At 44.2% G+C, this 121,896-nt stretch overlaps 1 protein-coding gene across 1 annotated transcript; it reads right to left on the bottom strand.

Moving 5' to 3' along the window:
- Nucleotides 1-54,478: 54,478 nt before the first annotated feature.
- Nucleotides 54,479-118,323, bottom strand: LOC130117607 (dysbindin-A-like). The gene is made up of 10 exons (XM_056285724.1): nucleotides 118,117-118,323; nucleotides 103,188-103,241; nucleotides 103,020-103,070; nucleotides 102,843-102,903; nucleotides 95,742-95,874; nucleotides 86,207-86,339; nucleotides 71,295-71,317; nucleotides 61,412-61,558; nucleotides 60,965-61,093; nucleotides 54,479-55,158 (listed from the first exon to the last, which is right to left on the bottom strand). The coding sequence occupies exons 1-10, from the start codon at nucleotides 118,170-118,172 to the stop codon at nucleotides 54,917-54,919; spliced, it is 1,029 nt and encodes a 342-aa protein (XP_056141699.1). The 5' UTR covers nucleotides 118,173-118,323; the 3' UTR covers nucleotides 54,479-54,916.
- Nucleotides 118,324-121,896: the final 3,573 nt, after the last annotated feature.

Genomic DNA, 121,896 nt, shown 5'->3' on the forward strand with positions numbered 1-121,896 from the left:
ATGTGAAGCGGCGAGGCCCATGGGCTGTTGGAACGCCTCACTATACCCAGACGCTCCATGATGGCGAACTCCTCCTTAGCTATAGCCAATTTTACCGCGTCGAGGCACCGCGTGCGCGCAAAAACTGGCGGTCCCAGAGTGGGAATGAAATGTTCTACCCCGTGTTTAGTAACCGCGGTGGAAAAGGCAGGTGTAGTCACCGATGGAAAATCCGCCAGCAAACGCTGAAAAACATCCCCTAATCCTAAAAAGTTAGCGTGTGTTACCGGCCCGGCTCCCCCTGTCACGCACGGAACAGTGGCGAAAGACACAGCATCAATTAAACGGCGGTTTGCAACATCAACCAGCAGACCATTAGCACACAGAAAATCCGCGCCGATAATAGGAACAGTAATGGCGGCCACTACAAAGTCCCACTCAAAATGGCTCCCGTGGAAGCAAACCGTCACCAACCTTGTGCCAAACGTCGCAATGGACGAACCGTTAGCTGCACTTAACTGTGGGCCGCCGCCTTCGGCCGACCTGTCTGTCTTAGCAGGAGGGAGTAGGCTCTTTTGCTAGCCTGAGTCCACCAGAAACCGTCTTCCTGACATCGTGTCCTTAATGAAGAGCAGCTCACTACGTCCGCCAGCGCCCACAGCTGCTACTGAGCACTGAGCGCTGGCCCTGGAGTTTCCCGCCGCCTCAAACGTGCACGGAGGGACGCAGCGCCTCGCTTTGCCGCCGAACCGCTGGTGGAAGAAACAGAGGCCTCTCCCGCGCTGTCTCCGGGCAGTCACTTCAGCCACCACTGCCTCCGACGTCGGCTGCAGAGGCTCCGATGCCACACTCTGCATAGAGAACCGTCTGGTAGCCAGCAGCACCCGATCGGCCTCCTCAGCCAGACCTCGGCAGTCACCAGCGGCCAGACACGGGGAGTTAGCCAAAGCCGCACGCACAGGAGACGGGAGCTGGCGCAGGAAAATGTGCGGGAAAAGGAACCCACCTTCGTCTGAGCCTAGCAGCGACAGCATATTGTCCATGAGATCCACAGCCGTCCCGTCGCCCAAACAGGATAGGGAAAGGATTTTATCTGCCCTCTCTGCGGTAGATAGGCTGTACCTCCGGAGCAGAAGATGTTTGAGGGCGACGTATTTATCGTGTTGCGGAGGGACGCGCAACAGCTGCATGGCATGGCGTGTGGACTGCTGGTCCAGCGCAGCGACGACCAAATAGTATCTGGAGTCGTCCACGGAGATTCCACGCAGGTGGAACAGCGCCTCGACATGCTGGAACCACGAGGCCGGGTCGCTCTGCCAGAACTCTGGGAGTTTCACAGCCGCGGCGAAACGGCCGGCTGTGAGAGTTGGGGCGGCGTGGCCGAAGTGGATTCACACTCATCTTCTGCTCTAAACATGTTCAATTCGGGGTCACCAATGTGGCAGGAATGAGGAAAAACACAGGAGACCAAGGCGAGTTTGATGTTTATTCCTCAACTCCAAAAACCAACTGCAGCAGGTACAACCCTGCACCGGCGAGCCCGGGAACGTAAACCACGCCCCCAGCCCACAGTCCTGCTGGGTGAGAGGCATAGCCCCTAGTGTCCGCCACAATATATATATGATTCTTTGTATGATTCTTTGTCGAACCACCTTAGCAGCTGATGAGTGCGAGACGCACGAAACAGGCCTGTACTGCTACGCATTAAAACTTTTTTTCCTGCATTTGTATTGATATTCTGCTCCTCATTAGTTGAGCACTTATAACACCATTGACGGTTTCGAAAAAAACGCTATATATAAATATATGCAGAACTCGCAATTATCGCTTAGGCTATGAGTATTGATATATACGTATATAGTGTGTGTATATACATGTATATACATAGTGTGTGTGTGTGTATGTATATGTAGCCGGGTGGTAAATCTGTTAAATATGTTAAATGATTTTCCACTTAAATTTAGTATAGTTTAACTGTTAATATATGTAATTGTTACACTGTCAAGCCATGTAAAATGTCATTTGATGTAGTTAAATTGTGAAGCAGATTGTGAGTGTATTTTTATAGTTTTGGTTGTCATTGCATGTTTTGACCAGTAAGTGGCAGTGTTGCGGACTTTTATTGTAACTCCGTGCAAGTTATCCAAGTGCATCTTGGGTATTCTTTCTTTTTTTTTCTTGTGTGGAGCACCTGAAGATTGCGGTGTGACGGTGCTCTGACTCCGCAGTAAGTAAGGGTAAATATCTTGTGAAATATACCTGTAACATTATTCCAAACAATATTGTATGTCGGTAATTTGACAAGATGGTTGGATTTAGACGCTACTGGAGTTGATGTTCAGTGATTTTGGGCGCGAGCCGTCGACCACTGTTCGCCATTGCAGGCATGACAAGGTAATGTTGGCGTGAATAAAGCCACACCATGCCATTGTATTTGGGATGTAAAGGTTTTATATGCATTTTAATTCTGTTTAAAGGTAACTGACAGAGTGAGAAGTTGCGCAATCTTCAGGAAGTTCCACATGTCTTTGTTAAACCCTGTTTAACATACATAGTCCACTGCCGTATTTTGCACCGTATGTTGTATGTTGTATTTATTTTCCTTTTAAAATCTTTTCTGTTAAACTTGCCACATCTGTGAACATTTATGAGCTGTTTGCTCGAAAGACACAGGAATTTATGCACTCAGTAAAACGATCTGCATTCGAAGGTTCAAACAATAAAATTAAAGCTACAAGAACCCCGGAAGTAATTGTGTCCTGTGTGGTATCTAATTCCACGGGCTACATAATTTTGGTACCAGGAGTGGGGTGTAGCTAAAACATTTTTTTTAAATTGGCAACAGAGTGGCTTATTTTTACTTAAAAAAAAATACGGCAGTGGTGAAGATTGCTGGTGACGTCCGTTGGTGTTGAGTCTGAAGCCATCCTGCTGTGGAGGTGGTGACCAGCGAGAGACGACGTGAGGGGCTCTACGAGGTTCTGGTGCTTCCTGTGTCACACGACTCAGCCGTACCAGCGCAGAAGACTCCAGCGCTAACTTCAGCTTCAGACCAAGATTCAGCAAGGCTCCAAGTTAAAGACTGTCCTTGTAGTATCCTTGAACCAGGTTTTGAACTAAATATCCTCATTTATACTGGACTGAGTAAAGATTAATATATCATTATGTCTAGTGATTCTGGTGATGAAGGGAGTTCACGTAATGATAATGGCCACACCTCAGGTGGCATAACGGGTATAGGTGAAGGTGCTACAAAAGAAATGCAGACCACCATGCAAGAGCTCGCCAGACTGCGAGATGAGCTCACCAGGTTAAATGGTGAAGCAAGGGCTCAGAGAGCAAGTGATAACAGTGCACCCACACGTTCATACATCTACGTTCCAAGAGAACGCCAGATCCAAGCATTTAGTGGGGAGTGTGGTACAGACAGGATATCTGTCGAAGAGTTTATTGAAGAGGTTGAAAGGGTTTTAAGATACAGAGAGCAAACAACAGAAGAACAATGTGACTATATACTATCTCTATTGCGTGGCCCTGCATTGGAAGAGGTGCGACTATGCATTAGGGGTCAGTCAGTGGGGCCCAGTGATTTATACTCTTACCTGAGCAATGCATTTGGGGAAAAGCGCAGTTCCACACAGCTTTTGCAGACCTTTTACAACCGTAACCAAATTGATGGAGAAGACCTCCGTGACTACTCCCATGCACTATCCCAGATTTTGAGCTCTGTAGTGAAACAGTCCACAGATGCAATACCTAATGAGAAAACTGTGCTCAGAGACCGGTTTTTTGAGGGTTTAAGAGAAGCAGCACTCAGGCGTGAACTCAGGAAAATGGTTAGGGACAAACCAGAGAGCAGTCTTCTAGATGTGAGGAACGAGGCCCTCCTGTGGGAGATGGAGGACAGCAGGTCTCATCGTCCCAGGGTCATAAAGAGCAACCAAGTTACATCAGAGGTTCCGGAAACCCAGTGCTCTATTATTAAAACAAACAATGACCAAGGTACTGCATTAAATGATGTTCGGAGAGCAGTAGCCCATCAGGAAAAACAGCTAGCAGAGTTAGGCAAAACACTTGCTGATCTAGCCTTTGCTGTAGGTGAACTGAGTAAGCGCAGCACTCAACAGACATTCCTAGAGCCCAAGCCACGACCTAGACCCCAGCCAAAGTTCACACCAGATGGTCAGCCTATCTGTTTCAAGTGTAGAGGCATAGGTGACATTGCAAGAAAATGCTCACAGGCCAGAGGGGGTCAAGGGGACGCAACACCTAGTTCTTATGTAGTGCAGGAAAACTCGCACCCTCAGTTGTCATGAGCCACACAACTCGAGGGGAGGAAGCTGGCTCACCAAAAGAGACTCCAGACAGAAGCAGGATCTTAGAGCGTGCAGTCGGAGAATGTAAAACTGTTGAGGTGAAACTACGAGGTGTTACAGTGTCCTGCTTACTTGACACTGGTAGCCAGGTCAGTACAATTTCTGAGAGTTTTTTCAGAGAACACCTGTCAGTGAAAGGCGAAGACATTCACCCGGCATTTGAGTGGTTAAAGATCACTGCAGCTAATGGATTAGACATACCCTATATGGGCTATGTGGAGCTTGATGTAGAAGCCATGGGTCTGACTATCCCAGAGCGAGGTTTTCTGATAGTTAAAGATTCTGAACACTCTTCCTCTGTTCCAGGTCTAATGGGGATGAACATTGTCAAAAGATGCAGAGAGCTAGTACACACTGAGTTTGACACCACACTGCAGGAGACGTTTGACTCAAACTGGAGAGAGGCTTTTACTCATCTTCATGCAGTACATGCAACAGACAGACTCTCTTTCGCTAGGGTAGCTGGTAAGGATGTAGTCCATATACCTGCTTCATCCGCTGCTACAGTTATGGCTAGGGGACTCAGGACCGTGAGTGAGGATGGTTCTTTTTTGTTGCTGGAGTCTCTGGGTGTCCCCGTTCCTGGAGGTTTGGTTGTTGTGCCTACTTTGGTTTCATCGGGCAATCACAGTTTTCCAGTCCGAGTCATGAACATGTCTGATGAAGATATCTGGCTAGGGCCACGGACTAGGCTAGGGGTTTTGACTCAGGTAGACTGTGTGAAAAGTGATGAGCTTTGTGAGGTACAGTTCCAGAGAATCTCAGCAGACACTGAACAAGTGAGTATCAGTGAACACCCCGAAACACCGACAGATGTGCAGGAAATTCTCGGCAAGCTCAATTTTTGTGGTAGCCCAGAACAGCAAGCACAGCTGACTTTGTTACTGGAGAAGTACTCTTTTGTGTTTGCAACAGAAGATGAAGATCTAGGCCACACTGACAAAGTACAACATGAGATTCATCTGACAGATGACATACCTGTAACACAGCCATACAGACGAATCCCACCCACACAGTACAGTGAAGTCAGGGAACATATTGGCAAGCTGCTTAAAAAAGGTGTCATTCAAGAAAGCTCTAGTGCTTATGCTTCGCCCATAGTACTAGTGAGAAAGGCAGATGGTTGTCTGAGGCTATGTGTCGATTACAGGAAACTCAACTCAAAGACAAGACGTGATGCATTCCCGCTCCCGAGAATTGATGAGAGTTTTGATGCGCTGAGAGGGGCAAAGTTCTTTTCGACCATAGATCTGGCGAGCGGATACCACCAGGTAGCTATGCATGAGAGAGATCGGACTAAGACTGCATTTACTACACCGTTTGGTCTGTATGAGTACGTGAGAATGCCTTTTGGTGTTTGTAACGGTCCAGCTACATTTCAGAGACTTATGCAAGTTACTATGAATGATCTCATTTTTCAGATACTCCTGGTCTACCTAGATGACATCTTGGTTTTTTCAGAGACATTTGAGCAGCATTTGGAGAGACTTGAGACTGTGTTTAAGAGACTGGCAGAGACGGGCCTTAAGGTGAAGTTGCAGAAGTGTGCTTTTCTACAACAGTCAGTAACGTTTTTGGGTCATCAGGTGTCAGCAGAAGGTATAGGAACTGACCCCTCCAAGGTCTCTGCTGTTAAGAACTGGAAGGTCCCAACCACTGCCAAAGAGCTGCAGTCGTTCTTGGGTTTCTGTAGTTACTACAGGAGATTCATTCGAGGCTTCTCACAGATTGCCGGGCCACTGCGTGACCTAGTCAACAAATGTTCAGGTGTGAAAAAAAACAGGGAAAGTAGGTCACCAGTTTTGTAATATGTGGACACCAGAGTGTGACTCTTCCTTTGAGCAGTTAAAGGAAAAACTTACCTCTGCTCCCATTTTGGGTTTTGCCGATTTCACACAACCATTTGTAGTTGAGACAGATGCTAGTCAGCATGGATTAGGCGCTGTATTGTGTCAGCAGCAAGGTGACACCAGACGTGTCCTAGCATATGCTAGCCGCAGACTACGCCAGGCTGAGAAGAATGACCGAAATTATAGTAGCATGAAATTGGAGTTGCTTGCCTTAAAATGGGCAGTTGCTGAAAAATTCAGGGGTTACTTGCTTGGTTCAAAGTTTGTTGTCCTGACTGATAACAATCCCCTCTGCCACCTCAAGACAGCCAAGTTAGGTGCTATAGAGCAGAGGTGGGTAGCGCAACTGTCTGTTTTTGATTTTGAGGTTAAGTACCGTCCTGGTTGCAGTAATGCCGCCGCAGATGCTCTCTCTAGGCTGGAGTTTGCAGGGGAGCCTGAAACAGACCCTGACTCGGATTTTGACGACTGTATCACTGTGTGTAACCTGATTGAGCGAGGAACAGTTCTGGATCCTGGTCTTGTCTCTAGAGGTCTGGAGTGTTACAAAGTGAGACAGATCCGTGCTGGGGAGTCGAGGTCTGGTGAGACAGGTACTAAACAGGGCAACACCCCCACACTGCCAGGTTATACCAAAGAGGAGCTGATAGGTTTTCAGGCCGGTGACCCCACCATAAAAGAGTTTAGGGCATTTTGGGATCGGGGGAGGAGGCCATGTCCCAGAGAGAGAGCAGCCCTGTCTAGTCAAGTGAAAAGATTGTTGAAACAATGGAGATGCATACAACAACGAGAAGGGTTGTTGTACAGGGTTATCACAGACCCACGTCATGGAGAAGTGTGGCAGTTACTCGTGCCTAGTTGTTTGAGGGACCAAGTTCTAGAAAATGTACATAACAACATGGGACATCAGGGCATAGAGCGCACTGTAAACTTGCTAAGAGGGAGGTGTTTTTGGGTAGGGCTATGCGAGGATGTTGAAAGCTGGGTTAAAAACTGCGAGCGGTGCATTTTGACCAAGATGCCTTAGCCAAAAATCCATGCTCCAGTTCAGGCATTCCTGGCCTCCCGACCTCTAGAAGTGGTGGCTGTTGATTTTACAGTGTTGGAGGCAGCTTCAGATGGCCGTGAAAATGTCCTTGTTGTGACCGATGTGTTTACAAAGTTCACACAAGCGTATGCTACCAAAGACCAGAAGGCTGACACTACAGCTAAAGTTTTGCTCAGGGAGTGGTTCATGAAATATGGGGTCCCAGAGAGACTGCACTCAGACCAAGGTCGAAATTTCGAGAGTGAAATTATAGCAGAGCTGTGCAAACTCTATGGGGTTAAAAAGACACGGACAACTCCCTACAGGCCACAGGGAAACGGTCAGTGTGAAAGATACAATCGCACACTCCATGACTTGTTAAGGACACTCCCACCAGAGAAAAAAAAGCGTTGGCCAGAGCATCTGTCTGAAGTAGTATATGCCTATAATGTCACTCCTCATTCCACCACAGGGTACTCGCCTTATTATTTGCTTTTCGGGGTACAGCCACATCTCCCAGTAGATGCTTTATTAGGGCGTGAGTGTGTGTCAGACAGAAAACAGGATTGGTTGTCTGTTCATCAGGAGAGACTCCGACAGGCACACGAGAGAGCCAGAGAGTACTCAGAGCAGAAGGCAGCTGAGAGGATCTCACTGCAAAATGAGAAGGTGTATTGTCCTCCTGTGGACATTGGTCAGTTGGTTTTCCTACGTCACAGACCCCCAGGTAGACATAAGATTCAGGACACATGGACCTCAACAGTCTACAAGGTAGTTGACATCCAGGGTACCACACACACTGTTGAACCTTTTGAGGGAGGTCCCATTAAAAGAGTTCATAGGTCAGAGTTGCGACCTTGTGCAAAACCAGTTCCCAAACCAAGAACTAGAACTAGGTTACAGACCACTACACAGCCTGTAGCTGAGGATGAGGCTGATTTTGTTATTGTTGAGGAAGTCATCCCTCGCCGGCTTGTGCAAGTACCTAACCTGCCTCTTGCAGCAGAAAGTGTTAGTTTACATGTGACAGCACCCACAGATGAGAGTGACGGTGAAGGACCTGAGGAAGGTTATTCAGATATGAGAAATTGTGGCACAGAAACAGAATGTGTTAATGATGTGCATCCAGACGTTAGCGGCAGTGACTTGCCCATTATTGAAAACAGGGACAGGCCCGCACTAACAGATGATGCTGGTGGAGCAGGACGTAGAACCTATGCACCTAAACCTGCCATTAGGAAAAGCAAGCGGGAAATGGCTGGATCTCATTCAAACCCATTTCATCTGCCAAAGTCAGCCTGTAATGCAGTCTCAGTCAGCACAGACATGGTCTCTAAGGTTTTGACAAGCCTGGGTGCTGCTCTCTTTGAAAAGGCCTTGCAGGGAGTATTTGAGTCAGTTCATGTTTCGTAGTCACCGAGGACGTTGACTATATTTTCAGGGGAGTATGTAGCCGGGTGGTAAATCTGTTAAATATGTTAAATGATTTTTCACTTAAATTTAGTATAGTTTAACTGTTAATATATGTAATTGTTACACTGTCAAGCCATGTAAAATGTCATTTGATGTAGTTAAATTGTGAAGCAGATTGTGAGTGTATTTTTATAGTTTTGGTTGTCATTGCATGTTTTGACCAGTAAGTGGCAGTGTTGCGGACTTTTATTGTAACTCCGTGCAAGTTATCCAAGTGCATCTTGGGTATTCTTTCTTTTTTTTCTTGTGTGGAGCACCTGAAGATTGCGGTGTGACGGTGCTCTGACTCCGCAGTAAGTAAGGGTAAATATCTTGTGAAATATACCTGTAACATTATTCCAAACAATATTGTATGTCGGTAATTTGACAAGATGGTTGGATTTAGACGCTACTGGAGTTGATGTTCGGTGATTTTGGGCGCGAGCCGTCGACCACTGTTCGCCATTGCAGGCATGACAAGGTAATGTTGGCGTGAATAAAGCCACACCATGCCATTGTATTTGGGATGTAAAGGTTTTATATGCATTTTAATTCTGTTTAAAGGTAACTGACAGAGTGAGAAGTTGCGCGATCTTCAGGAAGTTCCACATGTCTTTGTTAAACCCTGTTTAACATACATAGTCCACTGCCGTATTTTGCACCGTATGTTGTATGTTGTATTTATTTTCCTTTTAAAATCTTTTCTGTTAAACTTGCCACATCTGTGAACATTTATGAGCTGTTTGCTCGAAAGACACAGGAATTTATGCACTCAGTAAAACGATCTGCATTCGAAGGTTCAAACAATAAAATTAAAGCTACAAAACCCCGGAAGTAATTGTGTCCTGTGTGGTATCTAATTCCACGGGCTACATATATTAATACTGATACAGGAAAAAAAAGTTTAATACATTGCAGTACAGGCCTGTTTCGTGCGTCGCACACTCATCAGCTGCTAATGTGGTTCAACAAAGAATCATACAGTTATTTATATATATATATATATATATATATATATATATATATATATATATATATATATATATATATATATATATATATATATGGGCATTCAAATCACTCGACGACCAGAGTCAAGGCTGACTTACAGATGGAGTCACTTGCCAGACAGTACAAATGAACATGTTATCTAGTTATCTATACATATTCCAGTGTCTATCTATCTTCTTGCCCAGATCTTTTTTTTTTACCACTATTGACAGTATAATGTCTTCATTCATCTGGGCCAGTAAACATCCAAGAGCTGGTAGAACACTACTGCAGAGGAACAGGTCCCTGAGCAGACTTGAATTGCCCAGCCTCATAGGCTACTACTGGGCCACTAACACCCACAAGATCATGCTCTGGTTCACTTCACCTCAAAGCAGCTGCTGTAAGATTGAGGCAAAGTCATGCTCCCCTTCTTTACTCCAAGCTCCTGCATTCAGCACCCTACCCCTTTCCCCCTCACAATTCACCTCTAACTCCATTGTATTAGGCACTTTAAAGACCTGGGTACAGGTCAGGTGTCATTTTGGTTGCGACTCTGGTGTGTAACAATCCCTTGCTTATGCCAGCCAAGATTCATCTTCGGTATTCCACACTAGAAAAGAGGGGCCTCTGCTGCCTGGGAGACCTGTATTTAGTAGATGGTCTATTTGCCAGTTTCGATCAACTGCGTATGTCTTGGAGCCTTATGATTTTTTCAGATACCTGCAGCTAAGAAACTTCTGTAAAGCTTACTACCCCCTCTTACCTCAATTCCCCCCTCCCAGAAGCATAAACTTTTTACTCAAATCAGGAACCTTGTCCAAAGGTCATGTCTCCTATTCCTATGACCTTTTATCCCCAGCAGATGAGTCAGTTGTTAATGAAATTAGAGTTTGATGGGAAAAAGAACTGCAGACCACTTTGTCAGATGATTTCTGGAAAAAGCTCGGGAAGCTGCCAACTCCATTATAGCAAGGCTCAATTCTCCAAACTTTACGCAAGCAAAGTGGAGGAAAATTGTGAAAGTCCTTGGAATTTTTTTTTTGAATCGTCATCACCTTTTTCTCCCCAATTGTACTTGGCCAATGACCCCACTCTTCTGAGCCGTCCCGGTCGCTGCTCCACCCCTTCTGCCGACTGACCGACCAGAGGAGCTGCTTGTGCAGGGACCAGGACACATACCCGCATCTGGCTTCCCACCCGCAGACATGGCCAATTGTGTCTGTAGGGATGCTCGACCAAGCCGGAGGTAACACAGGGATTCGAACCGGCGATCCCTGTGTTGGTAGGCAATGGAATAGACCGCTACGCTACCCGGACGCCCCCTCCCCTCAAATGATTTGGTTATGTCCTAAACCGGTTTCTGGTATTCATTTTTTAACATGATTTCAGACATTTTGAAGTTGAGAATCTGTCCGTCCCCTCACATAGCAATCTCTGGTAGACCCCCTCCCCGCCATGAAATCACTACGATGGCTATCCAATCTAATGTTATTGCCTTTGCCTCTTTAATAGGCCATAGAAACATCCTTCTTCTTTGGGAATCATCTCAGCCAGCTTCTATGAAAGCCTTGCTACAGCATATTTTGTTTCTACTTAAACTGAAAAAATAAAGTTTACACTGAGGGGCTCCTCTGATAGGTTTTATTCTCACTGGAAGCCATTGATTGAATTTGTTCACAGCCTTCCTCCTGGCGAGATGGTGCCATAGAAATCAGGCTTAAGCCCGCCTGAGGTGAACCAAGTACCTTCTGGCCTGCCCACTTCATACACAACCAACTGTTACCCAACCTCATTCATCATCAGCCGCTTCTCCGGGGTCGGGTCGCGGTGGCAGCAAGCTAAGTAAGCCACTCCAGGCGTCCCTTTCCCCAGCAAAGCCCATTACCCAACCTCACAAAGCACAAAAAGATGGCTCCGATGCCAGTGGATGGAATGAAGTAGTTACTCATGTGTTTACTTACTCACTTTTTATTGTTTTATGTTTTTACTTATCTAACTGCTTAATTTTATTTTCTATTTATTTATTTATTTATTTATTTATTTTTCTTGTTTTTGCGATCATTTGGTGTGGTCGGGCGTCCCTACAGACACAATGGGCCGTGTCTGTGGGTGGCAAGTCGGATGTGGGTACTGCACTCGCGCCTCCTTTGGTCGGTCGGGGCACCTGTTCGGGGGGGGGACTGGGGGGAATAGCGTTATCCTCCCATGTGCTACGTCCCCCTGGCTGTCCCCCAGCCCTCCCCGTATTGGCAGAGGGGGTGGAGCAGCAACCGGGATGGCTCGGAAGAGTGGGGTAATTGACTGGATAAAATAGGGGAGAAAAGGGGGGGGTCCAAAAAAAAAAGTAACTGCAGGAATTTCTGGCAAGTACTGGTTGCTCCCTACATATGGCAACAATCTTCCGTATTTATTATTTGTCTGGGCCATTGGGTAGTGTGGCAAGACGGAAGCCTTTTCACTCCCACTTCTACCGCTATTTACAGATTAGGCCTTTTGTTCAGAAGGGTTTCCATCCTTTCCTTGAGATACCTCTGACAACATCAATCGATACATGTTTTTTTTTATCACTTTAGTTTTTATTGAAGTTTTTAGGTCAATACAAACATGGCATCCGTATTCAGAAGTAAACATTGAATTATCTACATTTACTTGCACACAAGCCCAACAGGGCAACTCAAAACAAACAAACAAAAAAACACACAAAAAAATGAACTACATGAGCTTCCTGTGGGTCTAACTTTCCAGTCTTAAGTGTTGTCATGAATTATGTTGTCGCGGGTTTGCTCCTTAAACCATGTCCATTTCTTCCACTGGTCTTCCATCCGAGGTACTGTAAGTCTCAATCGATGAGTCAGGTTTTCCATTGTATGAATGTCTTCAACTATTTCCATCCATTGTCCTTGTGTGGGGGCGTCCACCTGGCACCATTTTCTTGTGATTGCCTTCTTAGCCGCAATCGGCAGTATCTTAACCAAACATCTATCACTTGACCCTATATCGTCGTTTTTAAAATTACAGAAATAGAGGGTCATATAGCTCTTAGGGAAGTCATATCCAAGTACCTTTTGTATTACATCATGAACCATCTCCCAAAACATCGCTAGCTTATTACATTTCCAAAATATATGCGCGTGGTCTACATCCTCTGTTCCACATTTCCTCCAGCATGACAGTTTGGTGCTGGAGTATCTATTTTTGATTTTTGGTGTAGTAAAAAAACGTATCAGATTTTTCCAGGAGAATTCCCTCCATATCCGCGAACTAGTGGAGGATTGATGAACTTTCCACATATTCTGCCAGTCCTCCTCTGTAATTTCTGTGCCAAATTCTAATTCCCATTTTTCTTTTATATATGTAGTTGAGTGTTTATTAGTTGTGAGAGCTTGATATAGTACAGATATAGTCCTAGATTTTCTCCCTTTATATGCGTTGATTATAATTTGAATCACACTGTTCACCTCCATGGAGGGTCCTCTCCTGATACGTTTGTTGTAATAATCCCTTAATTGTAAATATCTAAAGAAGTCGTGATTCTCCAAATCAGACTTGTCTTTCATACCCTGAAAACTCTCCATCTCCCCTTTTTCCTCTAGAGTGCACCATGCTGTGATTCCCCAGTTAACCCACAGTTTAAAAACTGTGTCATGCCTCGCTGGAGTAAAGTCTCTATCATAGGCTACCCATCTCAATAACTGTACCTCATCTTGTAATTTGTTGATTTTAATCAATTTAAACCATAACTCCAGTGTAAATAATGTGACTGAATCCATGTGGGTTTTTGTTTTCTTGTATACTTCTTTATCCCCTAAAATATTCTGGATAGGGTACCCACCATATTCCCTTTCCATGACTTTCCACTTGGCCATGTAATCTTGCCTACACCAGTCAACAGCATATCTCAGCTGGGCAGCTTTGAAATATTCTTTTAGATTTGGTAAACCCATACCTCCCTTTTCCTTTGAGAGTTGGAGAGTTTCATACCTTACTCTGGGCTTCTTCCCTCCCCAAATAAATCTAGATATTGTCCTATCCCACCTATCAAATTGAGCTTGAGTCACCTCTACAGGCAACGATTGGAATAGATAAAGAAGCCTTGGTAGAATATTCATTCTAACTGTCTCAATTCTTGAGCTGAAGTCAAGTGGCAGAGTGGACCATCTATCAATATCCTTTTGCATCACATCGTTGATCTTGCCGTAATTTGCTTTATGTAATTTAGACAATTCCTTGGTAATGTAAATTCCCAAATATTTGATTTTGTTTAGATTCCAATTAAAGTCAAATTTTCCCTTGAATTCTGTGGTTGGAGTATAATTGAGAACTAGCACCTGTGTTTTTGAGATGTTCATTTTATATCCAGATAAATGACCATATAGTTCTAGTAGCTTCATTAGTTGAGGGAGTGATGTATGTGGTTGCTCAAGATAGGCTATGACATCATCCGCAAATAGCCCCACCTTGTGGACAGTGCCATTCACTGTCACTCCATTAATTCCTTCATTTTGGCGAATGGCCTCCGCTAAAGGCTCAATGAATAACGCGAACAGTGTCGGAGACAAACAGCATCCTTGTCTTGTCGACCTCTGCAAAATGAACTTGTTCGTTAAACTCCCGTTTATTTTAATCCGAGCATTAGGTTGTTGATATAATGTTTTAATACACTGGATTGACTTATTGCTGAACCCTAGTCGTTCCAATACTGCATACAAAAAATTCCAAGACACCCGATCGAATGCTTTTTCTGCATCTAAACTTACTAATAGTGTAGCTTGTTTTCTCTTACTCGCTTGATCAACAATATGCAATGTCCTTCTGATATTATCATGCGTTTGTCTTTCTCTCATGAATCCTGTTTGATCTTCATCTATCAAATCACCTATGAATGAGTTTAACCTTTTGGAGATAATTGTCGTATATATTTTATAATCTACATTTAATAATGAAATAGGTCTGTAGTTCCCACAATATTCTTTATCCTTTTCCGGTTTTGGAATGACTGTGATTATTGCCTCTGACCATGATGGTGGTATCTTATTATTGTGAAGTGTCCAATTGAAGGATCTCAGAAGTATCGGTGCCAGCTCTTCCCTAAACACTTTGTACCATTCTGCAGGGTATCCATCGCCGCCCGGGCTTCTATTGTTTTTCAAAGAATTTATTGCATCTATCACCTCTTCCATCTTGATGTCAGCTGTTAATTTGTCATTTTGGAGCCGTCCAATTGAGGGTAAATCTAATTAATTCAAAAAGGTATTAATTTCCGCTTCGGATGCAGGTGTGGGTTGTGAATATAACTCTTTATAATATCCCAAAAATATGTCCTCTATGCTTTCTGGTATATTCGTTAACTCATTTGAATGGGGGTCTCTGATCTTATGTATATGGCCAACTGCTTGCTGTTTGCAAATACGTTTTGCCAACAGTTTAGTTGCACGCGGGCCTGTTTCATAATATCTTTGTTTGAGAAACAAGCTTTTTTTCTCAACTTCATCTAACAGTTCTTTATTAATGTCTGACTTAGCATTTCTCTTAACCTGTCCGTATTCTTTCTGGATATAATTGATCTTGCCTTTTTGATCAATGCTGAATGCGCTATTAACTTTCCCCTGATGACCGCCTTCATGGCATCCCAAAATATTGTTGGGTCTACTTCCCCATTGCTGTTTTCTTCTAGATATGTCCGAATATCCGCCTTTAACATAATCTTACTCTGCTCACTATTCAGTAGACCCACATTAAACCTCCAAACCGTATTTCGCTTTCTACAATTCAAATTAATTTCTAAATATACTGGATTGTGATCTGAGATATCCACCCCTCCAATTCCACACTCCTTTACTCTGTAAATATCGTCTTTGCTCATAAGGAAATAGTCTATCCTTGAATGAACTTTATGTACAGCTGAGTAATGTGTATAGTCTTTTTCCTGAGGGTGTAATTGTCTCCACACATCATCCATCCCCATCTCTTCCAGTGATATATTTACAAATCGAGTGACCTGTGTTTTAGTCCTTTTGATACTGGTCGTATCCATTTTGTGATTCAAAACGACATTCAAATCTCCCCCACAAATTAAGACCCCCTCTGACTCGTTTGCTATCTCATCAAACAAAGATGTAAAAAATCTTTTATCACTTTCAGGAGGGGCGTATATATTTACCAATGTCACTGGTTTGTTCTCTAACCTCCCCTTCACTATAGTATATCTCCCCTCCTTGTCTCCAATCTCCCTATCATAATCGAATTGAGTTTTGTTTGATATTAAAATTGCAACACCTCTCCTGCGCCCTTCCTTGTAGGAGCTATAATATGAATGTCTGTACCCATATTTCTTAAGTTTCCCATGCTCTATCTGTGTTAAATGGGTCTCTTGGAGGAATATGATTTGTACATCCTCCTTTTTTAGCTTAATCATAACCTTTTCCCTCTTCTTTAACATATTTAGACCATTAACATTCAGCGACATTATTTTAGTAGTGTGAACCATCTAGACATCTTGATACTCTTTTTCCATATATTCCCACAGAGCTCCAGACAAAAAAACTACAAATATAAAACACATTAATCAACAACAAAAATAACTTCCAACTAAAGGGGCCTAACCACCCCGAGTCCCCGTTGGTAGGTGAAGGGGAAATCCTTTTCAGAAAGGGCCCCACTCTAGACTTGACATTTTGCCCATCACATGGGATAAGCCTACAGCCTTGTCTAGGCATGTCCAACGTTTGGCAACCATATAGCCTACCTCTCTCCGTGGCATGTGATGAAAAAGCCTTTTGTAATGGAGCTCAACTCAGTCAGAACGATACCAATCCTACTTTCTCCGATAGGCCTGGAGCTTCTCTTTCGCTCGTTGTGCAGCTTCACGTCTTCCTTTCGCGCCTTGGACTCGTTGCCACCCTGCTCGCGTCCCAGTCGCCTCCACCTGCTCTGTGGCCGTGGTTGCCGTGTCATCGTCTGGTATCTCGATGTCGCAGCCTCTCATCTTCATGTCCATCACAGCTTCCCTGGCATTGTCGTATGTCTTCGTTCCGTTGTTCCAGTGGATCCTTATTTTGGCGAGGGGTGTCTGGAAACGAATTCCTTTACCCTTTAGCACTTTCTTAATGCCCAAATATGATTTTCTTTTCCGGACCACTTCAGCTGCGTAATCGTGATCAAAGTAAATACGTTTGTCCCCTATCTCTATCTTGTTCTTTTTCCATGCTTTCTTGAGAATCATTTCTTTTATATCAAACTGTTGAAAGTTCACCACTATTGACCTGGGGGGAGCTGTCGGAGGGGGTTTCTGAGCGAGGGCTCTGTGAGCTCTTTGTATCTGGAGATTGGTCCCTTCTTCTAAGTCAAGTTGAGTATTCAAGAGTTGTTCCACGTACTGGGTAATGGAGCCTCCCTCCGTTTCCTCTGGCACACCAAAGATTCGAATATTGTTCCTCCTTGACCTCCCTTCCAGGTCCATTATTTTTTCTTGCATCTGGCGCGTTTGGATCGACATGTCCATCAGTAGTTCTGTCGAGTCCGCCTGCCATTCCTCTAGCTCGGCTATGCGCTTCTGGGCTTCACTCATGTGCGCTTTCTGCGCCTGTATTTCGCCGTTGCTCTCTGCAAACTTCTGTGTCATCTCTTCTCGGAAGCAAGCAATCTCTTCCTTCACTTCCCTTTTCACCTCATCTTTGAGTCTGGCAAAGTCACCTCGTAGCTCTTGTTTGAATTCTTGTATCTCTTTAGCGATAGCTGCTAATCCGGCACGCAATGTCTCAGCTGTGTCCGCCGCCATTGTAGCTTCTTCTACCTCGTGTTTGCTATTACCTTGCTCCGACTGTTTCTTCGCTCCCTGTGTATCTGGTGCGTTACCCTTTTGGATTGTACGGCTACCTTTATTCGAATTACCTCCTCTTCTCATTTCTCCTTTTTTTGCGTCGAGTTTAGTGTTTTAGAGGATTTATTTTAGCCAACTTGCGAGAGGCAGAAAGTTGTGCTGCTATTCAAGTCGCCATCTTACCGGAAGTCCAATCGATACATGTTTAGCCACAGAGGCTAGTATTAAAGGCATCATCACAAGGATCTATAATAAACTAGCCACTATAAATCCTCAGTCTATGGCTAGCCTTAGAAATCTCAGGGAGCAGGATCTTGGTACTCCTCTCCCTGATGATCTGTGGGATGCAATTTTGGATCAGGTACAGTCTTCCTCTCCATACAGTAAATTTGGACTTCAGTTTAAGATTGTTCATCGTGTCCACCTTACCAAAACTAAACTGGCCCAAAATTTACCCAAACATTGACCCCACTTGTGACAGATGTAAACATGCACCAGCTACCTTGTTGAATATGTTCTGGACATGCCCTGATCTAGATACATTTTGGTCAGCAGTAGCTAAATCTACTACTACTACTACTTTCAGCTGCTCCAGTTAGGGGTCGCCACAGCAGATCATCCGTTTCTGTTTCTTCCCGTCTTCTGCATCTTCATCTGTCCCACCAGCCACCTGCATGTCTTCCCTCACCACATCCATAAACCTGTTAGGGTTTGTAGAAGACCCCAAGCGCACGACACCAGACAGAGATGGGGTTAGCCGAAAACTGGCGTACTTTATTCCTTACGCATACCAATAGTCAAACATAGGAAGGCAACGAGCGACAAGGAAAAACGGAAAGTCCAAGGGGAAAAAACTCGCGGGTAATCCAAACGGGAACACGGCAGGATACTTCCACGGGGAAACTTTGCAAGGGAAAAACATGAATCAAGGGCTGGGGTGAGTTCGGAGAGAAAAGGACCGTGAGGGAGAAGTAGCTGCTACTGCAAGGAGGTTACAACACGAACTGACAACGGGCACGTGGGAGGCCACCAAACTTAAGCCCAGCCCTGATGACTAAGCCCGGCCCTGACGAGCCGAGTGGCTGCCGGCGCGGGGTGGGCGGGCCACGGTGCGGGGTGGGCGAGCCGTAACAGTACCCCCTCTCCACGGGAGCCACCAGGCGACTTGCCCAGCTTGTCGGGATGGGAATGATGGAACTCAGTGAGCAGCCCAGGGTCCAGGATGAGCTGGCGGGAGACCCAGCTACGTTCCTCCGGACCGTAGCCCTCCCAGTCCACCAAATACTGGAACCCCCGTCCTCGGCGCCGGACGTCCAGCAGCTGGTGGACCTTCCACTGGGGGTGCCCAGCCACGATCTCGGGGAGGCGGAGCCGGGGTCGGAGGCATCAGAGGACTGTGGGAGACAGGCTTAACCCGAGACACATGAAACACGGGATGGGTGTTCAAGGAAGCCGGAAGCTTCAGACTCACCGCCGCGGGGCTGAGAACCTTCCTGATCTCAAAGGGCCCGACAAACCGGGGGTTCAGCTTCTTCGCGGTGGACTGAAGCGGGAGATCCTTCGAGGACAGCCACACCCTTTGGCCTGGTTGGTACGTAGGCGCTGGGGACCGGCGTCGGTTGGCTCCCCGACTGGCACGCTCAGCTGCCCGGAGCAGAGCAGCTCTGGTCACCTCCCAGACGCGACGACACCGGTTCAGATGGGCCTGCACGGAGGGAACCGCCACTTCCGGCTCCTGCGCAGCAAAGAGAGGCGGCTGGTAGCCCAGGGACACCTCAAAAGGTGAGAGGCCGGTGGCAGAGCTGACCAGGGAGTTGATGGCATGCTCGACCCAGGGGAGGAACCGGCTCCAGGAGCTGGGCTTCTTGGCAGCCACGCACCAGAGGGCAGACTCCACGCTCTGGTTCATTCTCTCTGTCTGTCCATTAGTCTGTGGGTGATAGCCAGAGGAGAGACTAACAGAGGCACCCAACCCCTTACAAAAGGCCCACCATACCTGGGAGACGAACTGGGGCCCTCGGTCCGAGATGACGTCCAGGGAAAGGCCGTGGAGACGGAACACATGGCTCGTCAGGAGGTCCGCCGTCTCAGAAGCCGATGGGAGTCTGGGGAGGGCCACCAGGTGCACTCCCTTACTGAAGCGGTCCACCACTGTCAGGATCACAGTGTTACCCTGGGAGGGAGGCAGTCCGAAGACAAAATCCAATGCCACATGGGACCAGGGCCGGCTTGGAGTTGGGAGGGGCTGCAGCAGACCCGCGGGTGCCTGGTGAGAGGCCTTGCTGCGAGGACAGACGGAGCAGGCCCTTACGAAGTCCCTGACGTCGTTCCTCATGGTGGGCCACCAGAAACGCCGAGCCAGAAAGGTGAAGGTGCGGTGGACACCCGGGTGGTAAGCAAACTGACTGGCATGGCCCCACTGGAGAACCCGGGGCTGGACTGTGTCCGGGACGAATAGGCGGCGTGGAGGGACGTGGCTCGGGGTGAGATGGGAGCGCAACGCCTGCCTGACCACGGTCTTGATGCCCCAGGTAACGCCAACCACCCTGGCCTCAGGAAGGATGGGACAGGGAGTCTGCCTTCGTGTTGCGGGACCCGGGGCAATAAGTCAGCATGAAGTCAAACCGACTGAGGAAGCTGGCCCACCGTGCCTGCCGACCATTGAGGCGCTTGGTTGCCCGGATGAACGTCAAGTTCTTATGATCCGTCCAGATGGTGAACGGCTGTTCCGCCCCCTCCAGCCAATGGCACCACTCCTCCAGAGCAGCCACCACTGCCAGCAGCTCCCGGTTCCCAACATCGTAGTTCTCCTCGGCGGGGAGGAACCGGCGAGAGAAGAAGGCGCATGGGTGGACCTTCTGTTCAGACGCTGACCGCTGGGAGAGGACAGCCCCCAACCCGGTGTCCGAAGCGTCCACCTCTACGATGAACTGCCTCTTGGGGTCAGGTTGGAGCAGGACCGGGGTGCTGGTGAACCTCTCCTTGAGGGACTGGAACGCAGAGCGGGCAGCCGGGGACCAGATGAACGGCTGGGAAGGGGAGGTCAGCCTGGTGAGAGGTTCTGCCATGCGGCTGTAGTTCCGGATGAACCTCCGATAGAAGTTCACAAACCCAGAGGAAGCTCTGTAATTCCTTTCGTGATGTGGGATCGGGCCAGTCCAGCACAGCCTGGATCTTGCGGGGGCCCGGGTCTGCCCCCTCTCAACGATGAAGCCCAGGTAGTCAACGGAAGGGGAATGGAACCGGCACTTCTCTGCCTTGACGAAGAGCCGGTTCCGGAGGAGACGTTCGAGTACCCGGCGGACATGCTGGACATGTTCCTCGAAGGTCCTGGAGAAGATGAGGATGTCATCGAGGTAGACCACCACAAACTCGTCGAGCATGTCGCGGAGAATGTCATTCATGAGAGCCTGGAATACCGCCGGGGCGTTGGTGAGGCCGAACAGCATGACCAGGTACTCATAATGACCCCGGGGCGTCTTAAAGGCTGTCTTCCACTCGTCCCCCTTCTGGATCCGGACCAGATGATAGGCACACCGGAGGTCCAGCTTAGTGAAGACTGTAGCCTGGGTGAGGGGCTCAAGGGTGGAACTCATGAGAGGAAGGGGGTACTTCTTTTTGACGGTTATCTCACTGAGTTGGCGATAGGCAATGCAAGGTCGGAGGCCCCGTCCTTCTTCACGAAAAAGAATCCAGCTGCCACCTGGGAGGTCGAGGGCCGAATGAGCCCCGCTGCCAAGGACTTGGAGATGTACTCATCCATCGCAGCTTTCTCGGGGATGGTCAGACTGTACAGACGACTGCTGGGAAGGGGTGCCCCAGAGTGGAGGTCGATAGCACAGTCATAAGGCCGATGAGGAGGAAGAGATTGGGCCCGGGTCTTGCTGAAAACCTCACCTAACTCATGGTACTCAGGGGGAACAGAGGAGAGGTCGGGAGGCGGGGTACTAGGGGCACGTCGGGGGGATGGGGCGGGAGCCGCCTGGAGACATTGGGCATGACAGGAGGAGCTCCACTCCATGATGGTACCGGAGGCCCAGGCGATGTGTGGCTCATGCTGCACGAACCAGGGGCGCCCTAGGATCACAGGGACTAACGGGGACTGGATGATGTAGAACCGAAGTCTCTCCACATGTTTACCTGCTATGGTGAGAGAGACAGGGTGGGTGCGTTGGGTGACGCTGGCCAGGCAGCGCTCGTCCAGCGCGAAGGCCTCCATGTGCTTCTCCAGCGTCTCTAGCGGGATGTTAGCCTGGGCAGCAAACTCTGAGTCCAGGAAACACTCATCAGCCCCCGAGTCGAGGAGTGCACCCACCGTGAGCCGCTGGTCAGCCCAGGCCAGGGTAACGCTAACTAGATGGTTCTGTGGGGCAGGACGGCGGGAACAGGAAAGTCGGCTCAGTAGGATCTCCCGGGGCCCCAGTGAGCCTAGTCTTTTGGCCAAGTGGGGCAGCCGCTGATCAGATGTCCCTTCTGGCCACAGTAGAGGCATTGACCTGCCTTGAACCGGGCCTCCCGTTCGGCCGGACTAAGGCGCATGCGCCCCAGCTGCATAGGTTCCTCCCCTGTTGTGGTCTGGGGCGCGGGGGGAGAAACGGCCACAGGGAAAGTGGGGCGAACAGGAGTAGGGATCCTGTTAGGAGTGCTGGACGACTGGGGAATGGACGGGGATCCACGCAGGGCTCGCTCGCGCCTCCTGTCCCGGAGGCGTCCTTCGATGCGGATGGCGAGCTTGATCAGGTCCTCGAGGGAGGTGGGCTCCTCCCTGGTGGCTAGCTGGTCCTTGACAGCTTCGCTGAGACCTCTCCAGAAGGTGACCTGAAGTGACCGGGCGTTCCAGCCGCTCTCAGCTGCGGCCAGCCTGAACTCCACCGAGTAGTCTGTGACACTGCTACTGCCCTGCTGGATACTGCTCAGCCGAGCACCAGGGTCCTGGCCACCGACTGGATGGTGGAAAACCTTCCGTAGTTCCGCCTCAAAGGCCTCGTAGATGAGGCAGAAACTGGCCTTCATGGACCAGGAAGCAGTGGCCCACTGAGCTGCTCGGCCTGTGAGCAGGTTGGTCACGTAAGTGACCTGGGCAGCATCAGACGTGAACATGCTGGGTTGGTGCAGGAAGACCAGCTCACACTGCATGATGAACGTGGCACAGGTCTCAAAGTCGCCATCAAACGGTCGTGGGCTGGAGAGGCAGGGCTCCCGGGGAACTGGGTTGAGCCCCACAGGGTTAACTGGGGCCGCGGGCCCAGGGGGCGGGTTACCCACGACTCCAGGGGCAGGCTGGCCCGGCGGCTGGATGGTGAGAGCCGCCGTGATGGTTTGCAACTGCCGCAGGATCTCTGCTTGTTGGCTCGCCAATGCCGCCTGCTGCCTCGTTAGGTTACCCACACAGGCCTGGAGGGGCAGGACCCGAGTCTGAAGATCTCTCACCACGGCGGAGGCCGCCTCTAGCTGCTGGGTGTGGGAGTTAGTCAGTTGGATCTGTCCAATGAGAGCCGCTCGAAGCGGGCTGGCCGGTACGCTCTCTGTGTCGGCTGGGGTCGTCATGGTTAGTTCGTACTGTTAGGGTTTGTGGAAGACCCCAAGCGCACGACACCAGACAGAGATGGGGTTAGCCGAAAACTGGCGTACTTTATTCCTTACGCGTACCAGTAGTCAAACATAGGAAGGCAATGAGCGACAAGGAAAAACGGAAAGTCCAAGGGGAAAAAACTCACGGGTAATCCAAATGGGAACACGGCAGGATACTTCCACGGGGAAACTTTGCAAGGGAAAAACATGAACCAAGGGCTGGGGTGAGTTCGGAGAGAAAAGGACTGTGAGGGAGAAGTAGCTGCTATTGTGAGGAGGTTACAACACGAACTGACAACGGGCGCGTGGGAGGCCACCAAACTTAAGCCCAGCCCTGATGACTAAGCCCGGCCCTGATGAGCCGATTGGCTGCCGGCGCGGGGTGGGCGAGCCGTAACAAAACCTCCTCTTTGGCCTTCCTCTTTTCCTCTTCCCTGGCAGCTTCATATTCAGCACACTTCTCCCAATATACCCAGCATCTCTCCTCCACACGTCCAAGCCATCTCAATCTTGCCTCTCTTGCTTTGTCTCCAAACCGTCTAACATGAGCAGTCCCTCTAATATAATCATTCCTAATCCTGTCCTCCTTCATCACTCCCAGTGAAAATCTTAGCATCTTCAACTGTGCCACCTCCAGCTCCGCCTCCTATCTTTTCGTCAATGCCACTGTCTCCAAACCATATAACATAGCTGGTCTCACAACTATCTTGTAAACCTTCCCTTTACATTACATTACAGTCATTTAGCCGACGCATTTATCCAAAGCAACTTACAATAAATGCATTTAACGTAGGAAATCAAGAGAGCTACTGGTCATCAGAGGTCATAAGTGCATCTAAACAAGTATCTAAGAGCAAAACCAGTGCTAAAGTAAAAGTGCAAGAAAGAGTTTTGTTTTGTTTTTTCTGATGAGTGAATACAATAAGTGCTAGGAAAAAGTAACAGGATAGTAGTTCTTAAAGAGGTGAGTTTTCAAACTGCGCCGAAAGATGGGCAGCGACTCTGCTGTACTGACATCAGTGGGGAGTTCATTCCAGCACTGTGGGGCCAGGACAGAAAAGAGCCGTGACCGGGTCGATCGGCAGCAAGGGCCTCTGAGCGATGGGGCAACCAAGCGTCCCGAGTCAGCAGAGCGAAGTGGTCGGGCGGGTTGTAGGACTTCACCATGACCTGGAGTTAGGAAGGAGCTGTTCCTTTCACTGTCCTGTAGGCTAGCACCAGAGTCTTACACTGGATGCGAGCAGCTACTGGGAGCCAATGTAGGGACATGAGAAGGGGAGTTGTGCGGGAGAACTTAGGGCAGTTGAACACCAGACAAGCTGCAGCTTTCTGAACATGCTCCAGAGGTCTGATGGCCGACGCTGGGGCGCCAGCAAGGAGGGAGTTGCCGTAGTCCAGCCGGGAGTGACCAGAGCCTGGATGAGCACCTGTGCCGTCTCGTCGGTGAGGAATGGGCAATCCTCCTGATGTTATAGAGGAGAAATCTGCAGGAGCAAGCAACCGATGCAATGTTTTCAGCAAACGACAGTTGGTTGTCCAGGATCACACCCAGATTCCTCACAGTCCGAGTTGGCGTCACCACGATGTTGTCAATAGTGATGGCCAGGTCTCGGTGCGGGCAACCTTTCCCCGGGAGGAACATCAGCTCTGTGTTGTCCAGATTGATCTACAGGTGGTGTGTCGCCATCCACTCCGAGATGTCAGTCAAGCACGCAGCAATGTGTGTCTCTACTTGTGTGTCAGAGGTAGGAAAGGACAAGATCAGCTGGGTGTCATCGGCATAACAATGGTAAGAAAAGTCATGCAAGTGAATAACAGAACCCAGGGATGTCGTGTACAGGGAGAAAAGGAGAGGACCCAGAACCGAACCCTGTGGAACGCCTGTAGTCAGTCTGAGAGGCTCCGACACAGATCCCCTCCATGTCACCTGGTAGGAGCGACCCGTCAGGTAGGTTGCAAACATTGAGAGTGCAGAGCCTGTGACACCCCGCCCCTCGAGGGTAGAGAGGAGGATCTGGTGGTTCACTGTGTCGAACGCAGCTGACAGGTCCAGGAGGATCAGGACAGAGGACAGAGAGTTTGCTCTCGCAGAGTGCAGTGATTCTGTCACTGCAAGGAGGGCCGTCTCTGTCGAGTGACCGACCTTGAACCCAGACTGGTTGGGGTCCAGGAGGTTGTTCTGGTGGAGGTACAAAGAAAGTTGGTTAAAGACAGCACGTTCGAAAGTTTGGGATAGAAAGGGTAGAAGGGAAACTGGTCTGTAGTTTTTGACGTCAGAGGGGTTAAGTGATGGTTTCTTGAGAAGGGGGGTGACTCCAGCAGTCTTGAAGGCAGATGGAAAGCATCCTACCTGGAGGGAGGTGTTGATGAGGTGGGTTAGATAGGGAAGGACTTCAGGTGCTATAGACTGAAGAAGAGGGGAGGGGACCGGGTCAAGGGAGCATTTGGTGGGGCGACTGGATGTGATGAGGTTTAGAACCTCGTCGGGGGAGAGGGGAGCGAGGTGGGATAGGGTGGGATGTGGAGAGGTGAGGGAGGGTGCAGAGGGTGGGATAGTGCAAGCAGCACTATCCGGGTGGTGAGAAAAGGAGGATCTGATGTCGTTTACCTTCTTGTCAAAGAAGTTAGCGAAGTCGTGGTCCGCGGTGGTGTAGCGGTCTAAGCATCGGCTCTGTGTCGATGCAGTTGCCCACTGGGGACTGGGGTTCGCGCCCCGGTCTCGTCAGATCCGACTATGGCCGGACTCGACGAAGCAGCGATCATTGGCAACGCTGTCTTCGGGAGGGGGGCGGAGTCGGCTTGTGTTCGTCACGTGAATGCGTCTCTGTGTGTGTCGGAAAAACAGTGGTTCGGCTTGGAGTCGCCTTGTCACGAAAGTGGCGAGGCGGTCTCCTTCGAGACTGCCGGCCGGAGAGATGCAGTTGGCGAACGCATACAGTGCGAGGGTGGGTGTTTGAATTAAAATAGGGATCGATTGGCCACTAAATTGGGAGAAGAAAGGGACAAATCAGAAATAAATTTATAAAAAAAAAAAAAGAAGTTAGCGAAGTCATCAGGGAGAAGTGAGGATGCAGGAGGAGGAGGTGTGGGATGAAGAAGTGTAGAGAAGGTTTCAAAGAGTTTCTTAGGATTAGAGGTAGAGGATATGATTTTAGAGTGATAGAAGGCAGCCCTTGCAGCAGAAAGGGAGGAGGAGAAAGTGGAAAGAAGAGATTGGAAGTTGAGAAGGTCCTCTGGGAGTTTGCCTTTTCTCCATTTGCGCTCTGCCACTCTCAGGCTCCGTCTGCCAGTACGTACTGAGTCGGTCAGCCAAGAGGAAGGTGGAGTTGGGCGTGCAGGCCTGGAGTTGAGGGGACAGAGATTGTCCAGAGAAGAGGAGAAGGTAGAGAGAAGAAGATCAGTAGCAGTGTCAGGGGGTAGGAGAGAGAAAGATTCAGGTGTAGGGAGGATAGATGTAACAAAGGAAGAAAGATCAGTGGTGGAGAGAGAGCGGAGCTGTCTACGGGTGGAAATAATGTGGGTAGGGGAAGGGGCTGAGGGGGTTGAAGATAGGGAGAGAGAGTAGGACATGAAATAGTGGTCAGAGAGATGGAGGGGAGTAACAGAGAGATTGGAAATAGGACAGTGTGTAGTAAAGATAAGGTCCAGCTGGTTGCCGGCCTTGTGGGTAGGAGGAGAGGGTGAGAGGTGAAGGTCAAAGGAGGAGAGGAAAGAGAGAAGAGGATCTAGCTCGTTAGTGTGGATGTTGAAGTCACCGAGAAGGATAAGTGCAGAGTCATCAACAGGGAAGTGCAAGACAAGCGTGTCAAGCTCCTCCAGAAACTCACCAAGGGGGCCTGCTGGGCGGTACACAACCACGATGGTGAGTTTGACTTGAGAAGAGACAGTAACAGCATGAATTCAAAAGAGGGCGGAGAAAATTGTGGAATGGAAATAAGAGAGTATTTCCATTTCAGAGATTAGATCAGCTCTGGGAGTGTGAGAAAAACAGTACACATCAGACAGAGCTGCGGGTGTGGTAGTGTTTTCTGGCATGATCCAGGTCTCAGTTAGAGCAAGAAAGTTGAGGGAGAGCAAGGGTGCATAGCCTGAGATACACTCAGCTTTCGGCACCACAGACTGGCAATTCCAGAGCCCTCCCGTCACCACTTGCTCAACATGAGTGGAGAGAGTGGGATAGATGAGATTGGTAGGGTAGCAGTGCCTAGGAGTGACCCAACGTCTATGCCAGCCTAGGGAAGAGGAAAGGACAGGAATGCGAAGGAAACACATAGTCTATACTCGGTACACAAAATACAGATGACTGACCCGATCTAAAAAGAGCAGTCCCTGCTTGACGAAGTCTTGGCTTGAAAAAGTCACGTTTGCCTTTGTTCACTCTAGCCTTTGTTCAACCTAGGCTTGTTTGCCTGATGCTTGCAAGCTGACGCTTCCAAGTGGCAGCAGTGATTTAAAGAACACTGATTGCTAATTGTCTGCCATGAGTGCAGGCCACACCCTGGCCACTTAACACCCAATTGGCCAAAGAGGTACACTGAAAATAGGGTTATTGCCCAGAAACTGGACACTTATGTAAAACTCTATCAAACCTCACACAATACTATTAAAACTACAAACAGCAAGTTACCAAGGAATATATTTATAAGCTAAAAGGATAACTAAGTCAAAACAGCTAGGCAACAAGACATATTTAAGGGCACACTAGGTAACTCTTTAACTCTTACTGGCACCCTTCTGTCTCAAATAACTCCTGACACTCTTCTCCACCCACTCCACCCTGTCTGCAATCTTCTTCTCCACCTCACTTCTACACTCCCCGTTACTTTGTACAGTTGACCCCAAGTATTTAAACTCATATGCCTTCATCACCTCTACTCCTTGCATCCTCACCATTCTGCTGTCCTCTCTCGTTCATGCATATGTATTCTGACTTGCTCCTACTGACTTCCATTCCTGTTCTCTCCAGTGCATACCTCCACCTCTCCAGGCTCTCCTAGACCTGCAACCTACTCTCGCTACAGATCACAATGTCATCCACAAACATCGTCCACAGAGATTCCTGCCTGATCTCGTCTGTCAACCTGTCCATCACCATTGTAAACAAGAAAGGGCTCAGAGCTGATCCTTGATGTAATACCACCTCCACCTTGAACTCACCTGTCATTCCAACTACACACCTCACCATTGTCACACTTCCCTCATACATATCCTGCACCAGTCCTACATACTTCTCTGCAACTCCCGACTTCCTCATACAATACCACACCTCCTCTCTCGGCACCCTGTCGTATGCTTTCTCTAAATCTACAAAGACACAATGTAACCCCTTCTGGCCTTCTCTATACTTCTCAATCAACATTCTCAAAGCAAACATCGCATCTGTGGTGCTCTTTCGTGGCATGAAATGATACTTCTGCTCGCTAATCGTCACCTCTCTTCTTAACCTAGCTTCTATTACTCTTTCCCACATCTTCATGCTGTGGCTGATCAACTTTATACCTCTGTAGTTGCTACAGTTTTGCACATCGCCCTTGTGCTTGAAAATCGGTACAAGTATGCTTCTTCTCCACTCCTCAGGCATTCTCTCACTTTCCAAGATTGTGTTAAACAATCTAGTTAAAAACCCCACTGCCATCTCTCCTGAACATCTCCATGCCTCCACAGGTATGTCATCAGGACCAACTGCCTTTCCACTCTCCATCCTCTTCATAGCTTCCCTCACTTTCTCCTTGCTAATCCACTGCACTGTGAATGAGAACATTCACAGACACTGCACTTCCTGATTCACTATCCCTGCATCATCCAACCTTCTCTCTCTCTCATTTTCTTCATTCATCAACCCCTCAAAGTACCGCTTCCACCTTCTCAGCACACTCTCCTCGCTTGTCAGCACATTTCCATCTCTAGCCTTGATTGCCCTAACTTGTTGCACATCCTTCCCAGCTCGGTCCCTCTGTCTAGCCAATCGGTACAAGTACTTTTCTCCTTCCTTAGTTTCTAACCTGTCGTACAACTCACCATATGCTTCTTCCTTTGCCTTTGCCACCTCACTTTTTGCTTTACACTGCATCTCCTTGTACTCCTGTCTACTTTCTTCACCTCTCTGACTATCCCACTTCTTCTTTGCCAACCTCTTCCTCTGTGTAATTTGCTGTACTTACTCATTCCACCACCAAGTCCCCTTGTCTTCCTTCCTCTGTCCCGATGACATACCAAGTACCTTCCTAGCTGTCTCCCTCACTATTTCTGCAGTGCCTGCCTAGTCATATGGCAACTCTTCACTACCACCCAGCGCCTGTCTTAACTCCTCCCTGAACTCCACACAATGGTCTTCCTTCTTCAACTTCCACTATTTGGTCAGCAATATTTAAATCCTTAAGCAAAATTTTCAGTACAACTATTGATCTGCATCCTTTAATTGATATACTTGATGTGAGACCGGAAGACTGTGACTGACCATCTAACTTGTATAAATTGGTGGCCTTTACTACATTACTAGCTTGGCGCCTAATACTCTTAAATTGGAAGAGCTCAAGATCCCCGTCCCATGTCAGATGGATCAAGGACATTATGTTTCATCTTAAGATGGAAAAGATAAAATGTACCTTAAGAGGTAACAGGGACAAGTTCAAGAAAGTCTGGGTGCCATTCCTGACTTACTTTGACACTTTAACCAGTATAACAGACTGGGATGCCTCTTGACTCAAGTCAGGAATAGCCCAACTAGTATAGGCTGTAAACTGAGAGATTTTTGTGTATAGGTGAACCATGCTGATTATTTATTTTTCTTGAACTTTTGTTTGTTTGTTTGTTTGTTTTGTCTTCGATTTAGTTGTACGTAATTTCATTATTTCTTTTATCTGTATTTGTCCTTGAGAATCTGGGAATGTCGGGCGGGAGGTTGGGGAGATGATGGGTTTATTGTGTTAAATTATTCAATATGTGACTTGTATATACTAAAATTGTAAATGCCAATAAACATATTTTCAAAAAGAAAAAGGAGAAAAACTTTCAAGCCTGGCTACATTTTGCAAAAAAAAAAAAGTGTTATGGTTTGACGAGACCAAGGTTGAACTTTTAGGCCATAATTCCTAAAGGTATGTTTGGCACAAACAGAACACTATACCACGGTGAAGCACGGTGGTGGCAGCATCATGCTTTGGGGCTGCTTTCCTTCAGCTGGAACTGGTGGAGGGAATCACGAGTAGCTCCAAATACCAGTTGATATTGGTGCAAAACCTTCAAGCCTCTGCTGGAAAGTTGAAGATAAGGAGGAATTTCACCTTTCAGCATGGCCACAACCCAAATCATAGAACCAAATAAACAAAGGAATGGCTTCACTAAAAGAAGATCAGCATTTTGTAATGGCCCAGCCAGAGCCCAGACTTGAATCCAACTGAAAGTCTATGGGGTGACCTGAAGAGGGCTGTGCATAGGTGATGGATGCCCTTGCAATTTGATTGACCCAGAATGTTTTTGCAAGGAAGAGTGGGAAAATATTGCCAAGTCAATATGTGTCAAACTGATGGACTCTACCCAAAAAGACTGAGTGCTGTAATAAAATTAAAATATGCTTCAATAAACTATTAAGTGTAGGGATGTGAACACTTATGCAACCAGGTTATTGTAAGTTTTTTTTTCCTAAAAGATTTCAGTTTGATTTTCACATGAATTTTATAGGATGCAATTTCACATTAAAGGTGGCAAAAGTTTTGAAATGTGCTTGGTTTCATTTTTGCACATCACAAAAACCTAACATTTTAACATGGGTTTGTAGACTTTATATCCACCCTATGTTTCTGTGCAGGTATGGAAAATGTTGAAAAGAATGGAATTTTAGTCTCATCTCTTCCATGTCTGGAAAGGTATGGAAAAAGATCACAAACGGGGGCCCAAGCAGCATGAGAAATTGTGGAGCTTTGATGCTTACTGAAGAATTTATGAATTCTGAAATGTGTGACTGTAAGCTTCAGTGGAGAAACAAAGCCTAGGAACCCCTCAGACTTTCAAATCACAGTTTCTTTTTTCATCCAATACAATGTTATTGATTTTAATACAATTACATTAACAGTAATCCCCATCACCCTTTCCCCACTACCTCCTTCCCTGCTTCCCCCTCCACCATAAAGAACATCACCCCCCACCCAGTCTGCATTGAAAAACATATTGATAATAATAATAATAATAATAATGATAAGAAACCAAACTAAGTACAAGTAGGTTACAGGGTGTACGCAGTATCAAATAGCCATTGGTAAAGTGCACTAGAATTAATATAACAAATACAAAGGTGTGAAAAATAAAGAGACAAGTCGAAGTACAAACACAGGCTACTTCTTGAGTTGAATACATGTAGAACACATCAATATTTAGCACACATACATATGACCTGGCTCTTTAAATGACTTAATAGATGTGCAAAAAAGCCATTATGGGCACAACAAACTACTGGCAAGTAAGTAAACAAAATGACAAAGACTAAACAGGGACAAAATAAATAATAAAATAAATATAAAACGTATATTCCCACACTAGTCTGTATCTAATGAATAACTTCATGTTTTGAGGTTTGCCTTGAGTAAAGGATATTCATAAGGGTGTGTATGTTAAAGAACAGTGACCTCTAATAAATCCCATCTGTTCCTTCGAGACAAGGTCCAGGAGAATCGCTTCCTGACAACCTGCCAACACCTTTACTAACACCTTGACATCCACGTTATGAAAGGACAAGGGTCTATAGGATCCACGGGAAGTGGGGTAGCAGAAAGATTGATGCTTGAGTGAAAGTAGGTGGTTATGTACCACGTTCCATTGGCTCATTAAGAAGTTGGGCTACTTTATTGAAAAATTTCTTTAAAAACTCAAGTCCGATAGCCATCTGGGTCTGGGGCTTTATTACTCTGCATTGACTTAATTGTTCTTATTATTTAAACTAGCTCCAGTGGTGATTCCAAATCACCTGCGGTTGTAGGGTCAATACTAGGTTTTGCCTAATTGTAAAAGAAACCAGTCTATTGTAGGGGTGTCAGTGGGAAAATCTGACTTTTAAAGAGTAGAGTAGAATAATGTAAATGTTGCATTGACATCATCGGGTTCAGACAGAGGGTTACCAGAGGAGTCTCTGACTTGAGGAATTAGATGTGAAGTAGCATGATGCTTCATTTGGTGTGCAAGCAGACGACCTGCATTATGACCATATTCATAATCGGTCCCACAAGACTGTAAAAGCATACGATCTGCTCGTTTAATTGAGAGCAAATCAAATTCAGCTTGCAGGGTCATGTGTTTCTTATCCAGCTCAGGGCGAGGATTTTTGGTGTATTAGTGGTCTAAACTAAGGATAGAGTCAGAGAGTCTGATTTTTTTTCAGCCTTATGTCGTTTTGTGAGATTGGCAGAGTAAGAAATAATTTGACCTCCGGAAAAGGCTTTTAGTGACTTCCAGAGTGCGAAGTCGAATCAGTTTTTTGATGGCAAGAAATGTTTCAATATAGAAGGAAATATAATCACAAAAATGTCTTTCAACCGCCAAGGGGGACAAGTTTTGCATGAGAGAATAAGGATATATGAGAGCCAGAGGAGCGTGATCGCTTATGACTACACTTGGAAGGAGACTGGCATCATCAAAAAAATATTCAATATGAGAGTAGGAGTGGTGTAAAAAAAGGTGGAACTCTTTCACATGTGGATTATGTAATCTCCATGGTTCGGCACAGCCATTCTGTAGCATAAAATCTGAAAATAACTCGATATCCCTGAGAGAGATGTCGTCTTGGAGTTGGAATGGCCCAACTGTGGCTCTAAGATACAATTAAAGTCACCTCCAAGAATTAAGAGGTGAGTGTTCAATCAGGAAAGGCTACTTTGTTTGCAAAACCCCTATCAAAATTTGGGGCATGCACATTCACAAGCTATACAGGCGTCGCAAAAGCAAGCCTGCAACAATTAAATATCTCTCATTTGGATCGGAGATAATGTTGGTGGCGATAAATTGCATCCTCTTATGAATCAATATAGCAACACCCCTGGCCTTGTAATTAAACTTGAAATGAAATACCTGGTTGACCTGTGACCTGCGTAACCTGGGATGGTACTTGAGGTGCATATGCATTTCTTGAATAAAGGCTATGTCTGTTTTTAAATGTTTGAGATGTGACAGAACCTTGGGTGTTTTCACCTGATGTTCCATACCTTTCACATTCCAAGACAAAGTACTAATAGAGGTACCAGGTCCAAAGGAACTAGAGTTTATGACATCATCAGCCTTTTTATTTGGAGAATAGAAGAAGGCAATGTCCTAAAGAAATGTCTTTATGCATGCTCAATAATTCAGGTAAGAAAATCAAAGTGGGCGGCACAGTGGTGCAGTGGTTAGTGTGGTCGCCTCACAGCAAGAAAATCCTAGGTTCGAGGAAGCCTCCAAAAACTTTGAATGGAGGTGAGGTCACAATACATTGATTTGTTCAAGTTTATATTTTGAGATCTCATGATAAGTGGTGGGGAGGGCAGCACGGTGGCGCAGTGGTTGGGGGGCAGTCGCCTCACAGTAAGAAGGTCCTGGGTTCAAGCCCCAGGGTAGTCCAACCTTGGGGGTCGTCCCGGGTCGTCCTCTGTGTGGAGTCTCCATGGGTTTCCTCCGGGTGCTCCTGGCAGCCTGGCCAGGGTGTCTCCCTGCCTGCCGCCCAATGACTGCAGGGATAGGCTCCAGTATCCCCGCGACCCTGAGAGCAGGATAGGCGGTTTGGATAGTGGATGGTTGATAAGTGGTTATTTACAGTACTGCCTTGTACTGTTCCTTTTCCATTAAACCAGTGGAGCATGCCACAACTGTGTTCAGAGCCCTGCCACTGCTCTTCACATCCAGCACCGTGCCACACAAGCAGTGACGCTCTTTTCCATGTCCTTATGGTGAGACTTACTGCAATATTTTATACTTTATGTTGCAGTTATTCATGCATGCATTTTATGTTCTGTTTGGTTATTTTTTTTTAGAAATGCTTTTCTCGTTTTCACAATGACAAAAGGGGAAGTGTTCTCCATGCTGTAATTGTTGTAGTAGTAACTTTATTGGAACTTGCTGTGGTGCGTTCAGTATTTGTAGTGCTCAGCAAAGACTATACAAAATCTTCTTCCTCTGATGTCAGGAGTTACTGTGGCTATGTGGTGGACACCGCTCAGTCGAGCTGGGGTTTTGTTGTCTCTCTGATTTACCGTTGATTAAAGAAAGTTGCCTACAAGGCTAAAGTGTGAACCTACAGTCTTCTCCGTTCCTTCAGCTCTACAGCTAGATGTTTTGAAGTACAATTATCATTTGACCAGTGTCCTAGTCCAGGTCAAACTGTGTGTTACTTGTGATGTTTTTCTAATCCTCTACATTGACTTTTGTCATCTAGACTTCAGAGGACCCTGATACTTTCCTGTGCTAGCGACCACTGTCTTGTCCAGTTGTGCTTGTCTCTGAAGACAACTGCATGATCGCCGTTGGAAACACGCTAGTGACCACCTTCAACGGTGAGTGTTTCATGAGGGACTGCTCTACCTCATGGCATATTATTATGCCCTGCACCTCACTTACCCAAAGTGTATTTCCACACTTCTATCAATATTCAGTATACAAACTGAACAAGATTCCATCCATGAGCAAGAGTCAACCCCCTCCTACAAAAAAAGCCATTGGCAAGTGGAAGTCCTTCATTGAGTGTCTCTCTCACTCTGCCTCGCTCTCTGTCTTTCTCTGAGAGTCTCATATCTGAAAAAGTTGCGTTTCAGATAAGGTTAGTCACAGGTTAGCCCCGTGTTTGTTGGTGTAATTGAAAACTTTTTCCTGTAGGATATTAAGCAAACCAGCAGCTGGAATGTTATAGTTATTTATTGTTATGGTATCCTGCTATAATAGCTGCAATATTCATTTTTTGACAGTATATTAAATAAGAGGTCCTAAACCAAATAAAAAATTGCTTTTCAATCTGTTAATGATTGATCTGGAATCCTCTGCAATCATTGATCTGGAATTTCTCTATAGTCACGTGACTATAGAGAAAGTGGTCTTGTCCTGAATGGTGGATGGTCCTGAATGTTACTTTTCAATGAAGCAGTTATTTTGCAGAGTTTTAATAAAAAAATATTAAAAATAAGAATCTTTGTGGCGTCTTAATTTAAGAAAAAGTCACTCATTTTTATTATACTGTTTTAAAATTTTGTTTTATTTATTTAGTTTTTGCTAACTACTAATCTCAGATTAAGGTATAAATTCTTAGTCAGCTCAATCAGAGACCAAAATTCTAATTTTAAGTAAGTCTATCTTAAATAAGTGAGTTTTCATTGCTTGTGATAAGCACAACTTGCTTAAATTTAGGCTTTTCTGTCTAGTTTTAAGGCCCATTAACAGGATTCCTGCAGGGTCTTAAAAAGTCTTACATTTGATAATCAGAATTTTAGGCCTTAAAAAATCTTAAATTTGATCTAAAATGTGTCTTTTGGTCTTATGTATGATTTTGATAGGTCTTAAAAATATAACTTCTCTGTATCAGGTTAAATGTGTTTGAGGGAAATGTCCGGGCTGCAACGTAAGCGTTATAGTAATAGTCAGTTCTGCTCCAATAATCTTGATAATAATAATCTCCAATAATCTCATTTATTGCCACAAGAAATATGCATGTACCTGAGGCTGGGGCATCTGATGCAATGTAGATACAGTTTGTGATTCATGAGAGTTGTGTCATATAACTCGCAGGGCTTGCGCCTTGGTCAGAGCACAGAGGACAAAGCACAACATATTGTTATAGACAAGCTCCTGGAGAACGCTGATATCTTGTGTGTACAAGAAACTTTATTAGTTTAACAAGATTTAGACAAACATAATTCTGTTAATAATGATTTCCATGGAGCAGGGGAGCCCACAGCAGACCTAAGCATGCGGATAGTGCGTGGCAGAATACCTGGGGGAGGGGCCATTCTCTGGCACAAGAAGTATGATGTATGATCCACTGATCAGTGTGATTAGATTAGAGGTGGACTGGTGCATAACAATCCAAGTTGTACATAATAAGAATATCTTTATAGTTTTAAATGTTTACACGCCTTATGAATGTCACCAAAATGAGGATGAATAATAGGCTTGCTTTTATTAGTTCATTTATTGAAGAAAGTGCATATATGTGTATATTTGTTGTGGGAGACATGAATGCTGATATCTCAGATAATAATTCCTTATTTGGCCAACACCTAATCCAATTTTGTCAAGATTGCAAATTGGTTCTTTCTACACATATACCAGTGAAGGACAGGATGCTGTGTTGCTGTAAAGCCCACTGAGGCAAATTTGTAATTTGTGATATTGGGCTATACAAATAAAATTGACTTGACTTGAGGCATGGCATACAACATCCTGGCTGGATCACTGTATATGTATAGCCGATGCTCGTGAATGTTTGGAGAAAGTGGAGATCTTGTATGGTCTGGCCACAACAGATCACATACCTGTGTGTATGACATTAAATGTGGGGAGTCTACCTGAGCTGACCAGTTATGTTAACCATGAACAAAGTGGGAAAGTAGATTGGTCCAGGCTTACAGAAGATGACTTAAAGCATTATAATTCACTGACTGATAAGGGCCTAAGTAATATTGATACACCATTTGATGCTATTCTGTGTGGCAGCATTAACTGTAAGAACCAAAACTACAAGCATGATCTATGTATAATGTATGATAAAACTGTGAAATGTCTAAATAATGGCTGTAAATCATTCCACCAAAAAAGGGCTAAACAACATAACATCAGGCCAGGATGGAACGAATATGTAGCTGAACTACACATAGAGGCCAACAAAGCTTTTAGAAACTGGGTCTTATCAGAAAAAGCTAGGCATGGCCCAGAGTGTGAACACAAGAAACAGGCTAACACTAGACTTAAATATGCTGTACGTTTTATTAAAAGAAATGAGCAGGCCATGAGGGCAAACTCCATGGCCAAAAAGCTTCAGCAGAGTAATGTCTATGACTTCTGGATAGAAGTTAAGGTTATTAATAATAGTAAGATGCCCTTGCCATCCAGCATTGATGTGATTACTGGGCCTGAAAATATTGTTGAATTGTGGAGAAAACACTATAGAGACATTTGTAACTGTGTAAAGAGTGATGGATTTAATGTTGGCGATGTCTCTAGCAATGATGATGTGATTATTAGACCTGATGAAGTGTGCTGCGTCATTGAGAAATTGTCAGAGAACAAAGCATGTGGCCCTGACCAAATAACAACAGAACATCTTAAGTATGCTAGCCACAGAACCTGTGTTACTTGCTGTGTTTTTCTGGACCATTAATGCATGGCATCCTACCTGACTCTGTTGTCTGTCTTACTAGTGCCAGTAATCAAAGACAAATCCGATAAAATATCCAGCATAGCAAATTACAGGCCAACTGCTCTGGCTAGCATACTTTCCAAAATATTAGAACGAATTGTCTTAGATAGGCATCAAGAATATATATATCAACTACTGACAATCAATTTGGCTTTAAAAATAGACACAGCACAGATTTGTGCATATATGCACTGAAGGAAGTTGTTAGTAAACATAGAAGATGTAACACTACAGTATTTGTGTTTCCTGGATGCATCAAAAGCTTTTAACCGAGTTAATCATGGTAAATTGTTTGTTAAAGTACAAGAGCGAGGGGTTCCCTCTTATTTGATAAGGCTCTTGCATTTTTGGTATTCATATCAAACCATGCAAGTTAGATGGGGTAAGAGTATATCTGCACCCTTCCCAGTGACCAATGGGGTCCGACAAGGTGGAATACTGTCACCTGTTCTCTTCAATGTGTATATGGATGATCTTTCCAAAAAGTTAGAAGAGTGTAAGACTGGCTGGGGTGTAAGACTGGGGGATAGTCTTATTAACCATCTGATGTACGCTGATGACTTAGTTGTCCTGTCCCCTTATAGTGCTGCCTTACAGCAACTACTCAGAGTCTGCTCAAGTTATGGTGTGCAGCATTACATTAAATTTACCTCTAAAAAGAGTGTTGTCATGATTGCTAAAACCAAGGAGGATCAGAAGCAAAATTTTCCCTCATTCTTCTTGGCAGACCAAGCACTAAATGTGGTGAACAAAATAAGATATCTAGGTCACATCATCAGGAATGATTTATGTAACGACGATGATGTGCCAGTGTTGCAAATTGTATGCACAAGCCAATATGCTGACGCACGGGTAACACTTTCTATGAAGCTTGCATCTATAACGCCCTATAAGTATCTATAAGGCCCTATAAGTGTAGCTATAAGTCATTGTAAGATTCATTATAACTGTTTCGTGTTCTCATGAATGACGCAGGGTTAGTATTCATAACCTGGTTTATTAACCAACACGACGAGGATGCAATAAGACAACATACGTGTAGCTGGCATCCAGCACTATCGCTTCGCGGGCCCTCACCCGGTAACCTGTATTACTGAGTGTTCCTCAGTACGGTGTCTGCAGTGGCTCAATAAACATCAGCAATGACACAGTCACTGATCTACATCCCCCTTTCTTAGCTCATGCTCATACCATAACAAAACCATGTTGTCAATTATCAATACTTGCTGAATAACATATATTGAACAAACCTTCAAATAACATACATTAAATAACTGTTCAATAATCACAGAGTGAGAATTATCAAATGCAAAGAAAACAATTTGCCCTTAATGAATAATATGAAAATAGTTGTCTTAGCAAAGCATATAGTTATACTTTAACACAAAATGAGGTCTTTTATATGTGAAGATACCTGAAACGAAACCCAAAGACCTCAATGTCAGCTCTTAGCAAATCAGAGAATTAACTTAAATGACATAACCTTCAAAATTTTGAACTGACAAATTGACTCAATCTTTATACTTAGGATTTGGCTTGCTGACACGACCATAGCATGTTGTGTACAGACTTCCAGTTGTCTTAGCAGGTAGCACAGCTGTAGGTGTTTTCATATGTGACCGTTCAGTGTCCAGCGTGTTGTGTGACACTTTTGTTGGAGTGTGCTGGTTGTTAAGTTCATGTCCACTGTCCTGACATTCACTGTCGTCTGGGTAGTGCTGTGCTGGAGCAGGCTCGACAACCGGCAGAATGTGGCGCCTATTTCTCCTGTACAGCTTTCCTTCTGAGTGAATGAGATAGGATCTGGGCTCCTTGCAGATCTCCTTTACCATGCCTGTTCCATTGTAGCCTTGAGGGGTCTGCATTCTGATAACTTGTCCTTCCATCAATGGTTGAAGAGGTCGGCTCGTTCTGTCATAGTACAGTTTCTGTGTCAGTCTTTTGTTAAGAAGCTGAGCCTTTACCTCCAGTGGCTTGTAAACCTCTGGTTCAAGCAGCTTTCTTGAGACTGGCAAAGTGGTGCATGTCTGCCTTGACATCAGTCTTTGTGCAGGGGATCCAAGTTTTGTGTCACGTGGTACATTTCTGAGATTTAACAGACTGAGAAAGACATCACTTCCATCTCTGTGAGACTTTTCCATGAGCTGTTTTGCACTGCGAACAGCCCTCTCAGCTAAACCATTAGATTGAGGATACTCTGGGCTGCTCGTGACATGAGTGAAGTCCCAATGTGTAGCAAAGTCCTTAAAGCGCTGACTTGTGAACTGTCTACCATTGTCAGTTATGAGTGTGTGTGGTACCCCATGAACTGAGAAATGTCTTTTGAGTTTGGTGATGACTGTTGCTGATGTAGCATGACGGAGCAGATCAATCTCATACCAGCCTGAATATGAGTCTACCAAAACTAGGTACAGCTGATTATGCCACTCAAAGATGTCTGTTGCTACAGTGGACCAGGGAAGATCTAGCACTGGGTGTAGCTGGAGTGGTTCTTTCTGCTGATGTGGTTTTGTGCTGTTACACACTGAGCATGACCGTATTTCTTTGTCGATGTCATCTGTCATTGTAAGCCAGAAAACAATCCCCCTTGCTCTCCGTTTAGTTGCTTCTGCACCAGGATGTCCTCTGTGTACAATGCTAGTGTAGTCTTTTTGTAAAGACTTTGGAATGACAGCCTTTTGACCTTTCATGATAACACCATTTTCAATAGTCAGTTCATCTCTGAAAGGATAATAGGAACGAATAGCATGAGGAAGGCTGGATGATCTGCTAGGCCATCCATGTCTGATGATGGAGCTGAGAGTCTGCAGAGTTGTGTCAGTTGCTGTGTGTTCTTTCAACTCCAACAGCCGGGAAGAAGAGATGTAGTTGACCGTCATCACATCAAAGCTGTCCTCCTCTTCAGCTTCCTGAGCAGTTGAGCTTCTGGGAGCTCGAGACAGTGTGTCTGCCACATACATAAGTTTTCCGCTTTTGTATACCAGTGTGAGGTCATACTTTTGCAGTCTGAGCATCATCCTTTGCAGTCTTGCTGGAGCTGCATGTATAGGCTTCTTTAGTATGGTGACTAGGGGTTGATGGTCTGTTTCTATGGTCACTGACTTGCCATAGATATAGTCATTGAATTTTGAGCATGCAAAAACTACTGCTAGTAGCTCCTTCTCAATCTGTGCATATCTAGTTTCAGTGTCAGTTAATGTGCGTGAAGCATAGGCTACAGGTTTTCCTCCCTGCAGACATGCAGCACCAAGTCGATACTGTGAAGCATCGCATGTGAGCGTCACTGGTTTACTGACATGGTAGTATGACAGAACTGGTGGACAAGACACGTGTGTTTTTAGCTGTTCAAAAGCATTTTGCTGCTGCTCATGCCATGTCCATGCTGTGTCCTTGTGTGTTAGTTGTCGTAGTGGAGCCGTAAGCTCACTAAAGTTAGGAATGAACTTTCCAAGGTAGTTAACGATCCCGAGAAATCTTTGTAAAGCCAGAACATCTGTTGGTGTTGGCATTTCACTGATCGTTTTGTTTTGGAGGGGTCTGTCTTGAGGCCTTCACTGGAGAAAACATGACCAACATAGCTGACCTGGTTCAGCTGGAACCTGCACTTGAGAGGATTGAGTCTAAAGTTCACCTCTCTGGCACGGTTAAGCACTTTTCTCAAGTTATCATCAGGTTCTTCCACGGTCTTACCACCAATGAGTATGTCATCCACCATAATTGCACAGGGATATCCAGCAAAAATCTGTTCCATGGAGCGCTGGAAGACCTCACTGGCTGAGTTGAGTCCGAAGGGCATTCGCAGAAATCTGTAACGACCAAAACTGGTCCTGAAAGTGGTTAACATTGAGGATTTGTGATCAAGAGGAATCTGCCAAAATGAATTTTTTGCATCTAGAACTGAAAATACAGTTGCATTTGACATGTGTGCAGCCACTTCCTCTACAGCGCGCATGGGGTTATGTGGTCTTTTTAGAGCAAAGTTAAGGTCTCTTGGATTTATGCATATTCTGATTTCTTGCTTTTCCTTTTTGTGTGTAGCAACCATTGATGACACCCAGTCAGTTGGCTCAGATACTGGGGTGATGACACCTAATTCCTGCATTCTGTTCAATTCAGCTTTGACTCTGTCTTTCATAGCCATAGGAATGTGATGTGCAGGACGAACAGTAGGTCTCACCTCTGGATCAAGTGTCATGGAGTAAGTCACAGGTAGTTTCCCAAGCTCACCTGAAAAGAGGTCGCTGTATTCAGTGTAAATTTGCTGCAACAGATCATCATCAGTAGGACCTAACTGATGAACATCTTTGCTGAATGAGACAAGTCCCATCTCTACATGCACGTAGACCAAGCAGTGGCAAAACATCCTCATGAACAATGAAGAACGGCAATGTGTGTGTTTGTCCCTCTAGGTGACACTGCAGCCAAACAAGACCAACAGTTTTAATTTTGCTGCCCCCATATGCAACAAGGTTTGTGGGTTTCATATTTACTTCAAGTTGATCATTTCTCTCTATCTGTTCAAATGTCCGAATTGACAGGACATTGCACTTAGCACCGGTATCAACTTTCAGCTCAACTGGACTTCCATTTACATGTACAGTAACCAAAGCTTCATCTTTTTCAATTACGTGTACATCAGGTGAATCAACAATTTTTTGCGGTGTTAGGCCATCAACATAGAATGTATCTTCAGCAATATTATCAGCTTGGTCAGGTTCAATCTGGTGAACAGCTCTCCTGAGTTGTAGCTTGTTGTGGCCCTGGTGTACAGATCTACAACATCTTTTAAAGTGATTCCATTTTTTACAGGCGTTGCACTGTTGACCAAAAACCGGGCATTTGTCTCTCCTGGCTGCATGACTGCCTCCACATTTGTTGCAGTTAGCAATGCTCTGTTTGACATATTTTTCTGATTGATTGTCCACTTTGTCTCTATCATGCTTTTTTATTCTCATGAATTTAGGTTGGACTGCATCAACATTTGCAGCATAATGCTGTTGTGAGGCTAGTGTCTTGTGCTCTTCCGTCATCTCATGTATTTGACAGACAGAGACTGCTTTGGCTAGCGTCAAGTCACTATCACGCAATAGCACTTTCTTCGGATTGTCATTATTTATGCCACAGACAAATCTGTCCCGAACGAGCTCTTCACACAGATCTCCAAAGTTGCAGCTTTTTACTTTAATTCTCAAGTCACTGACATATGATTCAATGGACTCACCAGCCCTCTGATTGCGTGTGTTGAACTTGTGTCTTTCCACTGTAATGTTGGACCGTGGGCTGCATATCTCACGAAACTTTCTTTTCAGGCATTCGGGATCCTCCTTGGATTCAGCGGGAACGAGGACTTGTCCTCCCTCGCCGGGTGCTCTCACTTCTGCAGCATACACAAAAGACCGTTCGCCTTCAATGGCCTCAGGTCCTGCTAAGTTGAGGAGAATGTATGCACGGGTGCGGGATGGCTTGTCAGAGTGTGCCGCCGTGACGAAAATGTCATATTCCTGTTCGAAGATCCGCCAGCTTTCACTGATGTTGCCATCAAAGAGGAGAGGGTCGGGCCGCCGAAATCCGTCCGCCATGTTCGCTGATAAGCTCCGTAGGCTAGGTGGCTCCGTTGTCCTCGCTAGAAAAAATAAAAAGTATCGGCCGAAAAAATGTGCGTGAAAGTTCCAAAATCTTCCACTTCTGACACCATGTTTCGTGTTCTCGTGAATGACGCAGGGTTAGTATTCATAACCTGGTTTATTAACCAACACGACGAGGATGCAATAAGACGACATACGTGTAGCTGGCATCCAGCACTATCGCTTCGCGGGCCCTCACCCGGTAACCTGTATAACTGCGTGTTCCTCAGTACGGTGCCTGCAGTGGCTCGATAAACATCAGCAATGACACAGTGACCGATCTACAATAAACATGTATACGCCCTCACAACACATCATAACCACCTTTATGATACATTGTCAATTTAAAACGGATTTATGCATTATAAATATGTCATCATTAGCCTGTTTATCTGTCAAATGTCATAATGCATCATAGCCAACTTGTTTTGCTGAAGTTTTGTAGAGATGCATAATGAGATTTCAGTGCTATTTCACAGTCTTCAGCCATAGCCGTTATTCATAGTAATACACATTATAGGAAAGTATGGGCGTTATAGATGCAACAGATGCTTATAGGGCATTATAGATGCAAGGTTCATAGAAAGTGTTACCACGTGAAAATTTCATATGTGTACAGATGATGTTAAAACTGCTCTTTTTAGGGCCTACTGTACTCCACTCTATACAGCCCACTTGTGGTGCGATTATAGCAAAGCAAAAATAAAAACACTGCAGGTAGCATATAATGATGCATTCAGAATCTTGCTCAAGCTTCAACGATGGACAAGTGCAAGTCATATGTTTGTGACTAGTAATGTTCCCACTTTTCATGCTGTGTTGAGGAATTTTATGTACAAATTTATCTGTTGACTAACTGATTCAAAGAATGTAATTATAATGGTTTTAACTGAGCCTACACAAAGCGACACAAGGTACTCCTCTTGTTTCTTGAAACATTGGAACAAATGTCTGTATAAGTTTTAATCATTGTGGACTTGGGAACTGCTGTTTTTTTGCTATATTTTTGTGTTGTCCTGTGTAGTATTTCTTTTTTGTTGTTTTTAATATGGACCTACCTTTGTGTCTGAATAAAGTAAGATTTTGATTGAATCTGTATTGAAAGAAAACAACATAGAACCAATAGTCATTACTTTGCAGCTCCCCAGTCAATTTCTCGGAGAACACCAAACTAGTGTTTTGTGTTTGTATCCTGTAGCATGTGTCGTGCTGTCAGTTCGAGCCAAGAGATAAATTAATGTTTAAGTCTTCAACTTCTGTCTGTTACTTTTCTAACTTCATGGGGGAAGTGCAAATTCAACTACCAGTTTATTCAAGTGTGCTATTAGTATACTTATTTCAAACTAAAAATCAGTGGGTATACTTTCAGTTTACTTTTTAAGTACTTATCAGAGATATACTAAACAAAATTATACTTAAGTATACTTACAAGTATACTACTAGTATATATACTTGAACTTAACTTGAACTTTACTTGAAGTTTACTTAAAATAGACTTCAAGTATACTATTTATAAGCATGTCAGCTTGGTTGGCCTGTGTGTATCCTTGGGCATTTCTGGGAGGGAAAGCCTGCTGAGGTCATCAGCGTTTGCAATGGAGGGTCCTGGCCTGTATGTACTGATATTGACCAGTAGTATTGCCCAGTGTTGAAGGCACGGTGATGCAGCTGGCTGAATGTTTTTTAGCTCACCTAGTAGACCCATTAGGGGCTTGTGGTCAGTTTGGATGGTGCAGTTATGGCCATACACATATTGGTAGAACTTCTTCACAGCAAAAATTACAGCTGGCACTTCTCCCTCCAGCTGAGAGTAGTTCTTTTCTGCTGGCGACAAAGAGCGGGACGCAAAACAGATGGGCCTCTCAGAGTTGTCCTTCATCCTATGTGACAAAACTGCTTGAACTCTGTATGGGGAGTCATCACATGTTATGATCAGGGGCAACTGTGGGTCATAATGTGCCAGCAGTGTTGATGCTGACAGTAGGTCCTTGGACCTCTGGAATGCTACATGCTGTTGAGATCCCCACACCCATTTTACTCGTCTTGAGGAGGTAACGAAGTGGGGCTAAGACTGATGACAAATCATGAAGAAACCGCCCATAGTAATTAATCATTCCTAAGTAAGCTCGCAGGTCTGTCACATTTTTGGGCTCTGGGGCCTCTTTGATGGCTCTTACGTTCTTCTCCAAGGGCTAGAGACTGGCAGCAGATACCCTGTGTCCAAGATATTCAACTGCTGGAGCCATGAACTCACATTTGGGCTTTTTCAGCCTGAGTCCTGCTTCCTCTAGACATGTTAACCCTTGTGCTGTGTTCGAAAGTTGTTTCTGTCCCATGTGTGTGCGGGTCAATTTGGAACCCTTAGTCCAAAACACTCAAAAACAATGACTACTACTACTACTACTACTTTTGGCTGCTCCCGTTAGGGGTCGCCACAGCGGATCATCCGTTTCCAACTCAAAAACAATGACTATCATCCAATATTGTTTTTACTACATCATAACTAACTTATGCATTCATAATCATACAATCCTGTGGTAATTTTATTTTATGGCCACATTACACCACATATTTTAAGTTAAAAATGGGATTAAATTCACTAATTATATTCCCTATAGTGAAGACAGTGGATAATTATGTTATCTGACTATACTAGACTGATATTAGAATACAATTTCTAAAAAAAAGTTTTTAGAACTTTATATTATTAACTAGAGTAACCTCTGTGGTGTTACGGGTCAAAATTGACCCATATGGATTTATGTTAGAAAAAGGTAAAAAAAACAAGTTTTTTTCATAGAACACAACTTTATTTGATTCAAAATAGCAGATTAGAATTAAACACAAACATGAAAAAGGGTGTTTCTGTGTATCCAGTGTGTGTGTGTGTGTGTGTGTGTGTGTGTGTGTGTGTGTGTGTTCACATGCACGAATCACTGTATACAATTGTTTGAGTGTGCTCCCTGCAGATGTATTTTTTACAAGTGTGGTAAGTCGTGCTGGTTTTTCTGTCCTTGTTGGAAGGGCAGGACTGGCACCTCTTTCTCTTGCTGCCACAGGCGTTCTCTGGCTCAGTCCTAATGGAGGTTGCTGATGTGGTTGCAGCCTGCAGCTCTGTCACCAAGTTGGCAGAGCCAGGAGTTCGGGGAACCGACTGACATTGTTCAATGTGAGGATTCACCAGAGCTCTCCCCAGCTGCTGAAGAAAAAGCCTCCTCTTGTTGAACTTGCCATTGTTCCACCCAGGATTTATTTCAGTCCACACCACGAACGCATTGTAGGCTGAGACATCAAGAATGTTATAAAAGACGATGGCCACTGGGCCGTCTTCCTTTGGCAAATGTACGTGCCAGTGACCTTGTCGAGGTTGTCAACTCTGCCTTTGTTCCTGTTGTAGTCCCGGATAATGTTTGGCTTTTTGTCCTCCCTACTGCTCACAGCAGCATTCTTGTGGAGAGTGGACATCATGACGGCATTTTTCGTTTTCTTTGGATAGTATGACACCGTTGTGGTGGTCTCTGTAAATGCAAACTTCGAGGAGAGAGGGGTCTGTCCTTTGTGTCTAGCAGTGCAGAAGGAAGCTCAGGTTTATTCTTCCTGACTGTTCCTACCATGGTCAGTTTTTTCTTTAGCAGTTCTTGGCTGAGGGCATAAGATGTGAAGAAGTTATCACAGGTGATGTTGTGCCCTCGAAGCCCCTGTGTCATGTCCAGCACCACCTGCATGCCTTGATTTTTCTCTGCCACTCCACTTGCAGATTTTCCGGTGTATACTTGCATGTTCTATGCATAGCTGGTCCTGGCATCGCACGCTGCCCAGATTTTAATCCCGTATTTCCCAGGTTTGCTTGGGATATACTGCCTGAAGGGACCGAGGCCTCTGAACGGGACTAGTTGCTCATCTACAGTCCTCTGGCCCTGGATTGTAGACGCATGGCAAGCGTTCCACCCACTTGTCCCAAACCCCCCTAATGGGAGCAAGTTTGTCATGAGCACAGCGAGCAACTCTGGTTTTCCGAATGTCAAAGCGAATGACTCTTGACAAGACATGGAAGGTCTGAAGTGACATGGTCGCACGAAAAATACTCTGGGCTGTCTCAGCATCCCATAGACTGGCAGTAGCCTCATTATTGGATCTGTAAGGCAAGGCAATACAAGGCAGGTTTTTTTGTATGCCACATTTCAACAACAAGGGCAAAAGAAACACATTATAAAAGGACATTTGAGTTCATAAGAGAATAAAATTGCAATGCAGAATACACACCTGTACATGCCAGCAAGAAGCAACAGCCCGAAGCAAGCATCCAGATAGGTTTTGTCTATTTCCTTCCAACTGTTGCCAAACACTCTTCTCCCTTCCAGGTTTGTCATCTCAATCAAGATAGTCTGGATAGACTGTGGTATGAACAGCTCAAATGCTGACTCTTGGACATGTGACACTGCAAATCTAGTGGGCCCAGGGGACATTCTGATGATGTTCTGAGCTTGTGCTCAGCCTTTGGTTTCATAAGGGATCTTGGACCATGCCATCTTGCCATTCCTTGACATGAAGACCTCCTGTTGTTCTCCCTCATCCAGGCCTACTTCCTCATCAGATGTGTCTTCATCATGTTCAGGCACATACTCCACATCATACGGTACTGAACTGCTTCCGGGTAGACGCTCTTTGCCACTGCTCGGCTGTTGTCGGCTGGATTTGCTGTTGTTTTCTTTTTTGTCTTTGTCGCCTTTTGTATGTATGTGGGCTGTTTAAATCGGCGAGTACCGCTGGAGTCGTGTGTGGCTGCCGCTTCTCCCACCGTCTTGTCTTTCCCCTCTCTGTCCCCGTTTTTTCGGCGATCTGTGCTAGACGCCCTAACTAACTGGCTAACCACCACTTGGCTAACATTAGCTTTACGTGAGCTCTGACCTCCACACTAGTTTGCGGATCTGGCTCCGTCCCCCAACCCCCGCTGGATTACTTATTTTATTTTCCCTCGGCAGTGGACACTATCCCTCTTTGGACCATCATCAACTGGAACTAGCATAATCTGGACATCACCATCCCTTTTTTTTCGGCCCACCATGCTAGCTGCAACTGGCTAACCACCACTCGGCTACCGTTACGTGAGCTCTGACCTCCTGGTTCTGCATGCTAGTTTGCGGATCTGGCTCCGTCCCCCAACCCCCGCTGGATTATTTTCTTTATATTCCCTCGGCAGTGGACACTATCCCTCTTTGGGCCATCATCAACTGGGACTAGTGTGATCTGGACATCACCATCCCTGGTGGCACTCCCCTTCATATCGTGAGTAGCTAGCCTCATCCCATCCGTGCTCTGCGCTATCCCTCTTACATTTCCAACGTTATTAACCCACCCGTCTCATGGAACCAACACTCTGCCCTCTTCTGTTTTTCTCATGTTACCCCCCCCCCCTTATTATGACTACATCAAATACCCTGGTTTCCCTTTTTATTTTCTCCCCTGTTTAGTTTCCCTCTTCCTCCCTTACACTACTCTCCTGATGAGCTCCTGTCCCTCAACAAAAACTACCAGCTATCCTCTGCTGCACGTGCCTCTGCTCTGTCTGCTGGCATCCTCCGCCGCCGCCGTTACCTTCATCGCGGCCCCAGACACTCCAATCATCTACATCCTTTCACTAACCCCGTTACGATATCCCAAATCCAAACCGTATGCTCCCACCGCCCCCCCTCCACTGCAGCCCCCCGCACTGCTAACCTGGACAACCTCAGACCTTTCCAGCATGCCCCCACTACGTTGCCCTCTCATTCCATCAACTTTGCCCTCCTTAACACCCAATCACTTAGTAACAAAGCCCTTATCCTACATGATCAATCATTGATAATTCATTTGACCGTCTCCTGCTCACTGAAACCTGGCAACAACCTGGCGACTTTTTCTCCCTCAACGAAGCATCCCCCTGGTTTTGGCTACATCTGCAGACCCCGTCCCTCCCGTCGTGGAGGTGGTCTTGCTGCCTTATTCAATCAGAACTTCAGGACCACTGAGCTTTCACTCCCCACCATCTCATCATTTGAATTCCTCGCTTTTAAAACCTGCTCAATGGCTGTCATTCTCATCTACCGGCCACCCACACCAAAACCATCTTTCCTGTCTGACCTCTCTGAACTCCTCACAATAGCCTCATCTCTCTCCTCACTCTTACTACTGCTTGGTGATTTTAACATCCACATTGATTTACCCACCTGTATGTTTGCATCAGAATTCATCACTCTATTGGACAATTTCAACCTCACCCAGCGCGTCACTTTCCCCACCCATGTCAAAGGCCATATCCTTGACCTGGTCTGCTCTGTCAATCTACCGATACACAACATCCACTCATCCCCATTTCCTCTGTCAGACCATAATCTCATCCAGTTCACTATTCCATCCCCAACTCCTCGGCCACACCTCCTCAGAGAAATAACATTCCGCAATACTAAATCTATTGACCCCCTCCAACTCTCCGATCTGCTCTCCTCTGCTCTCCCCCTGGAACCAGCCTCTACCTTACCTGATGATCTCACCAATCACCTCAACGCCACCCTGTCTGCCTCCCTCAACACACTGGCCCCTCTCAAAACAAAAACAGTATCCTTCAACACCTCTGCACCCTGGTTCACACCTGAGCTCCGCACAATGAAACAGACTGCCCGCCAACTGGAACGACTTGCCAAGAAAACATCTCTCACTGTACATCAAGAAGCCCATAACCTCCACCTCTCTGCCTACAAAGAGGCCCTCACCGCCACCAAGTCTGCCTATTTTTCCACCATCATTAATGATTCCAACCACAACCCCCGCACCCTCTTCGCCACTGTAAACAACCTCCTCAAGCCCCGTGCCAATGCCCTCTCTAACTCTACTGCTGAACAATGCAACTCATTTCTCCAATTTTTTGCAGACAAAATCGCTGCTATCAACAAATCACTGTCCCCTGCATCTGACTCAGCAGCACCTACTCCAGCCCCTTTTCTCCCCATTCTTCTTGACCTCCATAGCCCTCCCCCTAATCGCCGCCTCTCCCGGTTTGTTCCAGTTGCCCCTACCACTACCTCTGAACTCATCAGCTCATCAAAATCCACAACCTGCTCCCTTGATCCCCTCCCCACCCCCCTACTGAAGAAATGCCTCCCTGCCCTATGCCTCCTACCTCACCAAACTTTTCAATTCCTCACTGTCCCATGGAATTGTCCCCTCTTCCTACAAAACTGCAGCTGTCACCCGAAATCTTAAGAAACCAGGTCTTGATCCACCCTGCCTCAACCACTACCGGCCAATTTCCAATCTCCCCTTCCTCTCTAAAATCCTGGAACGCATTGTCGCCACACAAGTCCAAACCTACCTACACTCCAACAACCTACTTGAACCCCTCCAGTCTGGTTGTCGCCCACTCCACAGCACTGAAACTGCACTCCTTAAAGTACTTAATGACTTCCTCATCTCTGCTCATACTGGAGCCCTTAACATCCTCATCCTCCTCAACCTGAGTTCAGCCTTCGATACTGTGAGCCACAACATCCTGCTCACCAGATTGAAAGATGACGGTATTGAAGGCACCGTACTCAGCTGGCTCCAGTATTACCTCTCCAACAGGTCACACTTCATCTCACTTCACAACCACTCCTCTGTTCCATCCACAGTTACACAAGGTGTTCCCCAAGGTTCTGTACTCGGCCCACTCCTTTTCATCATCTACATCCTCCCTCTTGGTCAGATTCTCCGCCATTTCAACTTGGACTTCCACTGTTATGCTGATGACACCCAGATATACCTCAGCACCAAATCCCCTCACAATCCACCCCTCTCTCACATCGACTCCTGTCTGTCTGCAGTTAAAGTCTGGATGCAGCAAAACCTCCTCAAACAGTGACAAAACTGAACTCCTCTTCATTGGCTCCAAGTCCACTCTCAGCCAAATCAACAACCTTGCACTCACCATCGATGGCACTACTGTCTCCCCTTCTCCCCAGGCACGCAACCTTGGTGTGATCCTTGATCCCACCCTCTCCCTTGAGCCACATATCCGCCAAATGGTCAAATCCTCCTTCTACCACCTTCGCAACATTGCAAAAATGAGATCCTCTCTCACACGCCCTGCTGCTGAGATATTGACCCATTCCTTCATCTCCTCCCGCCTTGATTACTGCAACTCACTCCTCTATGGCATCAGTGCTAGCTCTATCAAGAGACTCCAATTGGTCCAGAACGCATCCACCTGACTTTTAACTTTCACCAAATCCTGGCACCACATCATCCCAGTCCTAAAAGACCTCCACTGACTACCCATCTCCCACCGGATCAATTACAAACTCCTGGTTCTTGTTTATAAAGCCCTTCACAAATTGGCTCCCCCATACCTCACCGATCTCCTCTCCCCCTACCAACCCTCTCGGTTCCTCAGATCCACCTCAGCCTCCCTTCTCTCTACCCCCAGGTCCAACCTCCGTGGCTTTGGTGACCGAGCCTTCTCCAGAGCAGCTCCCAGGCTCTGGAACTCACTTCCCCAAATCACTAGAGACTCAGAATCCCTCTCACTCTTCCAATCCCACCTCAAGACACACCTTTTCTCCATTGCCTTCTCGTGCCCCCCCCCCCCCCGTCTGCTCATACACCCCTGGTCTGGGGCAGGCTGAGGACTGAGCGCTTGACCTGCACCTGTGATTTATGTGATTTTTGATGTTTGTTTTTCTTTCCCTTTATATCTGTCCAAGTCGGAGAGTACTGCTGGCGTCGTCTGTGGCTGCCGCTTCTCCCTCTTGTAGCCCCCCTTCCCATCCACCCCTGTATGTCTGCGTTATGTTCATCTGTCGTCTTGTTTCACTCCATTTATTGTAAAGCGACTTTGAGTACTTGAAAAGCGCTATATAAGATTGATTTATTATTATCATCTTCATCCTCAGTCACATCTTCTTCAATTTCAGCCTGATCTCTCTCCCGCAAAGCCTGATCTCCCTCCTTAAAGATGTGATCAAGAGCCTCACGGGCAGTGAAAAATCTTTTCCTCATTGTGAAATCGACAGATACTGCTGAATGAAACTCAAATAAACTTGGCAGAGATATTCATAGATGTTTATGCGAGACAATCTGTGCAATGTTGTTCATGCCTCGCCCCCCACAAGATGATCAAAGCCTACACTGTACTGCGAGAAAATAATTGTTCCCGGGGAGGAAGGGGGTGTGTTCAGGTTCAAGTTGAATTTCAGGGTCAGTGTCCATATTCTGTGAGAAAGGTTGAGTTCCCCTGGGGGGAGGGGTGCCAGAGGGATTGGGAGTACAAGTGCATACTGCGAGAAAATAATTGTTCCCATGGAGGGTGGGGGTGGGGTGTCTAAAGTCAAAGATGAATCTTGATTGAGCCAAATTTGACCCAGAGTTACCCACAACATTTCAATGCACTGCTTGGTCTTCCCAGACCCGAACACCACATAATACACTTTTTGTTTTAGAGAGACCTTCAGAATTGGCTAAAATGGTCAAAATCAGTTTTGTAGTGTTTATATAGCTGTTGTGGAAGATATCATGATGCCTTGTTCCAATAAAAAAACAGTTAAAAAAACTAGATGGTAGTTAAATAATTTTAACTTGAAATGGGTTACGGCAGACCCAAACACAACATAATTAAGACCAGGTCCAGATTTCAAAGGCGATCTTCCTCTGTTGTTACCGTGATGAGCACATCATCCAGGTATACTGCTGTGTGTGGTATTCCGGCCAGTAAGTTCTCAATTGTCCTCTGAAAAATTGCACAGGCTGACGAAACCCTAAAAGGGAGACGTGAGCACTGGAATAACCCCTTGTGAGTGTTAATCATCTCCAGCTCGCATGAGTCTTCTATCAACGCCAACTGTTGGTAGGCATGGGACATGTCTAGTTTGGAGTAGCTTCTGCCTCCTACCAGTTTGGCAAAAAGCTCCTCAATCCGTGGCAAGGGGTATTGCTCCAGTCTTGAAGCTAAGTTTGCTGTCAGCTTGTCTCCGCAAATTCTGACTGTATTGTCTGGCTTCAGTACAGGCACAAAGGGTGCAGCTCAGTCTGAGTTGGTCACAGGTTCAATGACCCCTGTCGCTTGTAGTCGGTCTAACTCCGCTTCAATCTTTGATCGCATGGCAAATGGCACGGGTCTGGCCTTACAATAGTGAGGATTTACAGTCTGATCAATATGGAAATGCACTTCCATCCCTTTTAATGTCCCAAGTTCATCTTTGAAGATATCATGTTTGGAGAGAACATGTTGCAGCCTGTTATCTGCGACCCTGAAAATTGGCTTGAAAAGCTCTTTCCAGTCAAGCCGCAACACACCCATCCAGTCCCGTCTCAGCCGATTCGGACCTCGGCTGCGGACTACCAACACATTCAGCTGTAATGTCTGGCCCTTATAGTGCACATTCACCTTAGTTTTGCCTTGGACATTGACCTTCTCCGGTGGGCCCAGGGACCATGGCCCTGCTGGAGCTGTGGCCAAGGAGGAAACACTGTCGGTGGTCTGACAGGACGTTTAAGCGGGGCAGGCTAAGCTAACTGCTAGCCTATGCAGACTGGCAGTTCCAACAGTCGTCCTGGCTGGCGTTCGTTCTCTGGACAGTGGCATTTTTGGACTGTATTGCACTGAGTGGACTGTGTTGTTAACTGTTTGTGTGTACTTTCTTTGATCTGTTTTTGTATGTCTTTGGTGGTGTCGTTTCTGGAAATTTTGGATGTGTGTTTTTGTCTTTTGTGTTGCACTGCTGTGGGCTGGGGGAAATGGAATTTTGTTTCTTTTGTGTACGCAAGTACATGGAAGAAATGACAATAAATTGTTCCTGATTCCTGTTCCTGATTACTGACACATGAGGCGATACCACGTCATCAGTCAGTGTCAAAATGAGAAGAATTAACGGGGGTCACTGGGATTTTTTTCATATAAAAAAAATTGGGAGTTCTGTCTTTTTTCATAGATTTTCTGTAGACCTAAGCTGAGGTAGTCACAATGACTCAATATCAAAACCATCAGTCTTGATGTTTACAGAATGTTTCATATCCTCTCTGAGATGAAAAGTCTCATTTATCATTATGTTTCCTCCACATTCAACAACTGCAAAGAATTACTTTTTGCTAAACAAAATATAGACATTACTTCATTCAGCACAACCACCTCCCTTAACTAAAACCTCGTTTTGTTTTTTGTTTTTTACTTTTTACTAAGTAGATTGTGCCTCTCTACTTACCTGTTGTGTCCATTCACGTAGCAGCATGTATGGCCAGGTGCACAAACAGACACAGGTTCAAGTTCCATGTCTTGAAGTTTTGTGTCTATTTTATTATTATTATTATTTTATTTTACATTTTTTGTGTTGTGTTTTCTGTGAAACATGTTACAGTCCTTCTAGTTAAAAGTGCTGTGTTAATAAAAAGGACAGATAGGTGGATAAGTAGATAGAACCAAAAGTTGATTTATTTCTTTGTTTAGAAAGGTAGACAGTGTAACAGAAACAGACGTGTTATGCTAATAGCCAGACAAAAAGGTAGCAGTAGTTAAATCACCTGGGAGTAATAGTGGGAGCTCTATTTACTATATTCAGAGGGGATTATGGGTAGTTGACACCCTAGGACAGTGGTTCTAGGATATCAGTTAGGTTCTCTGGTTTTCACCAGTACTGCTGGTTTTTCATTTCTGCCAGGTAGATAATTACATTTACCTGACTTGTTGTTCCAGAACTAAAATGTCCCTGATTAGATGGTTGGAGTAGATGGGACAAAAGAAAACCTGCAGTACTGGAGGTCCCCAAGGACCAGAGTTGAGAAGCACAGCTCCAGGATTTTCCTGTGGGCTGGCTTGCTGGGCTACAAGAGCAACATGTTTGCTAGGCAGGTTTGTGATTTATCCAGAGGGCAGGTCACCTGCAGAGTCACTCTCATCAGAGCTTCTCACTGGACCTTCTGGCAGAAAAACCAGTGACGTATCTACATGAACATCTTCCTCATCGGATTGTACCAAAGGTTTGTCACTGTCCTTGCTGGCCACCTCCTCCCGAAGTCCCACTACAACCTGGATGGCTGTTGGAAGATATTGGCTGGTAGAGTTTGTCGGTGATTCGGGAGATGAGGATTCATGGCCTGGACCTGATGAAGCACAAGAGAAGGTTTAAGGTGACTCACTAACAAACTACATAAACACATCAGAGTAACACAGCTCTCTCAATGGAATTGTTGGAGTAAATACAGTACTTTTCTTTAAAGACACACCTTTTTGGATTTCAGCAATGCCTTTTATGTCAACTATCGCAAAGACAACTGAGGGGCTTATTTACAGAGCATTTATTTGCAAGTGGTAGCTAAAAAGACGATAGTGAAAGAAGAAGAAGTGTGTTCACAGATGAGGTCAACTAAAATTGCTCTACTTATAAGTGCACTGTAAAGCAAGCCCTGTATTTTCTGAGGAGGATTTGTGTCCGGTGGCAGACAAAATGCACAATAAAAAGGGAATGGTCCTAATGCGATTGTGTCATTTTCCCAATGCCATCACACTATACTTACCTGATGCTGCTTTAAGTTTATATCTTCAGTTGTTTAGTTTTTCATCTTTTTAATCAATGAGCCAGACATGTAAATTTAATAGTCAATTTAGAGTGAAAGAGCTCCATTAATTAGGACCTGGACCAAGGAGGGCAAGAAAAGAAGGTGTTTTGTTTTTTTATGTAAAACAGTATCAAGAATGTTAATTATTATACTAGATAGACAGAAGACCAAGTTTAGACATGCTAAACCATTTCTTAATGGCAATTTTAACCTTGACTAGGTTGCATAAAGCTATTCAGCAGATCTTGTATTAGTTTAAGACTATTATTTTTGTGCTGAATGTGGCTCCCTGAGGATTTTGTCCAAGTGGTGGTCTTTGGCAAGAATGGGCCAGTCAATCACAGAATGCCAGCCAGTGGATCACATGACTACATAATCCTTTTGGGAATACATAAAAATTCACTAGACACTTCCCAATACCCATCAAGTTTAGTCTTCCAATCCCAGATTGCTATTAATTTAAAGGCTTACTGTATTTCAGTCAACTCTATTTCAGGTTGAGGAGAGCCTGGAGAGGTAGAGGTATGCACTGCAGAGAACAGGAATGGAAGTCAGTAGGAGCCAGTCAGAATACATATGCATGAATGAGAGGGAGGACAGCAGAATGGTGAGGACGCAATGAGTAGAAGTGATAAAGGCGTATGAGTTTAAATACTCGGGGTCAACTGTCCAAAGTAACGGGGGGTGCAGAAGAGAGGTGAAGAAGAGAGTGCAGGCAGGTTGGAGTGGGTGGAGAAGAGTGTCAGGAGTGATTTGGGACAGAAGGTCACCAGCAAGAGTTAAAGGGAAAGTGCATTTATTGTAAGTTGCTTTGGATAAATGCGTCGGCTAAATGACTGTAATGTAATGTAAAGGGAAGGTTTACAAGATGGTTGTGAGACCAGCTATGTTATATGGTTTGGAGACAGTGGCACTGATGAAAAGACAGGAGGCAGAGCTGGAGGGGGCAGAGTTAAAGATGCTAAGATTTTAATTGGGAGTGATGAAGAAGGACAGGATTAGGAACGAGTATATTAGAGGGACAGCTCAGGCTGGACAGTTTGGAGACAAAGCAAGAGAGGCAAGATTGAGATGGTTTGAACATGTGTGGAGAAGAGATGCTGGGTATATTGAGAGAAGGATGCTGAATATGGAGCTGCTAGGGAAGAGGAAAAGAGGAAGGCCAAAGAGGAGGTTTATGGATGTGGTGAGAGAGGACATGCAGGTGGCTGGTGTGACAGAGGAAGATGCAGAGGACAGGAAGAGATGGAAATGGATGATCCGCTGTGGCGACCCCTAACAGGAACAGCCGAAAGTAGTAGTAGACTCTATTTCAGTCAACACCTCTCCTTTTTCAATAAGCTGATAAAAACGCAATAACTAAGAGGTGCAGACATGCAGTCAAAAGCTGAGGAAAGTTGAAGGACCTAACTAAATTATTTATACTAATAAAAGAAAATTTTAATTAAGTGTTAAAAATAGAATACTTTATGTCAGGAATTGGCAACCTCTATGCTATTTTTTTTACTTTTGCTGTTACGGTGAGGTACATCCAATACAGCACCAGCAGTAACAGCAGATTTAGACCTGAAGTTCTATATTACACATGCGTGTAAGATTAATATGAGCAAGGACGCAGGGCAAAATAAAAACAAGAAACAACAAAATTTGACTCTCTTGATGGGTAAGAAACTCATTGTCACATGTGGGGGATGTGCCTCATCTTAGTTGACTTCATACAGCCTTCACTTCAAATTTACTAGCTAGTTAAGATGACTAAGGCCAGCTTTTGGTGCTGAAAATATTTGAACTTCAATAAACTTGGGACAGTATTGAAATGATTTACATATCTGTTGTTTATTGGTCATGATTTAGAAGGTTGACTAAGGTCTATTTTTGCTGCTGAAAATATTTGGACTTTCATAAACTTGGCTAGTATTGAAATCATTTACATATCTGTTTATTGGTAGAATAGTTTGTACTGGGCAAGTGACGGTTTTCTCCAGACAAGAAGTCACTTGATCAAAGTGATTGTGGAAAAGTGCCTGAAAAAGCTTTATTAAAGGAACGATACACCGATTTTCAACCATATCTGCATTTATTTGTCAAAGAACTTCCATGTCTGTAATGTCCAGCAGACTTTCCACTGTTTGATGTATTGTCAACGCCAGCTGTGGAAAACTTGCTTACTGCCATGCCTGTGACATTTTGCTGATGTACCTGTGTGGTGGAAGAACTACTGAAATGGAGGTATTTGATTTTGATTCTTGATCAATGGGGAGCAGATCCTGTGTCTCATGGAAAAGTATAGCAGCCATATTTAGGCAATACACTGTTTTTTTTAAACTACTTTATTAATCCCCATGGGGCAATTCTTTCTCTGCATTTAACTCATCCTAGCTGTGTAGCTAGGGGCAGTGGGCAGCCCCCGTGTAGCACCCAGGGACCAACTCCAGTTCGTCTTGCCATGCCTTGCTCAGGGGCACAAACAGGAGTACTAACCCTAACATGCATGTCTTTTTGACTGTGCAGGAAACCGGAGCACCTGGAGGAAACCCACTGCAGACATGAGGAGAACATTTAAACTCCAGAGACAGGACGACCTGGGATGACCCCAAGGTTGGACAACCCTGGGGTTCAAACCGAGGACGTTCTTGCTGTGAGGCGACAGCGCTAACCGCTGGGCCACTGCTTGGTCCAGCTGTTATACCTAACATCATTTGGACAGCAAAATGATCGCAGCGTGCCCCCACTGAAAACTCTTTGGATGACTCTGATGACATTTTGGAAGAATCTAATATTTAGCCATTCTTATATGAACCAGAATACAGCGCAGGAAAAAGGCTGCTGCTGTGTTGGCCATACAGACAGCTCCAGCTAGTGCAAGTAGTGAGTAGCCGATGAGAACCTTCAGTGACTGGTGGTGTTTGTGTTCAAACTGCACTATTATACCAAAGGAAACTGAATCCCTGTTTCCATGAGTTTCATTATTAGGTAAATAATGCATAACAATTAACGGGAGCAAGCAATGTGTTTTTTCAAGTTGCACACTACTTTGTTTTTTGAGGGGAGAGAGAGAGAGACAGAGCGAGAGAGAGACAGAGAGAGAGAGAGAGAGAGAGAGAGAGAGAGAGAGAGAGAGAGAGAGAGAGAGAGAGAGAGAGAGAGAGAGAGAGAGAGAGAATTAGAGTGTATTAGAAGCATTACAGTTGTCCCAGTGTGTCTAGACTGTTGGGTCCTTGTGCAATGCTTGTTGGCACATGTAGTAAATGCAGGACATATTCTCTGAACAGAGAAAGACATTTCTCTGTATATCTGAGTTACACCAAAGTGGTTCAAGTTTTAATAAGCGATATAGACCATCAGTACCTTCTGGTTGTGCACATTATGAGCAGTGGAATGTCCCTTTAACGTCAAGCCCTGATCATAGATGTTTAGATAATTAATAAGTTCATTTAAAAATTATCTCTAAAAACTAACATTCCATTTTTGTTGGACTCTAACAATCACATGTTGAATTATAGTTATTTTTCAAGGCATCTGGGTAGTGTAGCAGTCTATTCCATTGCCTACCAACATGGGGATCGCCGATTCGAATCCCTGTGTTACCGTCGGCATGGTCGGGCATCCCTACAGACACAATTGGCCGTGTCTGCGGGTGGGAAGCCGGATGTGGGCATGTGTCCTCGTTGCTGCACTAGCACCTCCTCTGGTCCGTCGGGGCGCCTGTTCGGGGGGGAGGGGGAACTGAGGAGAATAGCATGATCCTCCCATGTGCTACGTCCCACTGGCGAAACTCCTCACTGTCAGGTGAAAAGAAGCGGCTGGTGATTCCACGTGTATCGGCAGAAGCATGTAGTAGCCCGGATCAGCAGAGGGGTTGGAGCAATGATTGAGATGGCTCGGAAGAGTGGGGTAATTGGCCAGGTACGATTGGGGAGAAAAATGGGGGGAAAAAATATATTTTTGACTATTCATCCATTGGAGGTCATTGTGGCACAGTAGTGTTGCAGGTTTAATAATTATAGTTGAAAAAGTAAAACCTAAAAAAAAATTAAGATAGCACCTATAATACTTCTTGCTTGCAGGTGGCGCTAGACAAAGTGCAGCAGCTAGTATTTCTTGTAGATGGCGTCATGTAGGTCAAAAGCTGCAGCTATTACTTTCTTTGCCTGTAGGTGGTGCAAGCTGACATGTCTAAAACTGCAGGTCTAGAACTGCTACATTGCAGTTCTGCAAGTGGATAATATTGGTTACTGCTTTGGTTTTTGTTACCTGCAATTGCACACTTGCTGTAAATTAAAGAAAGGTCATTTACTTCTACAGTGAAAATGTTGCATAGTCAGCATCACTGCTGAATCACTTTTCCTATTTTAGAGCTATCCATCTTTCAAAAGCCCATTCATTTAGTTGCATAGTTTAAAGTCTGCTTTTTACCAACACTGGTGGGGTATCCTGAAACATTGGTGGCCAAAAATGTTAAGAAATATGATGAGACTGACTATTCTTTTCTATACCAGGCACATAACCCAATTAGCAGCTTTTTTTTAGAAATCTGTTTCCTCCCATATCTCTTTATGCAACTTTCTAAGGCAAAAATACTTTTTTTTGGATCCCACCCCCCTTGGCCCAATTGTATCCGGCCAATTACCCCACTCTTCCAAGCCATCCCGGTCGCTGCTCCACCCCCTCTGCTGATCCGGGGAGGGCTGCAGACTACCACATGCCTCCTCCGATACATGTGGCGTTGCCAGCCGCTTCTTTTCACCTGACAATGAGGAGTTTCACCAGGGGAACGTAGCATGTGGGAGGATCACGCTATTCCCCCCAGTTCTCCCTCCCCCTTGAACAGGCGCCCTGACCAACCAGAGGAGGCGCTAATGCAGTGACCAGGACACGTACCCACATCTGGCTTCCCACCCGCAGACACAGTCAATTGAGTCTGTCGGGATGCCCGACCAAGCCGGAGGTAACACTGGGATTCGATCCAGCAATCCCCGTGTTGGTAGGCAACGGAATAGACCACCATGCTACCCGGATGCCCCAAAAAAAAAACTTTATGACCTTGAAAAAGGCCTAATAGTTTTGTGTGGAGTGGCAGTTTTGTGGAGCAGCAATGGCTCGGAGGTATAACAGGTCATCTGGTAACTGGAGGGCTGCTGGTTCGATCCTTGGCTCCTTCATGCAAAAATGTCAAGGTGTCCTTGAGCAAGACACCTATGAGTTTGTGTGTGGGTGGGGAAATGTGAGGCATTCATTGATTGTATAGCACTTTGAGAGGCTGCTGCAGCTAGAAAAGCTCTCTATAACTGCAATCCATTTACCATTTGGAATGTTTCATCACTCTTCATTGTAGGGGAGTGTGGCTTACCTGATGTGATCGATGATGCAGTGCTGACATCATCTCCCATGGAATTCAGAAACTCATCCAGAGCGTTCTGGTCTGAAATATCAGTCACTGTCATCTGATCTAGAGCACACACCTGGCCCCCTGTAGGCTCTACATGTAAATACATGGAGATGGTAGCACACAGAGTTAGCTTTGTAAACACATGCATGCTTTCAAGTGTCTAATTGGTAAGGTGTCTGTTAGCCTAGAAACTGATAAAACAAAGGTTTATCACCACATCACTATAGACCAAACCCAGAGCCATCAAACTCCTTTGAGATCCCTTTCTAACACCCGTTTTCACCAACTTGAATTTCTCAGCTTTGCTTCGTCTATAACTCTTTAAATTGATGTTTCTCATTTTTAGCTTCTTATTGTGGTCTTTTCATAACCTGGTTAAAAGCTCCTCTATAGATGTGATTTAGTTACCTCTGGGCTGTAGGTATCCAGTAGACAGGTATTTTTCCATGTCTTGTTTAAAAGCTTCTTCGTATATCTTCTGGCGCGCCATCAGTTTCTGTTGAGTGACCAGCTCTAGATCTGCCACCTTCTGGGAATGTTCAGAGTCTAGCTCCACTAAAAACAGTAGACAGAAAAATGAGTTCTTATTCTCAAATTCTTCAGAGCCCCATTTTATAATGTTTTCCAGTATACCATTGATAATAGAAATACTCAGGTTGTCACTGGCACTTGAAACACTTTTTGTTGACAAAATAATATCTAAAAACATTTAGAATATGAACAAAATTTGAGTCCGGGGACTTTGTTTTGTCAACTTCTAACCTACAGGCACAAATGTTAAGAGTGCAATCAGTGGATTATAAATTTCATGTAGACTGATATTCAAATAACCCATCTTCAACCAGTAACGCATATTGATATTTTTATGTATGTTTCAATACCACACTAGAATGTATCTAATCAGCTGTTGTTAGTGTGAAAAAGGAAGAAGTTGTCTGGCTGGAGTGTATCTGGGGCTTATACTCATTGTTAAGTGACAACATTATAAACCATTCATGTGCTAAACACCACATACTGGAGTCTACCTGTTCATTCCATTTGTTTAGGTGGCATCAAATTTGTTGCCCCAGCTGTGAGCCACCATATCTAATCCTCCAGAGATTGTTGAAGGGCCTGAGCACTTCACTGACTGAAGGGATCCTGGAAGGCTCCCACATTCAGGATTTTAACTCTGCACTTTTACAGTTGTGGCATATGCACTCTTTAGCATCAGACATTTGTGTTAACAATGGATCAAACAACAAATCATTCTGAGACGCCAAAGGATATACTGTTTGTAAATCAGACAAATATGATCCATCTTGTATTTTCAGCCCTCTGTAATATTGACTTTTCAAATTATAAAATTATAAGGCTTATAAAAAAATGAGCTCCTTTCCATTTAAACAAAATGCAAAAAGGTAAAATGAGTTCTAGCATGTATCTTTCTTAAATTCTACCAAAAACATTAGCTTATACCACTGCAACAATCATATTCAAAATAAAATATGATAAGATAAGATGTCTTTATTTATCCAGAAAGGAAACTTGTTTTGTTCAGGTCAGACAGTGTACAGCAACAACCACACAACATATATGAAACATCAGGCATCGGCTAGAAGTTGGGGTTAAAAACAAAGCAGACAATATCAGGCTGAAAACACTGAGCAAACTCAGAATTTAAGGTTCTACATCGAGTAAATGTTCATTTCTCAAATTTGAATCTATTAGGAATGTAGAGTTAGTTTTTGTTTAAATGCGCTGTCTTGTCAAAAGGAACCCATTTTGTGATAAGCCGTATAATTTTACAATTTGAAAAGTTAGTATTACAGAGGGTTGAAAATACAGGGCAGGTCAGAAAATCACATTTTTACATCCAATGTGTGATCCATATGTCAAAGCATACAAACTATGAGAAGAATTCTACATCACAATTGACAAATATACAGTGGATATAAAAAGTCTACACACCCCTGTTAAAATGGCAGATTTTTGTTATTTAAAAATTATGAAAACAAGCTAAATCATGTTAGAACTTTTTCCACCTTTAATATGAAATTCTTCGTATATCAAGAGAAAAATAAATTGAAACCTTTTGGTGGGAAAAAAATAAGAAAACGTACAATAACCTGTTGGCATAAATGTGCACACCCCTAAACTAATACTTTGTTGAAGCATCTTTTGATTTTATTACAGCACCCAGGCATTTTGGGTAGAGTCCATCAGCTTGACATATTTTGACTTGGCAATATTTTCCCAGTCTTCCTTGCAAAAACGTTCTCAAATCCCGTGCACAGCCCTATTCAGGTCACTCCACAGATTTTCAATTGGATTCAGGTCTGTGCTCAAGCTGAGCCAGGTGTGGACTAGCCATCAGGATGTTGGGGAATTTTCTCAGTGAGCCGGTGTGGGTTCCATTTCTGCTCGGGTACAATATCGACTCAGGGTCCTTCAACTACATATGACGTCACGGATTATGTTGCTAGCTAGTGTTATTTAACGCTTGCTTTATAGTTATTTAGTTGTGTGTTTTTTACAATCCACATTTACATAGAGTTGGTTAGTAAAGGTGCGAGGGCTGAAGGCCCAAGCTGCGTCTAATGTCAATCTACTGTTTCCTGCTGTTCCTAAATTGAACTAGCCCCTACCCAATCATAATGTGTGAAGTAGTGGTGTCATCTGTAGTTGCAGGACCCCGAGCACATCCCGTAGGGCGAGTAGATCAAGTATCGACAACGGACTTTTTTTTCCAACCTCAGAATTATACGTATTCAATGGGTCATCTTAGCTGCAGCAACATGGCTGATGCAATCCATAATAGCAGGTAGCAGTTGCCATCACACCTGAAGGTATCTCGCACTCGGGCAGTGAGTATCTAGAACTCGTTACCTCATTTAAGAGTTTCCAAAAACGCAGCTGCAGACCCTGGGGTGTCAAAAAGGTGAATTTGTCTTTCAGGGAGACACCGGAGACGGGCAGGATAAGCAAATCTACAGTACATGTGGCGACAGGGACATCGCTTTCCCCACAGTACTGAACTCTCGCCGTCTTCGCTGGACCTTCGCAGACAGGTTAGGGTAAAACTACAGTTGGGCGCCACCACAGAGAATATCGTGCTTCTTAAGAGCTGCTCTGAGTGCAGCTTCTCTCTGGGAGTATCTTAGAAACCATACCAGGATACTTCTTGGGAGCTTATTTGGGGCTGGAGTGGGAGTCAAGGCCCGGTGTGCACGTTCATTCTCTAGCGGGGGGAAATCAGTAGGTGGGCCAATTAGCACCAGTAGTGTTATATACAGGCAAAATACAGGTGACATAAGAGGTAATAAAGTGCAATGGTGCAGAAAACATATCAGAGATGCTGAAATAAATGTTAGCAGGTTACTTACATACATGCCTGAGGTAAATGTACATGACAAGAGTGTACCAGTATATGTACAATGTAAAGTACAGTATATACAACGTGGCTGGATGTATTTGACAGTGTTATGCATTCATTTGAATGACAGCCCGCAGAAAGAAACTGCTTTTATATCTGTTGTTTTGGGGTACAGTGCTCTGTAGCGCCTACCAGAGGGGAGGAGTTGGAGCAGGTTGTGACCAGGGTGTGATGGGTCTGCAGTGATGTTGCTGGCCCGTTTCCTGACTCTGGAGGTTTATAAGTCCTGAATGGAGGGCAGGTTGGCACAACTGATTTTCTCTGCAGACTTAACTGTCTGTTGTAGTCTGTCCCTGTCCTGTTTGGTGGTTGATCCACACCAGACAGTGATGGATGTGCAGAGGACGGACTGGGTTATTGCAGTGTAGAACTGAATCAGCAGTTTCTGAGGCAGGTTGAACTTCCTGAGCTGGTGGAGAAAATACATCCTCTGTTGGGCCTTTTTGATGATTGTGTCTATGTTGGATGCCCACCATAGGTCCGGGAGATTGTGGAACCCAGAAATCTGTAGGTTTTCACTGCAGACACTGTGCTTTTGAGTATGGTAAGGGGGGGCAGTGTTGGGGGGCTCCTCCTGAAGTCCATTGTCATCTCCACAGTTTTGAGCATGCTCATCTCCGGGTTGTAATGGCTGTACCAGAGGGCCAGTTGTTCAACCTCCCGTCTACATGTAGACTCGTCACCATCCCGGATAAGGTCAATGATGGTTATGTCGTCTGCAAACTTCAGGAGTTTAACAGACGACTTCTCTGAGATGCAGTCATTTTTGTAGAGGGAGAAGAGTAGAGGAAAGAGCACACATCCCTGGGGGGCGCCAGTGCTTATCGTCTGGGTGCTGGATGTGATTTTCCCCAGCCTCACCTGCTGGCTCTTGTGCCTCAAATGCACATTTAATGTCTGCAGTATAAGCAAAAGAACATTTGGCACAGTAAAAAAAAAAATCAAGAAAATGCAAATTAGGTGTGCTTCCATCAACTAGTTTGGAGTGAAGAAATAAGGGTTGTGAACTGGAAACAAAGCCAGCTGCCTTGGCCATCCACGAGACAAAATGGAGAGAGGTCTTCAGGAATTTTTCTTCCATTGGGAAAGTTGTGGTTGTTCTTTCATGTCAGCTATTACTGGCCATGTTTCATGCTGTCTGAAGACGAAGACAAAGAAGTGTGCATTATGGGAATATCTGGGAAGCAGCCGACAACAGAAACAGCTGATCGGTCATGTGAGTTAAATGTTCGCTATGTCAGAACTTATTTGGCAAAGGTGTTCCCATCTCCCATTTAGCACATTAACTCTTTCGAAAAAGGCAAAAACCAACTCAAGCGAGCGTAAAAACTTTTTTGCAAAATTGGGTAAGTTTTTTTGAATTTTGCCATTTTCATAAACCTTTTCTAATACGATACTTCAAAATGCACATAAAATGTTATGGAAACACGGCTATTATTTAGCTCAAATGCATATCCGAGACTTTGTCTTTTCACAAATGTAGCTGCCAATTCTTTCCAAATCACATTTACTCCAGCTGTATCATCGCAACTATGAATGGCTGAGGCCACATACAGCCTGATAACCCATCGTTCAATTTTACCGCCAGTCGAGTGTTGTCTTCTACGGCTACAATGTAGTCCGGTTTAACTGAATGGTTTTTCCCTTGCAAAAGGTAACGTTTTTTTGGGGGGGGGGGGGTTTGTAATCTGTACTACACATACACAGCACACATCTACATGGGTAACTGGAGTCTTTCTTGGTGACTTTTCAGCCATGCTATCTTACATTAATGGTAACCACAGGCTTCTTGTCAGTTGAAATTTTCAGACATTATTCTCAAGAGCACCATGAACCCAGCCACTGAGGATGCACAAGCCAGTGCATCCTTAGTGCCGGTCCCAAGCCTGGACAAATGGGGAGGGTTGCGTCAGGAAGGGCATCCGGCGTAAAATCTTTGCCAAATCAAATATGCGGATCATAAATAAGACTTACATACCGGATCGGTCGAGGCCTGGGTTACCAACGACCGCCACCGATACTGTTAACCAGCAGGGTGTCGGTGGAAACTATGCTACTGTTGGGCGAAGGAGAAGGAGAGGGGGAAAGCATGTCCAGAGGCAGCTAGAGAGGAGGAAGGGTAGGCATGTGGAGGTGAGAGTTGGAACTTTGAATGTTGGCACTATGACTGGTAAAGGGAGAGAGCTGGCTGACATGATGGAAAGAAGAAAGGTAGGCATACTGTGTGTGCAAGAGACCAGGTGGAAGGGGAGTAAGGCCAGGAGTATCGGAGGTGGGTTCAAAACTCTTCTACCATGGTGTGAATGGGAGGAGTAATGGGGTAGGGGTAATTCTGAAGGAAGAGTATGTCAAGAGCGTGCTGGAGGTGAAGAGAGTGTCAGACAGAGTGATGAGTATGAAGCTGGAAATTGAAGGTTTATTGCTGAATGTTATCAGTGCATATGCCCCGCAAGTTAGGTGTGAGATGGAGGAGAAAGAAGAATTCTGGAGTGAGTTGGACGACATGGTGGAGAGGGTACCCAAGGAGGAGAGAGTGGTGATTGGAGCGGACTTCAATGGACATGTTGGTGAAGGGAACAGAGGTGATGAGGAGGTGATGGGAAGGTATGGAGTCAAGAAGAGAAATGTGGAAGGACAGATGGTGGTTGATTTTGCGAAAAGGATGGAAATGGCTGTGGTGAATACATATTTCAAGAAGAGGGAGGAACACAGGGTGACGTACAAGAGTGGAGGAAAGTGCACACAGGTGGACTATATCTTATGTAGAAGGCGCCATCTAAAAGGGATTGGAGACTGCAAGGTGGTGACAGGGGAGAACGTAGCTAGGCAGCATCGGATGGTGGTCTGTAGGATGACTTTGGAGACCAAGAAGAGGAAGCGAGTGAAGACACAGCCGAAGATCAAATGGTGGAAGTTGAAGAAGGAAGACTGTTGTGTGGAGTTCAGGCAGGAGTTAAGACAGGCACTGGGTGGTAGTGAAGAGTTGCCAGATGGCTGGAAAACCACTGCAGAAATAGTGAGGGAGACAGCTAGGAAAGTACTTGGTGTGTCATCAGGACAGAGGAAGGAAGACAAGGAGACTTGGTGGTGGAATGAGGAAGTACAGCAAATTATACAGAGGAAAAGGTTGGCAAAGAAGAAGTGGGATAGTAAGAGAGATGAAGAAAGTAGACAGGAGTACAAGGAGATGCAGCGTAAAGCAAAGAGAGAGGTGGCAAAGGCAAAGGAAAAGGCGTATGGTGAGTTGTATGACAGATTAGACACTAAGGAAGGAGAAAAGGACTTGTACCGATTGGCTAGACAGAGGGACCAAGCTGCAAAGGATGTGCAGCAAGTTAGGGCGATCAAGGATAGAGATGGAAATGTGCTGACAAGCGAGGAGAGTGTGCTAAGAAGGTGGAAGGAATACTTTGAGGGGCTGATGAATGAAGAAAATGAGAGAGAGAGAAGGTTGGATGATGTAGGGATAGTGAATCAGGAAGTTCAGCGGATTAGCAAGGAGGACGTGAGGGCAGCTATGAAGAGGATGAAGAGTGGAAAGGCAGTTTGGTCCTGATGACATACCTGTGGAGGCATGGAGATGTTTAAGAGAGATGGCAGTGGAGTTTTTAACTAGATTGTTTAACACAATCCTGGAAAGTGAGAGGATGCCTGAGGAGTGGAGAAGAAGCATACTGGTACCGATTTTCAAGAACAAGGGCGATGTGCAGAACTGTAACAACTACAGAGGTATAAAGTTGATCAGCCACAGCATGAAGATTTGGGAAAGAATAATAGAAGCTAGGTTAAGAGGAGAGGTGACGATCAGCAAGCAGCAGTATGGTTTCATGCCACGAAAGAGCACCACAGATGCGATGTTTGCTTTGAGAATGTTGATTGAGAAGTATAGAGAAGGCCAGAAAGAGTTGCATTGTGTCTTTTTAGATTTAGAGAAAGCTTATGACAGTGCCAAGAGAGGAGGTGTGGTATTGTATGAGGAAGTCAGGAGTTGCAGAGAAGTATGTAGGAGTGGTGCAGGATACGTATGAGGGAAGTGTGACAATGGTGAGGTGTGCGGTTGGAATGACAGATGGGTTCAAGGTGGAGGTGGGATTACATCAAGGATCGGCTCTGAGCCCTTTCTTGTTTGCAATGGTGATGGACAGGTTGACGGACAAGATCAGGCAGGAGTCTCCATGGATGATGATGTTCGCGGATGACATTGTGATCTGTAGCGAGAGTAGGGTGCAGGTTGAGGAGAGCCTGGAGAGGTGGAGGTATGCACTGGAGAGAAGAGGAATGAAAGTCAGTAGGAGCAAGACGGAATACCTATGCGTGAATGAGAGAGAGGACAGTGGAATGGTCAGGATGCAAGGAGTGGAGGTGACAAAGGCATTTGAGTTTAAATCCTGGGGTCAACTGTCCAAAGTAATGGGGAGTGCAGTAGAGAGGTGAAAAAGAGAGTGCAGGCAGGTTGAAGTGGGTGGAGAAGAGTGTCAGGAGTGATTTGCGACAGAAGGGTATCAGCAAGAGTTAAAGGGAAAGTTTACAAGATGGTTGTGAGACCAGCATTGTTATATGGTTTGGAGACAGTGGCACTGACGAAAAGACAGGAGGCGGAGCTGGAGGTGGCAGAGTTGAAGATGCTAAGATTTTCACTGGGAGTAACGAAGAAGGCCAGGATTAGGAACGATTATATTAGAGGGACCGCTCAGGTTGGACGGTTTGGAGACAAAGCAAGAGAGGCAAGATTGAGATGGCTTGGACATGTGTGGAGGAGAGATGCTGAGTATATTGGGAGAAGGATGCTGAATATGGAGCTGCCAGGGAAGAGGAGAAGAGGAAGGCCAAAGAGGAGGTTTATGGATGTGGTGAGGGAAGACATGCAGGTGGCTGGTGTGACAGAGGAAGACGCAGAAGACAGGAAGAAATGGAAACGGATGATCCGCTGTGGCGACCCCTAACGGGAGCAGCCGAAAGTAGTAGTAGATTCTCAAGAGCACCATGGCACTTTCCTGTTTGACTTATTGGCCCTGCTTTGAGGTCCACCTTTATGAGGCATTGGATTGGTTTCGAAATTTCAAACTCAGTTGACTATCTAATCTTTCCCAACCACATTTAAGTCAAATTCCCTCATGATCGTCCCCAGGTTTATAATATATGTCTGGGCCTGCCAGCTCAACAATGGTTAAATGGCACCGTATAGTCATTTATAGTATGAAATTGAAAAGTTGGACTCTAATTACAGCTCTGAAATGGTTTCCTCTCTGCAAAGATTTCTATGCATTTGTCACCAATTTTTTATTGCACATTCATTTTTTAAAGCTTTTCTTAGCCAGCAGCTATTTCTATTGTGCTTTACTGTACTGTACTGTACTGTTACTGCACTTGGCAAATAAACTTTAAATTGATCTGACCCTTCTCTTACAGTATTGTAATTGCATTTACTGTACATACAATATTAACATACTTTTATACAGTAAATTGTATTGCATGTTCAATCACTTTTTAAATGGCCGGCATAATACTAATTGTCATCCTTATTATGGTTGTTCCCCAGTCTGAATTATTTTTACCAGGTAGAACAAACAGATTAATTTATGCATGCTCAGTAATCCAGGTAAGGATATCACAGACAGTTTGAATCAGCTCATCTGGACAGAACATTTATTGAAAGAAATACGAGTGATGAAAGGTTTCTCTCAATGAACCAGATGACCTGATTCAACTGTCTGTGAACACTGACACAGGGGTAAGTGCAGTCGTATTGGAAATAACTGCAGCAGGAAAAAAGACTGATGTGTGATGCCAGTGTGGCGATGCTTCTGTTGGATAGACAATCAACACAATTTTAAAACAATGTGGAGGTGTCTTGATGCATGCTCAATAATCCAGGCAAGAAAACCACAGAAATTTGAATCAGTTCATCTGAACACAACGTTTACTGACCCAAACATTTCACTATTCATCTAAAGTTACCTCTTCAGTCATGTGGAGTTGTGTATGATGAAGCTGACACTGCTTGTGTGTGATCTGGTCCACGGCTCACTGTTTAATAAGAGTGTCGACTTAAGTCGACTTTAACGTAGTTGCCCGTGGTGCAGGAGACCTGTGTTCACATCCTGGCTGTGACGGTTCCCGGACTGCCTCTCAAATTCACTACATTGGTGTCAGAAGTGGGATGGTGAGACTGTGAGGCCATCGGAAGCATGTGCACCCAGAGGCGTGAGGAAGCTGGTATGCTGAAGCGCGGAGACACACTTCCTGAAGGAGGGGGGTAGTGTAACGACCACGGATGAATGGACTTGCTAGCCCTTGACTAACGGGTAGGACCTTTTAGTCGACTGATTAACGTAGTTACCCATGGTGCGGGAGACCTGGGTTTGCGTCCCAGCTGTGGAGGTTCCTGGCTGCCCCCCAAATTCGCTATATTGTTCAGCTGACAGCACACGAGGCACACAACATCTTGGTTGCAGTACAACAAATTCAGTTTCAGCAGGTTCATTTCTTTGTGGCTCCTACATCCAACTATGTTGTTGTGATGTCTTATTATCACCAAAATCGCCACATCGTCATCACATTTCAAATGGATGAAATAATGCAAAATCTTAGACTGCAAATTTAAGAAAAGTGACAAATGATCAGATCTATCGTTTTTACTATTCAAATCTTGTATTGAGGAGCTGGTGCTGGTTAGCTGCCATTTGACAAAACTTCAGTAAAAATACATGAAAGCAAAAATACATTTGTTAGATGCACACATCTAATAAATAAAATGTGTTTGATAAAAAGATGCATGGACTTTCTTAGCATAGCAGAAACTAAGGAAATCCTCATCAGACACAGCAGTCACTGTGTCAACTTGTGTTGTGTGCACTGAGATGTTGGGCAGCTTACCTTTCAGCACCTCCAGCTCTTTCCTGTAAACACAGACAGCAACAAAGAAACGGAGTAACTATCATGTTACATAGTCTCATAGACAATGCAAACAATGATGTAATATGGGATGTTAAAAACACCAATGGAAGGCTACTGGTTTCATCACAGTGTCATCACAGTATCATGTCAGTGGCATGAACCTTAATTGATAACATGTCTGTGAATGTTCTCATTCATCCAGGTCATGGTTATCCAAAGGAGTTGAATCAAGTGCAACTGGACTTGGTATATATCCGTGAAGACGTTTCGGCTCTCATCCAAGAGGCTTCCTCAGTTCGTGCCTTTCTAACTAGACGAAGCTAGTCTGACTGGCTGGTGATGAGACTCAGAATTTAATTTTTGCTTAATTGATAACATTTTTACATTATGACTGGGCTGTTAACTCATTTGTCCGGTTTCCAATGTCCATCCGTCCATCCATCCATCCATCCATCCATCCATCCATCCATCCATCCATCTTTCCATTATCCAAAGCACTTAGCCTGCTCTCAGGGTCGCTGGGATGCTGGAATCTATCCCAGCAGTCATTGGGCGGCAGGAGGGGAGACCACCTGGACAAGCCGCCAGGCCATCACGGGGCTTATTGAAGAATAACCACTACCAATGACTTAAGAATAGATGCCAGAAACTTAAGAGATGTTATAGGTCACTGAGTTAATCATACAAACAATAGGCGCACTGGCAGATCCTATTCATGTACCCAACCACACAGACTAGGTGTAGCTTCCCCTGGGTATAATCTATGGTACAAAATTCTGTCAATGGCATTGTCCTGTTCTAACAGTTTCAGACAATCTATCACCTTTTTCTTGTGACCACTGCCTGGATCTTGTTTCAGGGGCTCAGAAATATTAATGTTGCTAAGTAACATCATAACTTTCTCAGGATAGTCTGTCTGGTTTAATACAACAGTGCCTTTGTCTGCTGGAAGGATGATGATGTTATTGTCCTTACTAAGAGCTGTGAGAGCAGAGCATGAGAGGGGAACTTAAACACCAAGGCAACCCACTTTTCATCTACAAGGATTACAGTCCTGAGATTTTGGAGATGCGACCTGAATACCAAGAGGTAATGAGGGACCTCTACAGCCTCGGTCTGAAGCCTGTCATCCTGCCAGACTGTTTTATCGTGTCTGGGGATGGAGGTAAGAGACATTATCCTGCTAGGCTGTTTTATTGTGTCTGGGGACGGAGGTAAGAGACATTATCCTGCCAGGCTGTTTTATCGTGTCTGGGGACGGAGGTAAGAGACGGTTATCGTCTGTTTGGGAGGCCCAGGAGTTTTTGTCAAAACACTGGCGCCGCATGGCTGACGCAACAGGGGAGGGTGAGTGACAATTCTGGGCCAAAAAGCCCGTGACCAACACTGCATGTTTGTGAGCTACACGACTGTTTGTACTAACAACTGACTGACGGCAAAGCTGGCAATTTTTTTCCTGCCTAGCTCGTCTTCATTCAACTCAAGTGTTCATAATTACACAGAGAGGGGGTTTGCACTAAAACCTGGGTCAGACAAAACTGCAGGGTGATTGCTTCTAATCTGTCTTTGTGGCTATGTGCTAACCTGGTTTAGCAATGGACTGACGGCAAAGCTGGCAAATCAGTTTTTTTTTCCTGCTTTACCTCATCTTTGTTTAGTTCAAATGTTCATAACCTCCCTGGTTGGGTGTTCACTGTTTACTGTAAAATCTGGATCACGTCTGTTCTCAGGTGCTCCGCTAAGCTATAGGATGTCGACTGCTGTTTATGGGGCTATGTGCTGATTTTGACTACAATGAATAGTCGAGAGTTAGACACTCCATATTCTTGACTCATTTACTTATTTGTGCATGTGCGTGTGGGCAAGGCCACTTATTCTACTCTAAGCAAATCCCCATATTAAGTGTGTTCGGTCTTTTTACCATTGAACTATGGGTCACTATAATTGTACTTGTGTTGCCTTTAAGGCATAATGATGGGTGGACTTCTTTTTTGACAAGGCCTTTATTTTGCTAAGTGTTAGTCATCACGTCCTCTCAGTCATGTTGAGGAAGCCGGCTGAATTTGCTTAATATGTGCATTCGTTTAGTTACAAACCCAAGGAAATACGAGACAACCCACACTGTTAACGCCCCAGAGGCAATGTCGTGAGTAAATAATTTCATTGTTCTACTTATAAGCTAATGTTAACAAAGTTAATTACATGAAAAAGCATTTGATTTGTTTGTAATTCAAAGGGTTTTATTTACACGTATTTACATTTGAAAAAAAAAAGCATGCTACCAACAAAATGGTGATTGTTTGTATTGTTTTTGTTTCAGTTTTCACTCTGTCTGCGTAAGATGGTGTAAAGAGCCACAGTAAACAGCGAGTAAAGCTTACAAGGACTCAAGTCATCATTTTGCAAGAAAGAGTTTAGGTAGTTGGATAGCTGCCGCTTCTACGCTGTAGTGAAGACAACATAGTACTTATATGCGGGATATGGGATACTGGATATTTCCTATAAGGAAGAATGGGTAAGAGAGGCACTAGTGTGCAAGAAGTGTGGGGTTTTTGCACCAAGATGTGTGTAATGGAACGGTTTCCTTTATTTTTAGAGTCCCCCTGCCACTAGGGGCATAGTTCCATTATCTTGAGTCTTTTGCCTTCTAGTGGCATAGATAAGTACCGCAGTTTCAGCTACTTCCTTTTCCTGTGACAAGAAAACGGTGTGTCGACACAGCAATATTCATGCTCCATCAGTAGCCATCACCTAGTTTCTACCCATTTGAGTGGCAATATCTGTAAGTAAAGCTATTATCCATCATTGCTAGAATCTTTATTTTGAAGTATTTTTTACATATTTGCTACAGTTTGTATAATTTTGGTAACATGTATGACAGCACATTTTAATGATGGCATTCCAGGCTATACTTTTGATGCTAGCGCAAATACAGTGTTCAATGCTATACCTGATTAGTTACAACTTACATTTTATTCCTGCAAAGAAAATGTTAGTTTTATACTTACCTTTGTTTCCTGAAAAATAGAGGATTAGTTATCCTAACTCTAACTCTAGATTGAGTAAGCTATTTTGTATTGTATACTGATGTATGCTTTTCTGTATGTTTATTTTCAGTTTCAAAATTCCTTGTTATTAAATCCTGTCCATATACAACCCTGGTCTGTTCCTTGGAGGATATGATGCAAGGGATAGTTTAGCTGGCTGTAAAACCTAATATAGGACAGGAGTCACATTGGGTGTAGCACTGCAGTGAAAAGATAGCACTCTGTGAGGGACATCAACTAGCTGTCGGACTCAGCCAGAGGTCAGTAACTGACAAAACCTACTCAAGTCAATCACTCATCGACATAAGGGAACGTTTAGGGGCTAAAGGTCAACACAGCGAGGAGAATAAGTCACTCTCCTCTCACTCCTTAAAGTCCTCAAAATCTTCAAGAAAGCTGAGTGTTAGATCGTCTGCATAAACTAGAGCCAGTACGGCAGCAGCACTAGCACTGGGTGAAGCACAGGCTGCTAAAGCCAGAGCAGCCTACGCTGACCAAGAAATAAACATTAAATTAGAGAAAGCTCACATAGAAGCTAATGCAAATGTTGAAAAGGTCCGCTTAGATGCAACTCTTGATGCACTTCAAGCCAAGAAAGAAGCTGATGCTTTCATAGCAAAAGCAGAGGTAATGCAGTCTGCTGCTGCTCAGCTTATTGCAGAGCGAAGTGAAGAGTTAGAGTTCTTGCCCATCCAAGTAACCCCAGAGCAGAAAGTGAGTGAGTACATAAATAAACACTCAAGCAACTACACTGAGCTCACGCAAATACAGAAAGACATGTCCACTCAGCATGATGACGTCACCCCTCGGCAAAAACAAGTGAAACCTTCACCAGAGTTCACATCTTACTTCACGCAAGATCCAAATCAATGTGTAGCCCTGGTTAAATATATCAGGCTGTAAAAATGCAGAGAATAAATAATGTCATATTATTGGGAAAATAAATTCATTTAAGAAAGAAGGTTAAAATTATATAAATAGTTTTAAAAAGTCATTTCATAGAGTTTCATAACATTGAATAGTAATGTGTGTTTTACTATTTACAAGGTTTATCCTCATACGTCATAAATTCATATTTGAGCATAGTTTATTTGAATTACACATGGTCCAGCACGTGTTGTTAAGTTTAACAACCTGACCTGATTTAATCCAAATGTCATTCATTCTTTTCCGTTAATGTAATTCGTGTATCCTAAATTTGTAACCAATCTGATAAGAGTATTCAGAGGAAAAGGGGTGGGGCTTGCGGCCCCAATACTTGGTTTCGTGGGTGACAGTGGCAGACAGCAGCTGGCCATGATAGAGTGAATCTGTCATTTTTTACATTGATCGTGAACTTTGTATGCAGACCGTCTGGGGATTGACGACCAGTTAATTTCATCGTGCGTTTGTGTATATTGTTTCTACTAAAGGTAACTATGCAGTTTATATCCTGTATTATTTGCTATGACTACTCGTTATAGTTAAGAAATGTATGTTTTAGCTAATCGCTAACCGCGATTAGCCTAGCATAGCAACGTTAGCTGTGTGTGTTGCTTTTGTAGGTTGGCTGCCTGAGACCAGTTGTTACTAGCTCAAACCGGGATAGTATCGGGACTTGATAGCTTAGCTATCTATTTTATTCAAAAGGAGTCGGACAAGGTGAACGGTGAGCAGGGAAGACCTCCGTGGACAACACTGAAACGTTCTCCCGGCTGCCGTGCTACCTTGGACTGCCCTGCTGTTTCCTCGACATGCCACTTGTTCTCTCTCATCCTCTGGTGCTCGCTGTGCGAGCAGTTACCCTGATTCCCACCATCGTTGCCCCTCTCCCCCTCTCCCCTGGCACAGGGACTCGTGAGTACCACCCTCCATTCCTGCATGTGCATTTTGTTTATACTTGGCAGTGACCAAGCGACGTGGCCATAACAGTTTGTAGGCCCCACCGCTCCCAAGCTACATTTCAGGCCTGCAACGTACCTGTGACAGTCTGGGTAAAAGTTGGACTGTGTCGTTGCATCGTGTGAGTGTGTGTGCACGAGTGTGTGGGCCCACTTTATTATTTTGTGTTGTTGAAAGTTGGTAACAGAGTCTAATTGGAGACTCCGCTTTATTATTTTTCTAGGTTTTGAACCTACATGGCTTAAAGCCATACATTGTGTTTACATACAAATCCTACTATTCAATTCAATTCAATTTTATTGTCATTAAAAACAATGTGCAGGCACATGTTAAAAATGAAATGAGGGCTGTGGCTTCACCAAACAGTGTAAGACAGACACAGACAAACACAGCAAACACAGTATAAGATATACACACATGAAGACCAAAAGCTAAAAATAAGTTAAAAGAGAGCTGGAGTACAAAATATTTAAAAATATCTACAGACATTCAGTGGGTAGCCAGATTCAGGTGGGCAACAGCTTGTGGAAAGAAGCTGTTTTTGAGCCTGGTAGTGCGGGCTCTGAGGCTCCTGTAGCGCCTCCCAGAGCGCAGGGGGGAGAACAGTCCAAGGTTGGGGTGGGTGGGATCTCTGCTGATGCTCAAACCCCTTCGAAGGCGGCATTTGTGATGAATGTCTTTTATGGCTGGGAGCTGGGTACCGGTGATATGCTGGGCCGCCTTGATGATCCGCTGCAGAGCTTTCTGGTCTACTGAGGTGCAGTTGCCATACCACACTGAGATGCAGATGGTCAGGATGCTCTCTATGGTGCAGTGGTAGAAGTTGGTGAGAATTTTGGGGGGTAGACAGGTGCTCCTCAGCCTCCTCAGGAAATGCAGGCGTTGTTGGGCCTTTTTCACAAGGGCCTGGGTGTTTAATGCCCACGAAAGGTCCTCGCTGATGTGGACTCCAAGGAATTTAAAGCTGGAAACACGCTCCACTTCCACCCCATTGATGTGTATGAGGGAGTGGCTGCAGCTTCTAGACCTCCCGAAGTCCACAATCAGCTCCTTTGTCTTCTGCACATTAAGGACAAGATTGTTGGTAGTACACCATGATGTGAGGTGCTCAATCTCGTCTCTGTAGGCCATCTCGTCATTATTGGTGATACGGCCAATGACTGTGGTGTCATCTGCAAACTTAACTATAACATTTGAGGGGTGAGTTGGCAGGCAGTCGTAGGTGAAGAGGGAGAAAAGGAGGGGGCTCAGAACACAGCCTTGAGGGGCACCTGTGCTGAGGGTCAGGGTGGAGGAGGAGTGGTCACTTAACCTAACAGACTGAGGTCTGTTGGTCAGGAAGTCCAGTATCCAGTTACAGAGGGAGGGGTTGAGGCCAAGGGAGAGGAGGTTGGTGGTTAGTTTGGCGGGGATGATAGTGTTGCAGGCAGAGCTGTAATCTATAAACAGAATCCGGATGTATGTGTTGTTAAATTCAAGGTGGGTCAGAGCAATGTGTAGGGCAGTGGCAATGGCATCCTCAGTAGACCTTTTGGGACGGTAGGCGAACTGATGTGGGTCGAATGTGGGGGGGGGGTAATGTTTTTGATGAGCCAGAACCAGTCTTTCAAAGCACTTCATGGCAATGGGGGTGAGTGCTGTGGATCGGTAGTCATTCAGACATGTGGATGTTGGTTTCTTGGGAGACAGAAATGATAGAGGTGGTCTTAAAGCATGCCGGGACTTTAGATTGGGACAGTTAGAGGTTAAATACAGGTGTGAAGACCTCAGCCAGCTGGTCGGCACATTCCCGGTAGACCCAACCCGGTATGCCATCTGGTCCGGCAACCTTCCGTGTGTTCACTCTGCGCAGTGATTCTCTGACCTCTGCGACTGATAGAGTGAGCACCTGGTTTTCTGGGTGGCTGGGGATTTTTGTGGCTGGGTCAGTATTGTCCTTGTCGAAGCGGGCATAGAAATGATTTAGCTTGTCTGGCAGGGAGGCATCATTATTGTGATTTCATATCTATATTATCATTGTCTACAATTCCTCATTTCATTTCATATTGCTTGTTAAATAAATATCTATATTTTGGTACATTTTAAGTTAAAGGTGTTGTGTCACATATTTAAAAAAATAGATAATTCATATAATTCATAAGGTAAACAGTAAGTCTTAATTCATGTTACTTCCTTTTAGTTATGGAGGCACCGCCAATATTTACAGTTTATTTACAGCATTAGGACATTTTGGTAAGCAGTTGATAAGGTAAGAGCGCCATTTATTTAGATCATAACCCAAGGCCCGCCTATATTAGTAACAGACTGCAGATTTTACTCATCACCACCAGAGGGCAGTAAACCGGCGCTGCAAAGAGATACACTTCAACAATGGCTTTCCTACAGCGAGCCACAACCACAGTGGAGGTGTAACCCAAACCTTGCACCTACTGACAACACCACCAGTGACCTCACCAGGTTCCTAGCAAAGAGCCAGCTGGTAACTGGAGGACTGACTAAGTTTGATGACAAGCCGGAGAATTATCTCAGCTGGAAGGCTACCTTTCAGAGTACCATTGCAGACCTTGGTCTTACTGCCAGTGAAGAAGTAAACTTGCTCATCAAGTGGCTGGGCCCAGAGTCTTCAGAACATGGTAGAAGGGTCAAAGCAGTCAACATACGTCATCCATCTGTTGGTCTAGGTATGATCTGGACAAGACTCGAAGAATGCTATGGCTCAACAGAGGCAATATAAAGAGCCTTGTCCTCTAGAATAGAGAACTTCCCAAAGCTCTCCAGCAAAGAACCTCAAAAGCTCCGCGAGGTATCAGACTTGCTCTTTGAACCGTCAGCTGCAAAGCTAGATGGATATTTAGCTGGTTTAAGTTACCTCGACACAGCCAGGGGAGTAGGTCCAATTGTGGAGAAGCTACCCTTTCACTTCCAAGAAAAGTGGACAACAGTTGGGTCAGCATTTAAAGAAGAGCATAGAGTGGCCTTCCCACCTTTCTCTGTCTTTTCTGAGTTTGTGCAGAAAGAGGCCAGAGCAAGGAATGACCCAAGCTTTACAGCAGCTTCTATCTCCTCTGTCAGCTTCAAGAAAGAAAAGCCCCTGGGTAATTACAACAGACAGCCATCAGTTACGGTGCACAAGACAGACGTGTCAGCAGAGGTAACCACAAAAGTAGAAAGGGTAGTTGAAGATCTAAACAGACACTGTCCTATACATCACAAGTCGCACCCACTGAAAAGAAGTAGATGTTTCAGGACGATGCTGCTTGAAGACAGAAAGACGTTCATCAAAGACAACAACATCTGCTACCGTTGCCTTGCATTCACCAGTCACCAGGCAAAGGACTGTAATGTCACCATCAGGTGTGTGGAGTGTGAGAGTGACAGGCACTTGGCAGCTCTTCACCCTGGCCTAGCACTGCAGACAACCGACCCCCTGTCTTCCCCTAAAGAGCATGGCGGGGAGGAAGCAAGCTCATCAAAGCTGGATGTTACAGCAACGTGCACAAAGGTATGTGGAAATGGATTCACAGGAAAATCCTGCTCAAAGATTTGCCTTGTGCATGTCTTCCCTGAAGGTCAGTGATAAAACAGCAAGAAGATGTACGCAATTGTGGACAACCAAAGTAATCTGTCCCTTGCAAAACTGAGTTTTTTGACATGTTTGACATTCAAAGCACAGTTGAAGCATACACCCTGAAGACCTGCGCTGCCGTAGTAGAAACATCAGGTAGAAGAGCTTGCGGCTACACAATAGAGTCAGTAGATGGGGAAACGAGTTTTCCTCTCCCTACGCTCATTGAGTGTAATGCTATCCCTAACAACAGGGAAGAAATACCCACTCCTAAAGCTGCACTACACCACCGCCTTCTGAGGTCAATAGCTGCTGAGATACTGCCCCTCGACCTAGATGCAGACATGCTCCTGCTCATTGGACGGAACCTTCTGAGAGCTCACAAGGTGAGAAAGCAGCTAAGTGGCAGAGACAATGACCCATACGCACAGAAGCTCGATCTGGGCTGGGTTATCATAGGCGATGTGTGCCTCGGCAGTGCTCACAAGCCAAGTAAAGTGAGTGGTCTAAAAACGCATGTATTAGATAATGGACGCCCAAGCCTTCTCACTCCCTGTGACAGCCGCATCAATGTGAAGGAGAATTTCAGTCTGGCTTACTCGAAAGCCACTCCCCATCAACTTCAAGCTTCAAGCCCATACTCAAGACCCACTGAAGAGAGTTTAGGAGAGACAGTCTTTCGCTGCACTGATACCAACAACCAGCTTGCGCCATCTGTCGAAGACATGCTCTTTCTGAAGAAGATGGAAGGAGTCTTCAAAGATTAAACTAACAGCTGGGTCGCCCCACTTCCGTTTCGCAGCCCCAGGCGTCTACTCCCAGACAACAGACCCTATGCCTACAAGCGGCTTTTGTCTCTTCGACGCCAGCTGGACAAGAAGGAAGACATGAGAGCACACCTTGTCGAGTCCATGCAGAAAATGCTCGATAACAATCACGCAGTGCTGGCACCACCTTGTGACAAAGATAAAGAGTGATGGTATCTTCCCACTTTCGGTGTCTACCACCCACAGAAGCCTATTCATGTGGTGTTTGACTCGAGTGCACAGTTTAATGGAGTGTCTCTCAATGACGTGCTGCTTTCGGGACTAGACCTTAACAACACCCTTTTGGGTGTGCTTCTCCGCTTCCGAAAGGAACCTGTTACTGTCACAGCAGACATAGACCAGATATTCCAGTGTTTTGTTGTTCAGGAAGATCACAGAGATTTTCTTCGCTTTCTCTGGTATCAGGACAATGACCTCAGCAAAGATGGAGTAGTTAGGAAAGTGGAGGTCAAGCTTACCCGTCACAAGACTACTAAGACTTTCTCCAGACCCATCTCAGAGTGTATTCTTCTCTTGTCTCCAGAAGATTAGATTATGTAAATGTTTATTGTGGCATTTTAAATAATGCCAGACGGGGAGTGTAATGGAACTATTTCCTTTATTTTTAGAGCCTCCCTGCCACTAGGGGCATAGTTCCATTATCTTGAGTCTTTTGACTTCTAGTGGCATAGATAAGTACCGCAGTTTCAGCTACTTCCTTTTCCTGTGACAAGAAAATGGTGTGACAACACAGCAATATTCATGCTCCATCATTAGCCATCACCTAGTTTCTACCCCTTTGAGTGGCTATATCTGTAAGTAAAGCTATTATCCATCATTGCTGAAATCTTTATTTTGAAGTATTTTTTACATATTTGCTACAGTTTGTATAATTTTGGTAACATGTATGACAGCACATTTTAATGATGGCATTCAGGCTATACTTTTGATGCTAGTGCAAATACAGTGTTCAATGCTATACCTGATTAGTTACAACTTATATTTTATTCCTGCAAAGAAAATGTTAGTTTTATACTTACCTTTGTTTCCTGAAAAATAGAGGATTAGTTATCCTAACTGTAACTCTAGATTGAGTAAGCCATTTTGTATTGTATACTGATGTACACTTTTCTGTATGTTTATTTTCAGTTTCACACTTCCTTGTTATTAAATCCCGTCCATATACAACCCTGGTCTGTTCCTTGGAGGATATGATGCAAGGGAGAGTTTAGCTGGCTGTAAAACCTAATATAGGACAAGAGTCACATTGGGTGTAGCAGTACAATGTGGATTTTGGATGTTTTTAGGGTTTTTTTCTCTCTTCCTTCTTATGTTTCTCCCTCCCTCTCTTCTTTTCCCCTTCTTTCTTCCCTGTTCGGCCGTCCAGGTGTCAGATAGCCTGCATCATGCATCCCATTTGCAAAAATGGCCAAGACAATAAACAACAGTAACATCTGCTTCATCACATGGAATGTCAAGGGAGCCAATAATCCCACAAAAAATAAGCAGACTTGTGGCTCATCTTCAACATCTCAGGGGAGACATTTTCTTTCTCTGGGAAACACACCTTTGAACTGGTGATATATTGCGAATTAAAAAGTCTTGGGTAGGCCAACAGTACCATTCAAATTTCAATGGGAGAGCTAGAGGCGCTGCCATTCTGGTTCATAAAAACACCTCATTCGAACCAACAAATGTCTTCTTATCCTAACGGACACTATGTTATTCTCTCTGGGAGACTAAGGGACATCCCTCTTGTACTAGCAAGCGTGTACGGGCCCAACTGGGATGATGGTCAATTCATTCCAAGGTTTTTCACTCTTCTTCCTCATATTGACAGCCAGCATATGATCACAGGGGGGTGTTTCAATTTGGTCCTGAATGCCAGTCTCGACAGATTGTCAGACAAACCTTACATCCTAGCTAATTCAGCAAAGATACTAGACACGTATGTCAAATGTTTAGGGCTGTCTGACCCACGGAGAGCCAAATTCCCCTCAAATAGATTTATTTCTAGGAGACAGCAGATTAATTTCAAAAAACCGCCATTGAATATCATAGCATTGCCATTTCAGATCATGCCCGTTTCTATTGACATTAGTCTCAGCCCTCCCACCCCTTCCCTTAAGCAACAGTGTTTCACTTACACTTTACGGGCCGATGACTCTTTCAGACAGTTTTTAAAAATTACAAATAGTGCTCTTTTTTGAGACCAATGACACAATCGATGTCATAAGGGGAACTCTCTGGGAAGGCTTCAAAGCCTTTAAACGGGCCCAATCCATTTCATATATCTTGAAAATGAAGAAAGCTGATAAGACCAGGTCGGTGGAGATACTTCAGGATCTTCACCGCCTGGATAGCCAATATGCTATTTCCCCCAACCCTGAACTATATAAGAACGCTTACAGCTCCATGCCGAACTTGACCTCATAACTACACATGAAGCAGAACTTCAACTAGTTAAATCTAAACAGCGCTTCTTTGAAATGGGTGACAAGGCAGGGAAAATCTTCGCCCTTCAAACCAGAGCTGCCGCGGCCTCAAGATTAATCCTAAGAATTAAAACTCCTGCAGGGGAGATTTTCTCACATCAAGGTAAAATCGATGACATGTTTGCTGCATTCTATTCTGAGCTATACAACTCTGACCTCCCCCCGATTTCTGAGGAGGGGGACCGGCCTCTTGACTGGAGGAAATTTCCAAAAGTTAATGACAACTTAGTTAGAACAATGGGCAACCCGATATCTATAAATGAAATACATGAGGCAATCAACATTAAAATCTGGCAAATCTCCCAGCCCTGATGGGTTCTTCACTGACATTTTTAAGACATTTATCACTCCTTTGGCACCAGTCTTACAAAAGATGTATTATGAAGCACTGGAAAACAGCCACCTGTCACCTATGCTATTGGAGGCCTCAAACACCCTTTTGATTAAAAAAGACAAAGATCCTCTACTCTGCAGTAGCTACAGACCTATCTCCCTTTTAAATATCAACTACAAAATTCAGGCAAAGATTTTGTCCCTATGACTTCAGCAAGCAGTTCCCCAAATAATTTCAACAGATAGAACAGGATTTATGACAGGAAGACAATCTTTTCACAACACCAGAAGACTTCTCAATATACTCAACACAACCACCTCACACATGCCAGAGGTTGTGGTATCCCTGGATGCTGAGAAGGCCTTTGATAGGATGGAATGGAGATACCTTTTTTACGTTTTGGATAACTTTGGTTTCAGTGCTAATTTTATTTCATGGATTAGGCTACTTTATACTGCCCCTATGGCTTAAGCGCAGTCAAACAATATGCATTCTTCCCCTTTCCCCTGCATCGTGGCACTGGACAAGCTGCCCGCTTTAAGCGCTGCTCTTGACCACTGCAATCGAGCCTTTAGCCATCTGGCTCCATGAGGAGAAGGAGTTTGAAAGTATTTCCTGGCTAGGCTTGACCCACAAATTGTCGCTATATGCAGATGATCTACTGCTCTACGTCTCTAATCCGATGTCTTCCCTCCCGGCCATGTTGCACATCCTGGATCAATTTGGTAAACTCTCAGGATATAAACTGAATCTCAATAAAAGTGAGTTATTACCAGTTAATTCTGTAAGTGAGGAACTCCCACACTCATCCTTCCCTTTCAGAAGGGCAGATGTTGGGTTTAAATTCCTTGGGATTTTTATTACTAAATGCTTAAAAGAAATCTTCGCCTAAAATCTTGCCCCCCTACTAAAGAAATGTGGAGCAGATATGAAGAGTTGGGCTAGTTTGCCCCTATCCCTAGCAGGTCGCATAGGTATGGTCAAGATACATGTCAAGTACATGAAATGAAATGACAAATGAAATGACAAATAAAGTATTCCTAATTCCTGATTCCTGAAGATGGTAATCTTACCGAAGTTCTTGTATCTCTTCCAGAACATTCCAGTTTTCCTTAAGAAAAAGTTTTTTGCTGACCTGGATAAACTTATTTCTTCTTTCATTTGGAGTAACGGGCCCACCTGTATTAGGAAGGCTGTATTACAGCTCCCAAAAAATAATGGGGGTCTTGCACTCCCTAACATCACACAATACTACTGGGCTTGTAATTCTCAGAAAATTCTATATTGGTTACATAATCCAGATGATGAATCTCCGATTTGGGCCTGTATGGAACAATTAACTGCCCCCTTTTCATTGCGCAGTTATTTGCTCCCAATTGCCACTACCCATTACCTTCAGTACAAATTCAGTAGTTACACAGTCAGTAAAAATCTGGGCCCAGTTCAGAAAGAATTTTGGTTTGCATGGTCCCTCAACTCATGCTCCAGTTTTTGTTTTTTTGTGGATTCCCCCCCCCCCTTTTTTCTCCCCAATTTTATCCGGCCAATTGCCCCACTCTTCTGAGCTGTGCCGGTCTCTGCTCCACCCCCTCTGCTAATCCGGGGAGCACTGCAGACTACCACATGCCTCCTCCGATACATGTGGAGTTGCCAGCCGCTTCTTTTCTCCTGACAGTAAGGAGTTTCACCAGGGGGATGTAGTGCATAGGAGGATCACACTATTCCCCCCAGTTCCTCCTCCCCCCTGAACAGGCACCCCGAACGACCAGAGGAGTGGAATATCAATACAGATGCAGGAAAAAAATTTAATACATAGCAGCACAGGCCTGTTTCATGCATCGCGCACGTATCAGCTGCTAATGTCATTAGCAGCTGATGAGTGATATAGATAGATAGATAGATAGATAGATAGATAGATAGATAGATAGATAGATAGATAGATAGATAGATAGATAGATAGATAGATAGATAGATAGATACTATAGTGTTTTTTCTGGAATCCATCAATGGTGTCGATAAAAGTGCTCAAAACAATGATCAGCAGAATATTAAGATATTATGATTATCTATCTATCTATATATATCTATATAGATATATATCTATATATATATATATCTCAAGATAGATTAGGGAAAAAAACTTTTAATACATAGCAGTACAAGCTTGTTTCGTGCATCTATTTTGATATTCCACTCCTCATTTGTTGAACACTTATCAACACCACTGACGGTTCCCGAAAAAAACCAAAACACTATATATATATATATATATATACACACACACACACACACACAACACACACACACATAAGCTACACACATTTTTTTTTCTTGTTTTTCATCTGCTTGTTTTGTTTCTCCTATTTAGGGGGCAGTTGGGTGGGATGACGGCAGGTTATTGGTTGGTGGGTTCGGTTTTCATGGGCTAAAACTCACAGGCACGTTTATATGTAGTTCTGTTTTGTCTTATGAACCTGTGCAAAAATGCAATAAAAAGATTTTTTTTAAAAAGTTTCTGGTATTCTTTGAATTTGAGGTTGAATTGAGGAAAATTGTTAACAGAACTGTGTTAGAACTCTTCAATATGCAACACGAAGTAAACACTGGGTATTGCGTAGATACTAAAATTTTCAATTCAGTTGGGCGTAAATTGGTTCAACTGAATCATTGAAAATTACCAGTTCAAACAATTTGATTTGTTCATGAGTCAGATGTGTCTACAGGACAGAAAACTTAATAATAACAGAGATGGATATCCTATACCTCTTATTCTTCTTGTACTTCTCAAGATCGTTGATATAATGTTGTTTGAATCTCTGCTGCTCACAAAGGCAGCACAGAGTCTCAAGGTACACCAGCCTGCTCTCCATCTCCTCAAAGTCTCCTTCCAAATGGGCTGTAGTTACAAACACACACAGAAGCGCACAAATTGATCACTCGGTCACATTGGTCCATTGCATCGCATAGATATACTAGATTGCTTTTCATCTCCTCAGAACCTCTCTCTCAACTTTACACAAGCAAACACAAGCAAACACAAACAAACTAAGTACCAACGATCCTTTGATAATGAAGTCTTGAAGAAGTATTTCACAAAAGGATAGACAGTGTGTGTGTATATTTATACACAGATGGGTGACAAATTAAAAAAAAAAAAGTGTTTTAGACTGGGTTGCACCAAAGATTAATTTAATCTAAGATTAGTTCTAATCAGAGTTAAGCATGACTAGGATTAAAATGAATGAATCCAGATGTAAAATTAAGCAAAGCTTTGTTGCACATTAAAAACTTACCTGTTTAGTAAATCCAAATTTATTGATGTAAACTAAAATTAAAGTGTTTAATCAATATGGAGATGCTTGCTTACATAAAATAAAATGAACAAATAAACAAACAAACAAGCAAACAAACACACAAATAAATAAATAAGGCTATATAAAAATAAATAAATTTGCATGCTGTTAAGACCTAGTAAGTATTAAAGAGGGGGGAAACCGTTAATTTTTGGCTGCTCTGTATTCCTTGAAATTTTTTTACATTATTTGCTAGCTAGCTAAAAAGTTAGTTAGCCTTCTCATGATGGCTCGGCAGAGAAGCTCTAATTTCTCCTTTGTGAAAAAAATGTTGGCTGAATTAATTGAGCAACATTGCCAAACAGACAACAGCACAGTAAGGAAAAAAAAGAGACTGTCTGGCAGCAGACTGGAATGAAAGAAAGATGTTGCTCAACTTAAAGCTTGTTGGAAAAACATGAAAACAAGGGCAAAGAAAGGATGCAGGCATGCAACAAGTGTGAGGCGGGAATTGTTCATCAAAAGAAGAGGGCCTCCAGCACAGAAAGATGATCCGCTGGCGAGAGGGTTAGGATCCTCAACTCCCAGCAGATGGAGCCTATAAAAAATCTTTACAATGACTATGGGTGTGCTGGACCAACCTGCTTCCAACACACCCGGAGAAGCAGGTAACTAATGCTGATCAGTGGCTAACTGGCCCTAATCAATTAGTAATACCTTGGTCTGCCATCTGTCTGTCTGTCTATCTGTCTGTCATATTATATGAATTCCCTTTTATGTTTTAAGAGAGGTTACTCTTATAACAGTGCAGCCAATGGAGTTGGAGAACAAGCAAGTCAGCAAGTCTTATTTATCATCATCATCATCATCCCCATGTGAACAGAAGGAAGCGCAAGTGACCAATATATTTTGGTTCTACAGAAGGAGAAGATTGAAATGGAGCCAGAAAATACAGTTACAAAAAGAAGTACCTATTAAACCTTCAGAAGGAAGTTCTGTTACTGAAAAAAACTAGGATGCTTACCAATAGTGAGGGTTTAATATTTGCTACCACCTTTTTAATCATAAAATGAGTACGTTTTCCCACAAAGTAAATAGTAAATGTAGTTAATTTCTTGTGTGTGTGTGTGTGTGTATATATATATATATATATATACATACATATATATACACACACACACACACACACACACACACATATATATATATTTATATAAATAAAATCTAGTGATTCGAGTAATTCTTTTTTCTTTTAATTTCTAGTTTTTCCCCTTATCCCACCCGATTAACCCAATGGCATATGGCCGGAACTCTTGTCGAATAACTCCCCTGGCTCATGTTTCCACAGGAAGGAGATAGTCGTAACACCTGCTTCCTTCAAACTTGTGTCAGCTGCTTTCGCTATTTTACACACTGAAGCCTCTCACGGATGCATTACCTCCAGGCCACAAAAGAGATGTAGTCTAGTCAGTTAAGGCAAAATGGCTGCAAAAAGTCATTCACATTTGAGCCTATGTTTTTCTGTTAATTTAGAGTCCAATAAAGAAAAAAATGCAAGGAGCCCAAAATTTTAGGTGGGGGAAGTCTCTGAAATGGCCACGCCCACTTTTTAGGCCTGGAAATCAGTATCTCGGCTCCTGAATGTCGCAGAGAGCTGATCATGGGCTCAAAAGAAGCAGAAGCACCACATTTATATAAGCATTATGAACAAACATATACCCCAAAACCTTTACTTTTTCAGATATTTTAAGAAAACTAATTTTTACTGGTCACGTTTCACGTATCAGCTCCTGAAGGTTGTAAAAAGCTATATTTGACATGAATCTCATTCGCTGCCTATGTTATAAAGCATGAAGCACAATACACACACGAATCATGAGTTTAGAAAATATCTTAGTTGTCTGTGGTTCTTCTTATCACTTGGGATGTAATGCCGCCTCTGACCACAATTACAAATTGGCGCTGTTTGTTTATCAAGTGGTTGATTCTACAGGAAAGGAAGCAGAAGTGCACATGTTTCAGTAAAGCTAGTTTACTGTAAACATTTGCCAAAATATGACATGCATGCCTCATCTGGCCTTCATATCAGTGAGTTATGTTTCACTACTGGAACAATGTTGTTGACACAATCAAGAAGGTTCTTATCTTCATAAGATCCTTTCGAGAGGCAAACTTCATCATGATGATCAGTGCACTTGAGCAGCTCATTCCTCTTTTCTTTGCACTTGATCATACACACTATGCCAGATGGGCATCAGTGTTTCTTCAGGATCTCAAAGAGCTCAAATGGAGACACCCATACTTGTTCAAGGAATTTCTTTCAGGCTCTTTCACAGTAAACACCAGAGACAACCCATTCTCAAAGATTGCATGTGATCAAAAGCAGGAACATAACATAAAGGTCATCAAGTCTGACACTGGATATGTCGATATCATCAATCGGGAAGATCAAGAGTTCTTCAGGAAACTCGAACTTGCGCTACCCGAAATCCAGCGCTACCTAGATGAGGTCGAAGGTCAAGATCCATCACACGGGCACAAAGAAATGCTGGATTCCTTCAAGGAAACATTTTCAAGCCACACACTCAAGGTGTACCAGGGTATCCTTACCAACCCGTTCGATGAAGCTCAGTTCATGAGGTTGAACTCATCCATTCCCTTCCCAGATGTCATAAGTAAAGACTCCAGTTTTGTCTTTACAGTCGGCAAAACTCAGCATGACCAGTTTGTGCAGGAGCGAATTGTATTAAGTAAGAAGGATGTCAATGCAACCATCTCACGAAATGCCCTGAGACTCCCAAGTTCATGTGCAAAAGTCCAACTCGCTAGCCCTGCAATCAAGCCACCCAAAGGAACCTTTGCAAAGCTGAAGGAGGCCTGCAGATCAAGAGAAGAAGAGACAAGGAAGTTATTTGGTGGTGAATTCACAGGTGAAACTAATTGTTTCACCATTGTAAAGTCAGTTATTCAAATATTTTAGATGTTACTTAAGTCTTACCAGATTTTTAATACAGTGATATTCATTGATTCAATTTCACATTCAAGTTAATTGATTTGACAGTAAGCCCAAGAGTTACACTTAGCTTAACTATTCATTTCAATTTCAGGTTTACCCGACGCCTTGTCAACAAAGGATGGAGATATTTATCATAGCCAAAAGTCTCAAATTCTTAAGGACATCGGTGTACAAGTTCAATCTACATCCTCAGAAGGACTTGTGATAGATTTGTCTGTGCAAGTACGAATCATGGCAAAGTCTCTCACCAAAGGCATGACATTCCAAGACTTTGTAATCAAAGTGTTGAACAGCATTGCCAGGATCGGTCATGAGAAGAAAGCCAATCGTATTGACATTGTGGCTGACCTCTACCAGAATATGAGTATCAAGACTGCGACTAGGAAGAACCGGGGATCAGCAGGTAGTTCACAGATGGCTTTCAGTGAGAATGACACCATGCCAGAATCTAAGCAATTCTTTGAAGCTTTTCTGTCTAATGTAGACAACAAAGTAGCCCTGAATCTAATGTTCGCCAGGATTGCTCAGGCACAAGCGTGGAACTGGGACAAGGAGTTCAGCATCACCTACGGCAGAAAGGTGCTTGCAAACTTCGGCGAAAGCTTCGAGATCCAGCTTTATGACAGCATAGATATGCTTGAGGAGGCTGACAACCGCATCGTTTGCCATGTGATGCACATGCTAAACAAGGGGATCAAGTCAGTTACAGTTAGAACAGTCGACTCCGATGTGGTAGTCATCCTACTAGGGTTCACTACACAGTTCCTATCAGTATGTAATGACTTGCAACTTATAGTTGACTTTGCAGTTCCTGGCAAACGCCAATTCTACTCAATCACAGAAGCACACAAGAAGCTTGGTGGAGATGTGGCCGATGCCATGCCTGTGTTCCATTCTTTTAGTGGCTGTGATTCTGTGAGCGCCTTCTTTGGCCACTCAAAGACTGCTCAATACAAAGCCTGGATAAACCACAGTAAGTCCACAGAACTCACTGCTGCTTTGAGAGGACTAAGTTGCTGCCCTAGTATCGAGACAGTTAAGGAAAGCATGGAAGTTATTGAGCCCTGGGTAATGAGCTGGTACAACAAGACTGGACTGTACAACTGTGTCAGTATAGATGAGCTCAGATTCCAGCTGTTCAAGCACTCAGTTAATGATGAGCTGAGAGACCTTCCCCCAAGTCAGGATGCGCTTCTACAGCATCTGTTGAGAGCTACATTCCAGGCAGGATGGCTGTGGGGAAACAGCCTGCTACAACTCCCTTGTCCCCCTGTCATTGAATGGGGTTGGACTACCGAAGGAGAGGAACTCTTCGTCAAGTGGAGCACAGTTTCCACAAGAGATACATTGTCTCAAGTAACAGGGGTGTGTAGTTGCAGATCTAATAAGTGTACCTCATGTTCTTGTGCTGGCAGAGGGATGAAATGTATCATTTATTGCAAGTGCCTCAGCAAGTGTTTGAATCCAGTCTGATGGGATGTGTGAGGTTAAAATAAAGATTTTTTTGGACCTCACATGGTTTGCTTTGTTTCTTTGGTGGTTACTGGGTTCCTCCTCTTATAACAAAGAGTCAACTTGAATACTAGCACTCCATGAGTAGATGTAACACTTTTACTCAAACAAACTGTATAGCCTTCTTGCACAGATTTGGCTAAAGTTGATTGCATGCTGCTGATCAATTCAATGGAAAAAAGAACATGTTCATGAATAGCTCAAAACGTGAAGGTTTTAGGGCATACAGTATATTTGTTCAGAGCACTAATATAAATAGTTATTTCCACATCTTTTGAGCCCAATATCAACTCGGGGCAACCTCCGAGAGCTGAGCCTGAGATATAGTCCCAGGGCTAAAAAGTGGGCGTGGCCATGTATGTGACCAGTGAAAATTAGTTTTTTGTAAATACCTGAAAAAGTAAAGGTTTTGGGGTATATGTTTGTTTATAATGCTTATATAAATGTGGTGCTTCTGCTTCTTTTGAGCCCATGATCAGCTCTCTGCGACATTCAGGAGCCGAGATACTGATTTCCAGGCCTAAAAAGTGGGCGTGGCCATTTCAGAGACTTCCCCCACCTAAAATTTTGGGCTCCTTGCATGTTTTTCTTTATTGGACCCTAAATTAACAGAAAAACATTGGCTCAAATGTGAATGACTTTTTGCAGCCTTGACCCCATATTTGCCCTTAACTGACCAGACTAATGTAGGGAGAATGCTTTCGGTTGCTTGGCTGCAGGCACCCGGATGGGCCAGAGGGGTCGCTGGAGAACGAGTAAGGGTGGCCTAATGAATCCCCTACCCCATGGACGCTCTGGCCGTGACCAGTTACGGTGAGTCTGGGATATGAACCTCCCAGCCACACGACAAGCGGATTGCAAGAACAGCGGTTTATTCCGCTCGGCCATCAGAGCAGCCTAAAAAGTAATTCTTTAATGGACAGTACAAGCCTGTTTCATGCCATAAGCAATCATGAGCTATCAATAAAGCTACACGGCAAACAGTGGCGGCGCCAGAGAACTCTGATTGCCGATGCTACGGGGGTGCTTGATCATTGACTGGGGGAGCTCGAGTTATAGGCTAGCCTAGTGCATAGGTACAAAACACAAAAACGGGTGTGGGCACGCTAATTTAATATTAAGTTTGCGAGTTATCACAGAACTGTAATTGCTATAATGCCAATGGCTGACATTCACTCAATACAAAAGCCAAATTTGGCATTCCACACAGATTTAGATAAACAGCTAGATTTATAGCATAATCAGAACATGACATGCATGATGCGAAGCGCAGACCTAATGCCAGAGGCCTCTATGTCAAAACACAAAACTGCAGGGAACTCAAACACAGTATCCACATAATTATTAAGCAATTGGATATAACCATCAATGCCATATGATACCAAAACAACTAAATGTCTATCCATATGACAATAGTTAACACACCGTTACAATCCTTTACAATATACAACTCAATATTCAACCCATTGCCATGGGGAAAAAAAAAACACCAGTCAATTACCAGTCGACATTTCACAGAAGGACAATGCGTCGGTTGTTGTGGCTGAGGGCAAATGTCTCGATCTGGTGGACATCCAAGGTTCTTGCTCTCCTAATATTCACAGCCAAAAGTCCAAGGTTACTGGTACGAGCATCCCCGCTGGTGCTCCTCAAGTATGTCTTCAAGCGGCGGAGGCAGGAGAAAGTTTGCTCACAGGATGCAGATATAACGGGAAGTGTCAAAGATATACATGCGAGTTTGTACAGGTCCATAAACGCGTCCTTGTATGGTGCCATCAGTGACAAAAATTCCAGAGTGGTATTAACGGTGTGTCCTTGCTGTGTTTTCTTTTCGAGTAGACGTCAGACTTGGTGTAACTTGGTGCATTTAAATCATCTTGGGTGATGCCATAGTTCTGTGCCATGGCAATATGCACTGCTTATCTAAGAAAGATTTGTGTTTTGGGTTGAGGGCTGAGACCCCTGTCAGCAGATGACCCGCATCTGTGGAGAAGCGTCTTCTCAATTCATTGACCAGCCTGTCAATTACCGGATAAAAGAGCTGTGTGCGCAGTTCATCTAATGAATGTGTGCGGTGTATCAGATTTGGGGCCTCAACCACATAGTCCCGTAAACGGCTGGATTGCTGCTGATCCTCTCTCCTTGGTGGTAGTGGTCTCTGCTCTGCTATGCCAGCCTTAACACACAACTCTTTAGCATGCTCTTGTATGTTGTTCCATGACTCTTCTGACCGTTGTTCCAAAAACGTTGCGATGACTGACTGAACCAGATCATTTGCAGACGAGATATCCAGGTTGGGTGACTGTAACTGTTCCGAGGCAAGCTTGCTCACCCTGAATACATCCTCAAGTAAAATGAGGTTTAAAACGAACTGTTCATCGATAAGCCCTTGCACAGCCCTAGCCTCTGTCTTTATTTTTGCGTTTATCTGGCCTATGATGTCCTGGAGAGTAACCTGGATGGCTGGGAGCGATTTTTTAAAATTGCGCACAATGCAGTGTATTGACAGGCCCAGCGTGTATCGGATAGTTTTTTCAACTCAACATGCTGTTCTGATGGTTGCAGTTCTTTCTGCTTTTTCAAGAACATGTCATGGACCACCGAGCCAGAAAAGAAATTGTACCATAGTTGCACTGTCTCAAAAAACTCGGCTGCAGGTTGCACGTTACTCAAACAATCAACCAGAACCAAATTTAACCGGTGCGCGTGGCAGTGAAGATATAGAGCTTGTGGCACCTCTTTCCTCAACTTCTCTTGTACCCTGTTATTACGTCCCAATATCACTGTGGCTCCATCGTAGCATTGGCTGATGCAGTTACTGACATCAATGTTGCATTGGCTAAGTGTCATTTTAATACTTTTTAGCAGAGAGTCTGCATCCAATCCATCAGTGGTTTTCTATCAAAGTTCCCTTCACAGCATTCCCGTTTGCAGTGGCGTTCTACTTCTGGTCATACCCTTTGACCTCATGTTGGCCCTGCCTCTTTCCAAAGTTGTAAAGAAGTGCTACTGCTACAGTGACGGTCAAGGTGCTATCTAGTTTTGTGCAAAGTCCATCTTTGATGCAAGGGAATCTTCTTTTCCATACTCCAAAGACCCTTTCTATCAATCCTCTTGCTATAATCTGACAGGAACTGTACCTTCCTCTCTGCTGGTTTTTTTTTTGGGGGGGGGGCGTCAAAAGTGGAGTCATAAGGTATGAGCAGCATGGATACATTATCCCATATAAGATAGCCTTCATATATTAGGCACAGAGCTGACTGTTGTCAAAATCCAACTGTCATGTGTTGACACTAGCCAATGTGCTACAATTTTGGTTATTTGGGATTTGTCATCACACACCACTTGCATTTTGATAGAGCAGTAACCTTTTCGGTTTTGAAAGAGCTCCCCATTCACTTCACCTGGGTTCAGTATTGGGATGCGAGTACAATCAATATCTTGCAGTACCCCTGGAAATCCAGGTCATGTGTAGAATCCTGCTGGAGAGAACCGGATGTGCTGGTTCTTCAGACTTGCTCTTGCCCAAAACTCTCTGTTGACAATTCAGCAGACAGTGGAGTTGTGGAGGCCAAACAGTTCCTCATCCTCCCTCTGGAAACATCCGGTGGCATAAAGTCTAGGGGCCACGAGGAGTGGTGGTACAGCTGCATTTCTTTCACTGCCATGTTTGAAAGTTGGTCCAATTGTGCTGTTCTGCTCCATAACAGTTTCCTTGCTGAACCAGTATCTTGAGGGTATTCAGCAGCATCATAAAACTCAATTGGGTTGCATCTGTCTCAACTTTCTTCGAGAAAGTTGATTATTTTGCTCAATCAATCTCAAAAAGGCAGCCATTTTAAAAGCTAAACCTCCTCAAGAGTAGGTTTAAAGTTAATTCTGGATCACATTTTAAAATTGGAGCTTAAGGTTTTGGTGCAACAGAATTGCATTTAATCTAGGTTTAGAGTAAAAACTTGCTGCTCTCTTTAAGAGTCTGGCAAAGATGACCACAGAGCAGCATTCAATGCTGACGGAGGTGGAAAAAGAACCCTAGGGTAACAGCAAAAGGACCTGCAGGAATCTCTTGAGCTTGCCAAAGTCTATGTTCATTGTCCATTAAAGGTAGAATGAGTAGGATTTTCCTAAAAATCAATGTATAGAGTCATGAAAAAAATAATCCCTCTCAATCATCACTTATGACCTACAAGACATGTGTGGTGGTGTCTGTATCTACAGAGACCCTGTCCTCTGCCTGTATTTTCTTACTTTTCTTATTTTGCTGTGTATGGGACATTTCTGGTTGTTAACCTTTGGGCAGTGGGACTCTATAAAAATGTAGCGACTGGGTGACAAATCGAGATCATAAGCACGCATCCAAGAGGAAGCTACGATGGCGGACACAGCGGCGAAAATATGCAAATATAGCAAGGTTTGGCGTTAAAGTTGTATTTTTGTCAGGCCTACCTTTACCATGCCCTCCTCCACCAACACTTACCTAACCTTGCTGTGATAGTGTCCAGTTCATTGATGAAGCCAGGTAAGGTCTGGAGTTGTTTCTCTAATTGGGTAAAGGCGGTTTTCCTTCTTTCCCAATGAGCTGACATCATCACTATTTCACCATCCACTGCCTGGCAGACAGATATACATTTCAAATTAAGAGGTTTGTAACTAGGAAAGAGAAAGGGAGAGCAAAAAGATGGATTGGGAGAAATGAGTCAAATAAGGGAGAAGATCAAAGAAAGAATGTTATGTTGTAAATAGAAGCTGCAACAACACAGACAGTATCAACCCTTTAGACTGTATATGAGTGCTAGAGAATATGTCTCAAGTAAAGAGGAAAAGAAAAAGCCACTTTATTTTGTCATTGAACAGGTTACAATGACATTTGTTTTCTGGATTTAACCCATCCTATTGTAAAGGAGCAGTGGGCAACAAAAATAAAACATGAATGCAGCAAATTAAAAAGGATTTTGTTACAATTGATGAGATTAGGTTTAGGTAATCCAAAGATAAAAAGGAGGCTTAAGAATAGCCACGTAATTGATTGGAATCAAAAACATATTGTTTATTCTTTGCTTTTTTACTTTATATTCATGGCAAAGTATTTTTCTAGGTTGCAACACAGCTCTTCCCATCCTAACTTTTGTGAACAAGCTGAATCACACACTCCAGAAAGACAGGCCCGCATTGCAAAACATGTTATTGGAGCAAAGAGGTAATGTAGAGAGGGAGAGAACTGTCACAAAACATTATATTTTACAGAAAATGTAATGAAAAATGATTAGCCACACCCTATTAAAACATTTCAAGCATTTAAGCACCATGATAAGAGATCACTTGTCCAAACTAAACAGAAACTTACTGTTAAGTCAAATTTAAAGACGGTATATATACAATGCACACTGCTACCCATCATCCATCCATCCATTATCCAAACCGCTTATCCTGTTCTCAGGGTCGCGGGGACGCTGGAGCCTAGCCCAGCAGTCATTGGGCGGCAGATGGGGAGACGCCCTGGACAGGCCGCCAGTCCATCATAGGGCACTGCTACTCATCACATAGCACAAAAACTGGCTATCGTAGCCATTGGAGGAAATGTCTGCATTGACTGCTACAGGCTGATGAGTAGGTATAGTAGCTTGGTGGTATGATTTTGATACATAAGGTTATGGTATTTTCATGGAAACAAACATTTTCTAATAATTTATCTAAATAAAGAAGGTAATAATATGCAATGACCCCAAATCAGTGTGGCATAGTGGTTAGCGCGGTCGCATCACAGCAAGAAGGTCCTGGGTTCAAGCCCCAGGGTAGTCTAACATTGGGGGTCATCCCGGGTCGTCCTCTGTGTGGAGTTTGCATCTTCTCCCCGTGTCTTTGTGGGTTTCTTCTGGATGCTCCGGTTTCCTCCCACAGTCCAAAGACATGAAGGTCAGGTGAATTGCCCATACTAAATTGTCCCTAGTTATGAATGTAGGGTTGGGTATCGACCAAAATATCTCGGTCCTACCGAGTATCAAACTCTTTGGAAAAAAACAGTGCCAAATTTCGATACTTTACGGTAGACGACGTGAACGCTATCGCAGCCAGCCAATCACTACCAGCGCTGTTGTACACAGGCGACTGACTGACAAATTAGCATGAAGCTATTTGGTATGCGTGTGCGTCTCGTGACTGCGTTGGAGTTGAAAACTGGCAGGCAAAATTCAGTGAGCTACTATGCATTCCAAAGCGTGGCTACACTTTGTAAAAATAGACAGCAAACCTGACACAGTAAAATGCAACCGCTGCAAAGCGATCATCAAATGAAGTCTGGGAATACATTGAATATGACTGCTGGAACAGGCTCCAGCATCCCTGCGACCCTATGAGTAGGATAAGCGGTTCAGATAATGGATGGATGGATGGGTGATGAAACATGTGATCACGCATGGGATAAATTTAGGAGTGGACAACTGCTCCGTGTTTGATAACGTTAATGTCCGTGCTGCTGCCAATGTTAACGTTAGCTCTGGGACGTCTGCTGCTGGGTCTTTTTCTGGTGCCACTGCTAGCAATGATGAAACAGGTAAGGACGGTTATGATGATGTATATAAATGGGCTCACATACATTAAAGATGTCAGTCTGCACATTGACCTCATTGTCATTGTTGACCTCACTTTCAATCCCAAAGTGCTAGAGTACAGAACCAAAATAACAAAATGTGTCAATGAGTTATGTTGCTCGCTGTATAGAAAAGTAGTTTGCTGATAATCCTATAAGGTTTTCATAATATATAGTATCAAAAAGTATTGTTTAGGTATCGTATCAAATTGGAGGGAGTGGTTTTGGTATTGGTATCGAACATTTTCAAACGATACCCAACCCTATGTGAATATGTGTGTCGGCCCTGGGATGGACTGGCAGCCTGTCCAGGGTGTCTCCCCGTCTGCCGCCCAATAACTGCTGGGATAGTCTCCAGCATCCCTGCAACCCTGAGTAGGATAAGCGGTCTGGATAATGGATGGACCCCAAATCACTTTTTTTTTTTTTATTATTCGACCCACTCCCCTTTTCTCTCCAAATGTACTTGGCCAATAACCCCACTCTTCCGAGCCGTCCTGGTCGCTGCTCCACCTCCTCTGTCGATCTGGGGAGGACTGCAGACTACCATATGCCTCCTCCGATACATGTGGAGTCGCCAGCCGCTTCTTTTCACCTGACAGTACGGAGTTTTGCCAGGGGGATGTAGCACGTGGGAGGATCACGCTATTCCTCCCAGTTCTCCCTCCCCCCCGAACAGACACCCCGACTGACCAGAGGAGGCGCTAGTGCAGCGACCAGGACACATACCCACATCCGGCTTCTCACCCACAGACATGGCCAATTGTGTCTGTAGGGATGCCCGACCAAGCTGGAGGTAACACAGGGAATCAAACCGGTGATCCCCGTGTTGGAAGGTAACGGAATAAACCGACACGCCACCCGGATGCCCCCCCCCCCGCCCCAAATCACTTTTAAACAACTCCTAAGACTTTAACTGGGGTGGCAAAGAATGTAGTTTAACTCAAATTACTGAAGTTTTGGGAACAACAGCAGTGTTTCCCACAGGTTGAGAATTTACTTGTGGTGGGTTGTGCAGCATGTGATGGGCGGGTTCATTAATAAGCTAGTCAAACAAAGGTTTATGAATAACTATTTATTGCAAACAAATAATCACTCAAAATAAATATCTATGTCAACATAAATCATTATTAATAACTATTTACATATTTAAATAAATTTTCCATTTTCAAAATATATTACAGAACAAAACAAAGACTTTAACTCTGCTTATTACTATTTATTGCAAACTACTCAACTATTGCAAACTACAAATAAATACTCAAAATAAATAACTATACAGAAGGCGCGATCTGAAAGGGATTGGAGAGTGCAACATGGTGACAGGGGGGAATGTAGCTAGGCAGCATTGGATGATGGTCTGTAGGATGACTTTGAAGATCAAGAAGAGAAAGAGAGTGAAGGCTGAGCCAAGGATCAAATGGTGGAAGTTGAAGAAGAAAGACTGTTGTGTGGAGTTCAGGGAGGAGTTAAAACAGGCACTGGGTGATAGTGAAGAGTTACCAGATGGCTGGGCAGCCACTGCAGAAATAGTGAGGGAGACAGCTAGGTGTGTCATCAGGACAGAGGAAAAAAGACAAGGAGACCTGGTGGTGGAACGAGGATGTACAGCAAAGTATACAGAGGAAGAGGTTGACAAAGAAGAAAGGGATACTCAGGGAGATGAAGAAAGTAGGCAGGAGTACAAGGAGATGCAGCGTAAAGCAAACAGAGAGGTGGCAAAGCAAAGGCGTATGGTGAGATGTATGAGGGGTTAGACACTAAAGAAGGAGAAAAGGACTTGTACTGATTGGCTAGATAGAGGGACCAAGCTGGGATGGATGTGCATCAGGTAAGGGCGATCAAAGATAGAGATGGAAATGTGCTGACACGTGTTGAAAAGGCTTTGAGGGGCTGATGAATGAAGAAAATGAGAGACAAAAGGCTGGATGATGCGGGGATAGTGAATCAGGAAGTGCGGTGTATTAGCAAGGAGGAGGTGAGGGCAGCTATGAAGAGGATGAAGAGTGGAAAGGCAGTTGGTCCTGGTGACATACCTGTGGAGGCATGGACATGTTTAGGAGAGATGGCAGTGGAGTTTTTAACTAGATTGTTTAACACAATCTTAGCAAGTGAGAGGATGCCTGAGGAGTGGAGAAGAAGCATACTGGTACCGATTTTCAAGAACAAGGGCGATGTGCAGAACTGTAGCAACTACAGAGGTATTAAGTTGATCAACCACAGCATGGAGCTATAGGAAAGAGTAATAGAAGCTAGGTTAAGAGAAGAGGTGATGATCAGCGAACAGCAGTATGGTTTCATGCCACAAAAGAGCACTACAGATGCCATGTTTGCTTTGAGAATGTTTACTGAGAAGTATGGAGAAGGCCAGAAGGAGTTACATTGTGTTTTTGTGGATTTAGAGAAAGCATATGACAGGGTGCCAAGAGAGGACGTGTGGTATTGTATGAGGAAGTCGGGAGTTGTAGAGAAGTATGTAGGAGTGGTGCAGGATATGTACGGGGGAAATGTGACAGTGGTGAGGTGTGTGGTTGGAAAGACAGATGGGTTCAAGTTTGAGGTGGGATTACATCAAGGATAGGCTCTGAGTTCTATCTTGTTTGCAGTGGTGATGGACAGGTTGACAGACGAGATCAGGCAGGAGTCTCTGTGGACTATGATGTTTGTGGATGACATTATGATCTGTAGCGAGAGTAGGTTGCAGGTTGAGGAGAGCCTGGAGAGGTAGAGGTATGCACTGGAGAGAAGAGGAATGAAAGTCAGTAGGAGCAAGACAGAATACATATGCGTGAATGAGAGGGAGGACAGTGGAATAGTGAGGATGCAAGGAGAAGAGGTGACGAAGGCGTATGAGTTTAAATACTTGGGGTCAACTGTACAAAGTAACAGGGAGTGCAGAAGAGAGAGGTGGAGAAGAGAGTGTAGGCAGGGTGGAGTGGGTGGAGAAGAGTGTTAGGAGTGATTTGTAACAGAAGGGTACCAGCAAGAGTTAAAGGGAAAGTTTACAAAATGGTTGAGAGACCAGCTATGTTATATGGTTTGGAGACAGTGGCACTGACGAAAAGACAGGAGGCAGAGGTGGCAGATTTGATTTTCATTGGGAGCGACAAAGAAGGATAGGATTAGGAATGAGTATATTAGAGGGACAGCTCAGGTTGGACGGATTGGAGACAAAGCAAGTGAGGCAAGATTGAGATGGCTTGGACATGTGTGGAGGAGAGATGCTGGGTATATTGGGAGAAGGATGCTGAATATGGAGCTGCCAGGGAAGAGGAAAAGAGGAAGGCCAAAGAGAAGGTTTATGGATGTGGTGAGAGAAGACATGCAGGTGACTGGTGTCACAGAGGAAGATGCAGAGGACAGGAAGAGATGGAAATGGATGATCCGCTGTGGCGACCCCTAACGGGAGCAGCCGAAAGTAATAGTCGTAGTAGTATAGAGGATGGGTTAAATGCAGAGAATGGATCTCACTGTGTGAATATGTACAGTGACAAAGTATCTTCTTCTATTCATCTTACTCAGTCGCCCTCTCCACTCTTAAAATTTGGATACAGTTTTGCCACCACTTTATGTTTTCTACAGCCTCCTCTTTGGGCCCTATTGATAATAATTACTTGTTCCCTCCCTCTGTAAAATAGACTACTTAAGAGTGGGACTAAATTCTGTAGTTAAGAACAAAAGGTTTTCTGTGCTGTGGAGCCTGTAAATTTTATTTGTACTTTTAGTGTGGTAGCCTGTTTGCTGTCCATAAGTTTGCTATCATATAAAGGTTAAAAAAAAAAAACACTAATACGTGCTTGGCTGATTTTGGAACCAAGTGATGTAAGTATAGCAGGATAGTCACAAATGCAGCTAATAAAATTAATGATGGCTCAGTTTAATTTATGTGTACTTATGAGCCAGCACTGACAAAACTACTGTTGTTAGTGCTGGCTGATTGAACACCCAAATCAAGATCAGCATATACTCTTCAATAACAGCAGTTCAGCATGCCAATAGAGTTGCCGGCAGGAAGCAGACCCCCCCCCAATTAAAAACTACATATGTATATGTATATATATATATATATATATAGATGGTATAGCCTTTATTCAAAATGGAGAATTTTGCCAAAAGTTTGCAGGTCTGTTACATGGTATAAAACCAAGTGGTATATGGTTTAGTTGCTCTTTAACTAATGCTTCAGTATTGTTCTATTTCCGGCTCTTTGCGACTTAGTTAAGTGCTTTACAATGAATCTACTCTTGATATCTGAGAAGACTGTCCAGTGCTGGCCAACCAATCATAATATCAATTGCAAAAATACTGATATAGCTTTTCAAATAAATGATTTAAATTCAAACCAGTGAAACATTTTTTTATTTCTCCAAACTATTTGTCACCTTTTTTCTGGTAATTCTGATACCTTTTCTGACTTGGCAAAAAAAAAAAAAAAAAACTTATTTTCCATACTCTTCCATATTTTTCAGACTTACATGAGAACGCAAATCATTACTATGCCCTGCTCAGTTCACATTTGCAGAAATATGTAAAGTTAACAGTGAGAAAGATAAAGCTAATAAAACTCCTCAAAATACTGTGTATGCTTGCTTAAGAGAGAGAGAGAGAGAGAGAGAGAGAGAGAGAGAGAGAGAGAGAGAGAGAGAGAGAGAGAGAGAGAGAGAGAGAGAGAGACACACACAAAGTGCATTTCAATATTCATGCATTTCTATACAAATGGGACCCATTCAAAAAAGCTGGTTTCCTCCTACAGTGAGAACCCTCCTCTGCCAGCGCATTTGCCATTGAAGGGTGCAGGTGCAGTGTGGCCTACAAGAATACGATGAAGCTACTTCTACAAGCAATTTTTTTTAAACAAAAGTCACACCAGTCAAAAATTATATGATTTAACATTCATAACCTTGTGACAGCACCATTTAAATATAACAGTAAAACTCAATGAAAGATGGTCAGTTGAGTAGAGAATATATAACCAGAATGTCTTGAACTTACCTCTGCAGTCTGAGCACAGTCTTTAGTTCCTTTGTGGAGCAGAACCCAACTCTCCTCATACCTACATATGCAAAAACACAGACCCATGAGCACATTCCCAGTTTACATGAGTCTTCTGTATATGTAAAACATTACTGATGACACTGAAATCGATTATAGATGTGTGTGCACAGTAACCTGCTGAGGAGCTCTAGACCAGCAGTGAACTGAAGTAGGCCTTCTTCAAACCTGACAAAAACAGAATCAGTTACGTATCTACACTTCCCCCCCCCAAAAAATACACATTTGATCAAAAGCACACACAAGTGAAAGAAACATACACACATATTATTTTTCTATGCTCACCTGGGTCTCCTCTTGACTTTGACATCTTTAGACTTGTCCCCTAATGTCTTGAGGCTGGAAGAGTGAATGTACAATAGAAAAAGAAGATAGAGAAAAATTAAGAATACTGGTGAAAAATTAGGGATGCCAGGCAAAAAAACAAAAACAAGAAACAAAATCACATTGCATATGGTATTAAAAAATGCATTTTAAACATTAACTTTATTTTGCTGTTTTGTAATTCATTTTGAATACATTTTATATCGTGTCAATAGGAAATGGGAACCATTAAAATGTTTTTGCAGACAAAATTATAAAGTATCTTATAAAGTCTGATTGCTGATCCCCAGATAGTAGCATATTGGAAAATGTGATTTTTGCTGTGTTGCTGTTGTTCGTTGGACAACAGTGGTCTTTTCTGCAAATTACATAAACGAATCAGATCAGATTAAACTATTGTGAAGTCACAAAACAGAAATGTCAGCCCTTGAATTTTCAACTGAAATTGAAGTTTCATCTGTAATCAACAGCAGTAAGTGTAGATGAAACATGCAGACTCCCAAAAGGTTAATGGCTTTGAATAATTTCCATGAATAAGATTGGCCTAATATGTGGACCTTCTCTGTTCCATTTTTGCATAACTGTATTATGTGTAATATTTACTTTTGCTTCAGAACCGAATTTCTGTAATATGGTCCCCATCTGATAGATTCATGATGATCCTGAATTGGTCTAATTGCTCAATTAACATAAAAATACTGTTCCTAAATGTTTTAAAACACTTGCACTAAATAAATACAAAGTAATCCTGACTAAACACATGTGACATTGGTCTAGAATAACTTAAACCTAAGTAAACTTTACTTTTAGTAGCTATTGATCAAAAACTAATTAGGTCAAAGTTTATTTCTAAGCAAAACATATCCAAGTTAAATTCAGTTAGCAATTATTAACGAGGGCATAATACAATAAGGTAACAATCAATACGTCTCTTTTGAAATCCAGTGCAGCGTATTATTTAAGGTTCTGTTATGTACAGCTTTCTTTCTTTCTTCTCCTGGTGTCCGATAAAGCAAAGTGGCATTGCCATGTTCAGAAGTAGAGAGAGGTTGATTCAATATCTTCCTTATTTGGTGAATATTGAATAGCTTCCGTAAAGCTTTAACCCGGACCATCAACTGATGAAGCTATTCAATAGGAACGCCATCAAAATTAGTTACAGCTGCATGCCTAACATTCAACAAATAGTATCGTCCCACAATTAGGCCTGCAACTAACGATTATTTTGGTAGTCGACTAATCTGTCGATTATTTTTTCGATTAGTCGACTAATCTAACGATTATTTCTTTCACACCCTCCATCTCTGCTTCCTGAGGGCGCGGATCCTCTTCCGGGCTCCAGTGCATGTTTTACCTCACATGCTTAAGTCTGCACACCTGTGAATGTCGCCCTGTGTCTCTGTCTTAACATAACACGATCCCATAGCGAATTAAAATAATGACTCATGAAACATTTGAATTTGGAACTTGTTTTGGAGCTACTTGTTTAATCAAATGCATCATCAATCATAATGAAAACTAAATAAATACATTAAATAATACAAATGAAAGTCAATGCATTATCAATCATAATAAAAACAAAGTAAATAAATTAAACAATGCAAATTAAAGTGCAAGTCAAAACGTAAAGATAATGTGCAAATAATGTTTTAAAAGTAACTCAAAATAGCAGCCTCTGCCCCAGCACCGCGGTTCTGATGGGGCTGTTAACCTGGTCCAGGAGGGGGACGTGGATCCACTCACTAGGCTCCACCATCTCCAACAGGAGGGGAGGATGAGTCAGATCAGACAGACTTGTAGGTCTTTTGTTTGCTGTGTGTGAGTGAGAGGAGCTGTGTGTGTGTATATGTGTGTCTTACTCTGATCTCATGCAGTTCATAAATGCTTTAAATTGCAGTGCAGGAACGTGAGCATGTCGACGTGCTCTGGAGTGAGGCTGGCTCTCTTCTTTGAGGCGATGTTCCCAGCTGCTGAGAAGAGACACTCAGAGGGAGTAGAAGTAGCTGGAATACACAAAAACGATTTGGCTTGTGATGCAAGGGTTGGATACTTTGCCTCATTCAATTTCCACCAAGACAGGGGACTTTCTGTCTTTGAGAGGGGCTGCTCTCCGAAGTACATCAGCACTTCATTACTGATCGCTTGGTTGCGTGCATCCTGTTCATCATTGGTCTCACTGTCACTGTCTGTTGAGTCACATCCAAGCAGTGAATCGAGAGCTGAAACAGACCTATTTGGAGTTCCCTCAGCTGAGTCTGTGGCATCCTTGTCAGCTGATGCTGCTGTGGCTTCTTCATTCCCACTGGTGTGCTGGTTATTCACAGTACTCCCATCCTTGGACTGTAGGGCCAGAGCTTGTACTTTATTCTGAACAGTAAACCTCTCCTCTGGTGTCAGGAATTTCAGTTTTCGAAATCGTGGGTCTAGTGCAGCTGCAATGATCTGTTTGCTTGGGTCATCATCTGTGATGGTGACCTCTCTTGACCAGCGTGCAGTGGCCTCCTCTGAAGCAGCCGCCTGGAAGGCCTGCACAGGAGCTGTATTATAGGCAGTGTGGGTGGACTTCAAAAGCCCTCTGACTAGTGGAGGCAGGGCGGAGACTGTCACATAGCTTTCACCACTCAAGTAGACAGTGGCACATTCAAAGGCCTGGAGAGCTTTGGCCAGTTCATCTAGCAGGGTCAACTGATCAGCTTTGAGGTCTAGGTATTGTTTCCCTCTCTGTGTTACTGCCGGGTCAGACAGAGTCGCAGTCAGTGGCCATCTCTGTTCCAGCATGCGAGTCACCATATAATAGGTGCTGTTCCACCTGGTAGAGACATCTTGGACAAGTTTGTGTTCCGGGGTTCCCATCTGTTTCTGCTTTGTCTTAAGCTTGCTTGAAGCCAGTTCGCTCCTTTTAAAGTGCTCGACGAGACACCTCGCTGCTCCCAGTGCTTTACTGATCTGAGGGTGTTTCAGTGCACGATTGATCACCAACTGTAAAGTGTGGCCTGCACAGCGGATAGACACCCACCCATGTTTTTCCTGCAAGATGTTTGCAGCCAGTACGACATTGGAGCCATTGTCATGAACAACTGCCACAATCTTGCTGGGAGGGATCTCAAACCTTTCCACAGCCTGCTCAATCCATGCAGCAATGTTGGGTCCAGTGTGCCGTTCTTCGAGTGGCATGGTTGTAAGGCAGAAGCTAGTGAGCTCCCAGTCATCACTTATAAAGTGACAGGTGATGCCAAGATATGCCTCTGTCGCGACACTGGTCCAGGCATCAGTTGTCAGGGCAATCTTGTTCTTGGTTGCTTTAAGAGCATCTTTAACCTTACCAAAAGTAGCTTCATACTTTCCCTCCATAAGCTTAGTAAAATGAGTTCTGGAAGGTAAGGTGTAACCTGGATGGAATGTGGTGACCATCTGCTTAAATCCCCCATCTTCAACCATGGATATTGGTCTCATGTCATTGACGAGCATGTTGAGGATGCTCTCTGTTAAGACTCCAGCCATTTGAGGGGTGCATGAGCCTCTCTTCAGGATGAACTCATCCACACGCCTTTGCTTAGTACTAAAATAGAAAGAGAACAAAACAGAAAGCTGTATTAATTATCATCACAAGTTGTAGGCTATGGTATCAGTTTATCTTAGTGTACTGCCTAATACCAATTAAACCATTTAAATGAATAAATATCTTACAACTGAATTATTGATATGCTCCAACCCAGTCTAACTAGCTAACGCTACGACAAGCTACAGCTGATTAGAGCGCACTGTGAAAGCTAGTTGACTGTCTAGGCTACAGACAGCTCACGTTAGCACCGTGTCGTGTTTTTGCAGACTGCAGATTGACTAGCTAAGTAAGATAGCTAGCTAATGTTAGATGGTGCTAACGTTCCCCGTCTCTGCAGTCTTGCCTGCGCTTTAGCCCAAAAAGTTCAATTTTTTTCAACTGAAAAAAAAGAAACCTAGAGCTCATAGCGTAAGTTACTGCAGAGTCAGTGAATGTTAGAACCCGTTAACATTTAGCTAACGTTAGCAATCTTAACTTAGCTAGTTAATACTCCAGTCTGCAAAAACACGACACTCGGTGATAAATGACGGAGCTAAACAACTCTAAGCTGTAGTGTGCTATGCTGCAAGCTTGGTGCGGTTTAGCTAATGTTACATACAGCTCGTTGGTGGATACGCAGAATCCACATAACTGAAATAGCGTTCGCTTAGCAAGCATCACCCTTGAGACGTTCTGTTTTCCAACATGTAACTTAAGCTAACGTAAACATTACGATACTGTGGCTAACTAGCTAAACTTACCCATGATCCGAAGTAGCAATCATCGTGGCTCCAGGGTGCTTGCGTTTCAAATGCTCGTGCATCGCCGTAGTGCTGCTGTGGAATGCCAATTCGGCTTTGCATATTCTGCATTTAACTGACTTCTTTGGCTTGTCATCTGTGAAATACTCCCAGACTTTTGATAGTCTCGGTCTCGCTGGTTTTTGCTCTTCATTAGCCTCATTCGCTCTCCTTTCCGCCATCGTTCATACGCTTTCTTCTTCTCTTCGTCGTTCATGCAAAATGCAGTTATATCAGACGATGGAAGCGATACTGCCCCCAGCACTTCCTATAGGGCATTGCAGTTACAAATGAACATTTGTGCGGTTTTGAGTTAACGTTACTGGCTCTGATTGTTTTTATACGACGCGTCGAAGCTAAAATTCTGCGTCGACGAGTTTTTATGATCGACGTCGTCGATTATGTCGACTAATCGTTGCAGCCCCACCACAATACAAGAATCATGAACAAATCAATGACACCTTCATCACAATCGGACTCCCCCAACTGCAACTGCCATGTGAAGGACTCATGCCCCATCGAAAGAAAATGCCAGACGAAGGGAGTTATCTACCAAGCTACGGTGACTAGAAATGACAACGACAAAATAGAGACATACGTCGGTCTAACAAAGGGAACATTCAAAAAGAGGTTTAATGCACACGTGTAGCTTTAGAAACAACCGTTTAAAGAATGTAACATCTTTAAGCCGCTACATTTGGTCATTGGTGGACAGAAACATTAATTATTCAACAAGCTGGAAAAATCCTCTCAAAGAACAAAGCATATTCATCCAGTAGTAAAATGTGCAATCTATGTCTAACGGAAAAATATTTTATCATTTGCAAACCAGAAATGTCCACATTGAATAACAGGAATGAATTGGTCAGCAGTTGCAGACATAGATAATAAGCACCCGTTTTGTAATTATAAATAAATCATGACAATAGACAAATACCCCCCACCCTCATTGGACCGTTAGCGATCACATGTTTTTGAATTTTTGGATGTTGCACCTCTCCCTCCCCCATTGGACGCTGTGCACGTGATGTGCATGACGAGGCAGTAAATGGTATGTCCTTTCCTCGAGTAGCTTTATTGACAGCTGATGATTGCTTATGGCATGAAACAGGCTTGTACTGTCTCAAAGAATTTACTTGACTCACTGGATTATTTTGTTCCTTAATTGTTGAGCACTTTCCCTACTGTTGAGTGTTTCTTTAACAAAGTGTGTGTATATATGTTGGTAAAGTGTCCTGATATATATACACTCACCGGCCACTTTATTAGGCACACCTGTCCAACTGCTCGTTAATGCAAATTTCTAATCAGCCAATCACATGGCAGCAACTCAATGCATTTAGGCATGTGGACATGGTCAAGACGATCTGCTGCAGTTCAAACCGAGCATCAGAATGGGGAAGAAAGGTGATTTAAGTGACTTTGAACGTGGCATGGTTGTTGGTGCCAGACGGGCTGGTTTGAGTATTTCAGAAACTGCTGATCTACTGGGATTTTCACGCACAACCATCTCTAGGGTTTACAGAGAATGGCCTGAAAAAGAGAAAATATCCAGTGAGCGGCAGTTCTGCAGGCAAAAATGCCTTGTTGATGCCAGAGGTCAGAGGAGAATGGCCAGACTGGTTCGAGCTGATGAAAGGCAACAGTGACTCAAATAACCACTCATTACAACCGAAGTATGCAGAAGAGCATCTCTGAACGCACAACACGTCGAACCTTGAGGCAGATGGGCTACAGCAGCAGAAGACCACACCGGGTGCCACTCCTGTCAACTAAGAACAGGAAACTGAGGCTACAATTCGCACAGGCTCACCAAAATTGGACAATAGAAGATTGGAAAAACGTTGCCTGGTCTGATGAGTCTCGATTTCTGCTGCGACATTCGGATGGTAGGGTCAGAATTTGGCGTCAACAACATGAAAGCATGGATCCATCCTGCCTTGTATCAACGGTTCAGGCTGGTGGTGGTGGTGTAATGGTGTGGGGGATATTTTCTTGGCACACTTTGGGCCCCTTCGTACCAATTGAGTATCGTGTCAATGCCACAGCCTACCTGAGTATTGTTGCTGACCATGTCCATCCCTTTATGACCACAGTGTTCCCATCTTCTGATGGCTACTTCCAGCAGGATAACGCGCCATGTCATAAAGCTCGAATCATCTCAGACTGGTTTCTTGAACATGACAATGAGTTCACTGTACTCAAATGGCATCCACAGTCACCAGATCTCAATCCAATAGAGCACCTTTGGGATGTGGTGGACCGGGAGATTCGCATCATGGATGTGCAGCCGACAAATCTGCAGCAACTGCGTGATGCTATCATGTCAATATGGACCAAACTCCCTGAGGAATGTTTCCAGTACCTTGTTGAATCTATGCCACGAAGGATTAAGGCAGTTCTGAAGGCAAAAGGGGGTCCAACCCAGTAATAGCAAGGTGTACCTAATAAAGTGGCCAGTGAGTGTATATATATATATATATATATACATATATATATATATATATGTATACTAGAAGAACCCCGCTACAGTGTAGCGGTTTGGTTATCCACCCGTCTAAATCTCCCTCCTCTTCATCCTGCCAGCTAACCGCCTTCCCCCTGCCCCTAAACCCCCCCACTCCGACTCCCTCCCCCCAAACGCTCAGAATCATCTGAAATGCCGAGAAAAGTTGTTTACCCCCCGACTCCAACTCCCTCCCCCCAAATGCTCAGAATCATCTGAAATGCCGAGAAAAGTGGTTTTTAGCCCTTTTTAGAAAATGAATATTTTGCATAATTATGCGTAATTATTATAATTATTTTAATTTTCTGGTCCTCTCTGGAACAATACCTACCACCTCCAAAAAAAATTAGGATCATAAGTGCATTTTTGCAAAAATGCATTTATTTTGCATAAGGCCAAAACATTTGTCCCAGAAATTTTTCATAGGTGAAAAAATCAAAGATGCTAAGAATCATCTGAAATGCCGAGAAAAGTGGTTTTTAGCCATTTTTAGAAAAATGCATATTTTGCATATTTATGCATATTTATGCATAATTTTAATTTTCTGGGATTTTCCCCTTACTCTCTGAGACAATACCTACCACCTCCAAAAAGAATTAGGATCATAAGTGCTTTAGTTTTCGGTCCCGCTGTCTACACTAACTAACACACACACACACACACACACACACACACTAACACCACACACACATTACGAAAATATATGAGTATATATATATATATATATATATATATATATATATATATATATAAATATATATATATCACAACACTTTACCAACGAGTTGACAATGTCCCCACCGACACAGCGGCTGGGTAAGGGGAGAAATCCCACATTAAACAGGCCCTGGTTAAGTGTGGTCATCCTAACTGGGTGCTTGTCAAAGCCAAGAAGACACCCAAACAGTGCACCAGCCAATCAAAGAGAGGAGAAGGACAACAGCTGTCTAAGCATAAACCAGTGGTGAGTCTGTATATGGCAGGAGTGTCAGAAAAGCTGAGACACCTATTTTCAAAACGCCATGTCTCAGTTGCTTTCAAACCCCAAAACACACTGTGCAAGAAGTTGGTCCACCCTGAGGATCGGGTCCCCTGGCACAAACAGAGCAATATAGTGTACGCTGTTACGTGCCAGGAGGATTGCAGTGACTTTTACATTGGGGAAAGTAAACAGACGCTGGCCAAAAGAATGGCACAACACAGTAGAACTAACACATCAGGCCAGGACTCCACAGTCTACACCCATCTACACGCCAGTGGCCACTCTTTCAGGGATGAGGATTTGCACATCCTTGATAGTGAGGAACGATGATTTGAATGGTGAGTCAAAGAGGCCATCTATATTAAGAGGGAACGACCATCCCTGAACCGGGGGGGGGGGGGAGAGCTAAGAGTACATATGTCACCATCTTACAATGTTGTGATTGCAACTATTCCCTCTGTGAATCCCTCTGTGAATAGTACACATGGCCACTGAAACTCTAGTTAATGGTCACACCCATATTTGCATATGAAACTGGTCGTTGGTTTCAGTCATTATACATCTGTCGCCATCTTACAATGCTGTGATTGCAACAATCCCTAATCAAGTCAAGTCAATATTATTCGTACAGCCCAATATCACAAATTACAAATTTGTCTCAGTGGGCTTTACAGCAACACAACATCCTGTGCCTAGACCCTCTCATCGGATAAGGAACAACTCCCTAAAAAAAAACCTTTAACAGGGATAAAAAATAGGAAGAAACCTCAGGGAGAGCAACAGAGGAGGTATCTCTCTCCCAAGATGGACAATGTGCAATGGATGCTGTTTACACAATTTACAGAATACAACACTGGAAGAGGATAAACAGAATTATAATCCTCTGTGAATAGTACACTTGGCCTTTGAAACTAGTTAAAGGTCACACCCCATATTTGCATATGAAACTGGTGGTTAGTCTCGGTTATTAGGCAACTGTGTTGTACTGTATTGTTTATAAAGGGTGGGTATACCTGCAGTCAGTTTAGATTGAAGATGTCACTTAGTTGAGTGATGAAACGTATCTGTCAATAAACGTATCCAGATGAATTGATTCAACCTTCTTTGAACCCTATTGTACAGCAGCAGTGGGCAACTGTAGCGCTCGGGAACCAACCCCAGTTCTTTCTATTGCATTTGGTCAAGAGCACAGGCAGGAGTATTAACCCTAACATGCATGTCTTTTTTTTTTTATGGTGGGAGGAAACCTGAGCACATGGAAGAAACCCACACAGACACGGGGAGAACATGCAAACTCCACACAGAAAGGACCTGGGATGGCCTGGGGTTCGAACTCAGGATCTTCTTTCTGTGATGCAACTCTGCTAACAACTGGGCCATTGTGTCACCAAATTCGGTTATTTGGTTGATTGAGTAACTAAGAAGGCAATTACTTTTTCATACAGGGTCCATTGGTGTTGGATAACCTTTTCATCTCAACTCATCTTCAGCTGCTTTTCCAGGGTTGGGTCGCGGTGGCAGCAAGCCAAGTAGGGCACTCCAGGCGTCCCTCTCCCCAGCAACGCCCTCCAGCTCCTCCTGGGGGATCCCAAGGCATTCCCAGGCCAGATTGGACATGTTGTCCCTCCAGCGAGTTCTGGTCCTACCTGGGGGTCTCCTCCCAGTTGGCCGTGCCCGGTAAACCTCAAAAGGAAGGCGCCCAGGAAGCATCCTAATCAGATACCCGAACCATCTCAACTGGCTCCTTTCGATGCTAAGGAGCAGCAGCCCCACCTCAAGCTCCCTCCGGATGTCCGAGCTCCTCACCCTATCGCTAAGGCTGAGCCCAGACACCCTACGGAGGAAACTAATTTCAGCCGCTTGTATCCGCGATCTCACCCTTTCTTTCGGTCACTACTCAAAAGGGTGGTGGCTGAACCACTATATCGATTTTTAATTGTTTACATGTAGAGGTTCATGACAAACATTTTGTGTTGTGCAACCCCACGACTGCTAGATAGCGGTGTTGTCTATCTTCAGTGTTGTAATCTATCTTCATCACAGTGTCGGGTGGCACCGTTTATCTCCAACAAGCTGTTGGAAAATTAGCTGCGGAGGTTTGGTAAATTCGCTAGTGCTTTCAAAACTGTCAGTCTCAGATGTAAAGATCTGAAGCTGAAACATGTTCAGTCACTCAGGAGACAGGAGTTTATGTTTTTGGAGTCTCTAACACAGAGTTTGGAGGTTCCCTTTAGAGTTAAATATGGTAAAGGCTCGTACATAGTGTATGCTAGTTCTGGGCAGTTGAAATGCTTTAAGTGTGGTGATGTCGGCCATAAGTGGTTTGCACGTCCGTACAAATAGCAAGCAGAGGCAGACAACGGGGTCGGGTTTTTTGTTGCCAATAACTTGGTTGCCTCGACACTGTGACACAGACTGGTTGTTCTACCTCAACCAAGACGCCTGATTGAAGACGTTCAGCAGGCTATAGTGGGCTTTTTCTGGTCAGGGGAGCACTGGATCTGAGCCCAAGCCTTATACTTGCCAGTGGAAGGAGGAGGACAGGGTCTTATGGACATTACCTCTCGAGTGATGGCCGTTTGGCTGAAGACTGCACAGCAACTGCTGTGGTGTGCAGCAGCTAGACACAGCCAAGCTCATCCTGCAGACAGCTGGTTGTCTGGGATACGGTAAGCAACTGTTTCTTCTGAGGCTGGAGGAGGCAAATCTCACAGGTCTGTTGCCTTTCTACGCCTCTGTCCTGGATGCATGGAAGATCCTGAAGGCCTCCAGGGAGCCTGCTACTTTGGCTGGTCTGTGGCTGTTTGAGGAACCAGTTTTGCAACAGCTTCATTCAGGCCCGGACCCTGTCTTCAGCCAGCATAAGATCTTCTCTGAAAGTGATGTGTGCAGCTGGAACATCTGCTGATGCCCGCAGGGATCCTGCAGTAACACACCAAAATCTGACCCAGGTTGTTAAGTCATATTATTGAGGAGGTGTGTATGTTGCTTCCCGAGCCCCTGAGGACATATATGATGGAGAACCGTCAGCTAACTGGCCAATGGAAGGAGGATGTGGAATATAGCTTTCCACAGTTGACAATCTCTCCTAATGTGGGGGAGTGGCAAGTGGAGGGCTGACTCCTTTCATTCACGACCTCACGGCTGGATAAGTTTGAGGACCTGGTAAAAAAGGCAACTTACATCCTGTGTGTGAAGGTGAGGAACTTTGAGTCTCTGCAGGGAATGAAAGCATTGAGGTGGTCTGAGTTTTTTGGCCCAGAGTCTTACCCGAAAGGGTGCTGGTGGCCCCTATACAAGTTACTGGTTGAAAAACTGTCAGCTGACCTCCAGTGGAGGATTGTGCACGGAGTGATGGCCACGAACAGACACAGAGCACACCTGGATCACAGGGAGGCATGTCTTTTTTGTTCAGTGTGAAACTCTAACACATTTCTTTGTCTAGTGTCCTACGTTGGTGGATGTGTTTGAGTTGTTAAGGGGTTGGTTTTTGGGCGTGGGGGAGGCTTTTTCTTTTCAATTGTTTGTATATGGTCCCAAATACCTAGCCAGGGAGAAAGGTACACATGCACTTGTCAGCTACTGCCAAATTAGCCATCTATCTGAGCCGGACGAACCGGGCCCGGGCTTTGGGATGTGTGGACCCTGTGCAGGTTCTTACAGGACTGCTGAAGGCTCGGCTCAGGGTGGAGCATGCCTACTACAAAATGGCAGACAATCTAGAGGCTTTCAGCCTTAAATGGGCAATAATCATTAAAAAAAATCATTACATTTATATAATGCTTTTCTAGACACCGTAAACGCTTCACATTAAAGGTGGGAAACTCACCTTAACCACCACACATGTGCAGCACCCACCTGGGCGACGCCTGGCAGTTATTTTGCACCAGAATGCTCACCACACATCAGCTTGAGGTGGAGAAGGATGAATCATTGCGCCATTTACATGGGGGGATGATTAGTTGGCCAGATGGAGACAGCCAGGTTAGGAATTTTGCCAGGACAATAGGGGAGTATTATGCTCAGAGGGACATGATGAAGAAGACCTGGTTTTCTTTTTCTAATTTGTGTAATGAGGGAAAGTCCTGGCTGTATTGTTTTTTTCATTTGCACTATTGTAGTTGATGTCCTTTTGTCTGTATACCAATTGTAGTGCTTAATAAAGGGTTTTGTAAAATCAACTCTCTTTCTCTCTCTCTCCATCTCTCTCTATCATTTCTATTGAATACTTCTGTTTTTGGTTTGTATTTTTCTCTGCACCTCCTCGTCTTATTGCGTTTTTTTTTTTGTATATAGCTTTCTGTCGGCACTATACACATCAGTGTCTTTCTCCATATCTTCATAATTTTTATCTTATATTTTATATATTTTTATCTTATCATCTCATCATCATCAGCCGCTTCTCCGGGGTCGGCTCACAGTGGCAGCAAGCTAAGTAGGGCACTCCAGACATCCATCTCCCTAGCAACGCCCTCCAGCTCCTCCTGGGGGACCCCAAGGTGTTCCCAGGCCAGATTGGACATGTAGTCCCCCCAGCAAGTTCTGAGTCTACCCCTGGGTCTCCTCCAAATTGGATGTGACCGTAAAACCTCCAAAGGAAAGCACCCAGGAGGCATCCTAATCAGATGCCCGAACCACCTCAACTGGCTCCTTTCAACGCGAAGGAGCAGCAGCTCTACTCCAAGCACCCTCCAGATGTCCGAGCTACTCACCCTATCTCTAAGGCTGAGCCCAGACACCCTGTGGAGGAAACTAATTTCAGCCGCTTGTATTCATGATCTCACCCTTTCGATTACTACCCAAAGCTCATGAACATAGGTGAGGGTTGGACCAAAGATTGATTGGTAAATTGAGAGCTTTGCCTTCTGGCTCAGCTCCCTCTTCATCCAATGGCCCAGTACAATGTCCGCATTACTGCTGATGCTGCACCAATGTGCCTGTCAAGCTCCCACTCCATCCTACCCTCACTCGTGAACAAGACCCCGAGATACTTGAACTCCCTCACTTGAGGCAACAATTCATCCCCAACCCGGAGGGAGCAATCCACCATTTTCTGGTAGAGACTCATGGCCTCAGACTTGGAGGTGCTGACTCTCATCCTGACCATTTCACACTCAGCTGTAAACCGCCCCAGTGCACGCCAGAGGTGGCATTCTGATGAAGCCAACAAAAACCACAACATCTGCGAAGAGCAGAGATGCAGTTCTAAGGCTCCCAAAATCGACACACTCCTCACCTTGTCTGCGCCTCGAGACCTGTCCATGAATATCACAAACAGAATCGGAGACAAGGAACAACCTTGGCAGAGTCCGACACCCACCAAAAACATGTTTTATTTTGTGCTGAGAATGCGGACACAGCTCTCACTTTGGATATACAAGGACCAGATGGCTTGTAGCAACTGTCCCGGTACCCCATACTCCCACAGTACCCCCCACAGAGTGCCCCAGGGTACACAGTCATAAGCCTTCTCCAAGTCCACAAAACACATGTAGACTGGCTAGTTTTTATCTTGTACATTTCTATTTATTTTATAATACTCTGAGTACATTCTGAACATCTACCAAGAAAGGCCATTTCCCTACATGTTGTATTGGGGGTATCGCTATATATATGACAAATAAAAACTCTTGAACTCTTGATCTTGAACCTACAAACACAGAATGGGGGCTATTGTTGCTCTGGTGTTAAGCCCACAGCGAAGATAATCGTAGATCCTAATTGATGTCTGTGTAAAAGGAACAGCTGGCAGGATGGGACAGATGACGCTGTGGTGTTACATATCACCCCACCTATGCTTCCGGAACACCGGTATGCTATGTAAAATCACACACTGGGGCGGCATTATGTTGCCTTTCTTTGGTTCAGTGTAAAAAACAAAGCCGGCGTAAAGACGGGTCTTCATTACGAAGTATTGCGGGATCTCTGTAAAAACGCCTGGACAAGCAGATAGACACACAATCACATAAAAAGATAGGTTAGCCAACAAGCAGAGAGGCAGGCAAGCAGGCAGACATGCAGATAATCGAGAGATGACAGAAAGCATGAAAGGCTGAAAGTGAGACAGAATCTTGTAATGTTTCCTTCATGCTCTATATACAGTGAGGAACACAAACAACCACTGTATAGTTAAAAAAAAAACAGACAATACAAAAACGTGCATAATAACAAATTGCAATGACATACAAATACACACATATACAAGTGTGCACACGCGCGCACACCCAAACACAATGTGCTATTGTATAATTTATTTCTTAACCTTCATATAGTTTTATTTAGCCTTTATTTAACCAGGAGAACTGTTTGTGATTCATACCACTTTTTCAGTCACAGTGAATTAACTCAGTTGTATTGACTGCAGCCATGTAACTTAATTTTGTGTTATATTTTGTAACAAAGGTTTGTATTGCATTGCAAATGTAGATGTAATCATTTTTACTAGGTAGTTTTAACTACATTTTCTGTTAACCAGACAACACTTCCCCTGAGGGTGGCTTTGCTGTAGTTTAGTTACTCTGTGTTTCTCCAAAACTTGATAACTATCAAATTTTAAGGAGAAAAAAAAAGTATTTCATTTCACTTGAACACACTTCATTGAAGCTCACCGCCATCGGACCTGCTGAAAAAAAATGGTTGCTTGTTTTTGGGCTTATATACAGCGCACGATTGTTGCTCTCGCGATATTTGACAATCCTGATCTCATGACTATCAGCTGAGCGCAATAATTCAGGGAGGCTGGGGCTAACAGCCGCCGACAGTATACGGATTATGACCTTTTATAAGAATAAGTGATACGGCTGATTTCAACCACAGGTTTCTACAAGGATATTTATGATATCACTGATGCTGCTATAACGATGTGTGCTCTTTAACCTAAGGGAAAAGCTACGATTTACTTATTATCAAGTCTTCTGGATGCTAATTTTGAGCACTAGTACAGACACGAATACAAAATTCAAATAAATCAAACCTTGCATCGGTAAGGGTGGCTGGCAAACATCTAAAATTTAACAATAACAATAGTTGAAAGCAGAAAGATGACAGATATTGATACTAACCCTGTGGTGAAATCCTGCTGAACAGTCTGAAGTTTTTCTTTGAAATTTTCAAACATGATGTTCAAGCGCTGCCTGTATATACTCGCTGATGATGATTACGTTAAAAATGTCTTCGTTAATGAATAAACTAGCCCGTTAACATGTCCGATACTTGTGTTGGTCTTGCTAATTGACAGTGTTCAGTGAAAATGGACCGGCAAACTACCAGTGCTGCTGTTGTTGTTCCTCTTCTTCTGCGTTTAACGATGAACGGCAGCCTATCCAAGTGTTACATTACCGCCATCTTCTGTTCCAACGTGTCAACTACTTTCTCAACTCCAATAGCTCTGCTGTTTTATCATTGACACAACTCGGTGTCTTCGAATTAAATTTCTGATTTACAACCTCTTCCAGCTGTGTTTTCATCAGCTACTGTATATTCCTCTGCTATATTTATTGCAGTCCACACTCCCAAGATTCCTTTATAGTCATCACATTTGTCAAATTATAAGCGATTCATTAAATCTCTTCCCGGTTCTTAATCTTGGCATGACAACCTCCTCCCTCCTCTTCCCACCTCTAGTTCTCACTGCTAACCTTGTTCTGTATATGACTATGTACCTTTCAGCTTACTACCAAATTAATCCTGCCATTAAAAAAAAATTGTATTACTTTCTTCCATTTCCTTTCTTTCAACTGCTGACTTGCTCAATGGGACATCGAATTTCTAAATCAGTTCCTACTCTCCAACATTAGTTTAGCCAAGGAGTCTGCATTCCCATGCCATCAGGAAGACGCTGCAGGTCACTCAGCCCAGAAAACACTCATTTCAGACACAGTATTTTCCCACAGTACAATCAAAAGAAGAATTCTCAATTCCATCCCCTCTAACCATGACCCCTGGTACCCCTTAATGACAATGCCATTGTTGCTGTTAGTGTCCTATAAGTATTTATTGCATGTCTCCAAGTTGAGAAGTCGGGCATGTTAAGAAAGAGCCACCATGCTGTACCGTAAACCAATACAACAAAACTGGTTGTGTGGCAATAAAGTTTCTTGAATCTTGAATTTCCCTTTTTTAAAATAAAATGTTTATAATTTTTGAGAATAAAAACAGGCTTAGCATAAAATATGGGCATAGTTTTCAAAGAAAAGCATTTGGATGAGAAATAAGGAATACCTGCTGTTTTTAAACAGAAAGCCACTTTATTTTGTCATTGTACATGTTACAATGAGTTAGTTCTCTGTACTTAACCCGTCCTGTTGTATAGGAGCAGTAGGCAGCTGCAGCACCCAGGGACCAACTCCAGTTCTTATTTTCATTGGCTTGCTCAGGGGCACAGGCAGGAGTATTGACCCGAACATGCATGTCTTTTTTGAAAACATAGAATATGGAAGATTTGCTTGAAATAATGACCGACAAAAAGCAACAAAACAAAATAAAAGCCAGCATAGGCACTATGGATATCTACACTAGCCAGAATATATTGTCAAGTGCTTGGGGTATCACACTTAGTGAGCCTTATTGCTTATTATGGGGCTCTATCCGTCTAGCCAAGAAGGGCTGCATATTTTCAAGAAAGTCTTGTCTCCACTGTATTGACAAACAATACTGTCTTTGTCTTTCTAGGACATTTCCTAAATCTCTAAACCATTGCTGGAGTGATGGATTAAACACTAATTTCCATTGTTGTGGATCACAGCGTTTGGTGAACAGTGTACACAGAACAGAAAATATAGCTTGCCTTTCACGATTATTCATAGCAGGGTTAGGGGCCACTGACCTAAAATTAGGAAGCAATGGGTATGGTGCTGTAGTTTTATTGAACTCCCCCCATTCCGGTAAGTGTGGACAGAAATCACAGTGTGGGTGGGCAACGGAGAAAATCAGGTGGGCCTAGCCCGTCCAAGACCAATCATATTTAATAGGTTCTGAAACACAAATGTTAATCAAAATAGGCCATTACAACTATACTTGCCTGAATGCACCACAGTTTAATCATCCAAGGCTTAAACATCATCAGAGGTCATGTTACAGGTTCCAAGACGAACACTAACAGTAGCACACAGCCTGGCGCGGTGGCCACATACTCTCTCTCTCTCTCTCTCTCTCACACACACACACACACACACACACACACACACACACACACACACACACACACACACTTGCTGTCAGACACACTCACTCATGTCAGCTTCTCAATAAAAGTTTTGTATTATTGGCCAATGGGCCTTTTATTTTGCCATCATTTGACAATACAACATATGTGAAGTGATTCAAAACACAAATTACCCTTGTGTGCGCGCACACACACACATACATACACACTCACACACACAGCAACGTCAGCATAAAATCCAATTGTACACCCAATGTAACCAGGTTAAAATTAATGTTTTTATTTTATTTTGTTTGAGTATGAAATATCACCAAATCCTGTCTGTGTGCTGTTATTTGTGTTTACTACATTTTATTTTATGTCATTATTTACTTTTATGTATGTTTTATAACGACCGTCATATACTTGTACTGTCGCTTTAAGAGAGAGGTCTTGTGGGTACACGGAAGAGGGAACGCGGGAGAGGCCATTTTTGTTTTGTGGGAGGAGTCTCAAGCAGCGATCGAGCCGAGCCACGCGTGTTTTTTTTACCGTAGCACAGTTTTGCTGGTTGAGGAGAACGTAACCTTGAGTATCCCTGTAAGAAGATACTGCAAGCTGTGGGATAAAATACTTGTTTATCCTTTCTTACATCGGAGTCCCGGGGACGGTTTCTCCTTCTAACGCACACGAGTGAAGTCCGGGCAGTGGTTGAGCTTCGACCCCCACGTCCGTAAGAAACACCGCTCCAGCTGGAGGACTGGACGTTTGTCGAAGGGTTTGAAACCAAAATAAATGGCAAGGTGGGCCAAATAGAGTCCTGTGTGTCCCCCCTCCTTCCTTGATCATGATGATGATGAGAGACTGAGGGCCCCCCACAACACCTGGGCCCCACCCAAAATAGAACACAACGCAGAGCTAATGATGAGAGTGACGGGCGTGCAGCAGGCTGACCAGCATAGAACAGCATAGGACTGCCCCCGTTACAGCAACAAAAACTATACTCAATAAACAACAATACTGAAATAGGCTACTACAGTCTGAAATTGTAAATTAGCTTAATTGCGATGATTACAGCAGGAAATGGCGGGGCTTAGTGTTGAACACTGAAATTATGTCATTATAGTCCAACGAGTGGGCCAGTTCTCTTTCATATGAGAGCAGGGACAGAGATCAGTCTGGATGTCATCACTGATGCCCTGGTGCCAGTTTTTATCCCATACAGAACACAGTTAAAAGAAATGTGTCCATTGGGACTGTAGGTGGCAGTATTGGTACATCTTGTTCAGCGCCTTGTTAAGAGGGTTAAGGTTATGCGCAGAACGTTCTAGGATCAGAACGTGACAGCCATGGAGCAGAGAAGACGTGATTAAATACACAGAGACAAGATTTACTTTTCAGCTTGATTTATTACATAAAGAACATTACATGGTACCAGGAGTGAACCAGACGGAAAATGGATGCGATAAAACCACAGGGGACTTTAAAGTTAACTGGAGATGTAGACGCAAACTGGAGAAATTTCAAGCAGCAGTTCAAGCTGTATGTCGCGGTGACAGGGGCGTCAAATGAGCGAAAGACCGCCATGCTTCTCACCATCGCTGGAGCTGACGCGCTGGAGGTGTACAACACATTCACGTTTGCGCATGAGGGAGACAAAAAAAAGCCGGACGAAGTCACCATTACATTCAACGAACAC

Source organism: Lampris incognitus, chromosome 9, assembly GCF_029633865.1.
Source record: "Lampris incognitus isolate fLamInc1 chromosome 9, fLamInc1.hap2, whole genome shotgun sequence".
NCBI classification, from domain to species: Eukaryota; Metazoa; Chordata; class Actinopteri; order Lampriformes; family Lampridae; genus Lampris; species Lampris incognitus.

Bases quoted from the DNA above. Each gene is read 5' to 3' on its own strand.
- LOC130117607 (XM_056285724.1), bottom strand. From the start codon at position 118,172: ATGTTTGAAAATTTCAAAGAAAAACTTCAGACTGTTCAGCAGGATTTC. The intron at 61,559-71,294 runs GTAAGCTGCCCA...TACTGTTTTTAG, and splicing joins AGAGCTGGAGGTGCTGAAAG to TGGAGCTAGACTCTGAACAT. The intron at 61,094-61,411 runs GTAACTAAATCA...ATTTACATGTAG, and splicing joins TGGATACCTACAGCCCAGAG to AGCCTACAGGGGGCCAGGTG.